Genomic DNA, 144,179 nt, shown 5'->3' on the forward strand with positions numbered 1-144,179 from the left:
ATTCTTTATTCAAGTATCAAAGTAATACAATATCAAAATAATATAACATAATGTCTAGGTTTTAAATAATAATCCAAATGGTGACAACATGTTGATAGGCTACAACAAAACAAAGGTTGATGACTTCTCCTGAGGAATGCCGATCCCCTGGAGAAAGTGAAATAGAGAGGATCAGTCCCATCTTTATACTCTCCACAATTAGAGGATATTATTCAACAGGGGTGTGCAATCCTCACACACTCCCAAGTCATCCCTCCACCAACAGGCGAGAAGAGGAAGCACAGGGTCGTAACAAAGCAGTTGAAAAAAAGGTGAAAACCAACCATAAGCAGCATGTTGAGGGATTCTTCTGATGTTCAGGAAGCATTGAGGAATATCAACACAATGCTGTTAACACATTAAATGTGACTCTGTGAGTGTCATCAAACTCTTCTGAAGTGGTGCAAAACACAAACCAAGCAGTTTCTCTTCCAAATATTGGAAATTGCAACACAATGCAGCTTTTTGGTTTGTCCTGTATCCAAGCCACTATGTTGAAAGGAAATATTTGGAAAACTCGACACATGCTCTACTGAGGGTTCATGTTCTCTGACAGCACGTGTGTGACGCTGTGATCGGCTCAAGTTCATGTGTGTGTGTGTGTGTGTGTGTGTGTGTGTGTGTGTGTGTGTGTGTTTAATGGAGTGTTTTAGTGTTGGACGAGCTCTTCTAATTGCCAGGTTTGTCTCACAAACATCTAAAACCTGCTGGAGGTTCAAATCAAAGTGTGTGTGTGAGAGAGAGAGAGAGAGAGAGAGAGAGAGAGAGAGACAGGATGATTATAAGTCAGTGTAACCTAACAAACTCCAGAAATAACCAGCACACTGACTCTGTGAACACCTTGTGTGTGATTTGTTGATGTAATTACCTCGAGCAGTTTGTCCATTAATGTGTCCCTCTGCACATCACACCACAACACACACACACACACACATCTGCTCTGAGCAAGAACACAACATCTATCCAGCAGACAGAGGTGGATACAGAAGTGAATCTGTGTTAAAGTGTCATGTATTTCTGTGATGCTCCGCTGTATTTTCAGCATCATTCCTCCAGTCTTCAGTGTCACATGATCTTCAGAAATCAGAATAATATGATGATTTACTGCTCAAGAAACATGCAGATTATTAGCAATGTTGAACACAGTTGTGCTGCACATTATTTTTGTTTAAACTGCGATACATTTTATTTTTCAGGATTCACAGATGAATATAAAATTTTAAAAGAACAGCATTTATTTAAAATATTTATATTTCTGAAATATAAATGTCTTTACTGACACTTTTGATCAATTTAACATGTTCTTGATGAAAAAAAAAACTGACAGTGAAAACGTATTTGGTAGATAGATAGATAGATAGATAGATAGATAGATAGATAGATAGATAGATAGATAGATAGATAGATAGATAGATAGATAGATAGATAGATACCATCTAAATTAAAGTATAAACATTATAAAGAGTGAAGAACAATTTATACATTGACATGAATGAAAATGAATTACACAGCAGTCAGAAAATGTGATAAAAAAATAATAATTACACATGTCCCCATTTTTCAAAACACTTATAAATCATACAGAATGAGTTTTTTTGAGAAAGTAAAAATGCACAAAGTTTCCTGTGAGGGTTAGGGTTAGGTGTAGGGTTGGTGAAGGGACATAGAATATACAGTTTGTACAGTATAAAAACCATTACACCTATGGGATGAACACACTTTATGTGTGTGTGTGTGTGTGTGTGTGTGTGTGTGTGTGTGTGTGTGTGTGTGTGTGTGTGCGTGCGTGTGTGTGTGTGTGTGTGTGGAGGAATGCAAGTGTTACTCTCTACATTGGAATTTCAGAGGCAGATATCCAGCTGAAATCTTTTCCCGATGGGAATACACAACATTCCAAAGGGATTTACAGCGTGATTCAGCTGTTCCCTTCAGCATTCCCTACAACACACACACACAGTTTACTTATTCCTGAATCAACATTGTGAAATTGTGCTTAGTGTCTTTGTCTTATCTCCGCGGCGTCAGTGATGAATGAGTGTCACGTTTAACAAGGTAAAACTCAGTGGCAGGATTACTCATTATAAAGAGTCAAGGCCCGCTGCTGCTCCAGGAATCAAACTGTCTGTTTTAATGAACCGAAGCGCTGGAGACGTCACGCTGACCTGGAGGTTTCCTGGCAGGTAACGATAAAGAGATTCTCAAGTGCTTGACGAGAGCGACAATCACTCCTCTGTGAAGTCCGACATGAATCAGTCGCTCTCTACTTCAGTACGTTTCACCTTTAATGATATAATTATATTACAATCATACAGCAGAGAGAGAGAGAGAGAGAGAGAGAGAGAGATGGGGTCTATTCTGGGACTCGCACTCATGTACAGACAGTCTGACGCCAGATGGCTCATTCTAATAAATATTCAACCTTAACACGGTTCCCATGTAACTTCTCTCCCCTTCATTTTTCTTTCTCCTCCCTCTCACTTCTCTCTCTCTCTCTCTCTCTCTCAGTTCCTCTGTGTTCTCTGAGCGTCTGCCAGCATCCACCCGTGACGGAGGGCTTGTGGAGTGATTACAGTACAGTACGAGAGGGATGGAGGTCTGTGTACTGTAACGCGGGGGGGTTGAAGCCGTGGGAAGAACAGACTGAGGAAACGGGAAAGAGGAGAATGAATCTTACTTCACCGCAGAATCGAAGGAAAGCAATATAGCATCAAGAACACAAGGCCTGTTTTGGAGTATCAGGTCACCGAATGTGATATTTCCGTCATTATTCACTTGTTTCAAAAATTATGTTTTGAGCTTATGAAGAGTGCTCATGCAGCTTTTTTCCATGCAACATTTTGGCATATTCAGACTGGTGCAATTCTGACCAATCTGTGACTTTTGGGTAAAAGTGATGCATTGTTTTTGAATCTGAATGAGATTTTAGAGCTTCAGAAGAGCGAGAAATGGCTTAAATTGCATTTAGTGTCAGGGGTTTCCGCCATTCACACAGACATTGTGTAGATGTTTCTTGTTTTTAATATGTTGCCAGAATATGTCCATGAAAGCATCCAAAAATAAGGATCTTCAATATAGAAAATAATAAAGTATCTATATAGAGACAGCATATTTATATCTCTTTGTACAAAAAAAATGCACACTGGATTGATACACTTCTGTATTATTCATTGCACCAAATTACAGAGATGTAGCAATATTTTCTCCACGTTTCCTCATGGTAAATAATAATAATAATAATAATAATAATAATAATAATAATAATAATAATAATAATAATAATAATGATTTTTTTTTTTTTTTTTTTTGCTACCAATTGCAAAAAATAAAAACAAATTTAAATGGTAAATATAATGTCTCTATAATGGAAAATATAATGTCTCCAGGACACTTCAAGAAACCGTCCTGCAAAGCTACCTGAAAAACAATGTGCAAGTGCACCTAGGAGAAAAGTTTTTTTTTTTTTTTTTATATATATATATATAAAAAAATGTTATGCATAGTGTGGTCACACCAAATGCTGATTTAATTTAGTTAAGTTAATTGATGAAATGAACTTAATTCATAAAATCTATTTATGGCATTTTTAAAGGCATCCTCACTTTACAGCATTTTTAAACAAGTGCCTAAAACTTTGTACAGAACTTCAGCTTTGCAGGTTTCTTGAAGTGTCTTGGAGACATTGGCGCAGTTCTTCTGGATTGAGTCTCAGTTTGTTCTGTTTCTCCGTGTTATTCCAGACAGACTGATGATGATCAGAACAGATCTCTGTGTGGAGCACTGACTGATGTCAGACGCCTTGTGCAGACAAAAATCTCACTGCATTATTACAATTAATGGAAAAAAAATAATGTTTGGAAATGTAAACTGATATTTAGTACTGACACACTACACAATGTACTTTATTAATATAAATTAATTTTCCATATAGATTTTTACGGGTGCTCTTTTTAAAGTAAAATATGTTCCCGTGAGATGTTCTGGCCGTATCTAGTGTCTGGTGGTCTTGTGTCCCACTTCCTCTGACCTCAGAGAGATCCTCATCCTCTCCGCTGTTCTGATCTCTGGCTGAATGAGAGCACAGGCCATCTCTTGCTCTGACAGCGTGTTTGGACGCGGCTGCATCGCTATAATCAGCGCTCATGTCCTGTGATTAATCTGATATCACAGCTCAGAACCTGGAGACAGCACCATGACAACGATCCTCCAGCCGGCCAATCACAGCCCTGCTTCCATGACAGGAAATGGTTCTCTCTGGGAGATTTCCAGAGCGCTGGTGGAGTCGAGTGGGTGGATGAGTCCCATCACCTCAATTTACAACAGGACACACAGTCTGAGATCAGCGATGTCTAGTAATTTAACACACACTACTGTACGTGAGGAAACACAGAGATGTAGCACTGTCCGGACTCAGAGAGTGTGCCTCTGTTCAGTTTGGTCAAAAGGTGTCAATTTAATGCAGGTTTGTTAATACAGACAGTCGCTGTACAATAAAAGCATGAGAAGTCCATTTGAAATCTGAATTAATCCTAAAATAACATCATGCATGAATTTGAATTGAATTGGCTAAAACACACAGGAAGTTGAATTGGAATGACAGGAAGATGATTTTTTTGAAATGCAATTAAAGGGAATTCAACACAGGTGACGAGTTTTGGGAAATTAAATGTTCTTCCACTCTAATGCACAAGAGGTAACTCCACATGTGCTCCGTGTCCCGTGATAATTGTCTCATATACACCTGTGTTTAATAATTATCTATAATACTTAAGCTCCTGTCTTTTGCGTCTCTCCTCTGTCGGGTCTACTTTGTCCATACCTGTGATATTCCTTGCTCCAATGCTAGATTACCCTTGTGTTTCAAGAAATTAAAAGTTTGTTAATCTTGCTCCTTGTCTCCTCGTTCCTTCGACAGTGTGTGACATTGTTAGTAAGTTTCACTGATTTGCAAAGAAACAGTACGAACCCTTAACATTTTAAAACCTAGTCCAGTAATCTTATAAAAATAAATAAATAATTACCACCATAAACATTGTTTGATTAAAATACACATTATAGTCACATATACACAATATAGTTTTAGTCATTTTAGTACTTAAGGTTTCCTTTGCAACTAGCTGAAATAGTAATATAGTACGTTTTAGTAATTTCTGTTTGGGTTTATTTTATGTTGAGTAACACACTTATCTTTATACTTTTAGTCTTGTGTACACTAAAAAAAAATATATATATACTGTTATCATTATGAAAACTTTTTTTTTTTTTTTGTTGTGACATTGCCACCTACTGGCCTGGCATGACTAATTCAGCATTTTTATCAGGTTTCTTTTGTGGATCAGTGTGAACGGGATGGTTTTGTCATGTAAACTTACCCTTAGTCACCTATAATAACCCTGCACTGTTAAACACTGCATACAGCAGCAGGTTTTGAAACATTCATGAAAAAGGTCGCTGTTTTCACCTCATGTCTCTTTCACAGAAAGTTCAGCATTTCCCCACTTTTGTCACTTTCACCACTGACTGAGTGCCTCCAGCGTCTGTTCATCTGCTCCTGCGAGGCGTACGGTTACAGTACATCACACGGACCGTACACCAGAGCAACCTTAAAGGGACCATTCACACAAACATTATAGTTCTTCATTTACTCAATTTACACGTATTTTGAAGAATATTGGGGTCTGAACAACATTGAACTCCTCTGACTCACATGTTATGATCAAAAACACTACTAATTCTTCAAAATATCTTCTTTTGTGTCCACAGAAGAAAGTCAACATAAGGGTGAGTAAATGTAGACAGAATGATCAATCAATTTAATCAATGCCAATTAATTCAATTCATTCACTTTCTTTATTGCAAAGTTATTCTGTGGCGTGTTTTGCACATTTGTGGTGACGTGTGAATTATGGCATTTGAGAGGAGTATGTCAAGGTTTATGGAGTGATAGCTGATGTGTGCTTGGAGAGATGCATGATGGGATGCTCCTGAGTGCAGCTCAGTGTTAAATGAGAGACGTTTTTATTTATTTTTTTCTGTCCGCCTCTTCTTAGTTTCGTTATTTCCTGCACAAGTTTTCATTTTTAAGAAATCATTCTAATATGCTGATTTTGCTGCTCAAGAAACATCTCTGATTATTATCAATGTTGAAAACGGTAGTGCTGCTCAATATTTTGTGGAAACTGTGATACATTTATTTATTTATTTTTCAGAAATCATAAATTAATAGAAAGTTCACAAGAACAGCATTTATTTGAAACAGAAATAATTTCTAACATTATAAATGGCTTTGCTTTCACTTTTGATCAATTTAAAGCATCCTTGATGAATAAAAGTATTGATTTATTTAAAATTTATTTTGTCTCACATTTGTCAAATATCTCTTGATTATCCCCAATAGGGCAAAAATGCTGTGGACTGATGAGACAAAGGTTGAACTTTCTGGAAGATGTGTATCAAGGTTTTGGAGTGGCCAAGTCCAGACTTAAATCTGATTGAGATGCTGTGGCATGACCTTAAACTGTCCATTCAGCTCAAAACCCTCTAATGTGGCTAAATGAAAACAATTCTGCAAAGAAGATTAGGTCACAATTCCTCCACAGCGATGTGAAAGACTCATTGCCCGTTATTACAAACACTTGATTGCAGTTGTTGCTGCGAAAGGTGGCATAACCAGTTATTAGATTTAGGAGGCAATTAGTTTTTCACATGGGACAGGCATTTGTGCACTCTTTTGATTTGAAAGCTAAACTGCAAATGCTGTGGGACTCAAAGCATTTCTCCCTCATCGTTTCTTATTCACGCTGCTTTTAGGATGTTGTAGAGACGCAGAATTCAGTCGGTGTGATCACTGAGGTGTTTGTGAGTGAAACTGTGGCTCTGACAGCAGCGTCTAACACAGGACATCAGGACACAAGCATCCGTCATTACAGAAGCTTCCAGCACACGGCAGGAGCTCACAGAGAGAGCCCAGACGCCCCGCTGACGCTCCCCACGACACATACATCACCAGCGCTCAGACACGCATGTGTGTGTGTGTGTGTGTGTGTGTTTTTACATTTATTTATTTTTATTTTTTACTGTGAAGTTGTGAAAGTTTCTCATAAACCATGTTTACGTTGTAGACCACGTCAATTATTCACATTTGTGTCCTCATAAACCATATATACTTGTACACACACATACACACACACAAAAAAAAAAATATATATATATATATATATATATATATTTTTTTTTTTTTTTGTGTGTGTGTGTGTGTACAAGTATATATGGTTTATGAGGATATATATATACTAAAACTTACATTTAAACTATGCAATAATATCTTTGTTATAGTTTAAATAAAATAAATATTAAGTAAAAATAACATATTGAATTATTTATAATTTTGTTACATTAAATAATCATTAAAATTAAAAAAAAAAATAATAATACTACAATAACACCATCACAGTATTGCTCTTTTTCCATGGACAAAATATACCAGCATGCAAACAACATGAGAATGAGTAAGTAATGACATTTCTGGGTGAATTATCCCTTTAAATGTGTTTTTTTTTATTTTTATTTTATGTAGTTATTTATTTATTCATTTATTTATTTTATGTGCTTCAGATTTTACATCCTGTATTTAACATATTGAGTCTTTGATATAAGCACCTTTACAGCATGTGTGTGTGTGTGTGTGTGTGTGTGTGTGTGTGTGTGTGTGTGTGTGTGCTCTTGTGTATGTGACATATCAGGACACAACTCTGTATAATGACATGGGTATGACACAGTTCTTAAAAGGAGAGGGTGACAAAACATTAATAAATCATACAGAATGAGTTTTTTTGAGAAAGTAAAAATGCACAAAGTTTCCTGTGAGGGTTAGGGTTAGGTGTAGGGTTGGTGAAGGGCCATAGAATATACAGTTTGTACAGTAAAAAACCATTACACCTATGGGATGAACACACTTTACACAAAAAGACATTGGAATAAAGATGTTTCCCTTGATGTGCTTGATCCAGAGAAGCTCAATGCATCTCTAATGTGAGCGATTATCTGGTCAAATCTACATCACATGAATCAGTCTGAGTGCGAGAGAAGATCTGTGTGCTGAGTGTGATACAGCAGATGTTTAAGCAGGTGTGACAGGTAAATGAACAGATGGTCTGTAAGGTAAAGCATGTGAGAAATCATTCAGATCATGAACATATGTCGCTGACGGAGCCGATGATATCTGACCTCTACAGTGTTCACTCGTCCTGATTCATACTGAATAAATCCTGATAATCGGCCTCATCAGATTAGACTTCAGCATAAACACAAGCAATTTTATAGCCTATCTATTGAAAAGTTTACTTTATTATTATTTTATTTTATTTATTTTTTAATCAAAGGTTCATACAAGTTAATATAAGTTAATATTGTCCATAAGTAATCAGTGTTGTTAACTTAAACTAAAACTATTAAAATGTATCAACAGTCATTGAAATAAGGCTCAATAAATGAGAAATTTAATTTTATAAATTCTTAGATGAAAATACAGCTTTATAGTAATATTTAAAAGCAAATAAAAATGACAGACAACAAAAAATATACAACCAAATATATATTTTTTGGTAATTGAAATAAAGATATAATACAATTTAAATACTGGATGTAAATCCAGTATTATTTTTTTTTTTTTATATAATATATATATATATATATATATATATATATATATATATATATATGAGACATTTAATTTAAAACAATTTAAGAAGTTTAATAAAACAAATTAGAAATTAGAAATTTAGCATTGGTAACTAAATGAAGTAAACGGAAGCAACAAAATGACATATATAAATTTTTAGGAAAAAAATAAATAAAGACTAAAGCAAATAACAAAGGTATAAACTCATTTTCAGTAATTTAAATAAAATAAAAAAACTTTATAAAAAAAAGAAAACTTAATGAGAAATGTAATCTAATACAGTTTAAGTAATGTAATAAAATAAATAGGAAAGCTAGAATGTACAAAAAAATTAAATAAAAATAATAATAAACTAAGCTAAAATATAGAAATAAACTTATATGGAAATATTTAAATCTAATAAAAATGTCAAAAGCAGAATCAATTAAAATGAAATGATACAGATGAATAGTACTAAAACAGCACTGTAAGCAATAGGCGCTTTCCAGATGTACAAAAGTGCATGTTTTGCATACACACGTGTTCTCTTTGTTTAAGGAGAAGGTCAAAGAAAGTCTGGATGGATGTGCTTCATAAAGCAGCAAACTGCAGCGGACTGGTTAGCGTTATCTGGTTACGGCTGGAAAACAAAGATCACATACATTTCCAGAGGAGTAGAATAACTCCAGTAATCATTCTTGTCACTTGTGCTGTAATTTTACTCCTGAATGCATTGTTTTAGACAGGAATTAATAAAAATCGCATTCGCTTCAGGTGCTTTGTGTCTAACCTCACTTTCTCTCTCTTGGTCGCCCCTGGTCATCCCTCTCTCTCTCTCTCTCTCTCTATCTCTCTCTCTCTATTATCAGTTCATAATTCTCTCTCGCTCAGGCGAGTGTGGGCCGTCCGCCGGCGATCTTTAGGGCACTCAGAGGTTTAATGGCAGAAACTCGTCTCTGAGTCCAGCACAAAGCTCGTCAGTACCTCTGATCGTGGCTAATTTAATTAGTCTGAGAGTCAGTCCACAGCAGTTCCTCTGATGCAGAAGATCCAGACCAACAGCCATTCAGTGGCCCACTTTAACCAGAACGGAGCCTCGGCTCTTCTCATAACCCTCATTATCTCTTGTTAGTTGAATCATTTCACACTTTCATTTACCCTTATAATGGACCCAAAGCTTCATTAGGGGTCAAATGCATATAAATAAATTAATAAAAAAACAGTTTCTACATGATCTGACTCTTAAAAATCAATGAGTTGGAATAATAATTTTAAACACATAATTTTTTACAATGTAAATCCAATATTGGATTTAAATGTAAAACTGCTTGTCTGTGGTCATGTCTTTAAGCTGATAAACTCCTTGTGAACACATGGACATTGATTATTGAATTATTATGTTACATTTTAACGCTGTATTCTCATTTTAAAAACAATATCTAAACTGATGCATCAATCCGCTGACCTTTTAACCTTAAAACACGGCTCACAGCAGGTGAGGCCAATCACAGCCCACATCAGGAAAACTTGTGCATGTTTTAATCCCCGCTAAAAATACCAGACTTTACGGAGAAGAGGGTCAGAGCCTTGTCATATCAGGTTATGTCTGCACCGGGATGCTTGTACAAGTGTATCATGATCCATTTTGTGAGAGCATAGCTCATGAATTATAGATGCTGGCAGCTCGGCGGTCTGCGCAGGTTAGTGCCTCGCTTGTTTTCTCCTCGTTCGCTCAGAGTTTTCTCTTCCCCGAGGCCAGATTCCTTTCCTCACCGTGTCTCCTTTTTGTCAGAGGTTGAAGGTGCATTTTCAGCGGCGAGGTAAAAGCAGACCAACACGCTGAATAATTTAACGCGGCGTGTTTGAACAGGTACAAAAATAATCCTGTCTCCGTGTCTCTCTGCTTTGAGAAAGCGCTGCCTGAGAGAAGCTCTCCTCGCAGATCACAGCCAGATATGAAATATTAAAGGTTATTGGTGGGGTGAGAGCGAGTGCTCCTGCGAGAGCAGGTAACTGCGTGCCATCAGATGCCTTTGGGTTATTCATGCCCAGAAACAGAGCGGAGGATACGGACGTTTCTCTTCTCGGAGAGCCACCGAGGTTCAGACACCTGAGGGACCTCGAGTAAAAATAAAGGTGCTTCACGATGCCATGGAAGAACCTTTTTGTCTAAATTGTTTCTTAAAGAACCTTTATTTAAACAAAAGCATCTTTGTTGTGAAAGAAAGTTCTTCAGATTATGGAAAAGGCAAGGAAGAGATGGTTCTTTAAAGATCCTGGGCGATCTGGGTCTGTGCTGCGGTCAGTGGGGGTCAAGCACCAGCGGTCCGGCCTCGGGTTTGAGGTTAATTAACACAGAGAGCGTCTGAGCTCAGCCTGGCTGCTAACGATGGTGATCTGATAGCAATTAAAGCTGTGACGAGGTCTGCGCCCCTAACCTGCCTGCAGGACCCGGGTCGTGTGTCCCAGCTTAAATTATTCTGATTCGGTAGAGTTTGCTGATACGACGCACTAATGACTGGAGCTTGTGTAATCTCTGCCCTGATAACGTCTCTCTGCCCGGTGGAAGATTATTTCTGACACCAAATAATACTTTGAAAAAGAGGTAACTGTGGCTTTGTGAGTTTGTATCTCAGATTTGCAAGTAATCAGCTCATAACTGAGATATTTTTCCCCTATAATACTTTTAAGAATAACATCGGTTTCGGGTACAGAACAAAAATAAAAAAGATAATCGTGATCTCATGTTACAATTCTGACTTTTTTTTTTTTTATTGTGAGTTTACTTCTTGCATTTCTGATATCTCCGAATTCAGTATTTGCATCTCACAATTGTGTGTTTTTGTTATCTGCTTGAAAAAATTGATTGCAAATTTTAAATCTCGCAATTATGTTTTCCCTGTCACATTCTAGCTTGTAAGTAAGAATTACTTAATTATGAATTTTATTGTTGCAACTTTTTTACTATATTTCCATTTTTTTTTACAATTCTGTCAGAATTCTGTCTATTCAATTCATTTTTAAAATTTTTTTTAGCAGATAATAAAAATAAAACAAAATGCTAAATGTGACGTGCTGGAAATAGGCTTCCATACAGTACATCACCTCTTTGTGAGCATGAATATTGTAACATTTGAGAGTTTCTGTGTGTCTTTTGAAAGAATCGCAAAGATTTTCTCAGTGAGTGATAATAACTATGCAACACTTTTCTAACACTGTTTATCCATCTTATGTATCATTTATTCAAGCACTGTCAGTGTAATATGGCACTTAGAAGAATATCACGGTGCTGCTTTTTCACACTGTTTTATTGGTGCCACTTGCATGGAAACACACAGGTTATGTAAGCGTGTCCTGTGTAACTGCTTGTGGTTAGTTCTCTCCCAGGTGTGTCGATTGCGAGCAGTCAGAGTTACTCAAGATCTTCCTGTTGAACTCTCTGCTCGAGTCAGGGCTTCAGTCTCTCCATCATGAGCTGCTTATCTGCTTCTCTTCACGTCTCACATCTGTCAGCCGATAAATAACTCTGGTATAAGGCAGCCAGTGTGTCTATTTGAGTGGGATAGATGGGGCATATTCAAGGTAAAAGACTCCTGATGCCTGTATGTCTTAAAACACACTGATAAACACAGATAGTTTTCAGACAAACTGCTCTTACTGGATCTCAACTCTCTGTCTATTTTTATTCTTCCTGATGGAATTTCAAGGGAAACCTCGTTGATACTTCGATGCACCACCAGCGAGAGCTCCATTAATCTGAGCACTGAAAGTGTTTCCTCTGCAGGTGTGTGAGCTCTGAACGCCGCTCTGTTGCTGGTGCTCTTAAAAGAGGCGGATTGATCTAGACCTGTAGTGAAGAGCTCAATAATCTCGTCTCTAAAGGACTGCGTGTGGACGGCTCCAGCGGACAGCCTGTTTGCTCCCGAGCGGCGTCGGGCGTCCCGTGGCAGCCTGATTGGATCCCCGCTGAGGGAACGTGCTCCAAAACCTCTCCGATGCTCCGACACGTTATCGAAATCCTGCCAGAAACTCACCATGAAGACGCGCTGTCCTTTTGCACCGGAAAAGCTCAGACATAGTCAAAGGGGCTACAAAGAAACCCGTTGAAGAGAGCAGCGGAGTCCCACCGTGTGATAATTGCCCCGCCACGGAGGAACCTGCTCCTCCTGTAGTGAACGCCATCTCCAGACCTCCTCGGAGGTGACACGTCCAATAAAAGAAGGAGGAAATCAGGCCTGAATTGATAATCAAACTTTATTTGGACTTCAATGTGACTAGAGAGCTCAAAGACGTCGAAGCAAAGCGAAAGGTGTTTCTTTTCCCGTGCTTCACTCACCATAATCATTTAACCGTAACAATTTAGCTTGGCATTGAAAATGGCCAACATGTGACCGAAATGTTAGCCTTGTGTTTTTTTTTTTTTTCAGTAAATTGCTTGCACTGGATTCATCTCGCATGTGACTTTTTGATTTGTGAGTGTGCAGACTCTTTTAAAGTATTTTACTTCTTGAAACTACATACAAACCCTTGTCAGACCAACAAATTTACCCCCAAATGTTCTCCAGTCAAACACAGTTGGCCGAACAAAGAATTTCACAGTGATTAACTGTGAAGGCTTTGTGAGTTCCCAGCATGCATTGCAGCATGAACAAATGATGCAGATACTGTTATAGGATTATTGTTTTGCTGTTTGCTGACTTAGTTTTTTGTTGTTTTATCATCATTGTTAGTAACTTGTTGTACAGCGATGGAAAGCGCTCATCTGCAGTCGTTGATTTCCAAGTCTTTATGTCTAGTTTTGAGTCCTGGAGTATGTTTAACCACAATCGATTTTCTATTAGCAAAATAAGACACTCAACATTGCATGAACAAACATTTACACTGGCTTAAAGTAGATTTACTAAGAAGAAAACTCAAAAGTATTTTTCTGCACCAAGTTTAAGTTTCTCAAATATTTGTTATTTACAGTGTGAGAGATCCATGAGTTCTAGCTTCAGAAACGCGCGCGCGCTCTGTTCTCGATCCGGTTAGATATTATAAAGCCATCAGAGCTCAGGCCCGAGCTCCCATCAGACTGTTAACGCGCCACAGAACCGCGCGCGAGGGCGTCAGGAGCGTGCGTCTTCACTTCCGCTCCTCCCTGATCATTATCTGATGACACAAATGTGCGCGCATTACGGTTTCTGAGCAACGCGCCAGTGATATTCCAACAATTTCATTAAAGTGTGACACCTCTTAGCAGAGAGCAGATGAACACAGAGGTGCAGCGTCGGCGCTCTATTTGCCAACATCACAACTGATAACATCAATTCAGCAATGTGTTTACAAGCCTCTGGAATGAGTCGCTGAACCCCAGACGCCCGCTGTCTGTTACCCAGACACACCCCAGCTCAGGTAGTGCTGCTATTCAGATGGAAAACACCAGATTTACATCCCAATACCTGGACCCGCTGCCTCTGATGTAAAGACAGATTCATTCAATTTCATAAAACACTTTTTGCAAAAAAAAAAAAAAAAAAAAAAAAAAAAACATTTCTCTGTGTAACACACACAAATCAAACAGAAATTAATATTATGGCAAAAGTGTTTGCTTTTGAGATGTGTTTGTGATATATTGAATGCAGTGCTTCATTTTGCAAGAGATGAGAGGCATTTTGCATTGTCCAATTCTAGATTTATTTTATTTTTTTTTACATTTTAGGGGAAAAAAAGTAAAATGTATGCTTCATGGTTTCAATTAACTGAACATGCTTTTTTAGTACTAAAATGTAATTGATTTATAAAATAAGAAAGTCCATAAAAAGTTAAATGTAAAAGAAATGGAATCTTGGGAAAAAAAAATTAAAAAAATGAATTTGGAAAACACTAAAGAAAAACTAAAACAGATTTTATAGTGTTCTATAGTGAGCAAAATTGCTTAATTGTTATGAAAACAACATCATAATATGGGGGTATATATATATATATATATATATATATATATATATATATATATATATATATATATATATATATATATATATATATATATATATATATTTATTTATTTATTATTATTTTTTTTATTTTTTTTCTGGGATTAAATATGAGCTGGGTGTGTTCTTGACAGATTTCATGAGATTCAGCTGTCTATTTAAAGAAGTATCATCTGTCTCTTCCAAACATGTTTCAGGTTTCATCTGCTTACCTGGTGAAAACCTGAGCCGGCCGAATGCACCGGATACATCTGCCAGTGATCTGATGAAATGATGAGAGTGTGTCGAGGATCAATAACCAACCTGAAGTTCCACAGGTGTTCCTGTGGGGGGTGATGAAATCTGCCGACCTCTGACCTCAACACGGCTTCTCCTGCACATGAGTCTTTTCTTGTCTTACACCTCCTGTAGTCAGATGGAGGAGAACACATCCCATGATTCTGTGCTCCAGAGACAAAACAACAAACAAATGTTCAAGCTGCACAGAGAAACACACACACACACACACACACACACAGAGAGAGTTTGCTTTGAGTGAAAATAAGCTTGCACTTTAACCACAGAAGGTTTGTGTGGTGTCATTTTCTAAGAGAATATAGTCTCAGAGGATGACAACATGAAATGTTCATTAATAAAAACATGTTTAATTATAAAATACCTCTATCACAGCCACATTATTTAAAGCATAAGTCAATGTTTTGACAGCTTCAGTGTTTCACTCTTCAGAATGTGAAGAACATTACACACACACACACACACACACACACACACACACACACACACACACAAACTGTTTTAAAGAGCTTATTTCATCAGAGATCAAATTTAAGTTCATTGTAGATTGTATTTATTAAAACTAAACTGCGCAGATTACAAATTATTATAATCTTACCGAGTATTTCTCTCACGTTCCAGTGCAAATATCTAAACATTCTTAAATTGAATTAATTTACTTCAGAAGCAAAATGACAAAAGACAGTGAGCCTTGTTTTCTGAAAAAAAAAAAAAAAAAAAAACACTATATGGCAACAGGATACAAAGAAGAATCTTGTTTTCTCTTTGTAATACTTTTTTTCTGGCCCTATTTAACAATATTAGAAATGCAAAGAACCACATCGACATCCTCCTGCAATAGTGCTGATCATGAAATTGCAATGATACAAGACACTTAAATGCAATAAATACCAATCAAAAATGAAGTGCTTACTAGTGTTAGAAATCTTCATACAACATATACTCAAATACACATACACTTTTACGTTACATGCTATTCATCTTTGGTTTCCTCCTTTTATGTAAATGTGTGCCTTTTTATCGTTTGAGTCACTTATCAAAATTGCAAAAAGTTGCCAAAAATATATATTTTTTAATTGCTACAGTTGCATTTTCAAGAAAAAGTCATTGAATCATTTTTTGTCAGTTTGTAACTGTTGTTAATTAAAAGTCTTTCTTTCACAAAATACTAATCAGATTGAAAGTTATGTTGAGAACACTGAAAAAAAAAGTAAACGAACAAACAACAAAAAAGTAAATATACATAATCAATGGCATATTTCTGATTTTTTTCGTTTTTCATGGTAGAAGTTACTGCAGCAATCGGACGAGACAAAAACAAACAGCCACACACAAATCCATGAATTAAGACTGGTAGAAATGACCATTGTTTTGACATGAAGGCTAAAATAAAGAGATTAAGTTTTCCAAAGAGAGAAACTATCAGGTTTAATTTGATGAATGACATGTTCCTGCCGTGGCATTTTGTCAGTCTGCGCTTTTATCGCATCACATTCATCAAAACATTTCCTCAACACTCCATGACACCATCATTCCCTAGAAGAACATCACTCAGAGAGAAACAGTCGAGTTCCTCTGGGATTCACGGCTGAATTTATGTGAATCATCACTCGTTGCACAGCTGACTCGCACAAACAAATAATTGAATCGCTGCAAGTGCATAAAACACCACAACGGCTGATGTAACGGCATCTAACTGCTTTAACTGAGACCAGGACGGAGCAAACGTAAATCTGAGGTCCTCCTCCTACCCTTTATCTGTTCTAGCTGCGGCTGTTTTCTGTGTCATTGAATCCTTAGGAAAGAAAATTAATGTAAAAAAAAAAAAAACGAAAAAACATTTATATTTTGAAATTGTAAAAATTGTGGCTTTATCTGAACTTGATGAAACTTGGTGACTTTTATGGCATTTGTCACACACACACACACACACACACACACACACACACACACACACACACACACACACACACACAAATTAGGGCATGAGTAAAAAAAAAAAAAAAAGGATAATTGATTGTAATAAAGTTTAACTTGTGGTCTTCCTGGTCAAAAATGACCACCAAAACAAATGAATAGGAAATACCCATGATGCAGAAAAAAGTGCACAGCAAATCTCTTTTAGCCTTATACTGAATTAACAAAAAAAAAAAAAAAAAAAAAAAGTAAAATAACATTTTACAATTATTTTCAATGGGGAAAATGGATATTCATTTTTGCATAAATATGGATTGGTCCTATAAAATTATCTAAAAAATAAGTCCCAATCCCAATAAGTCATGCTATTCTAAACCCTCTTTCTTCTTAAGAAGTTCTAATTTAATCTTCCTATATTGTTTCTAAATATTTCAATGAGACAAACTTGAAGCTTCAACGAATCAGAGCTGAGAACATTAAGTGTCATGAGGTAGAAACGAGTAACTTCTGAGCAATAAAACACTCCTGTGGTTGTGTTGAGATGTTGTTAGAGAAGTGTTGTAGTTTTCTGTAGCCTTTAGCGGAGCACCGTGTTCCGCTGGGAAGGATTTTTTCATCGATAACATGCCCATTACTGTGGTAAGGTCAGTAATCAGCTTTCTGATATGAGCCCTGTGTTCTGGGCCATGGTCAGACAGATGTTGACATACTGTTCACAACGGAGTTATGAAATATTAAATATGTGTCAGCTAGACATCATTCATACGTTAATGTCCTCCTGTACAGAGCAGCGCTCTATTATACCATCCATCAATCCAGCGACGCTAGCGAATGTACGGATATCTGCGCGTATACCTCATACTGTCAAACACGGCCGAGATCCAACAACAGCCACAACACATGATAGATCATTTCCAGTTAATATAATCAGAACATATTTACTCCTGTTACATTGTTTGTGTTTTAAAATATGATGACAAACCCTGTTTCTTGTGTATTTTACTCTTCTACTGCAAATTGCTAAGTGATGCCAAATTACCAAAACTGATCAAAACGCCGATTGGATGAGTTTGAAATTGTGGTAAAAATGCTGATTAACACATTCAATATCAGTGCACCAATTTGCATTGCAAACATTATCATTGCAACACTTTTATCCAAAGATACTTATAATGCAAGAACATTCATTCATTCATTCTTTCATTTTCTGGAAATTAACCATGCAACCTGATTATGCACTATATTGCTTATATTACTGGATTAACTGATCTATTTTAATACAATGTCAATATGTGCATAATCTTTGTACTTTTCTCATGTTGCTGTTGCTGCCATTTTAGAAAACCAATAAGCCGTAGGAGGTCACGCCCAACATTGATTTTACCACTTTCTGTAAAAACAACCAGTGGTAAAATCACAGTAATACATGACCTCAGTTGGCTTTTTATCTGTCAATAGGGCATTCTCAAATAATGAATAGCAAGTGTTGTTTATTGCATGCACTGTATGCACTGCATTACCAGCCGATTCACTTAAGAAATTATGCAAATCTGGTAATTCTCGAACACTTGAAAATAAAAAGCCTGTGCCAAATGCAATTTGCATGGTGCAATTCCCCACCCAGACACATGAGTTCTTTAAAATGTAGCGTCTGCACCATTAGATTATCATTTGCAGCCACGATTAGTAGAAAATTTTCAAAATTCTGTTTACTGCAATTTTACCAAGTTAAACTACATTCAACCCAAGTTTAGTGCTGAAATATAGCTTACTTCCAAGTGTTTACTCCAGATGTTTTTTTGTTTTGTTTTTTTTTCTGCTGTGCAACCACAGACGTTTGATAAAAAGTTCTAGGACGAAAAAAAAAAGACTATGAAGTAACAGAACTGAAAAAAGGGAGAGGAGAGAAAAGCAAGCAAAGTCTTGCTCCTACACTATGACTAATTTACAAGTTTTCTTCCTGGGATAAAAAAGAACAAGGGTGAAAGGAGAAGAGATGAGATGAGAGGGGCGTTTGATATGTGTCTCTCAGGACTGCAGCGATGACAATTACACCAGGTTGAGGCTCGTGTCTGCGGTCAGTTCCAGTGCTCATGCTAACAAGCCCTGTTCCTCCGCTGGCTGCGCTGAGGAAGACTCCACACACAAACAAAAAAACTGAAGAAACACAGCTGAGGCCCTAAAACAAGACCGGTGGAGTTTGCTAAAGAAAATGCATCAATGACAGCCAGTGATCAAGGTGAAATATTCCTTCTCTCTCTCATTCCCTGTGCTTTTGTTCGGTAGTAATGACCTGTTTTGATTCATCTTTCGTTTTGCTCCACACCTTTTCTCTTTGGCCTTCAGTCATAAACTCGCCACGGCCCAGTCGCCCCATTTTCTTCACATTATTTCCCCCCCTTTCTTTTCTTTCCCACCATCCCCCTTTTTTCTGCCAGAGCCGTCTTCCAGAAGCTTCGTCCCACAATGGGCATCTAAACTCATTAAGTAAATTCTCAGAGAGTCATTAACGAGGCTTTTCTCTGGGCCTGAGATCTCATCCTTAATTAGGTGAGTGTTTTTGACAGGACACAAAAACAAAAGGCGAGCAGCGTTTTTGAAAAGGAGCAGGTCCCGCCAAGGGCCTCACGTTCTCTACCGCTAATGAATGGCTTCTTTAAAAGAAAGAGTGAACGGGGAGGGGAGGAGAGACTCCGAGAGAAGCTGTGCTCCAGACAATGGTCACGCTGCTCTGCTCTCCCTCACCAGGTGACTATGTGCCCTCATTAGAAGACAATGGCTACTCGGTCAGGCCGGGGTACACAGAGTGGGCAGAGGGATGTACCTGTGGGTAATCAGGGTCTGTTAAGATGATTCTCTAGGCTTGTGTCTCTGATTAGTTTGTAGGGTGGAGGGTTTTGGTTTGGTGTTGAATTGACAATTCATTTGTAGGGTTTTGATTGGTAGAAAGTCTTTGGTTACTTAAATTGTTAATGTTTCATTGGTAATGAAATCATATAAGCCAATATTTCATTAATATTTCATTAGGTTCAGGGCCATAACCACCATAGACAGTGAAGGGGAAAAGTGCCCCCAATAATTAGAAATGGCCAAATTATCCCCAGCAATGACTGAAATTCTTGCACTGATCTGCTGCACTTCCTTATGCTGCGCTCTCTTGGATGTTAGGATGGTTCAAAAGTTACATTTTTAGCCTGGTCTGGTTTTGTGCTCTTACGGTGCTCGTCACTTTCAAAATGACTGAGCTTGCCAGTCAGATGAAAGGAGGTGGGGTTTACTGGTCAAAGAAGCATAAAAGGAATTCCAGCACAAATCGATGAAAGATAGCAAGGTAAGATGGAAGAAGATGTAATATGTAATAAACATGTAAACATGTAATATGTTAAATTTATATTATTTTTAATATATATTTTTTGATATATATATTTTTTATTTTTCAAATATGGTCAAATTTGACCAAAACTTTGTGATTGTACTTGTATTTAAAGGGGCTTAGTTTGATGTTTTACTGACATTAAGTTTTGGGTATGTGTAGATTGGTTTGTTGGGTTTTTCAGTTCAATTCAATTCAATTCAAGTTTATTTGTATAGATACAAATCATTGCAAAGTAACTTTACAGAAAATTACGTTTCTACAATATTTAGTAGTAGCTTATAAGTGGTGATCAGTTTATGTGCAAATGACAGGAATTTTCAGAAATAATTATACAACACATAGTTAAATAGACGATGAACACTATTAACAGCAATTATAATGTGATTGCAAAGTGAGTAGCAATAATTGTTAGTTCTGTTTGTTGATTCAGGGTTAGCATCATCTGAGGTCCTCTGAGGGTCAGCATCATCTCTTCTCAGGTGTTCTGGATCCAGACTGGAGCTTGTGTAAATCCTTGGCAAAACATAGAAACAAATAGAGACATCATTAGCATAGCTGATGTTTAAACAAATTAAAACTAATTAGTTTAACCCAAACTAAATAATAACAATGTGCATTTGATCAGATACATCTGCAGTCACAAATTATGAGATGCATTATTCGAGATGAGATGCATTATTATTTTTAATCTAGATTTAAACAGAAAGAGAGTTTCTGAAACCTGGACATTATCAGGAAGGGTATTCCAGAATTTGGGAGCAAAATGCAAAAAAAGTGGACTTTGCTATCCTAGGAACTACCAAAAGTCCAGCGTTTTGTGACCTTAGGGAGTGTGATGTATGGAATGATATTCCGGACATTATTCAAAAGGAATTGCAAATTGTATTTGCAATTGCGTTTTCAATTGGTGGATGCATAAAATGTGACATAATCCAAACGCAAATGCAAGTCGGGCATTACCATTTCCATTTTCGTTTAAGTGAACGCAAATTAAGAGTATCTGCCAAATTTTAAATAGAAAAGGCAAAGTCCGTTTGCAATTGTGTTTCCCATATCTTACGAGCTATGAGCCTGTCAAATTTAGATAGCAATATTAATTTACACATTTGCCTTTTCACTCTCTCTGCACTGCGCATGTAAACTGCCAAAACTCAAATGGAATCGCAATTCCTTTTGCAATGCAAAAGTCTGAACTTTGTATTGAGAAATGCGCGCAGACATACGTCACCAGTCTATTTGCCTAATCTTCCCGGTACTTTAGACAGCGGTGAAAACACAGAAAGCAACAGGTCTGGGGGGGGGGGGGGTAGTTCCTGGGGAAAAAAGGTTCCTGGTACAATTGTTCTGGGTAATTTCGGTGGAAACGCGGCATTAGATTGGCAAAGACATCATTACTGATGATGCTGTTCGTCAAAGCTACAACTCATTTAACCTGTCCAAAACCAAATGGCTTCTGAGTAAACGGAAATCTATACCGTATGAACTGTCATCAACTTGCTGCGCTTGTGTCAAAATATCCTCCACGATTTAACCAATTACTTCCATCTTTCAAAACATTCCGCAAAATCGTATACTAAAAATTGTTTATTACTGTCGACTGTGAGTGACATCACTTCCCAATGCAAACACGCCCAATAAAACGGCCCCACCCCGTCACTTGATTGAAAGGTATTCCTTTTGAATTATGTCCAGAATATCATTCCATAGTGATGGGTTGTAGCGTGGTATAAGGCTAGTTAGGTACGCTGGAGCTAAACCATTTAGGGCCTTATAGGTTAGTAATGATAATTTGTAACTGATACGGAACTTTATAGGTAGCCAATGCACAGACTGTTAAATTGGGGTAACATGATCATATTTTCTTGACCTCGTAAGGACTCTAGCTGCTGCATTTTGGATTAACTGTTGCCTGTTTATTGAAGATGCAGGACAACCACCTAGAAGTGCATTACAATAGTCCAGTCTAGAAGTCATGAATGCATGAACTAGCTTTTCTGCATCAGAAACTGATAACATGTTTCATAGCTTGGCAATGTTTATAAGATGGAAGAATGCTGTTTTTGTAACATTGAAAATATGGTTTTCAAAAGACAAGTTGCTGTCTAATATAGCACCAAGATTTTTGACTGTAGAGGAAGCAACAGTACATCCGTCTAGTTGCAAACTGTAGTCTACTAGATTCTGTGTACTGTTTTTTCGTCCAATAAGTAATATCTCTGTCTTATCTGAATTTAATAGGAGAAAATTATTGGTCAACCGATCTTTTACATTTTTAACACACTCTGTTAGCTTAGATAATTAAGAAGTTTCATCTGGTCTTGTTGATATATCATCAGTATCATCAGCATAACAGTGGAAACTAATCCCGTATTTTCTAATAATATTACCAAGGGGCAACATGTGAATTGAAAATAGAAGAGGACCTGGGAAAGATCCTTGTGGCACTCCATATTTTACTGGTGATAAATGAGATGACTCCCCATTTAAGTAAACAAAATGGTAGCGATCGGACAAGTAGGATCTAAACCATCTTAGAGCCTTCCCTTGAATACCTGTATAGTTTTGTAATCGATCTATGAGTATGTCATGATCTATGGTGTCGAACGCAGCACTAAGATCAAGCAAAACTAGCAATGAGATGCAGCCTTGATCTGACGCAAGAAGCAAGTAATTTGTAATTTTAACAACTGCAGTTTCTGTGCTATGGTGGGGCCTGAAACCTGACTGAAATTGTTTCGTTTGATTACTTAAAGGATTTCAATCTCTTTAGTATATGGGTTTAGTATGGTGTTGGACCCCTTACAGGGTTTTAGTTAGGAGTTTAGGGGCTGGGAGTATTTTAGACATCCCACCCTGCAAAAATTCATTTTAGGGAGGTAGCGTTACCTGGGCTGCGTTCAGCCCCGACAAAACGTTGCACAACGTTTTTTAAACAGAAACGGTGGTGCGTTGAACACACTGTTCTGATGACGCAAGTGTTGCAACTATGGCAGCTGAGAAGGCCATTATTTGTGTTCTTTGTGAAGAATTTTCGGAGCCATCTATTTAGCCTCACATACTGACTTTATTTGTAGTTCAAACGGTTTTAATACCCTGCATTTTCTTTCTCATTTGTAGGAAAAGCACTTAATTACCATTGTTTATTTCTTTACCAAATGTCATACTCTTGCAATGAAGCTAAAAATATAAACAACTACATCATTATGTTGATATCCTATATTTTTACAATAAAACTTGACAAACATGTCTTCTAATATCCTCAGTTGTTGCGTATACCGAGCTCCAACGAACAGATTTGTACATTATTTTCCTTGAAGCCATTGTGCGAGTTCACTTTAATACCGCGTGCTTTATATACATGTTGCTGCTGATTGGACTGCAGTTCTGACACTCCCACCAAACAAGAGAAAACACATCTCAAACCCCGTTGCACACCGGTGCAGGCCGTTTCCAGGAAACATGATGTTCAACCCGGAAACCGTAGCAAAACGTTGCGCACCGTTGTGAACTTGAACATGCCCCTGGTATTATACTTTGTCAGAGTGTTTGACTACTTAAAGGGTTTCAGTTTAATTTAGTGAAAGCCATGACATTTGCCAAGTATGGTAGGCCATACCCATTTAACCCATCCAAGTGCACACACACAGCAGTGAGAAGCGAAGACACCGTGAACACACACCCAGAGCAGTGGACAGCTATAGATCCAGCGCCGGGGAGCAACTGGGGGTTCATTCGCTCCCCCCCCCCGATTCCTGCCAGCACTGAGACTCAAACCGACGGCCTTCTGGTAACTAGTCCAGAGTTCTAACCATTAGGCCACAGCTGCACAGCATTTCTATAAGGTTTGGTTCGGTTTTAGACCATTTATGGGGTTTGTGCTGGATGTTTTTGGGGTTTTATTTGAAATAGTGTGTGTAGAGGGGTTTGGATTGGTGTTTTATTGACAGATGAATTTTTGGGGTATATGTGTAGTATAAGGGTTTGATAGGGTGATTAGTTGATTAAGCGTTTTGATTTGGAGTCTGACTGGTAGAGAGGTTTGGCAGATGGGTTTAACTTTGTGCTTTATTGCTTTAGCTGACTGTTGGACCACTTAAAAGGGTTTAACTGGGTGTTTAGGGCTTTATTTGGGAGTTGTGTGTGCAGATGGGTTTGGTTTTTGATTGACACATACATTTGGATATGTCCTGTAGAGGGGTTTGATCAGCAGATTGGATTTGTTGTGTGTTTGACTATTTAAAGTGTTTCAGTTTCAAAGGTGTAAGGGTTTGGTTGGATGGGTAACTGATAGAGGGTTTTGGTATGGCCTTTGACTGGTAGAGATTTTGGCATTTTAATTAAGTATATCCAAACCAAGAGGTTTGGTTGATTGACTGGTAATTGTCTTTGGTTGGGATGGAAAGCATGACATCTCTCTCTTTCTCACCCACATGAACAGGGCTCAAACAGATGGCAGGTGTATTGTGTGCTTCAGCTGTCTGTTCTTCTCTCTGTCTGTTTCTCAGGTGTACGGGGTTTGTAAGGAGGGCTGATGCGACATTCGGTTATTTCTAACTGCTTCAGTGTGTGTGTGTGTGTGTGTGTGTGTGTGTTCCTCTTTGTACCTCAGAGAATTAGTACTTGGTAATTACCAACAGGTGGATTGTTTGAGCTGTGCTGCGTTTCATTCTGTCATCAGGAACAAACCTGTTCCACACACACAGGCCTCCCATAAGCCTCATTATGACTCTGACTTACAGTGTTTGCTTAATTTAGGTAATTAAAGTTGCTGATGCTGAATCTGGCTTTGACTTTATGCATTTTATTTGCTTGCAGACCTCCTCTCTTGTGGAAACATTACACTGGCAAATGGGAACGTTTAGAATTGTGTGTGAGTTGGTTTTGCTGTTACTGTGGGGGATAATTTTCTGTCCTCAAAAGGAGAAGTAAATCCTGATGAACATAGCTTGTGGGAAACAAATAAATAAAAGTGTCAAAATGTATTATTTTATGTCAAATGCTAACATTAGTTGTTGTTTTTTTGGGACTGGTGGAAGGTGAAGAATAGAATATGTAAGACAAACAAAATAATTTTAGTTAGGTAAGAGTACGTCACACTGACAGACTGGTGAATCAAAAGTTCTCTTCCAACATGTAGTTGATCTGCTTATGTAGAAGCATTTTAATGCATTATACGAGTGACAGGAAGTCTGTTCCAAAAGATAGGAAGCACAGTTATGCAGTCTTCTAAGACTTCCATACAGCATTGTATATGTCCTTTATGGAGAGAGTAATCCCAGAATGAATTGCTATAAGCACTGTAAGCAGATGGCAGATAATTTCTTTTTTTATATATAATATAAATTCTTTCAATCGGCAAGGATCCATTAAATTAATTAAAAGTGTCAGACATTTCTAATCTTACAAAATATTTCCATTTCAAATAAAAATTGTTTTTATTTATCAAATAATCCTAAAAAAAAATAAAAATGAAACATCTTACAGTTTCCAAAAAGATATGAAGCAGCACAACTGTTTTCAACATTGCTAATGATCAGAAATGCTTCTTGAGCAGCAAATCAGCATATTTCTGAAGGACCATGTGATACTAAAGACTGGAGTAATGAAATCACATAAATATTCACGTAGAAAATCGTAATAATATTTCACAATTTTACTGTTTTTGCTGTATCTCTTGATGAAATAAATGCAGCTTTTGCGAGTAGAAGGTACTTTCGTTTCATGTCATTCTGTGTCTCTTCAATAAAGAGGCTCAAGCTCAAGCAGAGTAGTTATAAGAGTCTTATAAAACGTAAATGAGCAGTGTAGCTGAGTTTGCCAGAGACTGAAGCGTCTCTCCTGGAGATTGTTGAAGTCACACTGTGTGCCGAGGCCTGTTAGCGCTGCCAGCTCCAGTGACAGATCCATCACAACTCCTGGAATTAAACCGGAATTACAGAATGCTTGGAGAACCTGACAACAGCAGAAAATACTCCTCGGTCCTGCGTGTGTGTTCGCAGACTTTGCTTTAGTAATACCCCTCAGAGTGAGATTTAGGTGAGCTGTCAGCGAGCAGAGAGAGAAAGAGGCGAGTCTCATCCCCAGACGCTCCACAGGAGACTGTGCCTCGGCTGTATTTTATCCCAGGCATTAGACGGCACGGCTGCCAGTGAAAACCGCGAATAAATAACATATTATTTGCCATGAGAATAGAACACATTTCACTTCATTCTTGCATTTGAGTAACAATGTACGGCCTATCCCCTGGTTACGCTGTGAATATCACCATCAGCAGCTGCTAACAATGCATGAATTATGACAGCATTGAAAGCAATCAAGCATTTTACCTTGAGTGCCGAATTGCTTTTTATTGTAAAACTGCAGAATTGGTGAGTTAAATGACTGGTTGAGTTGGTGAACTCTGGGCTTGGTGTTCTGGGTGTTTGTTATGATAGTAAATGAGTGTTATTGTGTGGTCTGTAAAAGCTGTCACAGCTCTTTTTCTCCATGTTGTTTGGTTTGTTATAGGTCTGAGTTCCCACTTCTGATTTTTCTGACCTAAATCTGAAAGATACACAATCAGACACAAAACACGACAGTGACTTTCTGTCTCTAAGTGAATTGGGTTAACCATATTTAACCCAAAAGCATCTAAGGTAATAAGTTCCATCATTACCAACATAGTTCAATGATTTGCAAATGGACATTTGCAAACAGCAACACAAACTTACGTGGTTGGAACCACCACTCTCAGAGTTTATTGTTAGTTTGACACATGGACTCAAACAGATCATTCTCTTTGGCACAATAAGCAAGCTAACATGGAGTACATCCTAGATCTTTCATTCCAGTCCAGTTAAATATATGTACAGTACGTTTCAATCCATATCTTTTAGCATGTCAGCAATCAGCACCATTTTTGAAAATGTATAAAATGCATAAATGCATTGGGAAGCTGCGAAGAATCAAACATCAAGTAAAGCAAAATGACATAATAATACATTTGCAGCATTTCGGAAATTTCAAATTAGTGAATTAGCAGAAGTTATTACTCCACCACTTCATGTGACGTCAGTAACAATGGCCCTTTAATGTTGAACCAATATGTTTCAAACGGCGAAGATGTGACACGTGTTCAGGGACTAGTTAGTTTCCATGAATACACCAATGCAACTTCTCTCAACAATGCAGTTTTAACCAGGTGTGATTTGTTTTCTGGAAAATATAGTACTATCATCCTCAGCACATACACTCATGGTCTGATGTATATTGCATGGAAAACATGAAAGCTTGTGAAAATCAGATGCTCCAGTGACCTCAGATCTCAACTTGAGGTTTTTATTAATTCACTGGGAAGCAAAATTGTGTTTAAATGATAGCTGCTTGATATTAGATATTATATATGATATTAAATACATATGTTTTGTTTTGCCTTTTGGAAATAATGCATTTTGAACATACAGAAATTTGCATGAATATCCAAAATTTCTTTCATGTTTTCTGCACTGTTCGCAAGTTTGCAACAGTCTAATCATCAGTTTCAGATGTACCCGACTCTAAAGGACCAGATGGTTTCTTCTTGTCTAAGAATAATACATTACTTTTACTTTTACATTTATGCATTTAGCAAATGCTTTTATCCAAAGTGACTTACAAAAGAGGACCCCCCAAAAACAAGGAAAGCCAAAGGTTTTTATAATTCAGTTTAGTTTCAAGTATAATGGACCAAACTTCATGCCAAAAGTTTGATTTTGTGAAACTCGGACCAAACATTTCCGCCCAGTACATTCAGCGTATTAATTTTGGAAAGATGTCGACATGTTACACTTGATGGCAAGCGCTGCCAGTAATGGATCTGTGTGTTTGGTCTGATCTGTGAATGAGAGCAGAGGGAGTATCGTGTTGTGTTATATCACAGTCTCCGAGCAGAGTCTTGAATAATACTGTAAGACACGCTCCGCTGACACTGACTCATAAAGCTGAGAGCACACGAATCAGGAGAGAAAAACAGCATCTACAGGATGTTTAAATAGAACATAATAATATTTCATAATATAAGCCTCCTGTGTGCATTAGCACCTGCACTGGAGTCCAAGAAATCACCTCGTTACCATAGTAATGCCAGTATTAGAATAACGCGGCAATAAAACGAAAGAGGCGCACGTGTGTGTGTGTGTTTGTGTGCGTGCTGATATTGCACATTTACACACATCCTCACACAACATAAACATTTAGCTGTGTTGGCGAGCATCATTTTCTGTTTTTGTAAAGTATGAACAAACACTAAAAATATTTTGAATGGATAGAACACATAACCTATGATTTATAAAGAACATATAGGCTACTCGTATCATGATAACCAATGGTAAAACCAATATTGTCACTACAGTAAAACTGGTCAAGTCACCTTTATTTATATATGTATAGCACACAAAACAGATTGTGTCAAAGCAACTGAACAACATTAATTAAGAAAACAGTGGCTATAATGCAAAATGACAGTTAAATGCAGTTCATCATTGAACATTGAACATTATTTTCATTTATTCAGTTAATTTATTTCCAACAACTGATGACTATTTTCAGCAAAGAGTGCTACTGGTATTTGGTGGTGTGATGTGGGTGTCAGGATATGCATGGGAGACAAAGGTAGGTGAATTCAGTACAGTGTATTTATTGAATATATTTTAGTGCTCTGTGACTAGTTCGTGTCTTCAAGTGCCCTGTGAATACTTTGTGTCTTCAAGTACAGGTTGTAAGACAAACACAGGGGACTGGATCATAGACAGGTGAGCACGTTTGATTCAGGAGTGTCAAAGCCACAGTCACAGATCACTCATACATGTTCTCTTCCTTCACAGAGGGCAAAGACAATACCAGCTCAGGATTTACACAGGAGACTACAGAGACCGTTGAATCACAGGAAACGATAAGGTGATCCGTGGTCCTGAGGGCAGCAGAACAAAAGGGTAAGTATATGTTACGTCTGGTTGGCAGTGAAGAGTCAGGAGCTGAGGAGAAGGGTCTGTTCCTGTTGGAGGCTCGACGGAGAACTGAAGTTGTGGTGAGTGTTTTATAGTGCTCTGATTGGATCATTGATGCGGGGCAGGTGTGTCTGGTTAGTACTCAGGGGAGCGTGAGTGTTGTGGATTTGTTGAAACCAGGCTTGCCAGATCCCTGACACTACTCCCCCCCTCAAGGGTCCACGCCAGCGGACCTAGCTCTCCGACGTCGTGGGGGCCTGCCTCGGGGTCGTGAAGAGTGTATTTATGGATGTTGTGCATGGAACTCTGTGAGCAGATTGGGATCAAGGATATCTTGATGAGGTACCCAACATCTTTTTTCTGGTCCATAATCCTCCCAGTCTACTAAATATTCTAGTCGCCCACCACGACATCGGGAGTCTAGAATCTCTCTAACGGGGGATTGTCGTCAGGGACCGGGTCTGCAGAGGGAACAGAAACAGGTAAGTGATGGAGTTTTAACAGGGAAACGTGAAAGGTGGGGTTTATCCGGTATTGAGCGGGTAATCGGAGGCAGTAAGTAACTGGGTTTATTTGTCGCTCCACTGGAAAAGGTCCTATATACTTAGGGCTTAGTTTTTTGCAGTGTTGGTGACAATTTGCGGCCTGCTGGAGGTGGTGGTGTGCCTGGTTCCATACACTCTCACTGTTCTGGAACACGATGTCCTCCGGAATTCCAAAGTTCCGAAACACATGCTCGAATAGGAGTTCTGCGGTCTCGAAAGCTCTGGGCAAATCTATCAAAGGAAATTAATTTGCAGGCTTTAGAAAATCTTTCAATGGCTTCTAGGATACAAGTTTTACCATCAGAAACAGGAAGGTCCGTGACGAAATCTACCCCAATGTTGGACCAAGGGCGATGTGGAACAGGCAAGGGGATTAATTTCCCAGTGGGTAGTTGTCATGGGACTTTTGTCATGCCACGAAGGGCACAGCCCCGGATGAATTCCTGGACATCCTTTTGCATTCCTGGCCACCAGTATTTGCGCTGTAATGAAGCAAGAGTTTTATATACCCCGGGATGACCTGTTCATATGGAGGACTGTGCATAAAAAAGGGGTCTACGATGGTCTTCGTATACGTACACCTTCCCAGGTGGGCATGGTGGGCTGGTGTTGTGCTTTTTCACAGAGCATTTCATCTAGGTCCCACTGGATGGGATTAACAAATAACCTGTTGGGTAAGATGGGTTCTGGTTCCTCAGGGATCTCCTCAAGGGCATGGAATAGGGGACAGAGTATCAGCTCTCATGTTCTTGGAATTCTGGACAGTAAAATGGATCCTGTAAATGGAATTGGGTAAAGAATAAGGCCCACCTGGCCTGGAAAAGATTGAGTCTTTTTGTCTCCTTCAGATATTGGAGATTCTTGTGACCAGTTAGCACAAGAAATGGTTGTCTGGCCCCCTCCAACCAGTGTCTCCACTCTTCAAGTGCAAGCTTTACGGTAATATAGTTTCTCTCTGCTGGAGAAATGGGGAGTTGGCAGTGAAGTGATCGCTTGGGTTTTCCGGTCATCCATCTTCACCCCTTTGTCGTTGATGTTATATCCTAGGAATTCAATCGATGGTTGGTGAAAGACACATTTTCCGCCTTTACAAATAAAGAAAACTCTCTGAGACGTTGAAGCACTTTGGAGACGTGACACTGGTGATCCTTTTCATTGGGAGAGTAAGTGAGGATGTCATCTATGTAAACTAGAGCAAAACGGTTCAGATACTCACAAAGGACTTCATCCATGAAGCTTTGGAAGACTGAGAGGGCATTTACTAAACCGTACTGCATCACCAAGTATTCGTAGTGCCCAGCGGGGGTGATGAACGCCGTTTCCCACTCATCTCCTTCCCGAATTCTGACCAGGTTGTATGCGCTGCGTAAATCTAGTTTAGTGAAGATAAGGGCATCCCGGAGCATTTCAAGAAAGGTTGGGATTAGAGGGGGTGGATAACTGAACTTTATCATTATCTAATTTAGAGCTTTGTAGTCAATACATGGTCGTAACCCTCCATCTTTATTAGGGACGAAGAAGAAACTTGCAGCTGCTGGGGAAGTGGACGGTCAGATGTGCCCTTGTTTTAAGGCTTCTTCTACTTATTCCTTCATGGCGTTTTGTTCAGGGATGGACAAGGAGTAAATTCAGCCCTTAGGAATGGTCTCTCCAGGGACCAGGTCGATAGCACAATCCCAGGGGCGATGTGGCGGAAGTTTGGAGGCTGCTAGAGAGTTGAAGACGTCTACAAAAGAGGCATAACAAGATGGGACATTGACAGAGGGGAAAGTGAGCATTGTGGGTTGGTTGAAACCGTGCTTATCAGATCCCTGACAGTGGGTGTGTCCATCTAATGCACTATATAATAGAAAAGAGTGATTTTTTGAGAAAAGTTGAACTTTATGTAAATTAAGTAATGGTGTGATTCACCTTCCGTGAGATTCTGGAGCTGAAAATGTTCCAGAATCAGAGCATTTTAAAGAATCTTTGAATTTAAAGGAAACTGACTCCTTGTCAAGTTGTAAACAATGTCTTATTTTTACTAGCAATACAGCTCATTTGTGATGATACTGTTATCCATTATCCAGCAGTAGAAACACCTGTCATGACTAACAGTACAGTTAGTGGAGATCTCCAGCTGTAAGAGCGGTGTTAGTGTGCTGTGATCTGTAGAGCTCTTACAAGAGCCTGAACTACAGAATTGTTATTATGAACTGGATCTTATTAGAGCAGATTCCACAAGCTGATCCAATCATCCACCTCAGCTTCCAAAGACCCGGAGGGAGAGCGGACGTACGTGTGTGTGTGTGTGTGTGTGTGTGTGTGTGTGTGTGTGTGTGTGTGTGTGTGTGTGTGTGGTAGCAGCTTGTTCCTCCTTGTAACAATAGCAGAGGTGACTGGGCCTACAAGAGCACTGACAGCTTTACGACCCTTGTGCCAAAGCAAGGAAAAGAATTCTGGGAAAAGAGTGCTGGCCTCAGTCCCAGACAAGCAGGTAGCTGTGTGTGTGTGTGTGTGTGTATGTGTGTGCGTGCGTGTGTGTGTGTGTGTGTGTGGTCAGGTAGTGTTTCACACAGGCTTGTTTGAATTTACAGGAAGACACTGAAAGCTGCTATCCAACCTCAGTTTGTTGTTTAGTATGATACCTGTGGGCATTTCATTTGAAAATTGGACAAAACTTTGAGAGCAAAACACAAGCAATGATAGCAAAGGTCTTTAAAATAAACATAAGTACATTCAACCCAGCCCTTGAATATCTTTCAAAGATTTCATGTCATAAACCTCACAAACTCAATAATATAGTTACTTCTTCATTGGAAGCACTCCTAGGTTTTTCTGGCTTCCATTGTGCAGTGAATTTCATTTGGTCCACACTTGAAACATGACAGTGGCTTTGAGTAAATTGTAAGGCCAAACTAGACTTGTGTGATGCACATTGCACCCAAATCAGGAAGCTGACTACAGCTGCCAAGCGAGGCTTCCAGGAGTCAAGGTTTACTGGTTTTTATTAACATTCTGGGAAACCAACTTGTGTTTAAACATGTTTATTAATATGAGTGCTTTGATGAAGACCTAGCCACAGAATATGTGAGGTTCCCTAGATTTAATATTTTGGAAAAAAAAATATTTATAATTCCTTTTCTCATTTGGACAGACACTTTTTTTGCATTAAAAAAAAAAAAAAAAAAAAAAAAAAAAAAAAAAAAAAAATTCTACTTCTTGTTATATTGAATGTATCTATTTCAGATTTGAAATTGGACAAACTTGCAAAGTCTGGGTTTAAAACAAAATGTCTAAAACTATTCTGCAAAATAATAATAATAATAATACAATAAATAAGTATTTTCTTACTCAGTAGTGATGTCCTGCTTTCCAGTCTATATAAATGTTTCATTTACAAGAATAAATACTTAATTCAAAGTTTTGTTGTTGTTGTTGTTGTTGTTTTTAGTTTAAATCAAAATAATTCACTTTCTTTCTTTCTTTTTTTTAAACTGTCAAAGACGTTTTACTTTTTTTCATTTCACTTCTCAAGTAAATATATGAAGAACAGTCAAGAACAGTAAAATCACTTTCTCACTGAAAGCACTCCTAGCAGTAGTCTAACACTGTGCACCTATACCTATAAGTTAAGTCTGTAAAACCTAAAATGTTGCTACCATATTTTCAACGGTGAAGTTCTGGCAACCACAGCTGCCGGTATTTTACCGTAAATGTCACAGGTTTTGTTTTACAGTGTGGTAAGTTATAAGCACACTGATTTCAGAAGTTGTGTAACAGTCATCCAATGCATTTCAAATGGAGGATTTTTGCAGCTTTTGTTATTGTGTTATTTTACAGGCTTTATTCAGGCAAGCTCCACAGGTGAGCCACATGAGGCTGAGACAACACAAAAACTGCTTTATTAATGACAGCAGATCGGTTTGGCCCTTCACCCCTGTCTGGAGGAGGAATACTAATAATGAAGACAGCTGTGCATTGTTCCCAAAGAGCATTACAGAGAGGAATAAAAAAGCCCTGTTAACATGAAGGATTAACATGCCTTTAAAATGCATTGCCAATGAAGACCTTTGATGGGATTTAGTTACTGTTTTGTTATGTTACTCTAGCTCTAGACTAAATATGAGCATGCATTTAACTCATCTCACTTCCACGAAAACACATTCACTATTTCTCATAATTAATAAAAAAAACAAAAACTCAGAATGATGCGAACCTGCAAAAATTAGATGTTAAATTACACAAATATCCTTCAAACATATCATCCCATTTTATTAACCAGTGTCTGCTGAACTGCGACGATCCAATTCTCATGACTTTAGATGTACCACATTAATTTCCGTACTTTTTTTAGGGAGTAATGCAGTATTGTAATGCATTACTTCTAAAAGTTACTTTCCCAACACTGATCTGCAAGAGCTCAGCCTACTGTGACTTTGAATGTTTTTTCACCGCTCAACCTTTACTAACCGGGTAATATTTAAGAGCAGATCTCCTCGAATGCACATGAAACGATGCATTGAATAATATAGGAGATGCTAACAGTGTTAATCTTAGAGAACAGAGAGAATAACTGCGTCTCCTCGAGCTGGCTCTTATGTAATCGTATTTGGGTAAAAACTGAGAGAGTGTGTCAGATTGATGCTTTCTCCTGGAAATTGATTCTTTTCTGAGGTGAAGCTGAATGTTCTTACCTCAAACGTCTGATTCAGAGCGGGGATAAAGAGATCAAACCAGTGTTACAGAACAATACAGACATCAGGAGTAATTGCCAGAGCGAGGATAGCGATCTAACCTGTCTCTCTCCGCTCCACACAGGTGACAGCTGATAGACTCGAAATCTGCATTTCAAAGACGCTCGGAGCGCAGGAACACGAGAGCCGCTTAACTCTGGCACACTTTCACAGCGCTCCACACTGATGCTCCGCAGATATTTATAAAACCCCTCCTCTGACATTATGCAATCGCTTAAAAGACAAGTTTCTGGGTGGAGAAGAAGGTGAGCGTTTTATTCTGACTGAACTTGCCACACACACAGATTTGCTGTGATCCTTCTGTGTGTGACGAGGGTTTATTCTGGATGAACACGGATCCGTCTGCACCTGTAGTGCTGGGAAGAGCTAGTTTAAACCTGATAGGAATCTTAGTGGATGTTCACACTGTAGAAAACCTGACAAATCTCCAGTTATATGTCCAGAAACACTCAAAGGTCAGAAGGTCACCTCAGAAGATTTGAGCTTCTCAGCTTCCTGTGGTGGACGTATATTGTTTTCTGGAAAACTAGGTGTGTTTTAAAATCGTTACGCTGGCATTCAAAAAAAAAAATTTGTTGTTAAATACCTAAAGTCTTTACATCAGACTTGTGTGCCTCTAGAAGCTTGTGTTCTGCAAGTGAATAGTGCATTATTGTTAATTCCAAAGAGGCACATAATCACTTTCACAGACGTTTACATTAACTGTTCCCTCCTGGTGGAATGACCTGCCCAACTCAATCAGAGCCACTGAGTCCTTAGCCATCTTCGAGAATCGGCTAAAACGATCTTTATTTGACCTTCTAACTCTAGCGGTCTCTATTCTAATTCTAAACTTTTAGACTTGCACGCTATTGATTTACTAACTGCGTGTTTTCTTAAAAAACACTAGCTTCTCTATTATTTTCTTTAAGCTAACTGAGACTTGTTCTAGCACATGCTTATTATTACTCTTTTGTTGATTTTGATGGCTTCCATTGTCCTCAAGTCAATCTGGATAAACTGTATTTATGACCAAATAAATGGTGCCTTGTGAGCAGAAAAGACTTCTGAAAAAATAAAAGAATAAAAAAGAAAAGTTGATGTTCATCTGTTTGCAAATCATAAAAGTTTAATTTTGAAGTTAGAAAAGTCATCTAGAAAGCTGTTTCTGTGGTTTAGAGTCAATAATGCTCTTCATGGACTGTTGAGGAAGATTTGAGTTCTGAAAGTTACAGTGTATTTACACTGTCCAAAGAACTCTGATCTCAAAAGATTTGATTCCTCCCCATTTGACTCCTTTGAATCAGCTCAGCTTGCAGAGTTGTTTAACCGCGGGAGGGCAGGTGATGCATGCGTTCAGGAGTGATTCTGCTCCAGGGATTTCTCTTCCCTGGTGTCTGTAAATGTTCTGGACTGATGTTTCTAATTAGAGACGAGTCCAAACGGGGTTCTCTGCCCTCAAGCCTGAAATAAGCACAGGTCTTTCTGAACACCGCCGTCTGCTCCTGCCGAGGTTTCAGCAGGCAGTAATTCAGAGGTGATGTGAGAAATTATAGTTTATGAGGCAGGAGGTCACAGCAGCCAAACACACGGCTAACTGGGACCACCGACAAACACACACTTTTCCACTCTTCTATCACACACTCTTTAGGGCTCCGCTGGGAAGATGTTTAGTGTGAGTGGCTCCCGTCCAGAAAGCCATCCCGCTGTGAACAAATCCAGGCGTATTTTAGTCGTATAGTTCACACAGTAATTCTTTAGGGAAGGATGTGCAGATGAATGCTGATATAAATATATATATATATATATTTTTTTTTTTTTCTTTTTTTACAATGCCTACGGAATCAATTAATGGGCAAATCAGTTCAGAAAAGCTTCGGTGTTGCTGTTAAGATCTATGAGACGTTAAGTTTCAGTGAATGGTCTGTATGGACTTGGAAAGGGTTTTACATTGTAAAAGTTGCAATTAAGTTTATTTTTTGTCCATATGTTGTAAACCACAACACATTTATAAACACCATTAAATTAAACCATAATTATGTTCAGTGTTATAACACCCTGAAAATAATAATAAAAAAATGCAATTAACACATTTAATTAAACATGAAAGACTGAAATTTTATTTTTTTTAGTAAAACATACTCCTATAATGATTGTATTATTTGCAACTTAGATTTGTAGTTGATATGTACATTAATTACTGTAGTTGTCAATGCATTATTTGTCATTTTCATTAAGCTTAGTTTAATTCAGTTGATGTTCTAAAATAACAAAAAAGAAACCTGAAATAAAAATTATTATAAGGAAAGCTGAGATGGATGTGTGTTTAAATGCCTTTGGAGAATTTTTTTTTGGAGATTTAGAAAAGTGGGCAAAAAAAAAAAAAAAAATCTGCTCTTATGGCCTGTACGTTTCAATAAATGGTTGTATGTGTGCATCTGTAATTGTGTAGATCCAGAGGACAGCAGAGAGGCAAGTGTGTGTGTGTGTGTTATAAAAAGTCCAAGTTTGAGTCTGAAGAGTGTGTTCCCCTCGTCCTCAGTGGTCTGAGTTGTGTTTTGGGAGTGAAGTTCATTTCTTTGCTGGAGTTTGAAGGTACTGAGTTTATCTGTGACCTACAGCTGGCGTCCTCGACGGCCAAACACTAACTCACACAAAGCTGAGCGCTCCGATCCCCTCGTGGAGATGAGGAAGCACTGGGCCGACTGCAGCGCTGGTGACAAACGTCCTTCTCCCCCACAGGCCTGTCAGACACAACCTCATTAAACACACAGACTACTTAACCTTCACTAAATCAGGGATTAACTTGCAGTGTCACTTTAATACTGCCATCTGTAATTTCCACAGGAAACAGAGTTAAATCACCTGTTTTCATATTATTGTCTATTTATATTATAAAAAATACTACAATTGTTTACTTATCAGTAAGCTTTTTTTTTTTGTTTGTTTGTTTTTACTTCAGTATATATATACTAAATATTGTAGAAATGTTATATTCTGTAAAGTTACTTTGCAATGATTTGTATCGTAAAAAGCACTAGAAAAATAAACTTGAATAAAATGTTATACAGTATAATGCACTTTACTATGGTATGGTTAAAGAAAAAAAATGTGTGTGTGTGTGTGTGTGTGCTTATTACCAATAACACAACATCGGTGAGTTCACACAGTGTGAATACACTCTGACACACATCAAATCAAACACATGAGTTAAAGACACCATGTGACATCGGTTTAATGGCCAATCACAGTCTCTGCTGGATCGGGGTTTCATGTCCGTTAAATTTGATCTTTCCACAGTCGCGGCTCTAATGCGCGTTACTTAAGGTGTGTTTCTCACGAGCGCACGGATCTTTAATAATGTCGACTGTAGTTGAATCTGACAGCCGAGAGCGAGAGTACTGTTCGTTAAACCGCGCTCCTCTGGCAGGCTAATCGTGAAGGTCAGAGGTCGTGGTGAGACAGTATAAGGGTCGGTTCTGATGAATCACTTACAGGTTTGTTTTAACCAGTGAACTGAGACTCTGATCTCTTTAGCATGGAGAGCTGGAGTCAGTGTGTGTGTGTGTGTTTAGAGGAGCATGAGGAGATAATGAGATGTCCTCCTCTCGCATCACCTGAAATATAAACCAGCTCTCTGTGAAAGATTTAAAGACCATCTCAGTGTGTGAGTGTGTGTGTGTGTCACAGGATGTAAAGCATTAAACCTCCTGCCTTGCTTGGTAAAATATTGCATGACAGAAAAGAACGTTCACAGGTATGAACAATCTCTCACACACACTGAGTTCAACAGGTGCTGAAGTTCACATTTCAACATTACATAAATTTTCAACATTCGGATCTCTCTGTATTCAGTTGTTGCAAACGTACAAAAGTTACTGTAAATGAGAAATTGCTGAAGACTAACTGACTAGTCAACCAACAACTGACTAGATTATTCAGATGTTAGTACGCATTGTTATTTTTATTTTACATGATCATGCTGACAGAGTGTTGAGCATAAGACACAGTTTTTGTTCGGGAAATTCGTTTCCTGAACCTCATCCCAAAAAATGCAGAATGTTTCCTGTGATAGGAACCTAACAGACCTATGATGGTTAGTTGGAATTACAGCCAAAAGCATCCAGACATATGTTATGAATGTCCCACCATAAATGTTGTATCTTTTAAATCAAAATGTTTTTTTGTTTGTTTTGTTGTTTTTTCATATTGTGATGTGCATTCGAGTAAAATTGATTATTGAAAAAGTAACAAATTCATAGGTTGTTTAATAGTTGTTGACCTTTCCAATCGCTACCATTTTGTTTATTTAAATGGGGAGTCATCTCAATTATCACCAGTAAAGTATGGAGTGCCACAAGGATCTGTCCTAGGTCCCCTTCTATTTTCAATATACATGTTGCACCTTGGTAATATTATTTGAAAATATGGGATTAGTTTCCACTGTAATGCTGATGATACTCAGCTATATATCTCAACGAGGCCAGATGAAACTTCTAAATTATCTAAGCTAACAGGGTGTGTCAAAAATAAAAAAAAAATCAGATGACAAACGATTTTCTCCTATTAAATAAGGCACACACACACATATATATATATATTGGACTAAAAAACAGTACACAGAATCTAGTAGACTACAGTTTGCAACTAGATGGTTGTACTGTTACTTCCTCTACAGTCAAAAATATAGGTGTTATATTAGACAGCAACTTTTCTTTTGAAAATAATATTTCTTATGTTACAAAAACAGCATTATCCCATCTTAGAAACATTGCTAAGCTACGAAATGCATTACCTGTTTCTGATGCAGAAAAGCTAGTTCATGCATTCATGACCTCTAGACTGGACTATTGTAATGCACTTCTAGGTGGTTGTCCTGCTTCTTCAATACTTCATACAGCCCACAAACTAACTATTCAAATGAATAGTTGCAAATTCCCACAGTAAAAAAAAAAAAAAAAAAAAAAAAAAGTCCTTTGTTTTAAAGTTTGATTTGATATTCCTCTCAGATGTACAGTAGCAGGAAATCAGCCAATCACGTCTCAGCTCTATAGAGTCATGAATAAATCAGCAGTCTGAGCCTAGAGGAGGTGAGTCGGCAGGGGGCGAGTCATGTGACGTCCAGCTCTAACCAATGAAAACTGTGACGGTTTTAGGGATTCGAGCCGATCATCCTGCATCTGTTCCCACTCACTCCTGTCTGTCTGTCTGTTTCTCTCTGACTGTATCTGTCCCTCATACACTGCCAAATCTCACACAACCCTCTGTCTGTCTGTCTCTCACATCTGAAGGTGTTTATCTGCTTATATGGCCACATTTCATGAACTTCTATTGTTTTTGTATTAAGTTAATTTTGTACATTACAGCCTAACTAAATCAAACACCTTAAGAACACTTGTCATTAAAAAAAATATATATATATAAAAATCATGCTGTTTTGTATGTCAAGAAACTAATAAAAAATTAATAAATACCAAAAATAATAATAATAATAATAATAATAATAATAATAATAATAATTTATTTTACTGTAAATGCTAAACAAAAACAGCGAGGATCTTTCAAATGTGGTTCAGATGGATCAAATCCAAACACAATGTGACATTCTGGCCAGTTACAGAGAGAGAGAGAGAGAGAGAGAGAGAGAGAGAGGTTAAACTAGCTCAAGGGTTTAGTTGAACTCCACTGAGCAGTAAACACACACACACACACACACACACACATGCTGCTCTGTATGACAGCCAGTAACTGATGGTTCCTTTTTCTGTGTGTTTCCTCTTTAATAATCGTGTGAATACACACAGATATCCCCACAATGCAGGTGTGAAATGAAAGAGTATTAACTTCTGCCGCTCTCTTCTTCTTTACTCTCCAAGACATGTCAGCAAACCCTAGAGGATAAACTGATCAAATAAAAGAAACATCCCAATTATTAGAACTAAGACATTATTACGGTGTGGCAGCCTGATGTCTTAAGGTAACTGAGTATTTTATGTTTTAGTTTGTGAAAACAAATGTTGAATTTCTCAGGTAACAGCAACATGCAATAATAAAAATAAATAAATAAATAAAATGTTTGCTGGAGTATGTAACAGTCCTCCAAAGAGGAAACATGTGTGTGTGTGTGTGTGTGTCAGAGAGATAAAGAGATGCCCTATAATACTCTCTCTCTCCCTCTCTCTCTCTCTATCTCTCTCTCCCTCTCTCTCTCTCTATCTCTCTCTCTCTCTCTCCCTCTCTCTCTCTCTCTCTCTCTCTCTCTCTCTCTCTCTCTCTCTCTCTCTCTCTCTCTCTCTGGTTGAGTGTGGACAATAGTCTCAGCAGTGGCCCCTGATTGCCTCTTTTCACATGTTAATGAGCATCTCTGCGTTCCTCCTCTTTCTCAAATTTGCACACATTATACAGCAAACACAGAAAAGGAAAACCTACGGCTTTTTTTATTCAGCGAACTGACATGTAAATGCGAGAGTAAGTGTTGTCCTCCGCTGCTCTGATCGGCAGCTAATTGTAGCCGTCAATTGTATAAGATGCTCTTTTACTTCAACACAAGGCCGGATCAAACACAATCAACTCTCCCGCCTGGTTAAGAGATGGGGGGGGGGGGTCGCATCACACGTTTGAATAGAAATATTTGTTGATTTGCTCATCATCGACAGAGATCTGAACACTACCTGTCTGAACGTGACCGGAGAGAAAGACAGACAGACACCTCACACATATTCACAGTTCCTCACTTTATTGCATTTATACTTGACAGTTCTTAATAGATTATTAAGGGCACAAATATTTACTCAGATTCAAATTTATTCAGTATTTATGCAAATATAGGACGAGGCATCCAATTGGTTTCATGCTGTTATATTGTGTATTTTTGAATGACTGGTGAGTAATTGGCCAATCAGCATCCAGGAGTGGGAGGATCTGTTTTATAATGCACTTTTATATTGTTTACTCATCACATATGATGACATTTGACGTTGCATTTGATTGTGATTCATTTGTCTTATCTAATGTAAAGCCATATGCTCTTCCTCACAGCAGATTTTGGAATAGAAACAGAAAAATGTGAAGAATCACTCACACACACGTACACACACACGTACATACACACACACACACACACACACACACACACGTCTCTGATCCGGCGTACACTTCCTCAAGAAGGCCGAATCCTGCAGGAGAAACTCACGTTTTATTGCATAGGATAAATTAAATTTCACACCCCTTCGAAGTTTATAGAGTTACATAGAGGCAGTTTTTTACAAGATTCTTATGCAAATGTGCGTCGAGATTAGAGATATAACAATTATTCCAGTTTGTGATAAATTATTCATTTAACAACCGTCAATTATTAATTCCACAGAAACAATAAGCTGTTTCTGTAGGCAGAGCTTCCTATTTTAACAGACCTTTACCTTTCTCTCTCTCTCTCTCTTTTTCTCTCGCTCTGTGAACTCTGTTAATGTCAGAATTAATCATGAATGTTTTCCGTTTCCTTCTCCGTCTCAAAAAGCCAGAGCATCAAAATAGTTAAAAATATGTCGTCGCACTGCTACTCCATCCTCACTGGAGACCTGACCTCTTTACCGAGAGATGCTCAGAATCATTTCTCTCTCTTCGCCGAGCGTCTCTCGTTCGATGTGTGCAAATGAAGAGAGTCTGCTAATAATCAGATCACTAGTGTTCAGAGTCCTTCCTCTGCACAGAACAAGTGCTACGTGTGGAAATCAATAGCTATTTGATGCATACGCATCTGTATCTGCGCAGTCGGTAGCCCAGCGTGCTCCTGTATACAGTAGACAACAGCTCAGTTCATCTGTTTGAGAAACTTTGAGATCACTCTCTCTGCTAACTCTGCACTGTAACTGTCCATCAATCTGCCGTGCTTCTCCTTTTCTTTTCTTTTGTCTGTGCGTGTGAGATACGCTCGGCCTGTACAGCTGTCACTCACATTAAAATGCATCTGTGAATGGAACAGGTTTGTTGGGTAAATGCATAATTAATAAGTACAGATGAGAAATCACTACCGCATGTAATGCATGTGCATGCTGTGTTTGCACAGAGGTGGATCTGTGAGGAGTCGGACAGGCTTTTTGGCTGGCGATGTACACACACACATGAAGATGTGATAATTATGATAATGAAATACACTGTTGTGTGTGAGGCAGTGTGCTTTAAATTGACTACCAAAATTAACTAGCAACACAGGACAGAGACCCCAGCAGTTCATACAGGAAAATGACATGTATACTGATGAAGAAAAAAAAAACAAATATGTAGAAAATATTTTCACTTAGAAATTGGTAGTAAATTTCACAGATTATTTCAAAGCAATAGCAAATAATGCATTGGTTACATGTGAAATATCCAAGTGTTTTTTTTTTTTTTTTTTTTGTTTTTTTTTACTGTGCACTTGTATCCCCCCCCCCCCCCCAAAAAAAAATAAATAAATAAATAAAAATAATAAATTAACGTGTTTTTTTTTTTTTAAGTGCACTTGTATTTTCCCCCCCAAAAATAAAAATAATAAATTAACATGTTTTAAAATCCAAACTGCTGCCGTTCATTTTAATTATTTGTATGAATTATTTTTAAATGCATGATGTCATATTCAGTTTTCTCGTATCCTTATCGTTACTCATTTTACAGGGATTTGCTTGAATGAGACATTTTTCATTTACAATAATAAGTACATTATAATCATAAGTTATAATGCACCACTGGCAATGATCATTCAGAGAAAACCCCCCAAAATCCTTTAGATGCACAATGTTTCGGAGCTGAACGTGTGACAGGGCAGAACTGAAGGAGAGGGTGTAACAGGAGCGAGCGCAGAGAGGGGGCGTCTGTCTCCTCCACTAAATGAACACATTCATGAACCAGGAGGGTCACTGTCTGTCTCACACAACACTTAACAACATGTCAAATACTGCTTAGAAACACATGCAACAATATCATACATGTGCAAATGATAGATAGATAGATAGATAGATAGATAGATAGATAGATAGATAGATAGATAGATAGATAGATAGATAGATAGATAGATAGATAGATAGATAGATAGATAGATAGATAGATAGATAGATAATTGTCAAAAAACATGCTTAATGTGATGGCATAAAAATAAGCTGATTTAGTCTTTAGTCAAAAATCTGATTTAATTTGATTGAATCAACCTGATTATATCAGTGGACATCAAATCAAGTAGAAATTCATTATTCATTATTGTGTGACTGATTTGTGTCACTCACCCCACAGGGATACAGCAGAGAGCACACCCTCACAATTTAATACAATATGACATATTATAATATGATAACAATAATAACCATCATTATTAAATCGTTTGTATTTGTATTTTATTTTTTAGTGCACAAATACATACCTGACTGATTGAAGATCGCAGGAGTCTGATGCTGAACAAAAGCATCAATCAGTGCAGATGGCAGGAGACTGATGTCTTCATTATCCTCACAAATACTGAGAGAACAGAAAGTGTCTTATAAAGCCCCGTCGTCCTCTGAAGACTTCAGCACTAACGCGTAAAACACAGTAGAAGACAAGTAACAATAACAGTGAAAGAATGCAGAGAGAGAGAGAGAGAGAGAGAGAGAGACGGGGAGCGCGTTCACGCCCTGAAATGCGTCGGAATCCCTCAGAAAACTCATCGAAAAAGCATTTTTTTTTTTTTTTTTTGGACTGAGAATTATGAAAAAAGATCATGACATGCGCTTAAACCCCATTGTGCTGCATTGCCTGCCTCAAGTGTATTTTTTTTTAAGTCTGAGATCCGCGTTCTCACCTGTGCACCTGCAGACTCACCTGTCACAGGAGCGCGCGCGCGCTCCCCGCTTCTCCTCCTCAGATTCGTCTTTATGATTGCTCCCTCCTTTATTTCTCCTACAGTCGTGTTTGTCGCCGGAGCTGAAGACAGGAAGCGCAACCGTTCCTGAACTTTCTTCAAACGTTATTCATGTCTTCGCTATAAAGGTGCCTGATGCTCTCTCTCTCTGCATGTGTGTGTGTGTGTGTGTGTGCGCGCGCGCTCATAACACACACACACGTTTGGCTCTATTATCCCTCCCTGTGCTGATAGGTGGCGTGTGTTTCTCTCTCTCTCTCGAAAAGAAAGGAGGAAAACAGTGTCATTCGAGGCGTGTGAGCGCGTCAGTCCGAGCGCAGGTTTGAGTCCTGGAGTGTGTGAGAGGATCAGTCAGGAATAACGCGCCTCTGTTTCTCAGGCTTTATTCTGGACCCAGACACTATAACACACACAACACACACTCCTGCAGCCGAGACCACAAGGTAAGACACACTCTTTTACCGAGCGGCATCTTTAAAATAGTCCTAATGCGAGATAAAGCCGCTTTCTCGCTGCTGGAATCAGGATGCTCTTAGATAAACTCAAACACAAAGGTGTGTGTGTTTTTTCCTCTCACCTTCACGTTTACCTGTGCAGGTGCGCTGAGCGACAGGACCAACTTATTCGAAACAGACGGTTTATTTTAGAAAAGAAACCAGAGCTGTGTTTGCTTCCAATAACCATTTTTTTAAATGCAAACATTTTGTTTTCTCTAATGTTGCAATGTGTGAGGTCAGTGATAGAGACAATCATGCCACATCGCTACAAATTCAGCTGTAAATACATCGATTTTATTGAGCTTTTTTTAACAAATACAATTTTAACACGCAGTCACTATATATATATATATATATATATATATATATATATATATATATATATATATATATATATATATATAAAGTTTGCTCAGAAAATAAAAATGCAAAGTAAAGGTATTTATTCATTTTTGATCATGAATGATTATATCTGTATGCGTTTTATTTCATTATCAAACACTGTGTATTTATTTATTCAAACATGCAGATACATATTATAAAGATCAAATATTTTCAAAGTGTTCAAATACTGCGCCTTCGCTAATACATGAAGAGCTCAAACACTCAGAAAGTCAAAGAAAAAAAAAAAAGCAATATATCTCTGATACACGTGTGGTTTATTCCAGATAATAACTATTTAAATGTTAATGCTCATTATATCTAATGCGTTAAGTAATGTGTTCTCATTTTATTATTTCACGATTATATCTTAAAATAAACAACAGAAAAATTCGGCGATCTATAGCTATTTGGAAGCTCTCCCAAAAAAATGCAGTAGACAAATAAAACAGAACCAGCTATTAAAGTGTCTTTCTAGACACGAAACATGTCAAATGTAAATCCAGCCTCTGTTCCTTGAGACTAGCTGTTATTTCTCTTCTCGGGACACACATGCACTGTGGAACTGCTTCTGTAGGTGTCTAAAAGTCATAATGCATGCGTGTCCCGTGCAATCTCCCCTGATCAGATGCATGGACAGCGGATGATCTGTGTCTTTGACTCATTCCGGTGTTTTTCTGTGTCTCTCTGTTGTGTGCTCGGGCTGATGGGATGCCAGAGGGAGCGGTTCACCCTGCTGCTGTGTTTGCTCGGGTCTGAGTCCATGCAAACTGCCATCTGATCCACGTTTATCAATGCGGGAGCTGATCATGGCGGATGGCCCCCGGTGTAAGAGGCGAAAACAAGCCAACCCGCGGAGGAAAAACGGTAAGAGCGGCTTGGGAAAGTGTCCTGGCGCGGTGCGTAAACGAACGCGTGACGCGGGACGCAGAGAGAGGAGACCGGACAGATCAGAGTCCAGCTGGGGGCACGTTTAGAAGAGCACACGTAGAAATCGGACTGAACAGGCGTGATGTAAATAAAGGCCATGTAGCGGAGCTTCTCCTTTCTGTATTTTCGCGCAAGTTTGGAAATGAAAGTTGTGCGTGATTCTCAAGAGCGTGAAGCGCGTTGTGAACACGTTAGTTTCCCGTGGATTCGTTTGTTTCAGAAGCTGCTGACCGCTCAGAGACACCGACTGGACAGTCCCAGTGCAGTATTTCATTCATTCTCAGATGCATGAGTAAGAGGTGCTCGTGCTTGTTGTGTTTTTGTGTGGAGCTCTGTTAGTCGCAATGTCACACAAGTGTCTGGGAAACACAGTTGTGCATTAATGCAGCGCGCGTGCTGATTGCGAAGAACAGAAGATTTGATTTTATAAACTTGTTCTGCTTTCAAGGATGTTTTAGAACAGTGTTTTGCATTTTAAGGGGAGCTGTTCTGGCGTTTTACACGCACATACACACTACAGTGTTTTATATGAACTAAACACACCAGGCGACGGGTCAGGTTTCCTCTGAAATTGTGCTGGGTTTTGTTGTTTTAATTGTGCCCGAGTGCTGGGTGTGTTGGTTCGGATGCCGCGCGCACGGTTGAGTTTTTAATTCTTCTGCTTCACGAGGATTAAACGCTGAGAGCAGATCAGTTCCATCTTCCTCTTTCCTTTATGAAATGTTTCATATCGATCCGCTAAAAATCAATACGAGTATGAGAGTCTTTTCACCCTCACGAGTGTCTTCTAGCACTGAAGTTTAAAAAGGCGTAATTCTGTCCTCCCACTACTTTTGGGTCTGACTAATAATGCATTTCATAAAATCTAATGAAATGCTGTGTTACAGTCCATGCATGTGCGTTTTTTAATACAACGTGTGAGTGATTTGCATAAAAATAACGGTACTGAAATATTCATATGCAATGTCAGTTTTGTGTTTATTATTTGTGGAGCTCGTGAACGCGTTTATGTGTGCATGAAAATGCTAAATTAATTGTTTGGGTAGAAATAAAAATGCACCAGTGAAAAAAAAAAAAAAAGCATCTTGATATGAAGTGACAGTCGTTTTAAAATGAGGACACAGATGAAATATTCAGTGATTCTGGAAGACTGTAGATTGTGACTGTAAATGTGTTATGTTCTCACACACCTGATGGATTCAGCGTGTCCAGGTGAACTCAGGTGTGCTAAGACATTTAACATTGGTGCATGCTTCAAAAAAAAAATATATTAGATAACCAAACTTAATTTTTTTTTACATGCACCCTTTAGATATGTTTTTGCATATTATATGAAGATAATCAAATCCAGCCAGTGTGGTGTTTTATCACTCTAATTCGTGTTCAGTTTTGCACGGTTTGAAAGTGCTGTATTTTCTGTAGGAAAGGAAACTTTTAGTTGAGTCAGATTCATTGCAAACATCTTGCTCGTGCTCTCTGATGAGCTCAAGCCCAAAGCGTGGAGGGACTGAGATGTGTGAAGAGAAGAGTTTGTCTGTGGGATCGCAGAAGAGAACGCTGCTGTCTTTCTCCTTGTGTTAAACGCTCCTGCAGTCTGTGAATGTTCAGTGCAGTCAATCAGAGTGGCTCGTGAGCCTTTATTTTACATGCACTATTTTTACAAAATATCTGTAGTGTGCGAGGAGCAGATCTGATGTCAGGGGTCACGCGGAAAGTCTTTTCTGTTTGTCGTGCGTGCATGCACAGGAAGTCTTTCACAAATTCACTGCTCTGAAATCACAGGAAGAGCCCTTTTCCTCCCGAGCAGTTGACGGCCGTGGGGTGCCCCAAGATGCAGATTTTCACAGGTTTCCTGCAGCACAAAGACGTGCTCCTCGTGGTGCATTCAGCCAGATTGATTACATCATTTCAGGTTTGGAAAAGCTCCTGCGTGGCGAGGAGAAGCCTCTGTGTTTGATTATGGCAGCTGAGCCGTCGTTGCTGAATTAGGAGGGGGACGATTCTTTCGCTCAGGCTCTTTCATCCCCAACAATGGCAGATTCCGCCCCGTCTAAACTGTTTCTGCGCCCCCTTTATGCCGCACGGCCCCTCCTCTGCCTCCTGTGTTTGGGAGCCGCTCACAGCTGATTGTCAGCTCTAATGCGTGTCATTCACATGTGCTTCAGGTGAACCGAGCGTGAGCGTGCACCTTCTCTTCCCCTGCGCGGAGGGAAACTCCTGAGCTTCTCAGAGTTTAGGTTACACCGCGACGAGCGAAGACAGAGTTTTAGAGGAAGAGGAGGATGGCGTTGGTCTCCTGAGACATTTCTGAGCTCGTTTCTGCACTCTCGTGTGTGTGATTTGTACTTGATTATATTATCTATGCTCTTTATATGTTGTGTAAGAGGGACTCTGTGTTGTGGGCCAGTAATTGAAGACCTTTGAGGGTAAAAAACACCAGTTTTTGCTTTTAATCATGTTCAGGGCAGAGTTGGTTGTGGTGCATTAGTCTGTCTCTGTCATTTCAGGATTTTGTATTTTTTGGAAGATTATTTTAGCACTGACTTGAAATGTCTTTAGTGCATGGAAGAATCTCTCGGGTTGTGTACGACACATTAAGGAATAATTGTTACATTTAATTGTTAATTGTTACAAGTGTCGTTTTTAAAGGAGATGGCAATATTTAATCAATTCAGAATGAACAACCTTTAATATCAAAATAATATCCTTTAATTAATAATTTTATAAAGAAATCCTTAATTAAGAATAATCTTAAATGTGCATTTTTAGCCAGTTTTCTTGTCTCAACTTTTTTTTTCCCCCCTTGAATATGCATCCCTAAAATATACCCACTGATGCGCCTGTCAATCACAAACATGCTCCGCCCCTTGTGTTTGTTTATGGAATATTTGATCTAATTTGATAATGTGGTCTTCCACCGATACGGTCTCTCTGCTCCGCTGAACACATTATAGATCCACATATTTCTCCATGGACAAGAAACTGTGGATTCTAAACGCATGGGTTTTATTCATGTCAGAGTAATTATTTCATGCGGCTACATTAAGATATGCCGTTGCATGTCATTTTTAAGGTCCTTTCAGTTCCTTGAGGTGACGAACTCATGATTTCACTTTGCACTGCTCCCAGTTGTATTTTATGGTTGTGTTTCTTCTGCGATGGCGTCTCTGAAGATATTTTGGCCTGTCGGAGCGAGGGGGAGTCAGACCCAGAGCTCTGTGGAAATGCCTTAGGTGTGACTTCACTTTCACTCACATCAGCGCTGACCCGACTGCCTTTCATATCACATCCACCGCGTCTCCACCGGTAAACATCCCCCGAGGGCCGAACAAAGAACACAGCCCTTTCTCCTTAATCACAACCCAGCCCTCTCTCTCTCTCTCTCTCTCTCTCTGCCAGCATGCAGCATTTGCATTCAGCTTCAGAAAGGCGCGCATAAAAAGGGGGAAGAGCGACAGAAGAGAGAGAGAAAAAAAAAAAAACAGAGAATAAAGGCAGAAGAGGGTGGGTGTCGAGAGCAAAATAACTGAGGTGTTTGTGAATGTTTGTTGGGCCTCCCCTGGTTACAGCCCTTATATAGACCCACACACACACACACACACACACACAGATAGTGTTACGCAGCGACATGTTTGCTCTATTCATGGCTGCACACTTTCACACTTAAGAGAAAATCATCTGTGTGAGCCACGGCTGCTTTAAGACGCAAGAATAGTTTGGAACAGGTGTGTGTGTGTGTGTGTGTGTGTGTGTGTGTGTGTGTTTAGATCATTTAATTTTGGCATGATCTTTAGTTTAGCAAGCCTGCAGAAATCAGACTGTAAGTGCATTTGTCAAGGCATTTTTTGTTTGTTTCTACAGCTGGATCTCACATGTGCAGTCCATAGAGCTGGACTTACTGAACATGGGAAATTATTTAATAGATAGCTGATAATAAAAAAAAAAAAAAAAAAAAAATATATATATATATATTATATAAAAAAAATATATATTTTTTTTTATAAAATAATAATAATAATAATCTTTTTTGTGTTTAATTTATGTAAAATGATATTACATATAAATGTCAGTATTTTAGTTTATTTTTATAGTTAGTCATTTTTTTATGTTGCTGGGCAGCTGTTTTTTTCTAAACATTTTTTTTATTTTTAATATTCAGACATGAAGAGGATGCACATGCAGATCTTGTGCACACACTGAAGGTGTTGATCTGGATTGGAGCAGATTATTTATTCTCTCAGAGAGAATCCCACAAACTCTTTTCTCCTTCAGAACTTCAGCCGAGAGATTCTCAGACGGCTGGATTTATCCACATTCACTTCAGCAAACACCTTTGGACTCGGTGAGACAGAGTTAGCTCACTAAAGAAGTTCGCTAAACCTTTACCGTCTGCTGTCAGAGCATCGTGCTCGCAACGCCAGTGTCACTGGTTCAATTCTGCACACACTGATAAAAAGAATGACTTACATGCAGTACACTTCAGAAAAAGACTTAGTTGTTGTTATTGTTGTTGAAAACACTTGAGATATGAATGAATATTAATCTCATCTGTGATTTCTCTTTTCTGTGCTGGTGAACATATGTAAGCTTCTTCAGGTGCGTATGAATATTATCTCCTAACAGTACAGCAAAAAAACATACAGCTATAAAATGCAGCTCAGATCATTTGATATTTGGAGGATCTGATGAGAAGTGTTTGAGTTTATATCAAGAGCAATGCCTTGGGAAATCCTAACACAGTTTGAGACCTAGCTGAGTGCTTTCTTCTGTTTAGATAGCGATATTTCATCTCTGTGTTGTCTAAAAGGATATTAAACAGATCTCTCTGGTGATTGTTCTGTCATTGTAGTCTGATGTAGATGCTGAAACTCTGCTCATTTTGGAGGAAGTGATGTCGTGTATTCACAGTTTCTCTGAGAGCTCAGGTTTTGTTGCTGGATGAAGTTTCTTTCGACTGTGCTGATCGTGAAGTGTTTGTTTAATGTCCAGTGTATGTGGGAGTGACATAACTTCATAGTTCACGTGCTTATTTTTTAATGTGAGGAGGATTGCATGGAGAAAGCGTGCATCCAAGCTGAAGCTGTAGATCTGAATCGCTCAAGTATTGAATCTGCAGTTTCACAGTTTCTAATAAACCTACAAGCTAACAGACAAGTGATCGCTGTTTTATTTGGGCATCAAAGCCAGTTTTACTTTCAGTTTGGAGCCTGGACAACACTATCCCTACAGACACACGTCATATGAAGCTCTCTGTCCGTCCGTCGCTCCGGTCGGCCGTGTGTTCGCGTGTGCTTCTGGTTTCCACGTATGGTGTGATGCATCAGACTCGACGCTCCTGGAGAAATATCACGGCTCATTTCAGATCCATTGTCTCTGTTTGTGCATCATAATAATGTGTGGAAGATTTTGCATGAAAGAGAAAAAAACAGCATCTCAGGTGTCAACATGTTCATTTGCGAGAGGAGTGCTGGTGTGACTGGCACCCGTGTGCTGCTCAGGTGTGAAACACGCGTGTCGTCATCTGGACACGCTGCCGTGCCGAGCTGTATAAATTAGCCTTCTGGAGAAGAAAGAAAGATCCAGATGAAGAAACGGATAACATTTGCATCATTCTTTCTCCAAAGATGATTTCAAGAGTCTGATATTTGTGATATTTAAAAATTAGTCCCACAAATTGTACTCAGAGGTTTTAAATATGTATATGCATATATTTAACATGTTACATTCCTACAATAATAATATTTAAATAATGAATTAATTCATTTGTTTGTTATATATTGATTTATTTGTTTATATATAGATAGATAGATAGATAGATAGATAGATAGATAGATAGATAGATAGATAGATAGATAGATAGATTTGCCCTGTTTATATCCACAAGTATAGTATATATTCCTTACATAAACTCTCTCTTTCAAGAATTGACTGTATAAAGACATCTCACACACACACACGCACACACACACACACACACACACACACACACACAGAGGCTGTTCTCTCTTTGATGATTGTCGGTTTTCTTCTGGCAAGGTCAGGCAATCAATAAGAGATGTGAAGATATCTGATCATGACATCAGGAACCCAACACACACACACACACACACACACACACTCTCTCTCCTCCATATTTCAGTTCATTTATTTTCATAGCAGAGTTGAAGATGATTAAACCATCATATCAGCCCTCATGTGTTTCTGAGTGTTCAGAAAAGCAGAAGTCCGTGTGTGTGAGATGTTTGATGTGTGAGGTTCTGACGTCGGTTCTGTATTTAGTGTTTTAATCATCTCACCATCAGCTCGGATCAGGAAATTGTTGAAATTGCCGTGTTGGCTTGTTGCTTTAACCTTAGGTAAAAGTGTGCCAAGGAGACACACACACACACACACACACTGGTTTCCCTCGTCCAGAAGGCTGCGTGTGTGTTGTGGTTAATGGACTCTGACTGCAGATAAAGCCTCGTTCTTCAGCGTCTCGCCGCTGTCACACACACACGTCAAACAAACACCTCCTCAGGTAGAGCTGAGCTAATCATACAGACAGCGTGTCCTCAGCCTTTCCACAGGACGAGCCCCGCGGCGGCACTTCACCTGCCCCTGTGTGTGTGTGTGTGTGTGTGTGTGTGTGTGTGCTTTCAGTCGCTCGGTGCATCACAGAAGTTAACCTGCACTGTTAATGCTTTATAACTCACACCTGGTGTAATCAACTCAGACGAGCTATGAAATGAAGACGGGTTGCAGTTCATTCGGTGTTTGATGAGAAATGTTTGAGTTTCCATCTCTTGCTTGTGTGGAAATGTGAAGCTTCTCTGTTTCTGACAGGAGGAGCGTCAGATGATCGGCTTGATCTCTAGAAACAGTTGAGCCGTATTGGTGCCTTTTCTTTCCTGTGTGAATGAGACGCTCGCCGACGCTGAGATTTGATGGTTTGTGTAAGTTGTTTCTGAGTGTCTTTAGCTCTGCTTGGAGCAGTCACACTTCACAAACGTTATCAGTGCTCATGATTAGTGAAGGGACGGCCGGTGAAAGCGTTTCTCTCAGTAATTAAAGTCATGAAATATTCATCTCTGCCTTTTCTGAGAGGAGTGGGCAGTTCTGTTACAATAGCAGACAGTCTCGTTTGCAATTAGCACACACACACACATACACAGTCTTTTTAACCTTGTGTGTGTATGTGTGTGTGTGTGTGTGTGAGTTCCCTGTCCGACGCAGAGGTTACCTTTTCCCGACGGTGCCAAATCGACTTGACGTAAGTGTTCATCAGTCGCAGGACTCGGCCCTGGAGGTATTTGCATCAAATCAACTCAGTCAAGCTACGAGAAGCTGACAGCAGAGAGACAGACAGCCAGAGTGTGTGTGTGTGTGTGTGCGGGTGTTTGGGGTCAGCGTGTGTGTGCAGAGGTGTGAGAGCTGCACACACGTCAGGTCGCTGGGTGTAAACTGAAGAACACGCACACTTCGTTCTGTGTCTCTATAAAGAGGTTTACTTTCATTTCACACAGGGTCGTGAGAGAGTGTGTGACTGCGGTTTGATTCATGTGTCGCGTGTGTTTCAGAGTTTATCATCTGGAGCCAAAATTACATTTTCATCAAGGACGCATTCAATTGATCAAAAGTTTTTGAACTTGGAAAATATTTCTATTTAAAATAAAAGCTGTTCTTTTCAACTTTCTGTTCATCTGTGAATCCTGACAAATAAAAAGCGTCACAGTTTCCTCAAAAATATTGAGCAGCACGACTGTGTTCAACACTGATGATAATCAGAAATGTTTCTTGAGCAGTAAATCATCATATTATTCTGATTTCTGAAGATCATGTGACACTGAAGACTGGAGGAATGATGCTGGAAATAATTTATTTTTATATGCACGGTACAATCATCTTAATTTAAATAATATAGTTATGAAGATGAAACAGAGGGAAATGTTTAGTGGTGAATAATTGTTTATGGCATCTTTAGATTTCAATTCTGCAGCTCTGTACAATCAATATACAGAACAGATTATGGGATTTAGATATTGGCTCCAATGGTTAACAATAGTTTTTAGTGTGTGTGTGTGTGTGTGTGTGTGTGGATATTTACTGTCAGGTATTTCATCTGTCTTGACAAAACACACACACACACACACACACACACAATGCATAGCACTTACCTTTGTATTACAGTACAGCAGTGAGCGTCTGTTAGGTCTCTTTTCTCTTTGGTCGAATGAAAGATGAAAGGTTTGTGTTTGACTACTGCACAAGTATTTTCTGGAATATTGTTGAGTTCAGCTTCAGAGAGCACAGATAAGTCCTGAAGTGTTGAAAGTTTTAGTGAATATCTGCTCCAGTTCTGTCTCTGGCACACTACAAAGCCCAAATACTCGGCAAGTTCATCGTGAAAATGCTTCAGATCCTCCAAGAGGAGGAAAGAGGAGAGAGAGAAGCGCCTTCGTGTGTGGCTTTATTACACTTGTATTCATCTCTCACATGTGTTTCGTCTCAGGTGCAGCTCACCTGAACATTAACCACTTCAAGAGTCACATTACTCCGGGTTAGACGAGTCTAAAGCTCAGACGCAGAGCGTGTGTCCGTGTCGATCGCAGAAATAAAAGAAGAGAAACCTGTTCAATCCTGAAGAACACAGTCAGATCCACTGCGGCACACACAGAGTTAACCCAATTAAACAATTTGCAAACAGATAAAGTCAGTCAGTCAGTCTAAGACTTGTTTTTGATTTTTTTTGTGCAATGCAAAACAATTAGTAAATTACAGCACATAAAAACTGTTCTCTGACGGTATTTATGCAATCAACATAACCAAGAAACAAAACAATTTAATGTGGAAAAATCATCATTCATCTGCAATATAATTGCCGCTTTTCCTCGTGTACACGGCGGTTAATTAAAATTGTGATTAAATCCATCTCTGCCGACTAAGATGTCTTTCCCCAAACAGGTGGTACGGAATTTAAAAGTAAAGAGAAAAGCATAATTAGCATTGGAAATTGAGAAATTGCCTGCAAGAATCGGTGTTAATTTCATTCTCTGATGAGGTGATTTATAACGGCGGCTCAGACGAGACTCATCCGCGCCTCTCCCAGCATGCACTGTGAATGTGTTTGCTAAATATTTGAAGTGTTTTAAGGCAGAGAGCTGCACAGTTACTGCGGAGCTGGAGCTCGACTCTTCTCACACACAATCAAGAGAATGTTTATCTGCTGTCTTCAGCGAGGAGACCGTGATAAAGCCACCGCGCTTCCTAAGACGAGCAGATCCAGCATGTGTCTGGAGAACACACCGATACACTTTCATCTGAACTCTCTCCGCTCTAATTACTCAAGATCTCGTCAGATGGGAACGCTGATTACACACACACACACACACACGAGAGCTCCGTCCAGTTCTTACTTGAGCTGCTGATCTTGTGCAGCAGAAAGTATTCGGACACTTAAAATGCTGAAATGTCAAAATACAGACTTGCGTTGTTAATCAACTGATGCATTCATGCATTTCTTTACAACTAATAGCCTATAGTTATTTAAACAAACTAAAAATACAAATAAAAAAATGGTGTACAATTTATTTTGAAACTATTTTCACTCAGAAATCTCTTGTAAACTGCACAAATAATTATGAAGAATTGGCAAGTAATGTAATGAATTAAATGTGAAATTTAAAAGTAAAAAGACTGACATAGTACCTACTCCAAAAATGCATTAGCACTTCTAACTTGTTTGTTTGTGTTTTACATTGTGCACATAAAATTATATGAAAATTATTTTTAATTTAGAAATTGCTAGTGATTTTCACTATACAGTGTACACTGGAATACAATGCACTCAAAATCAATATTACATTTGACAATTAATTGTATCATTGAATTAAATGTGATTTTTTAAGTATGAAAACTGAAATAGCATTTAGTAAAAAATAGTAAAATATTAAGTTTTGTATCGAGTACAGTGACATCATTTTTAAGCGTGACTCAAGTGACTGAATACTTTTTGGATTCACTGTAAATCATGTTATATAATGCCTGTATGTTTAGGAATGGATATAAACTCATCAGTACACTTATTTAGTGAGTGGAATTTGTATTGTTTTATTGGTAATACAAAATGTCAGAGTAGAAAGAAAACAACAGTTACACACGTTAGCATTTTCAATCTTTAATTTCTCGCCCAGAGAGTTTCCTAACACACACACACACACACACACACACGCTCGGTCACAGAAGCGTTTGCAGCCGTGTGACACATTGCTGCAGTTTTCTTGGGGTGTCAGGGTGTGTTTGTAGTGCTGTGTGTTTGCTGTGTTCTGAGAGTCAAGGTGCTGCTTCTGTTCAGCATGTCAAACGTAGCCCACACACACCTCCTTATCTCCAAAGACCCCAAACACACACACACACACACACACACACTTCCCAGGATTTCCCTTTATTATGATTTCATCCTATTCCTCTTGGAGTCACTCGACTGCTTGGGTTGTGTGTGATCTGACAGGTATTCCAGAGCGTAGTGACCCTTTACAAGCCCAACATACTGCAGCTGTCACACACACACACACACACACACACACTGCATGTTCTGCATCGGTTTAGTTTAGTATTGAGATGATTTGTTGTAGCGTATAATAGGAGCCCTGTGTTTTGCATGTGAATATGTTTTAATTCAGTGATTATTTAAGCAATATTTGTAGATCACTGTCTATCACTGAGATTGCAGGGATGTTTTTATTTTTATTTTTTTTTATTGCACAGGTTGCCAGTTATCCAGATCCAGACCATGAATTGGTTTCGTCTGTGAATCACTTCTTATTAATTGATATAATTACGAACATTTCTCCGTGTGAAATAATTGACTTGTCTTTACAGTGCCAAGGCTTTGCATGACAAGCTGAGGTGAATATATTTACACAATCAATCGCGAGGAAGCTATTTAACTCAATGTGTGGATCCCCATGCATAGAAAATAAGACACTGATTGTCGAGACAATAGTGAAGTGTTTTATATGCACAGAATGTGAATCTGTGTTCTGCTTTAATCTAACGCTGCATTGATTAAATAAATAATAATAATAATACAAATAAAAATAAAAATAATGCACAGATTCTAAAGCAGCAATCTTCAATATTTTTACAATTTATGTATATTTTTTTTTCTTTTTTTTTTACAAGGCACTGCTTAATAGTTGTTGTTAATATTATGTCTTCCAAATTAAAACATCTTGATTGTAAGTTCGTAAAACACACATTGCATCTTTAATTTCATAGAACATCAGATCTGCAGGCTTATTTCATTTTATGAAATATAATATTAAGTAATTGGTGACATAATGTTTAAAAATATTTTTATTCATGTATTTATTTATTTAATCAGAATGTTAATTATCAGAAATGTTTCTTGTTCAGTAAATCTGCATATAAGAATGATTTCTGAAGATCATGTGACACTGAAATCAATTACATGTGAACAGATATTCAAATAGAAAACAGGTATTTTAAATTGCAATAATATTTCATAATAGCAGTTTTTTTTTTTTTTTTTTTTTTTTTTTTTTTTTAGCAGCCTTGGTAACCAGAAAGAGACTCCAAAATCCCTGAAAAAAAAAAAAAAAAAAAAAAAAAAAAAAAAAAAAACACTTTTTGCCGACCCTTTTACAAACTTTTGATTTGATTGAGCTTTTTCATGTTTCTTTAAGGGTATCTTGACACTTTTTTTAAATGTGATTTTAATCAGAAATATCCCAAATGTTTAGTGCAACAGCGTGCGTTGAACTTTCTGATTCTGTGTGGGTCTGTATATCAGCAAACATACACTATAGAGCCCAAACAAAGACTAGACATGCTATAAAACAACTATAGCCTGGTGTTGAGTTCATTCTCTGGACATTTTTCAAACGCAGTAAATGTAGGTGAACATAATTCATCCTAATCCTGCATGAGCTCCTGCTCAGTGTGTGATAGACACACACACACACACACACACACCTTGAAGTGTGTGTCTGTGGTGGAGAGACACAGAGAGAGAGAGATTTCACAGGTAACTGGATTACGTGGGCACATAATTGATCCATTTGGGGGGAAAATGACGGAGCTCTAAGCTTTGGAAATGGAGTTTATGAAACAGCCATTCGTAAATTCAAAGGAATCAATATGTCAATTTTATTACATCTTCAGGGCAGATGAGTTTTAACAGAGCCCTGTCTTATTTCCCATTATTCGACAGGTCCTGGGTGGCTGTTTCTCTTGATCTGGGTGTTTTATCGTTCTGCCCGGTGTGACCGTCTGCAGAAGAGATGTTTGATGCATCGGCCGTGAGAACGATCTCTATACGCCGGAGCCTTTTAGTGCGTCGAGTAAAGACAATAAAGCATTGCTCGCTCGTCAAGCCATCCATTAATAACGCAGGAAAGTGGAGTAAGAGCATTTCTGCATTTTCATCAGTAAAATATTCACATTTCATTTACACCGTCGCGCAGCCCAACTCGGGTTTATTACTCAGCCAAGCTTCTGCTCTAATTTAAATGAATTATGCAAGCGAAAACTGATGCAAACGGACAGAAATGCAACGTTCGCTGCGGTGTTGCTTTTGTGCTGTCGAATTAAAACAGAGCAGGAGAAAGCAGGATCCTAAAACCTGAAGAAGAAGAGCAGGTGGTAAAGAGGGAGGCATGCAATTACTCGGCCTGGTTTGCTGGCATTTGTCGAGCACTATTCTATTCTACTAGTTCATTTTCCAGCAAGTAAACAAGCAGAAGTTGGTGATGCTTGCATTTTTAATTCTGTGTTCTCTTGCTCGTTCACTGACTGACATCTGCTATCAATGTTTGGCAGATGTGTGCGAGGAACGCCCGATTATCCGCCCCTCGCCCGCAGAACGGATGACTGCTCGGCCAGATCACGTTTATACGCACATGTATGCGTCTGCTGAATTAATTACATATGTTAGCATCGTGTCTTCTCATTCACAGTTGAACGTGTCGCTCTTTCACAGCGGTCACTCCGAGAGCAGATCCTCCAGCCCTGAAACACATCACAACACATCGTATCGCCCAAGATCAGATCCGCCGGCGTTTGGTGTTTCACGTCAGATTGTTCGCTGTCTGTTCTCAGATAGACATCAGTCGCTGCTTGCCCTCTCTTTCAGACGGCACAAAGACCTTATCGTGGATTATTCTCTGGAAACGAACACATCACACGCTGCGAGACGAGACTCTTCCAGACTCCTGGAAGTCCGAGGCCCGTAGATAGCGAGCATCCCGCTTGAAATCGCTGTAATGTCTCAGTTGTCGAGTTGCTTTCTTGACAAAAACAAAAAGGCTCCTGTAATGTCATTGATCTGTGCTCAAGATTTGCTCAAGTCAGAGATAACAACATGAACTGAGCTTTGACACTACAAACATTTGTTGTATATTCACTTTTGAAACTTAGAAATTACAGAGAGATTCAAAATAGTTTATTAAAACAGTGCTCAGATTTCACAATCCAAGTCGGAAATCTTTCATATAAGAGATCTAAGCTGCACAGAGGAAAAAACAAAACACTTATATATTATATTATAATATATTGTTATATTAAATATAGCATTGAATCAGAATTTGCGAAGACACAGCACTTTAAAGACTTAATTATACATTACAAATTGAAGTAGAAAGACTAAAATAGTATTTTGTTGTACTCTTTGTTAATTGTTGTTTGATTAATTCTTTTGATTTTTTTCAGTGTATCCATGTTCATTTTAAAACTCTGTTAAACTCTGCTACTATCTGACAACTATTGACTCATCTGTCTCTATTTTTGTCTCCTAAAATCCTTGATGCTTATATGAAGCATAACTTACAGCATCAAAGGGAAACCTCTGAGTGATAACATGCACCTCTGTGGGCGGATGGTGAAGTGTGTGTGTGTGTGTGTGTGTGTGTGTGTTCGACTGTACTCTTGTGAGTCGTCAGTAACACGTTGTACAAACGAAACACTTTTTTTTCTCTCACATGGAGCAGAATGAAGTGTTCCCCTCCCTCCGTCTGTTGAGGCTTCAGTAGCCTCGTGTCTCTCACAGATCGGTGAGTCTCCTCTCTGCGTCACTATGAGCCGATCCACGACTGACTTCACACTGATAGTACACGCCTGTCATTATAGTACCGCTGTGTTACGCTGCCCAGGCCTGGATTCTGCAGTGTGTTTCTGTTCTGATCTAAAAAAAAAAAAAAAAAAAAAAAAGAAAATGCATTTTAAGGAACTGATTTCAAAAGAAAGATTAATGTGTTTAAGTGACAATTCTGAATTATTTTATTTTTTTTAGCTTGTATTATTATTATTATTATTTAACATTTGTCTATAGGTTTTATGTTGTACTATTTTATTTTATTTTATTTTATTTTTTAGCACTTCAACTTAAACTAAATGAAAATTAAAACTAGCTAAAGTTTAGTTAAAAGTAACTCAAATTTTACTTTACTTTAATTTGCTTTTCTTAAAGTTCAAATAAATGAAAAATAGAAATATGGCCTGGCAATTAGCAGGATTTTATTTTATTTTGTTTTGTTCAAATGTTTTGTTATGATTTTAGTTTTGATTTTAGTTATCAATAATAAACCTGGTGCAAACTAAAATCATCATCACATCATATAATGTGTGTACTGCGTAGATTAAGCCAGTTGAGATTATAGTGTGTGTGTGTGTGTGTGTGTGTGTAGGTGTAGGTGATCTGTGTGTGTGTGTGTGTTTGTGTGCGTGATCTGTGTGTGTGATCTGTGTGTGTGTGTTGTGTGTGTGTGTGTGTAGGTGTAGGTGATCTGTGTGTGTGTGTGTGTTTGTGTGCGTGATCTGTGTGTGTGATCTGTGTGTGTGTGTGTGTGTGTGTTGTAATTGTGTCTCAGGGTGGAGATGCTGTTGACCTCAGATGTGTGTTAAATGCAGATTGAATGAGAATCAGTGATAATAACGGTGTAGAGTCCAGGGGTGAGTGGAGACGCTCTCCTCCCGCGGTCTGTCTCTCTGTCTGACACACTACACACCTAAACACTGCTTTGGTAAAACTACCTTTATTTGCACTTCTGTCATCTGCTCATTGCTGTTTCCAGATGCTTTCTAACACTGCTCGAGTCACTCATCAGTAGTGTAGTGTTGTTAAAGTTGAGTGTGAATGATTCCTCGGATCATGCGTGTCGTTCAGGAGATCGTTCTCTATGTTCATCTGCAGGATCATGAACACAGATGCATCTAGCTTTGAGACTTTCTCTCTGCCTCAGAGTTGTGTTGTCCGTCAGTGTTAAATGTGATCTGGCTGTGAGATCTCTCTGTGAGCTTTTACAACAGATATAGATAACAGAATTAATCAATACCTCTCTCTCTCTCTCTCTCTCTCTCTCTCTCTCTCTCTCTCTCTCTCTCTGGCTGCTGATTGGCCGTGGATCCGTTCTCTTCACATCAACAGCAGGTAAACTGATTTTAATATTCATCAGCTTCCTTTATGTGCACACAAACACAACGCAGGTGTTGCAGAGCTTTTTTTATTTTATTTTATTTTTATTTTTTTTTGTCATTTAATTCTTTAGTCTATATGTTTGTTTGTTTGCTTGTTTATTTTGTTTTAGTATTCCAAATTAAACTGAACCAAATATGGGAAACGTTGCCATAGCTGAAATAAGTTTTATTTTATTTGTATATTTTTAGTGTTCTGAAGATTTTTATATCCATCCGCTTCCTTTATATATATATATATATACAGCAAATGCATGAATGCAAATGCACGACAGTTTTCTCACACACACACACACACACACATGTTTGTTTTTGTGTAAAGTGTGTTCATCCCATAGGTGTAATGGTTTTTATACTGTACAAACTGTATATTCTATGTCCCTTCACCAACCCTACACCTAACCCTAACCCTCACAGGAAACTTTGTGCATTTTTACTTTCTCAAAAAAACTCATTCTGTATGATTTATAAGTGTTTTTAAAAATGGGGACATGGGTAATGTCCTCATAAGTCACACTCTCCTTGTAATACCTGTGTCATACCCATGTCATTATACAGAGTTGTGTCCTGATATGATACACACACACACACACACACACACACACACGCACACACACACACACACACACACAGGTTGTGTTTTTATCCATGTGTCTGTATCCGGCCGTGTCGAATACCTCACACTTAATTACTATTTATTGAAGTCCCGCTCATCCTCTTTTATCGCTCCTCTAAATAATTTCCACAAATAAGAGGGATCCGGGCTCCTGCGTCTCAGCTTCCACTCATCAAAGTTTAATCGAAGCCGCATTTTAGTTTTTGAATAAAGAACACTTAAAAAATTTAGATGCAAATGATTGTGCATTATTCATGCTCTCGCGCTCCTTGTAGATTTAAACATTTGCGAGGCCACCTTGATTTGAGTCATTACCTCGACTCGGCTGCTCCGTCATGAATAAGGTATTTCCTACAAGTACAGCCCTCGCCTGATGAGCTTTTAAAGTGCCTTTACACTCCGTCTGCGGAGCGCATGAGCGAACCCAGCCAATCCGTCTCAGGTGCTGAATCCTGACAGGAGAGAGAGACTCTTTGCTCTGCAAAGTCTCGGATTGCTCTCCTCTTTTCGGGAACACATGCAACTTTACCTGAAAGCCAGAAGAGATCCTCAGAAATAAGCCAGCTTTGTGTGAGCAAACTGCTCAATTTGTGCTCCCTTTGTAGTGACGAGGGGTGAAGAGCCCTGGAGAGGCACATCTGAACGCCTGGGAGAGAGACAGACAGTTCTTTTTAATTACTCGACACAGATTGTCGCTGCGCTCGCGATCCCAGATTATTGACTGTTACCTGTACGGACTGACATGTGGGATCAATTGTAATTTGCTTTAGCATCTCTTCAGATGTGGCTCGAGGATTCTTGAACACACACACACACACACACACACACAGAAGATGAAGCGGTGATGATATGATCTGAAACATCCTGGCTCTTAGCATCACTTAAATCTACCTCGCAAGAACAAACCGGAGTCTTTAAATTATTCCTTTTCATCTGCACGCAAACAGCCATAAACTGATGAAATCTGCGGATCCCAGAAGCTTCTGCTATTAAAGTCTTAAGCGCAAATCTGCTGTAATGAAACCGTTGTTTGTTTGTTTGCCGAGAGAGCAAACCTGAGAGAAAGAGAGAGAAAGAGAGCGTTCCTGTGGCCCCTGCAAGAAAAATAAAGTAGTTGACACAGTGTCTCGATCATCTTTACTACCCGCTGGAAGAATTAATATTTAAACATTCTAATAACGCGGCTTGCCTTGCATGCACTTTTAAGCAAAGCAACAATATTTTTCACCTGGGGTAACACAATGATTTTTCATCCTGCTGAGTGCAATTTCCCTTTCTAATGCGTCTGTGGAGCTCCCACCATTGGGCAGGCCGACTTTACTCTTTATTATTTCCCACTGAAAGACAAAAAAATATTCATAGAGGTAAATATATTGAAATGAATTTCTGTGTCCATGAGCAAAGAAGAGCTCAGGCCGCCGTCTCTCCCTCCAAAGCGGTTCTGCATTATGGGAGAAAGGGTGCGGAAAAATCTAAATATACATGCGCTGAAATCGTCTGCTATTTGAATATCCATAAAACCGAATATCTAGCACTTTCCTTTTCTTTATATATCTTCCCCATAACCGCTCCAGACAACTGGGGTGCCAAAAAAAACAATTTTGTTTGAACAAATGTGTATCACCTGGTGCACGATTTCCTCTTTCTCTCTTTTGCCTTAAAACCGAGCTCTTTGAAAAGCCACTAAACAGGTGATGCACCTGGGACACGATCACACATCCCAACAAACAAACCCAAAAGAAACGACGTTTAAATATGAGTGTAGATATTCCCGGTGGAGTCGAGCAGAACGGATGCGTGCGGAGATGGATTCCTGAAGCCTGAAGCCTTTGTAATTGATCACGAAAATGAATTGTGGAGTTGTGCGGGCAAATTGAACGACATAAATAAGAGTTATGATCTCCTCCTGGGTTTATGTGTAGCTGTATAGTTGAAATAGACAGAGGCTGTGTGTATCTCTGACCTGCACTAGTGCTGGACGACATGGTGATATACATTAAGCAACACTATGAGAAAGAGAGCGGAAATACAGATTAAAAGTGAATGCATGAATTAATTAATTTTGTATTTAAACTTCAGCTGAAAAAAATGCATTAGATTTGTTTGCATTCATTTTAAATCAGTGAACTGTTTCAAAAACACAATTCAGTGATTCATTTGCGTCATGCATAACTTTACATGCAACATTTTCATGTATTCTTTTTGATATTTGTGCATAAATAATGATGTTTGTTTTTATGTATCATACTGGTGCATGCAATGGTTAAATATAATGAAATAGGTTCACTTATGTATCAAGATTTACACGAGTCAACATCTGGATCAAAACCTTTCATCAAAGTCGTCCTAAAACCTAAATCCAAATTGCATTCTTGTCCTTGATGAACTTTTTTGATCCACTTCAAATGTTGACTAGTGTACATTGAATATCTCCAAAAGTATTAAATGTCAAGTCCTTCTCTGCGATATGAACGTTTCACTGCAAATGCAGGTGGAGATGTTCCCCGTCAGGCTTTCATGTCAAACCTCCGGTGAGCTTCACTAAAGCACACACATACGAGCTTTTATGCACTTATTGCTCTCTAGAGCTCTTCAAAGAGATGCAGTTTTTCCTACGACGTCTCACCTGATTGAAATCTAGCAGCTGCTGCGCTCCGTCTCTCGTCTGTCGAGGTGGGAGAGAAACAGACGATTAGTTTCCACTTCACTCTGTTTAATACTAAAGGGGCTCTGACAGGGCAAGGGCAACAGCCTCGGGTTCATCTCTACCCCACGGCAAAACAGAGCAGCGCTGCTGGCTACACACACACACACACACACACACACACACACACAGGTGAAACCAGAGATGGGATGTAACACTAGAAGACAGATTAAAGCGACAGATCACTGAAAAACAAACATGGAAGACGAAAAGAGATGTTTAGCAGAATGTCAGTGCTGCTCTTTTACATATACAAATGATACAGTAAAAACCTGTTGAAATTGTTTATATATATATATATATATATATATATATATATATATATATATATATATATATATATATATATATATATATATATATATATAATAAATCCCAGAAACGTTCTGTTTTCTATTCTGCTAAACATTTCCTTTTGTCTTATGGGTTTGCAACATGGTCTCATTTTTGGATGACCTGGCCCTTTAAGGCTTCGGTGTAAGCGCAGAGAGAGACTCAGTCTGTCGTCTCTGGAGGAGTCTGTGTCTCACTCTCTGTTATAGTAATATGGAGAGGCTCTGGAACACCTTTTTAAAACTTAATTGATTCTTTTAAAGCAGCGGACTGCGCTGACACACTGCATTATGATCAGGAGAGCAGCGGTCGGATGGAGCGGCCTGTCCCTGTGTGTCGCCGGGAATTACTCTGGACCGCTGGGAATGTGGGTTAGACGGATGGGGATTTACTGTGGGTTGGTCCAGATGACATTCAAACAATTAGATAAACTCATATCTAATTTAAGTCCGACTGACAACAGCAGTGCACTGGAATGCATCACACATGTGTGCGGAATGTTTGTCTACCTTTCTTACATAGTGTGTGTGTGTGTGTGTGTGTGTGTGTGTGTGTGTGCGTGCGTGTGTGTGTGTGTGTGTGTGTTCATGTCCATCTGGTGTACATCAGTCAGACTCATCATTGCACACATGCATCATTAATTGAAACTATAAGCTCGAGTTAGACACTTTAGGAAGACACTTACATTTTTTTTGTGTAACTTTGTTTTGTCCTGGTAATTACAAAAATAAAGAAATACATAAATAAATAAATTTCATATTTAAAAAAAAACTATATATATTATTATTTTTTTTTTTATATGAAATTTATTTATTTATGTATTTATTTATTTTTTTTTTGTTATACTTGATTTCCAGGACATATTATCTAAATTTAATGTCAAGAATGTTGTTTTTGCTTAAAACAAGAAAAAACACTTTTCAGAACACTTTTCACAGACTGATCATAGATTTTCAAGAAACATCTTTTTATTTTGTTTGTTGTCTGTTTTTTTCACTCCAGTAAATGTTCCCCGTGCATCAGGAGATGTCAGTCTAATGTCAAGTGAGTGAGAGGCTGTATTTTTTAGATAGTTGAGCTCAGATTGAAGGACTCAAGAAGAGGTATACGTGTGCTAATAAAGACACGCTCTCTGAAGCATGCATCTTTCCGAGGTTACAAGAGGCTCTGAATGAGTGACAGAGAGCCGCACGCTTCAGAAAACACATGAAACACAGAAATAAAACCAGAAGAGGATGAGTCGAGACTGTAAACGCAAAGCCGTCTCTGTCTCTACGTACAGTGACCTTGATAATTGTAATGGTCATTAAAATAAGTGCTCATTATTCTTCAAGGTGCGTCTCAGCATTACACTGATCAATGTGTGTCACACACACACACACACGCACACACACACTAATGAAACCTGTTATTGTGATTGCATCCTGCACCGTCTTACCCACCAATCAATATTAACAGCTCGTAAAAAACTGTGCTGAAGAGATTAGCCGCAGAAATGAGCAGAGATACTTAAACAAAGTGCATCGAGCACAGGGAGAGTTTAAACCTCACGTGATGGAGAGATGCAGTGTGTGCTCGCTCCAGAACAGAGAAACGCACAGATGAGTGTGAGAAGATCACATTAATAAGAGCAAACGAGCTGTTTTCTGTGTGAATCTGTGTTAAAGTGTAATTTATTTCTGTGATGCTCCGCTGTATTTTCAGCATCATTCCTCCAGTCTTCAGTGTCACATGATCTTCAGAAATCAGAATAATATGATCATTTACTGCTCAAGAAACATGAAGATTATTATCAATGTTGAACACAATTATTTCTGTGGAAACTGTGAGACATTTTATTTTTAAAGGTTCACAGATAAATAGAAAGTTGTAGTTGAAATTTGGAAGTTTGGAGTTTCCTTGCAGTATTCAGCGCAGATAGAGACAGAAACGCGTCTCTGTTCTAAAACAAGGCCTGTAATTGTGCCAGTGACCTGATCTGTGTCTGCGCGCCGGAGAAGCTGTAATTATCGCCTGTTAACCAGGACAGAGCACCTGCTACACTGAACAAGGTTTGAAGAAACAGAGCTGGCAACCTCTAGAGCTGCCAATCACGAGAGAGAGAGAGAGAGAGAGAGAGAGAGAGAGAGAGAGAGAGAGAGAGAGAGAGAGAGAGAGAGAGCATGTCTGAGCAGTTAAACGCGCGCTGTGTTTGCTCTGCTACAATAGAGTGAACATTACCCAGCACAACTCGCATTAATACACACACACACACACACACATGCATGGGCCTCCGATACACACACATTACCGGCTCACATTGTTGGGTTGGAATGGCGCTCCTGTATGTCGGAGATTTGCTCATTATGCGGCGTATTAAAGGCGTGAGTCAGTAATCAACCCGCGCTTCGAGCCAAAGAGCGCCGCCGCTTCACGTCTCCCAGCAACAATGCGCGCTCCCACGATCCGCAGCGACACGAGGAACGGTTTAGTGAATACAGGACGGGTCGTGTTTTATTAAGCGGGTCTGACACCGGAGAGCGCGTGCACCTGCCTGATAATCGCGAGCGTTCAGATGCGTGTCGACACAATGAGAAACACACCGGTATTCATCTTTCTGAAAGAAGAAGAAGACAGAATAAAGAGGTTTAAAATCACTGAACGGAAACAAGATACTACCGAAAACATGACACACCACTCACATATTATCTTTGTTCTGTTTTTTTATGCTTTTTTTTTTTTTTTTTTTTTGGCCTGCTTGCTGAAGTTGAAGTCTCTTCTGCTCACCAAGGCTGTATGTATTGTTAAAAAATAAATAAACAGTGCAAACAGTAAAACTGTGGAATAATCAGTGCTATCAAACGATTATTCTCGATTAATCGCATCCAAAATAAAAGTCTATATGAATACACACACATGCAAGGTTTTTTTTTTTTTTTTGTTATGTTAATACATTAAAAATGTTTATATGCAATATCAATTATATTAATACAAATATATACATTGACATTAAATATTTCCAAAATATATATATTGTGCGTGTGTATTTATACATATATATATTATTATTTTATTTTTTTTGTAATTTATTCCTATAATCAAAATTTTATTTCCAGCATCATTCCTCCAGTCTTCCTCCAGTGTCACTTAATCAGTCTAATATGCTGATTTGCTGATCAAAAAACATGTATTATTATCATCAATGTTGAAAACAGTTGTGCTGACAGAAAGAACTGAATGGAAACAAGATACACCTGATAACACAGCTCAGATTCTCTCTCTCCACTCGTCTTTGTTCTGTTTTCTCTGGCCTGCTTGCTGAAGTTGAACTGAAGCGTGTCAGACGTGGAGCCGAGAGGTGGAGGTTTTAGAGGTTTTGGAGGAGATCGGAGGGCCGTGGGTTCACCTGTCAGAGCGCGGTGTGTTTGATGGCTTTACTGGAGGATGATGGGAGCGTTTAACACGCTACACGCTCGTAACTGACAGATAGCGAAGCGTGATCCGTGACACAGCCGTGTTTGTTTCTTTAAATGACTGAGCACACTTTACATGCCCTGGACATGATCACCAGCAGGGTCATTACAGTTCACTAAAACTAAAACCAGAAACAAGGCTTTAACCTTAACCCAACCCATAATAAAAAAAATAAAAACATAAAAAAAAAAAAAAATAATACAGAATATCTTATGTGTATTTTGCTTTGCTTTTATATTTAAACAAAAATAACTAATACAAATTACAAAAACAATGTACTTACTAAAATTTTCAAATAAAAATGCACACAAGTACAGAAATAAAAACTGATTAAAAATATTAAAATATTTCAGCAGGGTGAAAAAAAATACAGAAAATCTTAAGTGTATTTTGTTTCAGCAACTTGCCAATGCAGCATTTCTATTTTTTTATTTAGTTTAACTCAAAATTCTAAAATAACTTAACCTGAAACATAATTGAATAACTATATGGAAACATATATATTTTTAAACAAAAATAACTAATACAAATTACAAAAACAATGCACTTACTAAAACTTTCAAATGAAAATGCACACAAGTACAGAAATAAAAACGAATTCAAAATATTTAAATATTTAAAATCGAATACAGAAAATGTTAACGTAATTTTATTTCAGCTACATGCAAAAAGAAACACTTCCCATTTTAATTTACTTTGATGCTGATATACTAAAATAACTAAAACTAAAACAACAAAGTTAACAACATTAGTTAACATGAGCTAGGAATGAACTGGATTATGTGGTTATGTCACTACTGTAGTTACTGCATGCTTTAGCTCATATTACGCTTTGTGATTGTCTTTAGTATTAATTATAAATGCGATTCGAAGAAGTCCAAGTGAATGCTCCGAGATCAGGACTCGATCCGATCCCCTCGGGAACGCCGCCGCTGTTTAACCGTGTGACATGTTGTCATATTGGAGAGCGGCAAAAGAAAGAAAGAAATCAATTGGCAATTAAATGCTGCTCCTTGTGACGATGACAAAAGACATTTGGTGTTGAGAGAGAGAGAGAGATAGAGAGAGGGAGAGAGAGAGAGAGAGAGGGAGGAGAAGGTAATGAAACTCTAATGACTATTCATAAGTGATTTGCAGGCCTCTGATCCAGCTGAGTGGAAGTTGTGCCCTCTGGTCTTAGAGTCTGTCAGCTCGGCTCTCCTCAACCCTTCCCTGACATCACCGAATTACCCAGCATGCCCTGGGGCGCGACTCGGGATGCCACTCTCTCACACATCTGCCGCTCTAAAGGTGCCACCGTAGGACAAAACAGCCAGAATCACCAAAGTGTAAATACCTGAAATTGACAAGAGCTGATACCTTTTCCCCCGCCGCTCCACATCGCCCGCTTCTCTCGTCTTTTCATTCTCAGAGCGTCTTTTTTTTTCTGCGAGCTATGGTACGCTGGGCTTTCTGCTTGCACGTGTATGTGTGTGTGTGTGTGTTGAATTTTTGACCCAATACGTTACTTACTGTGAGTTTAAATGTGCCAGGCGGTTAAAATAGACAAAGTAAAAAAAAAAATAAAAAAAAATGTGTGTGTACATTTTTTGTATGTACAGTAGGCGTGTTTCAAACCCTAACGAGTGCCCTTAATAGTCGTGTATGTGTAGCTAGCAAATTAATGTGCCACACATACAGTCCATAAAGCATAAATAAATAAATCTGTTGTTACTGAAAATAAAATGTGAACTGAAAATATATATATATATATATTTTTTTTTTTCTTTTTTTATTTTAAGTAACAATGATTTAATGAAATTTCTAATTTCCACGTAGTTTGATTAGAGGTACTGAAATATCTAAAATTGCAATTAAAATGTATAAAAACTATATAGGCATATATAAAAACCGACACAAAAATGAGAAAAACACAACAAAACTACTAAAACTTGGATATAAATTATTGCTTTGCTGAATATATTAGTAGTAGTAGTAGTAGTAGTATACAGGAGTTTTATTGTTAATTACAGCAAAAAGACTGTATTTTTAAACAACTCTGCTGGCTGCGCCACCATTTATTTTTCTTCTTCTTCTTCTTCCATTGATCTGGTAGCAATGTATTCTGTGTTTGTGTACTCCACAGACTTAGATTTCGGCCAGAAGAGCATGCAAGGCAGCAGGCGTTGTGATACGCTCTCTAGTGTTTGTACGAGAGCTGTAGACTGATCTCATATTCATACCGTATGAATTAATCTAGATAAAAGCTACATCAGAACTAGAGCGGTCTCATTATATTTCCCTGCGTATCGACTGCGGTGTGGGATATTCTGGACTCGTGTCATCAGAACCGGACCTGGACAGATGTGCCGTGACTCTTTTTCAATCGTACCAGTATAAGTGACTGTATGTCATGTAAAAGCTGGAGAGAGCTGGAGCGGTTGCTGTTGTTTTTTTTTCTTTCTGGCAGCTGTGGCCGGTTTGTTCTGACCTCCAGAATCAGGGGAAACTCAGTTTTCCTTTTCTCCCCAGAGTCCGAATTCATTTCAGCTTTCTGTTTGTCTGCTGGACCGTAAATCTCTTCAAGATCCTGTTTTAAAAAAAGCTCCTCGTTCCTTCTTTTATTCAGGAATAATCGGCTCTTTAAGGAGCTGTCAGTCAAGAGCAGAGATCTGAAACATCAGGACCAGTATGACACCCACTGCGGCCGCTGACCTCTGACCTCTGACCCATTTCATAGAGGAAAAAACGGTGTGGATGTGCTCTAACTCAAGAGCTTTACAGCCACCATCACTCCATGAGTGTGTGTGTGTGTGTGTGTGTGTGTGTGTGTGTGTGTATAATGACAAGGGTATGACACAGATATTACAAGGAGAGGGACTTATGAGGACATAACCCATGTCCCCATTTTTCAAAACGCTTATAAATCATACAGAAAGTAAAAATGCAGAAAGTTTCCTGTGAGGGTTAGGGTTAGGTGTAGGGTTGGTGAAGGGCCATAGAATATACAGTTTTATAATATAAAATACCATATTATAATACTATCTATGAATTGATCAATTTTATTTATTACATGTAAAGATGGCTTTATATGCACATTTGTTGAGCATATCCTATTACAACAGAATGTTACGAAATCACACACACACACACAATTTTTTTCAAAGATGTTTAGTAATTATTTCGATTTGTATGTATATTGTTGGTGGTGATGTTTGATAATAATAATACTAATAAATGATGTAAGGCGTAGTTGTTGCAGTAGTGTTAGGACTAGTGCTGGTAATTCGTCATTAGCGCTAATGAAATCTCTGCGGCTGTGGCTGATGAAGGTAATGATGGGACAATGGCATCTATCAGCCACAAGTTTAATTAGAGAACTGAAGCATTACGCTCAAATATTAATGATGCCGACTGTATTTATGAGCCCTGCACTCATATCTGCCACACAGTTTGACCAGATCTCTCTCGAGATGTATCCCACAAGCCCTCGGGGCCAAAAACAGACCCTCACCCCACATCACACACACACACACACACACTCAAAGATTTGATGTGTGTGTGTGTGTGTGTGTTTCTTGTCTGTGCCTGTAAGAGAATCTAAAGTCTGTCCGGTGTTCATTAGTCCTATGTTTAATTCACAAACTCATTTTCTGGCAGAGACGTTGTGTTATATCGTGCATATAGTCACTCTGCCGTGTGTCGTATCTAAAAACACTCTTTATCTGTGACTATATCCACAATATCATGTCACTGTGAGCGTCTCGTAGTACTGAACAGGATACAGCACTCCTGGGCCAAATAAACACAATCTAACTGTACTCTATAAACCATAAAACAGACATTTATATACATGCATCTCATAATAATGAGTTCTTCTAACCTTATTTCATGAAGAGCCGTTTCTGAAGGCAACAGGCCACATGTAAACATGTGTGTGTGTGTGTGTGTGTGTGGGCTGGTCCTCTGCAGAATCCCAGAAGGTTTTGCTCTCTTGTTCTGATCATGGCGTAGGCAGAAGCCTTAGAAACGTGATCTATGCTCACACACACACACACACACACACACACACAGCGAGAGGGCCGATGCAGGTGGGGGTTTACTGATGTATTGATTTTTATGATGGTCTCTCAGCATATCAGTCTTTGTTTAGCCAACGTGGCCTGTAAATATCCAGCACTAACCTTCACGATGAAAGTTAACACACATTCGACTTCATCTTCTACGTCTCTTCCTCCCCCTCACTCTGTTCATCGCTGCTCGACTTCTTTTCTACCCTGCTAGTATTTTCTCTACGAGTATTTTGCAGTTGTTCTATGATTTCAGAATGAGCGCGTTTAGATGTTCCTGCCAAATACTGTGCAACACACGCACAGATCCGTTCGCTGACCGTTCGACCTCCTTGAGCGCAGAATGCCCAGTGAATCCTACAGGAATTCATGATTGGAGAGGTCATGCAAGGTCAAGTGCAACACCTGTTACATCCCTTCTGTGTTTGCATGGTTTGCGTTTGGCAGATATACAGTACATTCAAGATATACATTTGTTTTGGAATGAACTTTTTTTTTTTTTTTTTTGCAGTTATGCATTAGGAGAACTATTTAGAAGAACCACCTTTCAGTGAACAGTGCTTAATACACTCATTAATTGAATTATAAAAAAAAAAAAAAAAAAAAAAAAACTTCTTTGGCAGGTGGTTTCATGAAGAAAGTCTAACATCCATGTAATCACTAAAGGTTTTATTATAGTGCAAACAGGTTCTTTAGATTATTAAAATGCTTTTCACACTAAAAACATATTGTTAGCTGAAAGGTTCTCTGAGGAGCCAAAAATGGCATCGCTGCATTTCTAAAGCCTTAAAGCCTTTATCAGTGTAGAACCATCTTTTTTTTCAATGGATGTTAAAAGTTCTTAAAAATAAAGGTCCTTTATTGGCACGTGTGGTTTCCACTGCATACAAGGTTCTTTATAGTGAGGAAATGTTCTTTAGATTATTCAAATCTTCTAAAAAATGGTTTCACTGAAAGCTCCTTTGGGGAATCTGGTGTCCATGTGAAAAAAAAAAAAAAAAAAAAAAAAAAAAAAAACTCTAAATTTGGAATCTTTATTTTTGAAAGTGTCAGACTTTCAATGCTGATGAAGACTATTTATTTTTAACAGTGTATGCATGTTCCCAGGAAATCGAACCAACAACCTTGACATTACGAGCATCAAAACTGTGGGACATCATTGTCTTCACTTCCTTTTTTGCATTTCAGTGCACTTTGATAAAAGCAGGTTTATGTTGTGTTCTCCTGCGATCCGAGGGCCGGCGTTCCCTCGTGGTTTGGTTCAGAGCGCTGACAGGAAGCCAGAGGGGCTGTTGACTCACAAATCCCTGCCGAACGGAGCTTGGAGGAAAACGAATCTGACCTTCTAATGTTACAACACCTCCAATTTCCTCACTTCTGTCTGCCGCACATCTCTTGTTCTCTTAAACGGGCCACACGGGTTCATTCAGCTAATCAGATCTGTTCCTCAATGAGTCTGATCACATCTCTGACTTGTGAATGTGTGGATGCTCACGTTTCAGATACAGTGGTAGTGATCCGACTCAAAAAGCATGCATGGATGCACAAAATAAATATATATATTGCTTCTTCTGGAGTTTGCAAAATTATTTTAGCAGAGTTCCTTTAGTTTTTTGTTGCTGACTACTTATTTGCAGGGTAATTATAGTTAAGATACACTTCTAATTCTAAAATGTTTGTTACTTGAAATAAAATAAGCTGAAATAAAATTCCTTAAAACTTTTCATTTCAGTTAGTGTTATCATTTATATATATTTTTATATTAACTTGATGTGCTAAAATAACTAAAACTAAAATAACATTTAAAGCCAAAAATACAATTTATGTAATATTAAAATAAAATAAATATGAATTAAAACTATAATAGTATATCAGTGATACTAAAATTACTGCTTAATTGATCAGACTACAATGTTTAATGATGCATTTTTAGACATTATCATTTATGCATTAATTCTTAGTGGCCACTTCAACTTCTGATAAGTGTGTTGACATTGTGAGAAAATCAAGCTCTAAATTAAATCCTGAGTAAGTGAAGTAACACGACATGCAGTATACATGGGCTATGGACATTCAGCAAGCTAGTATTGTATTCTGAACGCAGTCATTGCGAGTGTTAATGAACCGGACACTGCTGTGATCAAGTTCTTGGGTCACTCCCTTTCTAACAGTCTGAGAATTTCCTTCATGAGGAAAAGTAACATTTCTCTGTTCATCTTGTCTAGAAGTTTGAATTATTCAGATATTCAGGAAGTCTTGCTCCTGTTCTCTATCTTTCACCCTCTTTAGTGACTGTGTGTGTGTGTAGCTGTACTAGCTAAAATTGCTTCATCATGCTAAAGTGAGGTGAGCGTTAATTATTTAGTTAAACCTGAGGAAATCACTCCTCTCTCTGGGAATTTGTGTCAGTGTAGGCTGCTTAAATTTCAGACAGATGGACACTTTCTCTCCTGCTTCAGGAGCGTGTGTGTTTTCAGTGCAAAATAATGAAATAAGGACAAAAACCGACAGTGAAGATCCAATGTGAGGGAGCGCTGTCAGAATTCACTGTAGTGAGTCTGTAAAACACTTTAAAGCTGAGGGTATTCATTTGCATATGATTTGACACAGATAAACAACACAGGGCTTGTAAGCGTGCAAACACACGCCGCGGTGGTTGTGAAGTGTCGTGTTCAGATGCTCGTTCATGACGGCTGAATGCATGATTCCACCTGATTTTCCCAGAAACAAAACAGCATGATAAGACGCTCGTACCTCGAACCTCTCTGCCCTCACTCACACTGAATCTGTCGTTGTCTTATCTCTCACCTACAGCTCAATGCCTAATCCAATAAACCCCGCAGACCCACCCCCACCCCACCCCCCTCTCTCTCTAAATTTGGAATCTTTATTTTTGAAAGTGTCAGACTTTCAATGCTGATGAAGACTATTTATTTTTAACAGTGTATGCATGTTCCCAGGAAATCGAACCAACAACCTTGACATTACGAGCATCAAAACTGTGGGACATCATTGTCTTCACTTCCTTTTGCATTTCAGTGCACTTTGATAAAAGCAGGTTTATGTTTTGTTCTCCTGCGATCCGAGGGCCGGTGTTCCCTCGTGGTTTGGTTCAGAGCGCTCTCACCCCCCTCTCTCTCTCTTTGTGTTTTCAATTTTTACTCAGGTTAACCACTAAAACTGTAACTCACACTCTTATGTTTAAAAGCACTTTTGTTCAGATAGTGCTAGTTCAGAGTAGTCCAAATATCTGTATCTGTGTGTTTCAGATATATATCATTGCAGTGACCCAATATGAATAGCCATAAAATTTAATTTTAATACCACAGAGCCCTTTTTGTTGATAACATAAGTCCAGAAATCATGCACGGGTGCACTCTTAAAATCTCTAACAAAGTAAACTTTAAGAAGCAAGACAGTATGTTGAATGACGTTAAACCAACTATGACAACTTCTGCTGAACTGAAACCCGGAAATATGAAAAAAGTCATTTTTTTTCAACCACGATTCAATCTATTCATCAGAGATAAATTCAAGTCTCTGCCTACATCCCCATCCTTCTTTATTGCATATTTTGTTTTGGAAATGATACAGTACATTAATATTATTTCACTTTTGACTTTCAATTGTAATTGTAAATATTTGCTATACATATTATATACTGCATTAGGAAGTCATATTTATAATAATACATATTGCAATAGGTTTTAAGCCAGCTATAAAATTGCTCAACCCATCCATTTTATTCAGACCAAAGTCACTTGAATACATTTTCAACTTCATACGTAAGAGGACTTGAAGGCAGCATAAACCTTGTAAACTAGTTAAACATGTCACATGAAATAACAGAGTGGAACCCGTGTTTTCCATGTTGGCGTTGGTGAGAGTTTAGGTCACATTTTCATGTGTGTTTTCAGAAGGAATGAAGCGCCGGGTGCTTGGCCCAGTGGAGGGAAACAGTTTCTCAGGGCGAGAGATGATTAACTGTTATCTCAGCACGGATTTGACGTGCGCAGCTCCGCTGACTCAGGTAGAGTCTGCGAACGCTGCACAGGAAATGAAATTTCTCCCCCGTCCCACCAGGACAGAGTATAATCCTCTCGACACAACCAGATTAGCACTGCCGCTAATTGGTGACAGCTTCCTCTTTGTCAACCTGTTTACTGTGTGTGCAGGTGTGTGCGTGCATGTCTGATTTATTTTCAAGCCATTAGAGAATAAAGCCACGTTTGTGTAGTGCTAAAAGGAGCTGCTTTCTTATTTACTCTAATATTCAGGTTTTCACTGCTAAAAATAATAATAATAAAAATTAAAAAGATTAAAACCCCAAACCATGTATTGTGTTTTGGGACATATTCCATAAGGATTTATTAGTTTTAACAAGCCACCAATAGAAGGAGACCAATTACCAGTAGAGACCTACAGGCATCATTACAGTTTCCATTAAAACCAATACAATTCCCATTATAACCAGTAAAACCATTACAAATTCTGTGATTCTTTCTATAGGTTTTTCTTTTTTTTTTTACACGGTTGTAAAGACATGCAAATAGTTTTTGTTGATTCTATTGACTCTGGTAGAACAGAGGTATTCCAGATCCCCAAACATCCCTGATCAGGAGCAGACAGTGTGTGTTTTACTTGGCGGGGAGGAGCTGTTTTCTTTTTTTCACATGAGACGCAAGGGAAACTCTTGCTTTTGTGCGTCTAATGGTCCATTGGCACCTTGAGTTCTGTAAGAAGCCAATTTGTAGCGGTGACAGAGCTAGCACGTGTGCGGTTAGTGCAAGGCTACCTAACCGCCTCGGTTCAAGCTGTAAAAGGCTGATTAGTTTCTTTGTGCCGTGCCGCAGCTGAGTTCCTGTCACCCACACGGCTTTCATCCTCTCACACCTTACACATACACCAGTACAGATAAGAGCCGCGGTAACAAACAGTTTCACACACACACACATAAACCAAAAAAAGAAAGAAAGCAGTCACAAATAAAAGCTTTCAGTATCAGCGGCCTTTCTGTGTGTCCTCTCACCTCACGGCTTTATCCTGCTTTTCTCCAGGTCCCCAGGTGGATGTCCGTCTCCGTCCTTTAGCCGAATGATGGAGCTCTGGGTTATTATGGGTGTCAGTAGATGCTCTTTAATAAAGATAAGCTGGTGGGAGGCCTGTGATACTGAAAGAACACTGTCCTTCTGAAAATAGCAAAACAGCCAGTGGAGTCTGACAAATGGTGTACACTTTCTGTTTCAGGGTACATGTTCTCTTTATTTAATCAAATTGATAGATTTGTCTTTGGCCTGAGAAAGTATTTAATGTGGCAGTTACTCTTTAATAATAACAACCACATTCCAGTCATAAAAAAATAAATAATAATAAATTACCTAGTACTGATATATATTTCTGCTGCAGGTTTAGCAGTGGAGTAACTTAACTCCTGAATTACCGTGTTGGAAACACCATTATGTGTTTCCTCAGCTCTAATTAACTGTTTTGCATTTGTTAATGGTGATAGCGGGAGTTTATAGTTTGGATGAAAAAGTCTCATATCTACTGCTGAAAGAGAAGAGGTTTCATTATCAGCTCTGTGCTTAAAAGTCTCCGGCACTTGGAAGTTGAGGAAGGCAGGAGAAGATGAAAGGCTTTTGTTAAAAATCTGCATAGTCCAGGTTTCCTGTGACCCAGTGAAACCCCCGGCCCAGACCAAATCATTCCCGTCTTCCTCTCTCTCTATCTTTCTTTGAGACAGAAAAGTAAACCATACCGTCATTTGATTCTGTGCCGAGATGGTGACAGGAAGCAGGAGGGGAAAACAAAAGACCTCCAGGGAGAGGGATGGAGTGAGAATTATCAGGTTGGTGATGGAAAGTGCCAGTTTGCCCGACTGCCTTTTTCTCCCCATTTCAGCTAGAAGTCCAAATACAGTTTTTCTTAGCTCCGGCACAATCTGCAACCAATCCACCCCCCCACCCCCTCCGTGATGACACAGTCTCGCGTCCTTCAGCGGGCAGAGGGGTGGGGTAATTAAAGCTTTCATTATTGTGTTGCTTATCTCTCTGGAAGGAGAAACGTGAAAATCCCCAAACAAAGAAAAGCGTGTATAAGATGATTATGGTGTGGTCTAAGCGCAGAAATATCGAGAGAAAAAAAATGGTTTCTTGCACTTTCTTAAAGCAGGAGGAGTGTGTTTATGGAGTTTGTTGGAGGATTAGATCCCTGTTGGCTTAGTTTGGAGAAAGCAAAAACTTAACAGTTTGGATTTTAGCTGGACTTCCATCTCAAAACTCTGTGGGGTGAATTTACTAAATATTTTGTAGCCCTTTTGATCATTTTTCAGTATGGCACAATCAACTTGAAAATGTATATATATATATATATATATTTTTTTTTTTTTTTTTTTTTTTTTTTTTTCAATGCAAGTCACTTTAGATAATAATAATAATAATAATAATAATAATAATAATAATAATAATAATACACTTAGAATGTGACCCTGGAGCACAAAAGCAGTAATAAGTAGCACATGTATATTTGTAGCAATAGCCGACAATACATTGTATCTGTCAAAATCATATTTTTATTTTATTTTTTTATGCCAAAAATCATTAAGATATTGAGTAAAGATCATGTTCCCTAAAAATATTTTGTAAATTTCCTGCCATAAATTGTTGACAACTTATTTATTCAGCATGTCTCAATCTCAATAATAAATAAATACGAATAAAATGAAAAAAAAAAAACTTTTTGACTAGTTTTGTGGTCCAAGTTCACAAATGCATAAATAGTCAGTATCTAAGAATTGTCTTCAGCACAAACATGTCTCCATTCTATACGAATACGGATTTTATATTAAAAAGTAAACAACATCATCAATAGGCACATATCAATGTTAGTAAACCCCCACCCCCCATGTGCATTTTCAGGGTTAACAGACCAGAGTGGAAATTCTTTCTGTTAGCACATTTCTTCAGGTTTATACAGACCGAATAATGAAGGCAGTGCTTAACAAAGACTTCCGGTCTGAATAAAGATCTGAAAGCAGCTGCAGGGAATTCAGTTCAGACAGGAAGTGCATCGAACGGGCAAGGAGAGGGAAACCTCTGACCCAGACACCCGTCAACTGTCTGGGAGAACACACGGATGGCTCGCAGGCGTAGACACAGCCCCGGTGTGTGCGCTTCTGTTTGTGCAGAAGCACTGAAAAAGTGGGAGTCCATAATCACAATAATGTGTTTAACACGTAAACTAGCAAGAGACGAATTATAGCTGTCCGTGGGAACTGCGAGGAGGCGACAATTCAACTGTTCACCTTTTTCTCTCCACATCCGTCCTCATAATGACCTGTCTATTCTTCTGCTGTCTTGCCTTACCTCCATTTCTTCATTGCATTTCCCAATTAGGCTTGTACTCATTGTTAGTTTATTAGCAATGGCAGGGGCTCCACAAATGTGTTTGCTGATATTCACTTGTTAATGACCAAAATCAAACCCTATTGAACGGATACGCAGCTGTGAGAGGCCGCTAATAATAGCCTCTCTGAGACAAAAGATGAAGGAAATGGCATTACTGGGTGTAACAATAGAACTCCATTGGTACTCTAATGGCACGGCCTTTCATTTAGAAATTGTTTCCTTTTCAAATTCTTTGAGATGCCTGTATAAATCCCTGCGCTCATCGGAAGCATTTCTGCAGGTCAAGAGCGTACATGTGGGAGCGCATCTGTGCACGCTCCCTCTGAAAGGTATTTCCACCTGAGGAAAGCCTCCCCCCACTTCTCGCTGCGCATTAGCGTGGTTTTAACGAAGTAGGTACTGTTCATTAGGGCAGAGGTAAGGGGGGAGTAAAAGTGAGAAGAACAAACAAGTCGAGGCATTTGTTCACAGTGTAATCTACACATCAATTATCCTGCTGAGCTAATTAGCACCTAGCTGTACCCTAGGTACCTGCACTCTCGCAAGAAACGGCTTTCATGCCTGTGATCAAAAGAGAATGGCTCGGATGGAAACGCTCAGAGAACTGAGCCAGAGAGGTGGACAGGACATCAGAACTTCCACCTTTACCAACTGAACTGTGCTGCACAACTCTCTGTGGCCCCTCTGTACATCTAAAGAGAACAGGGAACGCTTAGTTATGTAAGGAACACACGTGCATTGTGATGCACCACTGGCAGAAAAACTGGAGCTTTGATGCTACCTTTACACTTACCTAAACAAGAGTACTGTGGTAGAACTTTACACTTATGCATGAGGCAGACCCGTTTTCATTTTGTGATAGATCTTTTATTGCATATTTTGATGTGCATCTGAGTGTGGCAAATTTCTGAAAATGGAAAAATGTAGGACAGTGACTTGGTTGCATCAGTTGTTCATTGATATGTGAGAATAAGTGATGTGCATCTCATAGCTGAGGCAGATACGATATGCATTTCGATGCATAGCCAACGATACGATACATTAAATTTACATATAAAGCAGTTACCGATGTGATGTGATAAAATTTACCCTTATTACAATGCAGTGTGAAACGATTTCGATTTGATTTAACACTATGCAAATCGATGCAATGGGGAAAAATATGATGTTATGCAATTCAATAAGGTACAGATAGTTCACTTTTATTTCTTTGGTTCATTGTAATTATTTGGTAAACGATGCAGCTCTACCTCTTCCATGTTAATCTATTTTCTATTTGACTCTCGTGACATGCCTCGGTCTCAGTAGTATTATGATACGTCATATTCAAGTAGCAGTAGTAGTGATGATCGACACAGTTTAGAGAGGAGAAATAAATCTTCATATACAATACTGGTTAAAAAATGATTGGTCACTTTCTGAATAAAAAATAATAATAATATTTAGTGCATCTACTAATAATTAGGTAGAAATATTAGTATTATTATTTTTTACCAATGCTAATATGTTAGAAACGATGCATCGAGATACAATGGCAACTTATTTCAGATGCACACTTTTTTAAACTGATTTTTAAACTGATTTTCAAACTTTTATGCCTATTCATGGTAAGAATCAGTGAATCTTACCATGCTTAGTGAGCATTATATGAGCTTTTCATTTAGTGGAGGCAGATGAGCATAAGCTTGCAGAAAAATGATTGGAGAAGTCCTGCATACATCACCAAAGAGATGAACAAAGTTATTACACTTTAATTACAGGGTCTTTTTGAAACATATGCATAGATGAAATGTTTCCAATAACATGCATTTTGAAAATAAGTGGAATTTAATTTCATGACGACTATTTTTTTTTTTATTTTATAAATGGTGCTGTAATATAGCCGGTCAGCATGATGTTGGGTTTTGTAAACTGATGTTGTATACCAGGAAGTGTTGCTCTGGAAAATTTGCAATTTTGTTACCATAGCATGACTTTATATAGCATATTTAAAACAAAATTACTCGCCTCTTTTGAGTTCAGTATTTACTTGATTTGATTGCAATTTCTGTATTAAATATTTGCAATATTATATATATATATTTTTTTTTCAGATATAATCTATTATGCAGTGTAGGTCATTGTCTCAACATTCAGCATATGAATATAAGCGTCTTTGTCATGCTAACGGCCTCCGTTCTGCAGTAAAGGTGCAGTGTGCTGTTGTGTTTAAGCGGCCCAGCTGAAGATTAGGCTTAAGAGAGGCGCATTTAGCATAAGAAAGCTTGGCGGGGGGTCCGCCAGCGTGCCGCGGGGCTGTCTGTCTCAGGTCGTTATTTGGGTTGAGCTGCACGTGAGTCTTGTGTGACAGAGCGTGGGGCGATCGCAGCATCCAGCTCTAATTAAACACATCGGTGTGTTTCTCAGGATGGCAGTGAAAAGGCAGGTGAGAGAACTCGAATGTCTTTCTGTGTGTTTATGCCTTGCATTAGTAATGCTTAGGGACGTTTACCAAGTCGAACTCGTTTCCAGAGCAAACAGATGATGGAATATCGTGTTGGTGAATGGGTGTAAACCGACCGGTTGAGTTAAACAGCTTGCTGCTGGTGATCTTCAGCGAGCAAGGGTTAATTGGGCTGTGTAACTGTGTCAGGTGTGTGTGGGGCATTGGTGGCCCCGTTGGGCTCTTGGGGGCCCCTGTTGTCAGCAGTGCCTCATTTGCTGATTGGAGAACGGAGGTAACAGGATGAAAAGGGGCTGTTTCCTGCAGCTTGTTTGATACCTGGTGGGGAGCTTTTCAGGTGACAAAGACCCCGAGCGGTAGGGGGGAACAGATGTGTTCTACCCTCTCATTAGCATATGAATGAGCAGCTCAGATTGGGCTGGCCGGGGGGTTTTACCTCTCACCTGGATAGTCCTGCTCTGATCTTTATACCATCTGAGGACCTCTGCCCCCCCGTTCTCTCTCTCCATCTGACCCCCAGCTGGGTGCTGGCAGAGTTTTATGACAGTAATCGACCTGAGCACAGATGCGTTTCCCATAACCTGCGCTCACACAGATTTCACTCTCTCATTGTGCTCGAAACGCATCAGGAAAATTCGGCCCCACAATGAATTTGACCCCCCCAACTTCCCCCTCCCCGTGACCCCCCTCGCCGAGGCCTGGAAGACGTCCAAGAGGCTGTTTTCACCCCCGCCCTGTGCGCTTTATTATTTTATTAATTTTCCATTCATGCAGACAGAAAGGCCTCCGTATTTTACAGCATCAGGTTGATAAATGGCGTTTCCTTTTCTTCACTTCTGACAGACCCAGAGAAAACAAAAAAGCCTCTGTTGCTCTTTCTTTGCTCGTGAGATATGTTTCAGTATAAATTTTGTTACCCAAATAGACGAGGATTGCAGAGATCTCTGACTTTGGATTGCAGACTCTGAGCACAGTTTGAGACAGATGTGACATTACTGGGACTTTTCTCAGGAGATTGCTCTCCATTCGTTCTCATTGTCATCTAGGAGAAACTCTTGAGATCTCGTTTGTGACTTTTTTCCTGCAAGGAACAATGTTTAGGAATGACTTAGTGTGTGTTCTTTTTCTACAACAGTTTTATTTCAGTGTGTTTGATTTGTAGAAAGTCATGCTGATCTTCAGGTGGGACTCTGTCGGACAGAGATAAAGGTTTTCTTTCTAAAGTTTGGAAAGCGAGCCAGGAATGCAGTACAACCTTGAGTGGTTCAAAACGCTGCTCTCAGCTTGAACTTATCTCAGCGTCCGGCTGAACAGTTTGACACTGCAGAAAAAGAAGGGAAACATATATGTACGGCACACAGGACAAAGTACTGCTCTATTGTTTCTGCTGTCTGTAAAGACTCACTCTATTTTCTTTGCCTAACAGACGTTTCTGCTCGTATTGTGAATGATTCATCAGCGCAAATTATTCCAAAGAAAAGAAAACACACCTTACCTTTGTCTGCCATATGCTCATTCTTTATTTACATCAAAGCAAATCACAGTCAAATGATCCCGTTACAGAGTATAATTACATCTCAGATTGTGTTTAGCCATTATTAGTCCAAACACACCGTAATCTGCTCTGACAGAGCTATATGTTATTGTAGCGCTCCTATTAATCTTGCACGAGGCGAAATACGCTTGGAAAAGCAGATTGGTGAAGTACTCTATATAGATTTATTGATGTTTTAATCAGCTGTGGCAAAATTAATTTAGCCATGATTGCTTACATTTGAATTTGCATGTACTTACTGGATGCTATTTATTTGTATAGATTCCTGCTTTATTAAAATAGGCCTTACAGTCCTTTATCTGCAAAACATGCCATGTTTCTGTTGAGAATATCTCTGTGTGTACTTTGTTTTATTTTTTTTTTTTCAAGAGCTGCGACATTGTGAATGCGATCGGTTCTCCAGTGTGTGATGAATCTGTGTTTCTTAGTCAGGGTAATTTTCACAACACAGCTGAAATGAAGGTGCACATATAGAAGGCTCAGTGGAAGAGTGTGAGCGATGCAGAGCAGATCAAATGCCTCACCCTTATTAAATAGTTTGTCTGGCGGATAACACTGCTCTGTGACAGCCGCACCCATACGACCCCACAACACAACATACTGCACCCATCAGCGCATTCCACTACCTGCCTGTGTGTGTGTGTGTGTGTGTGGGAGAGAGAGAGAGAGAGAGAGAGAGCAGGGGGCAGGGAAGGAGGCGTCCACCGCTTGAGTGTCTTTGTGTCTGTCTGTTGTAGAAGAGCGTTTGGGGAGGGCAGAGAGGCGTTTACCCCTGGAAGAGACCTCGAGTATTCCACTGAGAGAAGATCAGCTGCATTAACACACCTTATTACACGGCTCTCTGGGATGCTCAGTTGTGATTGGTCAAAGTCAAATATTTGAACGGTATTTTGATTCCGCCAAATTGTATCAAGCGATTTCCTTCATAACTTGTTTGAACAGTTTATGTTAATGAATTAGTTCATAAATGATCACCAATTCATTTTCATCACTCTAATTTTAAAAAAATGTTGTCAAATGTTGATTTTTGTATCGCTATGCTTTTGATGCAGTTTTCTAAACTACAATGTTTCTAGTTTTATAGAAACATTTTATAGAAACATTGTTTGTATTCAAAGTGTTTTTTTTTTTTGTTTTTTTTTTTCTGTTAAAACGTTATCCCAGCTAACAAAAATGTTCTTTGAACATTTTGTTTACAGGCATGTTATGAAAACATCATCTCTGAATATTCTCTCAAAAATCTAAAGTTGTGTGTGTGTGTGTGTGTGTGTGTGCGTAATTGCTATATGAACATTAAAAGACCATTTCATATCATTTTGGAAACATTATGGGAATGTTACATTTGAATGTAACAAGTAGTAACATCAAACAATTTATGAGAAATGAAGCATTCCATGAATTCGGTATACATAATGTTTAAAGTGCTAATGTTTTGAGAACATTATTAAGGACAAAATAACTCTGACCGAATGTTTTATTGATCTTACTGGAAGAATGTTTGTTCATAACATTGGCGGACACATTTCTGAAAACGTTCCTTTTTAGCTGTTGTCTCTGCTGTGATTGTACAAATAAATTCTAAACTGTTTTACAGTATATGATTAAATAAATAGATATGTATCATTTAAATAGCATCATGTTAATTACCCCTGTATAGTTAATGAACTACTTTTAAAAGGACATTTGACTGCAGTTTAAGATGACTAGCCCCAGAAACCGCAGGTTCGTGTAGCTCTACGGATAATTCTTACCGCATCAGACGTCTGGAAGTGTGTTTTTCAGGTAAACACCAGTGAAAGGCTCCTGTGTCTGTGTGTGTACTTCAATGAATGTTTTAACAGCGCTCAGAGATCAGCTGCAGTCAAATACACACTAAAGCGATCACAGCTGAGGACTTTTTGGAGTTGCATCAATATTTGATGAGCAACCTGGTTGAAAAGAGTCGAGGAGCATTTCCACGTTCCCTCATCCTGTTCATTCACCGCAGCGGCACGTAAACGGCCCCATCTGAACATATTTAGGTGGGAAGACAGCAACAACTCCGAGAGCAGGTGTCGTTCTGTTCCTCTTTTATATTTATACACGTTTATGGAAAATATAAAGCGGCGAGAGAAAAGTGAAGCGTGCTGAACGTTCGCCTCATTCACCACTGAAACGACCGCCGCATAAAAGGCCCTTTCAGATGAGGGAAAATAAGAAATTGTACGTCTTTGTGTGGGAGAAGTGGCGGTGTGCCGGGACTGGGGCAGAAAGTGTTTTATCCCGCTAAAGGTTTTGTGTGTATTTGGTTAGTTACGGCAATTACGGTCACTAACTGACAGCCAAACGCATGCGGGAGAGAGAACGGGCTGCCTCTGTGCACAACACTCACTGTCGAACATCTGCTGAGAGATTTGCATATTAATTAACCCATATTAACTCTAATTATTCTGGGAAATTATCAAATAAATTAAATTTTCTAATTTTAACCTTTCCTTTGCTTGACGGATGTGAGAGCCGGAGATACCCCTGTTACCCCGCTCACCTGCACAGATGCCCCCCTTCCGATGTCACTCCTCTCTATTCCCCTTTCACGCCTTGACATGAAGGATTTGGGTTTTGTTTTGTCTTTTTTGGGCCAGAATTTCAGATTTGGGCTTGCCCAGACACTATTTTGATCCATTGCCCCCACCACAAACATGATAAACAGATACTTTTAGAAATGCATTTGTATGCATCAACATTTGTAAATATAATTTAAATTTAATGCAGTTATTTTTGTTTTTTATTATTATTATTACGCTTTTAATGTATACTTGAAGAGTTAATTTGCAAAAGCAGATAACTCTGTATTTAACAATTCTAAGAATCATGTTTTCAATCGTCACATTTTTAAATTCATTAATTATTTTATTTTGAAAATTATTAATAATTCAAGTTATTTATATGCTGCTTTTCACTATGCACATTTTGACAGAAAATGCATTTAATACATTAATATATTTACAAACAATTATATACAAATATTTTATGACTTATTCAGATTTTTTTTTTTTTACTTTATTTTGAAAATGTATTTTATTTTAATTTATTTATGTAACAATTTTCACATAGTTTTTATAGTTACATTTTGCCAAGATATTGAGATAGCAGTTGAGATAGAAAAAAAAAAAAATTATCACCCAGTGAGTGTGACTTAAATTGTTTTGGTACAATTCACCACAAAAGTGTTCAATATATATACAAAATAAAAATCAAAACTTGTTATTCTTCAGCTGCAGTGATGCGTCTTCGGTCAGTTTGGCCGAATCTCTCTCACGTTGGCTCTGGGTTTTCTGTATTGCTGCCCTGTGCACACAGATTCTCTTGCGTCATTTGCTCGGGGTGGGCGAGAGATCTTTTGTGTGCGTGTGTTTTTTTGGTTGGCTCATGGATCGAGATGGGGCGACCCGGAGCAGCACAGATGGTGGAAGCGAGCGGGTCGGGCCGGTTTCGAGCCGAGCAGCTAAACCTTCAGGCTTTCCAGCCTGTTGCTCCGGCCCCGCAAAATAAATGGGACTTTAATTCAATTAGAATCCGGCTACTGTGGCCGCCTCACGGCAGAAATTATTGAACATATCCACCCCCTTCCTGAAACACACCCACTCGGGCCGTCCTGGATCCGCACACACACAGACACAGGAGTTGTTTTACACATCGCTGAGTTTCTCCATTCACTGGCCTCTCAAAGCTGCTTCACTCTTTCACTCCTCTTTTGTTCGCTCTCGGCTGCTGCCCTTCTGTCCCTTTCTCTTCACCACACCACCCCCTTTCCTCTTTTACTCCCTTTCTCTTTCTTTACTCTTCTTTTTTTTTTTTTTTTTTTTTTTCTTGCACGGCTTCCCCCAAACCCCCATATCAGCCTGGAAGAGTTTCATGGAAAAACAGATCATGAATGTAAAAGCAAACAACATGCAAGCTTGCAAAATAAATACACATTGTAGTTACAAATCATGCTTCTCGTTAAAAAATAAAAGATCTCTGTAATCTCACGTGTCTCCTCTTTTAAATGAGAGCTCAACTTTGTCTCAAACATTTCTCTCTAAATGCTTGTTTGATATATATGGTCTTACAGTATTATATGAAACATTTATGTCTGCTATTTTATTTTTTACTTAGAAATATTAGGTAAAGGAGAGACTAAGAGTTCTCATCTCGTGAGACATGAAAGAGCAACAAATTGAACCTTGTTGTAAAGGTGTTACCAAAAAAAAAAAAAAAATCATAATTCACATATAGGTTATCGTTTGATTTTGCGATCTCTAAAAGCTGAAGTGAAAATGTGAGTGTTTAAATGTGTTGTTGGAGCTCAGAGCCTCGCGCCGGAGGTGTTCAGGTGATCTGCATGTGTGAGGCGGCCTGCAGAGGGCCGGTTATCTTCAGCACGGTTCACGTCTCCTCCCATTAGCTCTGACGACTCGAGCGCAGTGTGTAGGTTTACCTGCGGGGAGTCTGTCACCTCCACACACACACACACACACACACGGCCACAGGCTCGTCTCTGCTGTGAGACCCTCAGGTTGAGCTTGTGTTGCAGCCAGAGAGAAACCAACCCTGAAGCACTCTGGGAATCTCAGAGACACTAAACTCCTCAGACTCGTGTGGATTATTGGATTCGATGGGGAAAGAGAGCAGGATACTTTGTTTCATTTGTCTGCCTGTATTTCTGGCTTCATCTTGAGGCCCTCCTGAAGTTGACATGAGAAGCCATTGGGTTTTAAACAGATTCTCCTGCTGATGATGAACTGGAGAAGACTGGAGATCTTTCTTTAGGGACTAAAGGACTAAAGGTGTTTGTGGTTTGATGAGCACAGATTTCATAACACACTTCCTTTTGAAACAGGAAGTTGAGGTGAGGGATATAAACATGCTTGCCACTCTTTATGTACATAACTGATAGTTTAGTGCATGCCAGAGGTTATTGTGTGGATAGCCGTGTTATTTCAGTGTATTAGTTTTTGTTAATATTTTGAATTAGATTGAATATGTATATGTTCTGTTTTCACTTCAATTTTAAAGTTTTAGTATATTTGTAAGCTTTTTATATCCGTCTTAGTTTATTTAGTTTATTTCCATTTCAATTAGCACTTTGTTTTATTTAATTATTTATTTTACGGGAAGTTCCTCTGAACAAAAATGTGGGTGATGTGGCTATTTTTTGCCAGAAGACAAACACTCTTTTAAATGTGCTCTTTTTAAAACAAGTTAAGAGCGCAGATGGTTTGTCACACTTTTAAGTCTTTGAGTAAGTTCCTCTGGTTTGTAGTTGTATAAGTGTGTGTTTGCGTTGAGAAAGCGGCGATCGAATACCGTCTCGCCTGCGATTATCAGCCGTAGAAATGACAGGCCTGTCTGCGAGCGGCGCGTAGGTTAAGCCCAACATTAACGGTGACTGGGGCAATTAGGAATGTCATTTTAATTATCTGTGGCATCGGAGTGAGGGATGTTCCTTTTATTTGTTTGAAATCAAAAGCAGAGGAGCAGGTAGCATCGGCGCGAGAATGGCAGCCGTAATCGCCTTTGTTCCCTTTGACACTCGCAGAAGACGCCGACGAATAGAGAGTGTCATCAGAGGAGAACTTAGCCGGCAAGTAAACATTATCGTTTCTTTGTGTCTGCGCTCTGGAAACACAAAAGACTGATTAGAGATGAGGTGAGGAATCACTGTAATGGCTGCCGTGACATTAGCAGGTTGGAATTATTGTGTTGAAGAGCACAATACCGGCGTGTGATAGGCTGTCTGTCAGCCAAACAATGCTCTCGCTCCAGAGTTTTTACTCCATCTGAAGTTCCTCCCAACCCATCATTATGTATCGGCCTTTTCAAGTCTTCCAGCAGCGAGTACAAAGTTGATGGATTTTGTTTTTAACTTCTCAAGATGTCATTTCTACTTTGTAGAAGCGCCGTCTCTCTCTTTCTCTCCTTCTGTCTGTCGGTACCTGTTCATGAGCACACGGTTATTCATTTTGAGAACATCTTTTAACATCCACATGTCTTTGTGCCATCACAATCTGCTCTGATGTGATGATAGACAGAAGGTATTTAAATGTCCACTACTCAGAAGTCTCTTCTGTCTGCCTTTACATGATGAATTTTTTTTAAATGTTATTTAATTTCAAATAGCCGTTTTCTATGCGAATATATTTTAAAAATGAATAAATGTATGTGATCAAAGCTGAATTTAAATAATTAATTTAATGTGTTCTAATATGCAGATTTTCTGCTAAAAAAAAAAAAATCGGATTATTATCAGATTATTATGTTGAAAACAGCTGCCCATTATTTTAATGTAAACTGTGATACATTTTATTTTTTAGGATACACAGACAAATAGAAACATTTTATAACATCAAATGTACTGTAATTTACTGCTACTTTTGATCGTCCTTGATGAATAAGGATTTCTGGTTTGTGAGCATGCAGTTAAAGCAGTCAATGCGAAGCTCATACTTTCACTCCAGAACCACCTTTTCTGCGATCAGACTCGTGGAAGTGTTGCAGTCAATCCAGAAACACTGCGTCCGGTCACTGGGCGTGTGAAGGGTGTTTTAAATGTAAATGTGTTGAAGGTATATCTGGACCACACATCAAGTCAGAACGTCTCACTTATTCTTTTAGCTTTTCTATTCTTATTTCCTCCCTCCCTCTTTCTCTTGTCTCTTTTCTTGGGTTCTTTCTCTCACAGAGAGCATTACTCAGTCTGAACTTGCCTAAACCCTTGTGGTCACACCTCTTGAAAAGGTTTTGTTTCCCCTGTCAATTGGTATTCAGCCCAGGTCACATACGCACACACATGCACCGTTTTCATTTTAATTTGCACCTGTTGTGCAGTTGTTCGGGAGGCAAGTGCAGACCAGTGGATTAGCCAAAGATCATGTTAGGAACAGATATGCCTAGTGTAATCTTTTTGTCTACAGGGGAATGTTAAGATAGACTGTGCTTTGTGAGTGTGTGTGTGTGTGTGTGCTGGCATACTCTCGCTCACCAAACTAAACAATGGACAGATATATATATATATACATGGCAGCAGGAATTCCTTTATTAACTCATCCCAGAAGAGTTTAATACTCATTCATAGTTTATGTTTCACATACATGCACAAGCTAAGTGATAACTTAATAATCTGTAGTATTGATCATCTGTTTCTATATGTGTTCTTTTACAGTGTTGGAATATGAGAACGTTGTAGAAACCGGATCAGAGACGGAAGAAGAGGACAGACTTCTGGTGTCGGAGGAGGACGGATTGCTTAATGGGGCGGGGAGTCCTGTCAGCCTCGTCAATCAAGAGTCTGTGGCTCCGCCCTCTCCGACCCAGGGTCACACACTGCTGAGGAAGACTGTGGATGATGAAGATGATATGAAGGACAGTGGAATAGAGAACGTCTGGCATGAAAACGACTTGCTGAGTGCGTCAGTCGATGGTACTGGTGAGTTATACACACTTCCTTTATGAAAGCACACCCTTTTCCATCAACAACAACTCCCTGTTTTATCTTGGATGCACTCATCTTCACTAAGATACATCCTCTTTTCTCCTAGGCATGCACATCTTCTTTTAAAAACACCCTTTCATCTCTTAGACACACCCGTCTTTTCTTAGTCACACCCCATCCTCTCTTAGTAACTTACATGTTCTCTTAGACACACCCTCTCTCCTCTTAGACACACCCTCTCTCCTCTTAGACACACCTTCTCTCCTCTTAGACACACCTTCTCCCCTCTTAGACACACCTTCTCCCCTCTTAGACCCACCCACCCCTCATCTTGTAACCAAACCAATCTTCTTATAGACACACCCTCTCAACTCGTAGACACACCCATATTCCTTTAGGCACACCGTCTCTCTTCTAAAACCTTTACACACTGTCATTCACGAAAAGTGAGGAAATAACTGATCTCTGCTTCATTACAGTTTGCACATATTTTTTTCCGTCGTGAACGCTAAGTCGCGCGATAACATGCGACACACTCTTTATGGCATTAGCTCTGGCTTTTGTTCACAAATTGCTTGTTCCAGGACTGAACCCAGCAATGTTACTAAGTCCCTGACCTGGGATCTATCCCCAAATCAATCTCGGGATTGGTGACCCTGCATTGTTCCAATTTTCCGGGTCTGATGTGCAGTGTGAAAGGGGCTTTAGACACTCTCTCTTCTCTTAAAAAAATCCCATCTTTTCTTAGACACACCCCCTCTTTTTTTGGACACAGCCTCTCTTCTCTTAGACATGCCCATCTTATCTTAGACACACCTCGTATTTTCTTAGTCATGCGCATCTTCTCTTAGACACATTGTCCTCTTAGGCCCAGCCCTCATCTTGTAGCCACGCCCATTATGTCTCAGACACAGTCTTTCATTCTTAGACACGCCCCTCTCCTCTGTATGTTGTCCCTGATATTTTGTTTAAGCCTGCTCTCACTTCCAGTGCAACTACAGCAGAACGCTTCTCTTTAATTATCACATAAGACCCGTTTCTGCCTGTAATCGTCGTAGGTGCATTTGGCCCGGTTTGCAGAGCATCATTGGTAATTGCAGTAATAGCAGAGTGTCGCGTGTCCTTGTAAACGCGGCTCCCGGTTTCCTCCTGCAAGCATCATTGGTGCGGGAGGCGCAGTCAGAGACGCAGAGAGATAAATACTCTTAATGAGGGAGAGAGGTAATCATTAAGGGAGGCCAGGCTGCTGCTCAAGTCATTAAGAATCTTAAATGAAATTTTTATTTTTATGATAGCCATTTACATGTGTAATAAGAGTCAATGATTCTTAGAAGCGTATGACAGAAACATAGGAGTGTGAGAGCCCATGGAAGACAGACCATCTAAATGAGCACTTCTTCGCTATTCATTTCTGCTAATGAACTAGCTGTGCACAGAGCCGAGAGAAAGAGGGGGCGTTCAGTAGTCTAAAAATTTAATATGCCCCCAAAAAAGCCGGGGTAGTGGAATTAGGAATACTATGAAGTCTGATTTTCCTTCAGGAGAGCTGCCGGCTTCATTATTTACAGCGGTTCGGAGAATCCAAGCGTTTTTGGCCGTCTTTAGTCCAGGATTTCTCACACTTCTTTGAACTAAAGACCTCTTTCATGACCCCAACTGTTTGAGATGCCATAGAATATCAGAGAAATGGGAATCGTGGCCACCCACTTTCATAAGCCCACATCCACTGTTACATAAGAGAGTAAATTAACACCGAATGTCGTCTTACGAAGTGGGGATATGTTACTTTTATTTCATTTTATTTCTTTATTTTGTTAAAGTTAGCATTTTTAATTCAACAAATCTTTATGGTTTTAGTTTAGGAAGTACCTGAAATAAAATAAGTTAATTCGGGTGCAAATGACAAATACATTTATTTTTTATATACCGTATTTTTCGGATTATAAGTCGCACCTGAGTATAAGTTGCATCAGTCAAAAAATACTTCATGACCATCGCACTGGACTATAAGTCGCATTTATTTAGAACCAAGAACCAAGAGAAAACATTACTGTGTCCAGCCGCGGGAGGGCGCTCTATTCCTTCAGTGTAGACTACAGGAGCAGTGAGCAGGATAGAGCGCCCTCTCACGACTGGAGACGGTAATTTTTTCTCTTAGTTCATTTCTCTCAGTTCATGTCAAGTTAATTTTGATAAATAAGTCGCACCTGACTATAAGTCGCAGGACCAGCCAAACTATGAAAAAAAGTGTGACTTATAGTCCAGAAAATACGGTATTTTATTATAGTTAACAATTATTTTATTTTAGATAACGTTTTATTTATTTTTATGTTTTTATAGTTAAAAATGTTAACCCTGCCCCACTAAACCAGCTACAGTCCTGTGTTTGCAATTAAGGTTCTTGTATATATTTGAATATTAAGTTAACAAGTTTTTAAATTATTATTTGATAGCCAGTGATATATTTGTTGTTATTATTTTCAACATGATGCCACAAATGCTGATGTTGATAGAGCTTAACTCATATTGAACCCGGAACACTCCTTTAATTTGATAAACCCTTTTGGAGCCAGAATGTCTGTGAATCTGTTGCAATTCCATGATGTGTGTGTGTGTGTGTGTGTGTGTGTTTCTGCACTGCTGAGGTGACGTTCATTAGCTCTGGAGGAAGACGCCAAAGTTTCTCTCTTTTTCTCTCTTTTGTGCACTCTTTTCAAACTTGTGGGCTCTCCGTCTGCGTCTCTGTGTTTTTGTTTGGTGCCGGAGTGTCTGCACTGGTACCTCAGCACATAGTTCTGTCCTGAGATAAGCCCAGCACGCTCTCCCTCGCTCTTTTCTTCTCTGTTTGCTCCGGTCAGTCAGATTGGTGCGTTGGTGTTGTCCTTGACTTGCTCTCATCTCCCATGATGCCCTTCACTAATGTGTGACATTGTTATCACTGACGGAGACTTTAAGTAAATCACCTGCATTCCTCCCCGTCCTTGAATTTCGTTTTTTTGCCATCTTTTCTTGTATTTTGGATCCTTCCAAGGGCCTCAGAGAGTCAGGACGTTCAGACGGGAGCCATGTGTTTTCACAGAGCATGCTAACGGCCCGTACAGATGTGAATGTTTTGAGGGTAAACCGAATGGATGGAGTGAAATCATCAGGAGGAATAGATTCAACACGGGTCTCCTTCAGACGCCTGTTTACTCACCCACCACCTCCAAACTGATTTATCAGCCTGAGACGAGAGCACAACTCCCTCGGCTCTCCAAACTGAGGAGGACTAGTTCACCTCCTACTGGAATATTTGCCCCTGTCCCCCCGAAACACTGATAGTAAAACTGAGAGAAACAAGACGGAGAGAAGAAGGTGGATTCCAGTAAAAGCTCTGTGTAGCAGAATAAAAAAAAATTATAATAATAAATGTCTGGAAAAGGTCAAAAAAAAAAAAAAAAAAAAAAAAAAAAAAAAAAAAAAAAAAATATATATATATATATATATATATATATATATATATATATATATATATATATATATATATATATATATATATAGTAGTATTATTATTAATTACAATAATAATGTATAACATATATAATAAATAAAAAAGGAACATTTAAATATTTATTTGAAATATATAGCTTTTAAAAATATATTGTAATATAGTTCTACAGCATTTTTTTATTGTTGGAATAAATTACAATATATAAATTATAAACATAAATTCTAAGGTGTTGACATTTAACACATCATATTTTATGTTTTTAGATATATATTTATAGTTTAATTTTATCAATGAATGGTGCATTTATATTTACATAACAGTATATATATTTTTTATATATTTTTTTTTTTTGTTATGCACTTTATTGACAGTGATCACCAGAGAAAATCTCGAGATGTCAGTGGTTTGATTAGAGACTCAGTGTTTCGTTTGTGTGCCAGAGACACGGCGCACTGGAGATCAGAAGACTCATCCTCTCTGTCTCTCTCTCTCTCTCTGTTTGTCTCTCTCTCTTGCGCTCTGTTTGCTTGTTCAGGTGGATGGAACATTCTTGAGCTGATCTCTGAGTTTGCTCTCGCTTGTTTCCCAGCGCGCTCTGCTCTGCTGTGTGTGTGTGTTTGTGTGATTGTGGGTCATTCAGAGTCCTACATGAGGTGCAGAACAAGATGTTTTCTGTCCAGATGCAGTGTATCAGTGCGCTAATAGACTCTCCTCCTGTCTGTCTCTCGTTCACAGATGAGCTGAAGGGAGACTATGACACTATGGGGCCTGATGCCGCTTTAGAGCCGGTTGGGAACAGTACAGGTGAGTCATGTGACCATGTTGATTTGCTGTACTGATGTAGAGTGCATTAGTCTTATTCAGCAGCCCATTTCCCCATTCATTTTTCCCAAAGGGATTTTAAAAATAAGTCTATAAGCCATGAAGTGTTATAAGGTTTTATTTGAAAGTCAAAGAAAATCAGACAAAAAGACAATAATGTGTGCTTAATTGCTTAAGTGAGAGAATGAACTACAGTCTCACGAATGGAATTAAAAATGGTCTGAAAATCTAAAACTATTAATTTAAAGTTGATTGAATCCATAGAAACTATATATTTGAAGCTGATTGCAAAATATGTATGGGGATGGTGCACTTTTCAGATTGGTGGAATTTTTCTACCGCCTCATGGCTAATGTAGTATTTATAGTGATATTAAACAAGGGTACTTAAATATATATATTCAGTGCAAGCGTATGAGCTCACAACAGGTCTGTCTTTAAAGGTTTATCAGTTTTTGTAAAAAAAAAAAAAAAAACACATTTCCCTATTGAGAAAATGAATGGAGATTGTTGTGCTGTATCATCATGTCTATGATGCAGAATTTCATGCAAACTTAAAAGGATTCCACTGTGGAGATTTACGCAGCAGAAGCACATCAACATTGTTCATATGAATCCACAAACATCCGAGTGATTCCTGCTCTCTGTTTGACATCGTCATCACACACACAAGGGTTTGTTTTATGAGAAACAGCGTTATGCTGTGTTTGAGCTGTCATCGCTGATGTAGTTCAGGAGGAAGGATGTGTAGTTTTAATAAAGCTTTCTAATGTTAGACACGCACTCCAGAGATAAACAGCTCCGCTGCGCGGCCCACGATCCTCCTCTGCAGGGAGGGATGTTCTCGGCTCCAGCGTCAGGAGTGGAAGGAAAACATTAGGACGTCGACTTTAGAGTGCTTTCTTCTGTGAGCACCAACTTCCCCAAATCGCATTTCAGGCCAAAATCTAATTTGAGCGCAAACTCGATTTGTTTAGATCATGTAAGCCGCAAAACCCACAGCAGCGAGGAGCTAAACGTGTTCATTTGTCGGGCCGCGGCGTGCACGCGTGTTCACGTGAATGATCGCGAGGCAGGTCTAGTAATGAGAGAGGAGGGAAATCATTTGCTCTGTTAAATAATGTTAAAGGGCTGCTGGCTCTCTGACATTTTCAAGACATTTTTGACAGCGACACAGCCCAGCGGCTCGACCTTTTCACAAATGAGACGATCAAATGTTTACTGCCAGACAAACCTCAGTGCAGAGTTTATACCTTACACAAGCTCGTCCTAATTAAAAGGTAGCTGATAAAACTCAAGCCGAACATGCGTTGTCTTTCTGCTGTAATTTATAACTTGGGTGAGAGCTATTTATTCTCTGTTAGATAATTCTGTTACATAATAACGTAAAACACCTTCGGTTTCTTGTATCTGCTCTTGTAGAGAAATGATGTGGAGAAACAATTATGACGCTGTCTTTCTGTCTATTTTCTACATACACTAATTTTCCATATGAGCAAATTTTATTGCTCAGAGGATGTTTTTTTTATTTTTTTCACAGCTCAATACTCACTTCTCAATGATGTTTCTTGTTGTTCTCAGATGCTTCTCATAAAATGTGCAAATGAGTGACTAGTTGTCATCCATTAAGAGTATAGAGCAATAAAATGAATGTGGAGCAGCTCAATTATTTGATGAGATCTGCAGCTTCTGATCGTTGACTGATATCTTGGCAAATCTGAGCACATTGTTCTGAACCTTTAGAAGAGACACAAGAGATTTCCGTTATAGTCTTTTTTGTTTTTTTTCAGGAGAAACATCTGAGAAGCAGGAAGCTCTTTATTAAATCTCACTACTGTCTTTAAGAAACAGTTGGGATTTTAAAGACATCCGATTTGTGATATTTATTTATGTGGGCATTTTCATGATGATTTTCAATTGGCAAGAAACACATAGCTTCAGTCCTGTTGACAAAATTTCCCCCTATTTTTTATGTAATTATCCGAATCCACAAAGTTAGGAGTTTTAGAGATCTAGGATTTGATGTTGGGATTACATCACAAGTTTCCGCTACTTGTCTGACTGCTTCAAATACATTTTAAAGTAGAAAAAAGGGTTTATCGTTAAAAGCTTTTCCACAATTCCAATGGTTCTCCTGTTAGATTAACTCATATTTCTTATTTTACTGGCCGTTAGGTGGCTAGATAAGGCAGTAATTTAGACGTATCCCTCCCTGAACGTTTCTCGAATGTTCCTACATTCTTTTTATCACAGCTGCTGCCGCATGTTTCCATCACCTTCCAGTGCACCATATTTTTCACATCCATGCAAGAATCCAGGTTATTTAAACTCCCTCTCTCTCTCTCTTGCTCTGTGATTCTAGTGAAGAGCGTTCACTGTGATACTGAGTTTGAGGATTTCTTTGGAAAGCGTAAACTGGTGGACAGTGAAAGTCATGTGGTCAGCATTGCCGAATACCTCCAGAGAGGAGACACAGCCATCATCTACCCCGAGGCACCGGAGGAACTGTCCCGTTCCCGCCTCGCCACGCCTGAAGCCAACGGACACGAGGAGAACGGTGAGAATGCAGGGCAGCTGTTGCTGCCGTCTGATTGGCTGCATGCCGGAGTGTTTACCTTTAGAGCGACACGCAGCTGTCCGAGTGGTGAAATCATAAACCCTAAATTTCCCGTCCCGAGGGGGGCAGCCGGGGCACATTACGCCGCATACCTCTCTTATGAAGAACGTGTGAAAAATTAGATGTGCGAGCCACCAGAAGTGATTACAACAGAGAGAACACAACTGGTCCACAAACGCCGTCAGCAATTGCTATGTGTTCAGGTTTAAACCATTGTAAACAACTTCTGAGACTATCCAAAAAAGCCAAGGCCAATTCTGTGGCTCCCGGACCCGGATTTAATTTTGAATACCAAGTGGTGACCCATATACAAATATCGTAATATTACCGTAAGCTGTGTAGAACTGACACAAAAACAATGTAAAAATTTTACTTGATGCCTTAATGTTATAATGCATTATATCTTATAAAGTATTATATCTTATAAAGTATGTTATAATGTAGGCCTATTATATCTTTTTAGAAATAATGGTAACGAAAGTAATTGCAGATATCTTATAGTTTGGTATATGAAACAATACACTGTTTTAATGCATTATACTTTCTAAAGGTGTAAAACAATAGTTAAGAATTATAATGCATTCTGTCTGTGGTTATAATTATTCATTAGATAATGCAATAAATTATGAGACCCATTATAAATGGGTTATTAAAAAAAGGCATAATAAATGCAATGTATATATATATATATATATATATATATATATATATATATATATATATATATATATATATATATATATATATATATATATATATATAGCTTCAAGTAAAGTGTTAACAGATGTTTTTATATTAATATTAAATATGTATATACAGAGCAGAGTTAGTGGCTTAAACAATGCTATAACTACAGTTATAATATAAATAAGAAGGACACAATTTAGAACATTTATTTTCAGCTTAATGTCATCATCTATATATTTCAAATTTGTGCATTATTTATATTATCCATTCCCAAAATGCTCGGTGGCTATTGAAATTGACCAGCTTTATAAGTTATTGGCCGATTCCATCATCTTGAAATGGCTAAACATCATCCTGATTATGAGCCTGGCTAGCATATCTGTCTGTCACTAGTATGTTCCCACTTTAGGAGTGGAAAATAGTTTAAAACGTGAATGTGTTATATTTCTTCTGTCACATAAAGCCTATGAGCAAAACTCAGCGAGTTGTGTGAATTCGAACAGACCTACTGTGTGTGTTAATGCATTGGCGTAAGTGCATGTATGGGTGGCATTGCCAACTTTGACGGTGGCACACAGTGGAGCAGATTGTACAGATACCTCCTCGTACCACCCTGGGCACAGCGCCCATTCACTGCCATTGATTTGCTGACCTTTTGGCCCGCTGCCCCTCTCTCTCTGCTGCAGACCTGCCACCTGGAACTCCAGATGCTTTCGCCCAACTGTTGACCTGCCCCTACTGCGACCGGGGTTACAAACGCTTGACTTCCCTAAAGGAACACATCAAGTACCGGCATGAGAAAAACGAGGAGAACTTCGCCTGCCCTCTGTGCAGCTACACGTTTGGTTACCGCACTCAGCTGGAGAGACATATGGCCACACACAAGCCAGGACGAGATCAGGTGAGCCGCACTTCCTCTCTCGCTCTCCCTCTCCGCCTCGCTCTAGCTCTGTATCTAATGTGCTGTATTCCCTCAGAGAAAAGATATCATTTTGATTGGCAATCATTATTAATTTTTCATGGCATTTTGAAGATGCAGATCTTTTAATGGTTATAGCCTTAATTGAGGTCTAAATGGTTTTTTGATGGCCTGCTCTGATATGATTCTGCAGTCTTATATTCACGATCGAATGACTATGTTAATTTCCAATTTCGAAATTGTATCCGCTCTTTAGGTTTTCTTTTTTATGTTCTTTAAAAATCAGTTTGTCTGTGGTGACAGAGTAACACATCATTTCCATGTGTGTAAATGATAAACCTGAGCCGAGCACTCAGCGTTTTTTCTCTTAACAATCTGTCGCAGCATTATTTACACTGTTGTTGCTGTCGTGTCTAATATAAGGCACATTCCCCTGTATAAACAAGCAGATACACTGGTTCTCTACTGGCAAATAAAACAGGTAAAAGCAAAAGTCAACGTGATCTCTCCAGAGACTGAACCACTTACAACGTATCTTTACGACTCAAAGCACAGTGTGACATCAGAATTTCTCCTGTAATCATCCGATATGAGGTACAGCAGCTTGTTTATCTCTCAGACATGACGTTCTGACTAGAACAGACTGATTTGATACTCGACGAGTTGCCAACTTCTTCACCTGATGCCACGGCCTGCTCAAAACATGAACAGATGGCCCATTCTGCACCCGTGACCTCTCTAATCCACAAATTACTTCCTATTTGTTGGTCTTTGTTTGTGTGTTTCATCTAGAAAGACTTTCCTGTTGAAAATTTGCTGTTTTCTAAAACTCAAATGGCCATTGAAATCAGTCCGTGAGTGCTCTACATGTGTACATGACTGCGGTTCACTGGTATTTCCTAAACCCAATAACTTGCAAATACCCAATCAAATGCCCCGCCCACATCATGCTTGACACACTTAGTGCAAGTGGAAGTGGATCACTCTGGGTGGAAAAATCTGTCTCCTCTCGCTGCTGCCAGTCACAATTAGGCCAACGGAGTGACTGCATCACATCGAGGGTGATGGTGGGACTAAAACCTGCCTCTATCCTCAGAGGGAAGGTGGGGGGCGTAAAGCAGCTGTTGCTGTTTGTTTATGCGACTCAGCAACATATGAGCGAGTGGTGGGGTCCCTCCCCACTGTGGGCCGCCCGGCTCCCCGCTTGATGTTTGAAGGTTGCCGCTGTTTGAACAATCCTCCCTGTGTCCTGTGCTTTATGCCATCTGTCTCCAGTGGAATGCGGGCCTCTCTCTCTCCCCACCAGTTGTCGAAGCCGATCATGGGCGGCACTCACAAGCCTTTTGTGTTCCTCTGCCCGTTCGACATACTCACCTCCCACTCTGAATTAATTGTGCTCGCCTGGTGCGCTCTCTGCTTCTCTGCACTGTCGCCCATATTGTTGTTGTTGTTATTGTTATTATATTTTGATTTTCGAGGCTCTGCTTTGAATTGCAAATGCGAGGGGCGCAGCGCTCATGTTCTAACTTTGAACAGCAAATGAAGTGCCTGCCTACGAGCTTCATTCACGCATTATTAAAGAGATGTTTGAAGCCTTTAAACAGTCTACAAATTTCTGTCCAATTATGAAATTGCAACATTTATTCGAGCCCACCTTTTTGCATAATTAACTCTTTGCACAGGTATCTGAAGGATGTGTTGGTTAAATATGCATGATTCATTTGGAACGATTATGCTAAATTAGATGAAGTGGATCATTTCTGCTTCCCTAAAGAGGAAAAAAAAAGTCTTAAAAATAGGATTTTTTTTTTTTTTTTTTTGCTGCCAATGCAGCATTTCTGGCTCTAGAGTCAGGAAATGAAAAGGTATGAGATGCTCTGTTATCGCTGCTCAAATGCACCCAACCAAAGCAAGATGCTGCTTTACAACGGGAGCCATTTGGCCCGTCATGAAATTATTCACTGAAATCTTGCCTGTTGTGTGTTTGTGCAAGAGAAACTCATGTGAATATTTTCTCATCCACAGCACCAGATACTCAATCAAGGTTCTGGCAACCGCAAGTTCAAATGCACTGAATGTGGCAAGGCCTTCAAATACAAACACCATCTAAAGGAGCACCTACGGATACACAGTGGTAAGTCCTATTCTGTCTTTCATAACTCGTTGCCTTAGAAAAGAATGTTCTTGATTCAGCATTAAAATGAATAGATTTTTTCTTTGTCATCTCTTCATTAAAGAAGTTTTATTTGATGAAAAGATGGTACACACTCATTACATTGGAAGAAATTGTCAATATCATTGTCAATAAGAATATATCTCGCTTCTTGATGTGATCAAAATCTTTGTCTGTCTTCTCTGTAGGTGAGAAGCCATACGAATGTCCAAACTGTAAGAAAAGATTCTCACACTCCGGGTCCTACAGTTCACACATAAGCAGTAAGAAATGCATCGGATTGATCGCCATCAATGGCCGGGTGAGGAACAACTTGAAGACGGGTTCATCTCCGACCTCTGCATCATCCTCCCCTACGAACACCGCCATTTCACAGCTACGACACAAACTGGAGAATGGCAAACCCCTTGGTCTGCAAGACCAGTCCAACCACCTCAACATCAAATCTGAACCACTTGACTTCAACGACTATAAGCTGATGATGGCCTCTCATGGCTACAGTACAGGCAGCCCCTTCCTGAATGGTGGTGTGAGGGGAGGAAGCCCACTGGCCATTCATAACTCCCACAGTCCCCTTCAACACCTGGGCATGGGGATAGAGGGGCAAATGCTTGGATATCCATCACTGGGAAACAACCTGAGTGAGGTACAGAGGGTCCTGCAGATTGTGGACAACACAGTTTGTCGACAAAAGATGGACTGCAAGCCAGAGGAGATCTCCAAGTTGAAGGCTTACATGAAGGAGTTGGGTTCCCACATAGAGGAACAGAAGCAAGCGCTCACCTCTCCCGGTGGACCCCAGAACACTCTTCCACTCATCAATCACAATGGTGCCACCAAAAGCATCATAGACTATACGCTTGAGAAGGTCAATGAAGCCAAAGCATGCCTTCAGAGCTTGACTACGGACTCTAAGAGACAAATTAGCAATATCAAAAAAGAGAAGGCAAATCATATGCTAGATATAGGTATAGAGGACAAAACGCACGAGAATAATAATCTAATGTTTACACCCTTCTCCTGCCAGTATTGCAAAGAGACCTTCCCTGGCCCCATTCCCCTGCACCAGCACGAGCGCTACCTTTGCAAGATGAATGAGGAAATCAAGGCTGTGCTTCAGCCCACTCAGAATGCCTCGACCAACAAAACCAGTTTGTTTGCCGAGAAACACGGCCTCTTGCACCCCTCCATCATCCCTGAGAAGGGTGTCAATGGTCCTATCAGTCCCTACAAGGACCACATGTCAGTGCTGAAAGCTTATTTCGCCATGAACATGGAGCCCAACTCGGAAGAACTACTGAAAATCTCCATAGCGGTCGGCCTTCCACAGGAGTTTGTGAAAGAGTGGTTTGAACAAAGAAAAGTCTTTCAGTACACAAACTCCAGGACTCCTCCTTTAGACAGGCACCATGTGGAGTCTGGTCATCCAGTCTCCATTCACACGCCCTCTAAAGACTCGTTAGGCATCCGGTCTCCAATACCCCTGGTCAAAGGTACTGACCACATCACATCCCCCTCTATCCCTGAGCTTCATAACAATATTAATAACTTTGACACCCCACTCAGGCTCTCCAAAACCCCTCACTTCTCCAACCACAAGCAGCTAGGGGATAAGCTGGACCACTCCAGAAGCAACACGCCATCTCCTCTAAACTTGTCATCCACCTCGTCCAAAAACTCCCACACTAGCTCTTACACACCCAACAGCTTCACCTCCGAGGACCTGCCGGCTGAACCTCTTGACCTCTCATTGCCAAAGCTCATGAAGGAGCCAAAGCACATCTTGACTGTGAAAAGCCGACCCAAGCTAAACAGCACCCCCACTGACCATAACCACATCTTGACGCCCCGGGAGAATGCAGACGAGCCGCTCAACTTGGCTTATCTGTCCAAGAAGGAGTTTGGCAACCCCAATGCAAACAGCAATCTGGACAAAAGTTCGAGCCCAATGTTTGGTCTGAACCCCTTCGCTTCCAAACCCCTGTACACCTCCTTGCCACCCCAAAATGCATTTCCACCACCTACGTTTATGCCCCAGGTGCAAGCCAGCCTCCCGGGGCTGAGACCCTACCCGAGCCTCGACCAGATAAGCTTCTTGCCGCACATGGCCTACACGTATGCAGCAGGGGCGGCCAGCTTCGCCGAGATGCAGCAGAGGAGAAAATACCAGCGGAAGCCAGGGTTCCAGGTAAATAACGGACTCGCTGTTTCACAAACCCTCAGGCCTGTGTTTCTTTTTTCTATCCCTCTGGTGAGTGGCGCTTGGCTTCATTCAGACACTAATTAAAAGCCACTCAGAGTGGGAGAGGGGAGCTCACCTCACGCCCAGCGGCTGATGAGGCGATGAAAGAGAACCGCGGTTCTTCTGGTAGATGTCGATGCCTCTAGTGCCAAAAGCTTTTTTTATTTTTTTAGTGGTGAAGGTTATGTTGCCAGTGGCTCGTCCAAGATACAGAGAGCAGGAAAACGTCAAAGTGTCAGGTGTTCGGCATTCTAGCGTTGATACGCCTGTGGCTCCGCTGCTCGTTTTCCCATCTCAGGTGTGAGAAACATCAGAGACAAAGAGAGTCAGTGAACCTTAGACATATCTCTTTATTTCTATCCCTTTTTCATTTTGCTCCTTTTCCCCTTACATTTCTACAGCGAGAAACACTGAAATGAGCCTGAGCATAAAGATTAATAATGCACACTCCCCATGTTCATTACAGCTCAGCGCTGAGGGCTGTTTAACATCGGGGAAACCATTCTGATAAAAAAGTATTAATAATGTTTCCTATTCTAAGTTATTAAATTAGATTTTAAAAATACAGCTAAGGGCATTTAGCTCAAATTGATTGTGGAACGATAGCACAGAGCTTTTTAAAAGAGAGTGCACAGAAGTATTGTCAGTCCGGAGCCGGCTGTCCTTAATGAGGGCTTCGTCGCTGCAGTTTTGGCCATTTTGTGCCCCTCTTGATTTAATCATTACCATTTGAAATTAGAGGACTGTGGCAATATTCCCTACTAAGACAGTCTTCTTATTGTTATTAGCTTCTAATGTAATAATATTTTTCCCCATTAATTTAAGTTTAAGCCTATCGGGCTAATCTCTGCTCAGATAAATACTGCGCTAACACCCTTTCATGTATGAAATTAAACCAAATTTGAATGCAAATATATGGAATAAGGTGTGATTAAGAAGAGAGAAAGGCCTCATTTGCAATATCCTGCCGTTACATGCTTTTTTTTTTTTTCAGGTCCAAAAACATTTTAATGTTTAATTCGTATAAGATTGCTACTCCAGTTTTAGCTGAGTGTCTTAATCATATTAACATGGTACATTTTAATCTTGTCATGTTTAAAAAAAGTAATAATATATATATATAGAAAATCATGAAATGCATAAATAAATTAAACAAGCATTGTTCTCTGTTGATCCATTCTATCATTTAAAATGTATTGTCTATTTTATCTGTGTGTTTTATAGACTTTGAGAAAAAGAAAAAAATACAGTTTAATATGAGTTTTCATTACAAATAATCATTAAAATATTAATACATTATATCATTAGATTATGTTGTTTATATTTATGTTAATATATTCGATTGTATCATAATTGTAAGTAATTGTTTCTGACAACAGAGGTTTTTTATTTTTAATGTTTGTTTTATTCTAATGCTTATTGATTTGTGATTTCTTGTTTTTATTACTGTTGCACAGTAGAATGAGACACTTTGTGTGATGACAATAGAAATGATATAAAGCTGAAGGAGCTAACGATCGGCGTCTCTTTCCAGAGCGAGCTTCTCGACGGGCCGGCAGATTATCTGAGCAGTCTAGATGATATGGCCGACCCCGAGGCCTGTCTGTCCAGGAAGAAGATTAAGAAAACAGAAAGTGGTATGTACGCGTGTGACCTTTGCGACAAAACATTCCAGAAGAGCAGTTCCCTCCTCAGACACAAATATGAACACACAGGTATATATACTGTTCTAGACACCATCATCTAATAACTGTCTGTCTAACTCCAGAATATTCACGCTGCTTCTTGATTTCTTTCTTTCGCTCTGTCTTTTTCCACTACCTTAATCATGTTTTCTTTTTTCCTTTTTTAGTAAAAACTAACATGTGTCTCTCCTGTTGACAGTCAGTGAGAGGATTTGTAAATGTAATTAATGTGGCAAAAAACATAACACAGACATTGCTCTAAAATAAGAAAATAATTAAGCAAAATTAAAGAGTTAGAAAAAACAAACAAACGAGGCTGGACTGAATAATCTCTGGAATTGTCTGGGAGTGAACGGGAGCATGAACCTCTGTCCTTTAAACTGTTAGTAGAGGCTACATTCACACCACACATTTATTTAATTAGACTTAATTTGATGAATGTATGAACAGGAAAATTTGCATTTATATGTGAAAATAAATGGGCAACATTTTTGCTAAATGCTAAATAATTTTTAGGTTGTATATGTGTTTTTTCCTTATCTTTTTCATGACAGTCTAACTTAACAGTTGTCAAAACTTGATGCTTGATTTACCCTTGAAATTAATATAATAGTGTATTCACTGTGTTAAATATTACACTGAGAAATGCAGCAATATACGTTGTAATTTGTATTAGATCTAAGAATGAAGACAAGTTCTTCTCATTTTATTTTGAAATAAAATAAGATAAAAATTTGATTTGATTTGGGTTGTGCAGTAAATCAGGATTGGACACTTTGTTGTGTGAATGTAGCCTGACACCATGTCTGCACTAGATTTTTTTTTTTTTTTTTTTTTTAACACATCATTCAATCATTTTAAGAAGAAATCAATTTGTACAAACATTTATTTAAAAATAATAATGCAGAATGTTTGTGCATATAAATATAAATCAGCATATACATATGATGTGCAACTCATGCCGGCTGTAGACATGGAGCTTAAGGTCACATTATATTCCAGAGACCAGCCAGTGTGAATAAAAGAGTAAAATAAAAGTGAATTAGAGGAGGAGAGTAACTGCACACACACACACACACACACACACACACACACTTTCTTTCTCTTGATTGCATCACCGTTTACAGTCAGTCTGGAAGGACATGGGAATTAATCCACTGACGTGAATACAACTATTTCATTTCCTTGTCTCTCTCTCTTGTCTCTGTGCTGTCTCTCTCTCTCTCTCTCTCTCTCTCTCTCTCTCTCTCTCTCTCTCTCTCTCTCTGCGAGTGGGTGATTGTTTATTATGGTGGTGCGTTCCTGTGCTGTTTGCGCTCAGCTCTTGGCCAGTTACAGTATATGTGTCACAGAGTAAATTTCAAGTTCTGACTAGGATTGATATTATAGTTTATCAGTGTAAATGTATTTCTTTTTCAATCAGATAAATTATTTTTTTAAGCTAAGGATGTATTTTCAATATTTAATGCAAGCAATACATTTCTGAAAAAAAAAATGCTAAAATAATTAATGCAAGTTTTCTCACCGTAAAAAATAAATAAATAAAGAAGCATATGCATTCACGTTCATTTATACACACAATAACAAATGTTTTTGTAATACAGCACAGCAGTTACATCATGTCTATCTGATAAATTATTTAATATATGAAAAATGCTACAGGGGTGTTTTGAATCAATTTATTTAAAATAAGTGAAATTCAAATAAATAATGTATATATCATATATTCAAAGAACATTAAGTGTCAAATATGACGTGCATTTAAACAAACACAGTATACACAATTTCCTTCAAAATGATCACATATAATCACAACATGCACGTTCATTTTAAGATGTTAATGTAATGTATAGAAATGATAGTTTTTATTAAGTCACTTGTGTCTCATGCACCTGACCACAGCATCTCCACTCGCTCTTTCCCTCTTTCATTCATGCCATCCCTCTCTTTCAGCTCTTGTCTTTTCTCGTGACGTTAGATCATGACACGTCATCTCACGCATAAAGACAGAGAAAGAGTTACGCAGCAGGAATCCGCCAGTGCATTTCACTCTATTTGTCCCAGCGCTCCGTGTGTTTGTTTGGTTTGCGCTGGTTTATTTATGTTGCAATGTTGTAGCGCTTGGGCCCTGCGCTGCCTCACCGCTTCACGCTTCACTTCTGTGAGGGAATGTTACAGAGTAAATACACAAACCAGACGGCGGCGCGTCAAGCAGAACTGCAACCAGAGAAGGCAAACATTCATAACACTAGATTATTTTGGCTTGTTTTCATTGGAACCCTTTTATTTGGTGTTTATTTTGATCTGCTGTGTGTTTGTGAGAAGTGCATATCCGCTCGCTCACCGCGTGTGCGTCCTGTCGTTGTGTGTTTCCGCAGGTAAACGCCCGCACCAGTGTCAGATCTGCAAGAAAGCGTTTAAACACAAGCATCATCTGATTGAACACAGCCGACTGCACTCCGGAGAGAAGCCGTACCAGTGTGACAAATGTGGCAAGCGCTTCTCGCACTCGGGCTCGTACTCGCAGCACATGAACCACAGATACTCGTACTGCAAGAGAGAGGCGGAGGAGCGCGAGGCGGCCGAGCGAGAAGCCCGAGAGAAGGGTCACCTGGAGCCCACGGAGCTGCTGTTGAACCGGGCGTACCTGCAGGGCATCGCTCCGCCCGGATACCCCGAGCGTACGCCGGAGCCTATCCTCAGGGACGGCCTGAACGGGAGCATTCGGGAGCGACTCAAGGAGGTGGAGGGAGCCTTCGGGAAGATGAGCCGGCGAGACGAAGAGTTCGAGGAGGAGGAGGAGGAGAGCGAAAACAAAAGCATGGACACCGACGGAGACACCCTGAGGGACGAGGAGGAAAACGGCGAGCACTCGATGGACGACAGCTCCGTGGACGGCAAAACCGAATCCAAATCGGATCACGAGGACGGCGCGGAGGACGCGGTGTAGCTGCATTATGCAAAAACAAGGACAAAAAAAGGAAACTAAAATAAATGAAGTTTTAAAAATTGTACAGTATTAAGGCCTAAAGTATGTGTGGTGCTACCATCCTAAAATCACGTGTTCCATAGTATTTATAGCACAAACTAGTAACTTGTACAAAAATTGCACTCTGCTTCTATAATCAGTATGAGAATAATGAAATTATTTGCTGATGTATATTTATACAGTGTTAAAGAGGGGATCAGTATTTAATGTGTTTTTCTGCCCTCGCCACACACTCTTTTAGGCCGAATTCATGTGAAGGACCGTAACAGTATTCCGTTTGCGTTGACGATTTCGAGTCTTAAAGAGACTGTTTGGAGAGAGAACGACCGTTCGACCGGGACAGACGCATGGACGGTTGTTGCCTTATATGCAAACCTGTTAATCAGCGCGTTTCTAAAGTGCCAACCCTGTTCAGAAGAAGAGGATAGAGCTGTCTCTCTCCGATCAGCACGTTCTCTCTGTTAGCACAACAGCTCTTTAGTTTACAACGACGTTTGTGCAATTTTGTTCTCAGTATTACACCAAACCGTTTTGCAATGACAGGATTGCATCCTTTTATTTGTAGGTTTAAATAACATCTTATTTATGTGGCCCATTTTGTATCTCCTGATTTTATTTATTTCATACTGTACAGTACAGTATTATAGTTCTTCAATAAATAGATCTATTTTAGTAAAATGGAACCTGGAGTTGATGAGAGCATTTATTGTGTTTTCAGACGTTAATTGTGAAATGCATTTTTTTTTTTTTTTTTTTGGGGTTGTTCTTTTATTTTCTTTTTTTCAGTTACTGGAAATTCCAAAATTTGGGAACATTTTATATACAATATTGTGAGAACACTGTATTTTCAACTGAGAAAAAAGAAAAGAAAATAACTGAAAAGAGATCCACTTTCATGTCTTTTGTCGAAGTGGAACAGGGACAGTTGAAATTCAATGTATGATAATATCATGACTGAGAACACACAGATCTTTCCTGAAATGTCTTTGTAAGAGTACTTTTTAATTTGTAATTTCTCTTGGAAATGACCATGCTCAAATAAAAGTAGCCAAATGAAAGAACTCTTCCAGAAGGCGTGTGAATGTGGAGTGAATTATCATGCGTCGTCCGTATATTCATGTGTTTTTGTTTTAGAGGACACTCGCCGCTTCAGTTCTGGCTTTGACTCGATGAGAGCGGTGGAAATCTCACCTTTCAAAGGTGATTCTCAGCCTCCGTCATTAGATATTCCTGCCACTTCACAGCCGATGAAGGCCGAGCAGGTTTTCAATGAACTCTTCAAATAAAGAGCAGAGAACCTGTCGAACAAAGCCAGAGCGAGACAGACAGACAGACAGAGAGACAGCTTAAAGTGTCTTGAGTTTCTACAGCGTATGCATATGAAAGCACAGATCAAACGCTCTCTCTCACACACACAGACACACACACTGAAGATGTCCAGCCATCCACGTCTCCTCACCTCACCTGATCAATTGAGTTTGTGCAACAAAAAAAAGGAATAAAAAGTCTGCTGAAGATGCCACATCACAACAGCTTTCATCTTTTCAGTTTCCAGTTTCAAATGTTTATTAAGAGGACAATTATATCAGAATTTAATCAGTTCATTTAAAATTTAATAATAACACTTTATACCAAAAATACTGGAGTGTTAGCTTGATGTGACTAAAAACAAACAATCGGTAACACTTTAGTATAGGGTCCAATTCACACTAATAACTAGTTGCTTATTAGCATGTCTATTATTAACATATTGGCTGTTTATTAGTGCTTATAAAGTACATATAATGCATGACATCCATAATCCTACCCAATACCCTAAACTTAACAACTACCTTATAAACTATTAATAAGCAGCAAATTGAGGCAAAAGTCATAGTTAATGGTTAGTTAATACTGAGAATTGGACCCTAAAATAAAGTGTGACCAAACAATCAAAGAGGATACAATAAATAAATAAATAAGACTCAAGTTGTGACCGATTTTGGGTGCTAGTCCTGGTTTTCCCTGTACAGTATATGTGTACTAACATACATAATTAGGATTGAAAGTATTGTGCCTCAGGTTATAGTTCAGTGTGACATTTGGCAGCCAAAGTGCAATTCCAATACATTTTTCATTTGTTCATTATAATAAAAAAGAGGCATAGTTCCAGTAGACAGTAATATCAGCCAGTTCCTGTATTATGTAGAACAGCTTTCAGTGTTGACACTCTTTATTAAATGATGTGTGTTTATGTTGTTTTCAGCTGTTGTTGTTCTTTTTCATGTGTTTAATGTCTCCTAGAATATCAATTTGCTTTTATTTATTTTTTTTTTTTATTAAGATGATTAGTCAGGACTCAAACCCAGTGCTGCCCACGGGGCTATCGGCTCTGACAACCCTTACCTAGAATTGAATATGACTGTACATGCCATTGTGTTATTTATTAATAACAACATGAGTTCAACATTGTCTGATGTGAAGGAGAAACAACATTCATGCATACCAGGGTTAATAAATATTACAAATGAAAGGCCTTAATAATTCTGTGAATCACTTAAACGACTCTGAACAGTCACACGGCTGCTATACTGTTATTGCAGTGTGTGTGGTGTGTGTGTGTGTGTGTGTGTGTGTGTGTGTGTGTGTGTGTGTTGGTATGTTTGGAGTTTCTAATGATTCACTGCTGCTCTTTCACCAACTGTACAGAGCACTGAGAGACTCTCTCTCTCTCTCTCTCTCTCTCTCTCTCTCTCTCACTCTCAGTATGTCTCTCTCTCCCATGAGCTCGTATTGCTGTTGGCTCGGTCCTTTTCTCAAACATCTTTCTCCTGCACAGTTTAAATCTTCCTATGCAAAAACAAACATCACTCTTACAGATAATATAACAGCACACACACACACACACACACACACTTAACACATGCCTCAATATAGACAATATATTTTCATTTTATCAGTATCAGTCTCTATGAATTACATAACAAAACAAAAGATAATATGAATTGTTTCTTTAAATAAGTATCAAGTTTCCAAATAAATGTTTTGAAGAAAAAAATCTATTCTTTATATTATTTGTAAAAAAAATACAATGCATGTATGTTTTTTTTTTTATTTTTATTTTTTTATTATTATTATTTTTTAATAAGGCTGAATATGTTAATGAATTTCTGAGTTTTTAATAATCTATGTTAAGGTTATTTTAAAATACTATTGTCATTGTCAATTAAAATTTGTTTAAAATACATTTTAAAACTTATATATATATATATATATATATATATATATATATATATATATATATATATATATATATATATATATATACAATGTTACAAAGGTATTTGTATAAGTGAAATTCATCATTAACATTTATTAATAAATACTATAAAGAAAAAAAGGCAATACACTAAAACCATATTAATGATAATGGAACTATATTAATTAAAACAAATTCAAATTAATAAGTAAACATATTTATGCATGTTACAGAAGTTCTAAAATCTTTAATTTAGAGAAGTATTTTATATTGAATATATATTTGAATCATATTCATTTACACTGAAAATAAATTTAACGTACATACACTGTTCATCAAAGTTTAAACATGCCTGACTACATAAATTGTCTATATATTCTATACATCATCTAAAAACTGTTTTGGTCATTTACATTTTCTGCTGAAATATTTAATATTAAAAGTTTTCATGTGTGTCACATTTCAGTAACTACATAATTCCCATATTTCCATGTATTTAATTTTTTCATGACTTTAATGTTATTTGGACACACTATATATTTATTAAACATTTCATAGATATTTTATTTTCAAATTGTATTAGTATATATATATATATATATATATATATATATATATATATATATATATATATATATATATATATATATATATATCATTATGTATATTAGTACATAACATTATAGAAAATAGTGTTAAAATAACTTTATTTTACATCATATTCAACATAGTTCATAGTGAAAATGTCATAGACATATTTCTGACACACATTATTTAACAGTCAACATTTCTGATTCATCCTCAAGTTTTCCTGGACTCAGACTTTTGACCTAACTCAATTATTCATGTCTCCCATATGCTGTCTGTACAGTGTGTGTGTGTGTGTGTGTGTGTGTGTGTGTAGGGCCTGGCACTCATAAAGAGAAATGGTTCAATGTCGTACAGTCAGAGAGACAGACATACAGATGAGCAGCGAGAGGTCAACAGCTGCTCTGTCCAGAGAGAAACACACACAGAGAACCTAATCATAAACCCCAAAACTACCACACAATCATAATTACACAAAATGTAAATATATAAACAATGTATAAACTAGAAAGAGAAAGAAACAGAGAGAGAGAGAATGCAAAATGTGTGTGTTGCCATTGTTGAACTCTGGACTGCCAGCAGTGTTGTGCTGACCTATACTTACAATACTTAGAATAATTACATTATTGCATAAAAGAAGATAATGTTTGAGATGCTAATTTTAGGCCAATTAATGATTATTTTTATATTAAATAATTTAGCACTTATATTATTATTATTATTACATTTTATAATGTATTAAGATGTTTCCATAAACTTTGACCCCACCAGTAGTTACCTTTTAACCTTTATTTGTCACTGAACACACTAACATGCACATGCATACATTCGCATCTGCCTTGAAAACACACACACACACACACACACACACACACATACCTACAGTAACAGCCTATTTGGGCTATTCGTCTAAAAGAGGAGAAAGGTAATTATAGGTTTTGCCAGCCCGTTTTATGGAGCCTTTGATATGCAGAAACACAGATTTGAGCGGCAGGCAGCAGGTTGTGCGTGTGTGTGTGTGTGTGTGTGTGTGCAGCTGAGTGCTGATTAGATGCCTGATCAGGGCTCTGACTGCAGGGTCTCAGCTGGGGACCGGGAACATCCTTCATTACGTGTTTCCAGGGGAGTGGAATTGTGCTCGCGTCGTGGTCTGTCGCATGGGTTATAATCATATCTGTTTAGATTAGTGGTCAGTTATCCTGACATAGATCCCCCTTCATAACGTGTTCACATATACTGACAAACAGTCAAAGCAGCGAATCTCACTTGGGCCCAGGACAGAACCCTGATGGACACCGCACCACTGTGTGGTAATGCAGCTGATACAGTCATGTGATTCCACAGCTGTCTGTCATAGTAAATAAGCTACAGTTTAACAGTCAGTAATTTAGACTTAATATCCTCATACTTACTCTTTAACTTGTTCAGCATTTATAGGCCGACTGCTGCCAATTTACTCGACGGGTTGGCATTAACACATGTTTGTTACGACCAGGCTGTTTATAATAGACTCATCACCGTTGCCCCTCGCAGTCAGATAATTGCATGTTCAGGACTCAAAATGCAAAGCTGAATGTGATCAGACCTGTTTCAGGGACATGGAAACCTATGCCTTTTTTCAGCTTTCCTTCTATATGTAATTTTTTAAGGCAAGCATTCACACACACAGCCGTTGGGGATTAGGCCTAATGACAAAAGTTAATTATATTAAGTGTAATTTTTAAAAACAGTTCATGAACTGCAAATTATAGTTAAGAGCCCCTTTAATGCTCTTTGTGTTAATTACATGTCTTAATATCGCATAAAAAATAAAGGATCCAAGGAAAAAAAGGAGGGGGAGAGAAAAACAATTTGTGAGTACATTAATTTCATTCATCACTCTGTTTAAAATGGTCGAATTGAGTGTTTATATGGTTTTTAGCCAGAGACTTTACTGAGCTTTCACAGTGCAAATAAATACTTATACAATAATAATTATTTTAATAAAAAAAAAATAAAAAAAATCGTAGTAATTTTACATAATGCTAAATATTCAGTTCATGATTATATTTTGCATTGCCACAAACACAGAAAACTGCATTATTTAATATATTTTTGGGGCGTCTTTCTGAAATCTTCATAGGACAGTTTGAGATAAAGCAGTAGGAGAGGCATCTTAATGCATGTTCGCGATTTTGTAAATGATTTGATGGTGTATATTATTTTTGCTCAACATCTGAAGTGACTTTCCTTTTCAGCTGACATCATCATTTTGTAGCTACCCCTCATGTAGAGACTCTTTTCGAACAAACACAATAGAACATTGTTTTACTCCGAAAATGTTGCAGTAAAAAAGTGAATGTTCATGCATATGCAGATGCAACACCTTCCTCTTTCTATAATGTTCAAGTCTCATCTGCTCAACGTAAAACATTCACAAATGATATTCGGTCAGCATTCGCACTTCGACTCATACACAAGCAAGCCTCCATGTCTCTGTCATTAGTGTGGAACAGAAACTGACACTACAAGTCTAGTCGAGTTCATTAGCCTTCTCATAATTATCCTCCAGGCTCTTTGGAGAGATTTCCTTTTTTTACCGATCGGTTATGAAGTTCGGCTCTTGAGAGGCAAAGAGACTCTTGACTCGCTCAATTGAAATAAAAGAGGGAGAAAAAGGTCCTGGCCATTTTGTTGCTTTGAAACCTTAATCTAGAAAAATTCAACTTTCCTTTATCCTTTAATACCAGATCAAAGAGCCGAGAGTGAACCCGATTCAAACCCGTCCATTATAGAGGAAACAGCAGCAGAGAGGCTTTGAGAAAGTGTGAAACGTCCTCACACAAAAGAACAGGTTTGGAGGCTCAATTACTCACTTATTCAACGGCCTAATTTTATGCATGCTTCATTTGCATGTCATTTTTGAGGGCGAGGCACAAATTTTGCCCTGGTAATTACCCCACAAATACATTAACGACCCCAAGAGCCACGAAGCAGTCTACACGCGGCCTCCACCGGTCCTGTCGTGGGGGGAAGCGGTCAGGATGCCATGATCTTTTTGAAGTTGGTTTTTCTCTTTGGAATTGCTGCAATCAGTTGAAAGATTTGTGATATGTTAAAAAGACTCAGATGGATTCTGCGTTCGCCTCCTGGTGAGCTCAACTTCAAATGCCTCGCTTTCAGACCTAACACACCGTCTCCTGTATGGCATCGTCTTTGAAGACCTGTGAAATGTGATGTTTCAGATCTGGACTAAGTCCAGGACTGTTGTTTTTTCTCTGCCTTCGCATTTCAGACGGTTTTCTTGTGGACATGTTTGTTTGCTCTCGTGTGGCATCGACTCGTTTAATTATTTCATTTTAGTGCAAACGCCGATTTGGCGAGAAGCCACGTATCGATTATGAAAGAAGGCAGGGTGATTAAAACAGCCAAATTGGTGTGTGAAAAACTGAAAAATAAATAAATAAATTAACAGGAGAAAAGAGAGGAGGAAAAAAAAAACAGTAACTTTTCCTCAGGAGTCAGAGACCACCCTCGGCTCGCTCACTTGTAATCATCTCAGAATTTGCTCAGAAACACTTGCGAACTTGTGTGGGAGTTGTTTTTACTTCATTAAAAGCAGAGTCTAGAGCCCACGAGAACTCTCACGCTGCAGAAATGAACCCTTACCATGAGAAAAACAACCGGGAAAAATACAACCACGTCCTGGAATTCTTTTACAAGTTGACAAAATCTGAATCCGGGGAGGAATCACTGATGAGGGAGGCTGCTGATTGGTTATTTGTGCTTAGAGGACAGACAATTGAATTCAGTTGGTGGTTTAAAGCATTGTGTCTCACCTTTAAAGTCATCTCAAAACTAGCAGAGAGAATCATGGGAAATGTGGGTGAGAGGCCCCTTGCCAATCGACAGAACATTGCTGCTCATATTTTTTAGACATTAATCCTCATCAAATATGTATATATTGAAATATAATATAAACTATTTTTAATTCGAATTTGACCATTTGATCAGACTAAATTTTTTTTTTTCTAACCTAAATGGATTAACATTGCAAAGTAACAGTTTTAGTTCCAATAAGAAAACTGAATGGACTCACCGATATAAACATGCAACTTGAGATCATGTGACACATGTAGTGAGGTCATGTGACGGTCAACATGCTACTCTCTAAAACAAGTTGGCCTGCTGTTTCATTAACATTTTTTTTTTTTTTCTGAAGTAGTAAACAGTTTATATTGTATACATTAGCTGTAATGGATTATTAGCAAAGAAAAACACCAAGAAAACCGAAAATAAGAAGATGTCAATCTGCAACAAAAATCCACAGAATGAGAAAAACTGAAAATTAAATTAAATTAATTTCAAGTTTATTTGTATAGCGCTTTTTACGATACAAATCATTACAAAGCAACTTTACAGAAAATTACGTTTCTACAATATTTAGTAGTAGCTTATAAGTGGTGATTGTCAGTTTGTGCGCAAAAATGTAACATTATTAACAGCAATTATTATATGATGCAATCACACTTGTAGCAATATTTATTTCTGTTTGTTGATTCAGGGTTAGCATCATCTGGGGTCCTCTGAGGGTCAGCATCTTCTTTTCTCGGGTGTTCTGGATCCAGACTGGAGCTTGTGTAAATCCTAGTTGTAAATCCTGTGGCAAAACAGAGAAAAAAAAGAGAGACATCAGGGAGACCTTAGGGAGCGTGATGGGTTGTAGTGTGGTATAAGGCTAGTTAGGTACGCAGGAGCTAAACCATTTAGGGCCTTATAGGTAAGTAATGGTAATTTGTAATGAAATGGAACTTAATAGGTAGCCAGTGCAGAGACTGTAAAATTGGGGTAATATGATGATATTTTGGACTACCTGTAGCTTGTTCATTGACGAAGTAGGACAACCACCTAGAAGTGCATTACAATAGTCCAGTCTAGAAGTCATGAATGCATGAACTAGCTTTTCTGCATCGGAAACAGGTAACATGTTTCTTAACTTAGCAATTTTTCTAAAATGGAAGAATGCAGTTTTTGTAACATGAGAAATATTATTTTCAAAAGAAAAGTTGCTGTCTAATATAACACCCAGATTTCTGACTGTAGAGGAAGTAACAGTACATCCGTCTAGTTGCAGATTGTAATCTATGAGATTCTGTGTAGTGTTTTTTGGTCCAATAATTAATATCTCTGTCTTATCCAAATTTAATAGGAGAAAAATATTGGTCATCCAATATTTTACATTTTTAACACACTCTGTTAGCTTAGATAATTGGGAAGTTTCATCTGGTCTCGTTGAGATATATAGCTGAGTGGAAACTAATCCCATATTTTCTAATAATATTACCAAAAGGCAACATGTGTATTGAAAATAGAAGGGGACCTAGGACGGATCTTTGTGGCACTCCATATTTTACTGGTGATAAATGAGATGACTCCCCATTTAAATAAACAAAATGGTAGCGATCGGACAGGTAGGATCTAAACCATCTTAGAGCCTGCCCTTGAATACCTGTATAGTTTTGTAATTGATCTATGAGTATGTCATGATCTACGGTGTCGAACGCAGCACTAAGATCAAGAAAGACTAGAAATGAGATGCAGCCTTGATCTGACGCAAGAAGCAAGTCATTTGTAATTTTAACAACTGCAGTTTCTGTGCTATGGTGGGGCCTGATACCTGAAATTCTTCATACAGATCATTTTTGTGCAGGAAGGTGCTCAATTGAGCAGACACAACTTTTTCAAAAATTGTAGACATAAATGGAAGATTTGAAATAGGCCTATAATTTGCCAGTACACTAGGATCTAGTTTTGGTTTCTTAATAAGAGGCTTGATAACCACCAGCTTGAATGGTTTTGGGACGTGACCTAAAGATAACGTTGAGTTATTGATATTGAGAAGCGGTTCTTCGGCCACAGGTAACAGCTCTTTCAGTGATTTAGTGGGTACAGGATCTAATAAACATGTTGTTGGTTTAGATACAGTGATAAGTTTATTTAGCTCTTCCTGTCCTATGGTTGTAAAGCACTGCAGTTCATCTTTGGGTGCGATGGAAGAAACTGAAGTGTTAGACGCTGCAGAATCTACATTCGCTATTGTATTTCTGATGTTATCGATTTTATCAGTGAATAAATTCATAAAGTCATTACTATTAAACGTTGGTGGCATATTTGAATCAGGTGGCATCTGGTAATTTGTTAATTTAGCCACTGTGCTAAATAAAAACCTTGGATTGTTTTGATTATTTTCAATGAGATTGTGAATATGAACACACAAACACAGGTATTTCTCTAAAACTCATGCAAATGATATACTCTGGTGCAAAAAAAAATGTGTTTCCAATATTCTATATAAGCAACATGGATTTGTATAAATGGAAGGTGTTTTTTTTCTGCATTTGATAAATAGTGGTTCTTATAAATGGATTTGATGATTGTAAATGAGAGTGACTGAACTGGTATGAGTTCATGAAAATAAATAAAAAATAACATTTTTAAATAAATAAATACAAAAAAAAAAAAAAAAAATCATGTTTGATTGTTTTTCATATTTATTTGTTTGATAACAAAAGCCCTTTAAATGTAGCAATTACACTAATCAGTATTACCTGTTAACTGCATAGACAGAATAGTAAAATTAAATGATCAGAACTGATTTAGTGATTTACCAGTTTATCATAACAAACCTGCAACCCAGTTTTTGGGTAACAACTAACCAGTTACGATCCAGTAACTAGCAAAATTCACAGCCAAAACTCCATCTTGAGCAGTTTTCATTTATTTCCTTATTCTTTGTAGCACTTTGTAAAGGACACACAAAATCTTTCTAGTGTCATGTGAAACTTTCTGTACCTGATTAAATAGGTCAGGTCAAATGTGATGGGACTAGACATTTGATGAAAACGATGATGATTTGTTGTTGACCTCAACATTGGTCAGTCTTTCTCCTTCAGATGGTCATGGGTGACTCAAATGTTTGTGCCCAGAGGGACAACCAGTCAAAGTCACAGTGTTTGTACGGGTGGCAGGTCACTTGTGGCCAGAGGGAAGATCTAAGCTTGAATCCATATGGGTCTTTATGAGGTTTATCTGCTCATGTGCTGTTAGAGCAAACCTGACATGACCAGACATGATGTTTCGCTGCACCTGACCAATGGGCATGTCTGATCCGTGTTACATGTCTCATGATTACAGTGCATGACCTGTCTGACATCCGTTAGACCCTCGTAAACCCACAAACTGCCAGCGTAAGATTATCCTGTCTTGTCGAAGAAAAGGCCGACCCATGACACGTGCCAGCTGAAGATGATGAGGGAATTTAACGTCCTGTTACATGAATATGGATACAGAAAGTGTTTAGAGCAGATTAAAAATTCCTTTTATTTTTATTTTCTTTAATCCATCTTAATCTGGTTGGAATATTACTTCTTACCATTCTTCTGTTGTATTCCATCTGTGACTATATGCATTTTAATCTACTGTGAAATCTGATAAGAACAAAAGTTAAGACATCAAAGTCATCTTCTCTATCAGAGGTCACCAAATGCTTTCAGAAGATGAATCCTATAAAATAAATTACTTCTGATCTGCTGTACCTTCATTAAAGGATCACTTCATCATGTCAGTGAAAAACAATACCAGGTGGGCGACTATCCACAAAACTGTTAAGATCATACCTAACAAAATATTAAGTAATATATTATATTTTGCATGAATAAAATGTGTATCAGGATCAGGTTTTTTATTTTTTTAACAATTACGTATTATTATTAAGCCTATTTGCACTTCTGTAATGCAAAAATTTTTTATAAAATAAATAAAAAATAAAAAATCATATATTGTTAGTATTTATTTATCATGGCAATAATTGTTTTACTACAATTTTAATTTATGCATACTTAAATGAAGCATCATGGTCAATGATCTCGAGGTTTAAGGTGTAAAAACACTTTATTCTCCACATACTCCGCTATGCCCTGCCTTTCTGAAATGCATAGTTTTTACAAAGCTCACAGGTCTGAAAAGCAAGGTGTGCTCTTATTGGCCAGCTATTCAGGGCTTTGTGATTGGCCAAATACCTCAAGCGTGTGTCGCATTTGAATCATCTTTGGCAAATCCTTTACATATGTAAACTAAACGTACTTACTGTGAGTCTGAACAGCCAGCACTGTAGTCTTCTCTCCCAGGATCAGGAAACAGTTCTCCATAAAATGAATATTTGGGTTAAACTGTTCTGGAAACTTTTCGTCTTTTGTAAGGTCAAACAATGTTTTTTTCACTTTCACAGTGAAACAGTATCTCAACAACTTGGCGCCAGCGGCAACAGCGATATTAAAAGGTTATGCCTCCTTTATTTGAGTGAACATTTGGGCGATGTTATGCAAATTTTCCCACATTGTGACATAGACATGTGAGGGCGTGTTAGAACCAGACGTTTTAGGGGGGTGTGGTTGACTTTGGGTTTGACACTTTAGTCTTTGAAATGTTACAGATCTTCTTCATGCACTAAGAGTTTGTAACACTCCAAAGAGAAAGAAAAACTTGAAATCGCATCATATGACCCCTTTAATGTTGTCACTATAATAGAGTGAACTAGATTTTGATTTGGGGCTATTTAGGTTTTAGTCTTTGATTCTCTGTGAGACATTTTATTCTGATGTTTGCCTTGATTTATGCCGAGTGTTTTATAGAATATCACTATGAAACAGTCTTTGTAGTGTAAAGAATAATTTAGATGATTAAATAGATTGCAATTACTATGCAAATAGATTCAGGAAGAAAGTCCAATCAGAATTCGGTATGCAAATGTCATTATTACTGTTACAGCTGAAATATGATAGGTGTAAGTCAATAGGAGATTTTAATCTCACATATAATCTCATATTTCTGAAAAAGTGAGTAAAAAGTAAATGCATTTCAGTAATGATTTTGTAAAGATAAATGTGCTTAATTGTCATAAAGCCAGAATGTAAAAAAAAAAAAAAAAAAAAAACACCTTTTAATGAGAGTCACTCTGGAATTATTTTCTCCTAATGAGTTCAGTTGATAAAACCACTGAAACTTTGACTGTTTGGTTCATTAGTTGTGGGTGATGGAGTTATATGGTGAAGTATCAGAGTAAGCCAGTCTAATAGTCCTGAGAATAACAGACTTTGAAAATATGCTTTTAATTTGTATATTCTCTCTTGACTCGGATGGGAACACACTGAGGACTTCAGAATTCCAGTCAGAGTACAGAGCGTTCAAACCGCGGTGCCCGAATCCACTTAAAGAGCCACTCACGCCTTTAATATGTAAATGAAAGGTATGCAAAGATCTGATGCTTTTATAAAAGAAATCTGCCCCGAGGCTCACAGCCGCCCCACTGCTGCGGAAATGCAGTTACACGTCGAAATAAACAGTTGTTAAAAAGGATCACATGAGTTTGTATCTGGGAAGATGAAAAGCTAATTGACATGAATAATTTATCGTGATGTGATATTTTATATAATTCAGACAGGAGAGAGAGTGAAAGCAAATATGTCATATATTAGCAGGACCTCCGAATATTCATAAGAAATGATCTGGGTGTTGAGCTGCCGCTCTTTAATCTGCTGTCTGAAGGTCAATGAACTACATCCACTGGCTGACACACGGCGAACTTTCAAGAGCTATTAGAGATCCATAAATGATTCAAGCACAGAGCCGTAACACACCGCTGAATAAAATTGTCTCATTTACCTTCATAAAGGTCTGAGTGCTTCTATTATACCTACACACACACATTGATGGAGGTGAGGATAGACTGATTTAGCCGTCTACATCTTTAAAGACCAGAGAGATAAAATCACATCAGTGAGTAGCAGAGAAAATGATTAGTTTTATCAAATGTGATTTGACAAGATGATAAAATAATCTCTATTCAGGTCTCATCCTGTTGTTGTCAGAGCTGCTTCATATCCGAGATGTGAAGTGAATTCTTCTGTTTCATAATTAATGGCGTGAAGAGTTTCTGGGCTCTTGAGTGTTTCTGGAGCTCAATGGGTAGATTATGGCGCTGGCAATACCAAGGTCATGGGTTTGATTCCTAGAGAATGGATGAACTGGTATAATGTATAGTTTGAATGCAATGTAGCTGTGGATAAAAGCATCTGCTAAATGCATAAACGTAAATGTTCAGTTTGCATTGCCGTTATTTGGTTATTGTTTTCTTTTTATTCAAAAAGAAAATGTCTGATAGGGCGTGTTCCTGGATCAATATCTTCCAAAAACAAAATAATTTTAATCCGACCATTAACTACCATAATAATTGATTGGATGACAGAAATGTTGCTCCAGGATCATCAAGACATGGTCATTCTACAAATTGTGTTAATAAACTCTAAGTCTCTGTGGTGTAGCAAGCAGACTTCATTGGCATCACTGGCATCGCATCTGGGGTTTAAACCTATAACTTTTAGGTTTCTAATCAACCACTCATTTCCACTGTTGTATCATTTGTGCTCATGGGAATCACATGGGAATCACTTCTGAAATTACAACCTTTAGTTCACCAGTCAACCAATTTACTCCTCTCCTTTGTTGAAGCTGAAGTTTGCAAATGCATAATAAACATCATGTAGATTTTGGAATGTTTTTTTTTTTCTTTGAGTTTTAAATAGTGCTCATGGGAATCACTTCTGAGACTTTCGTTTGCAAGCAAGCCCTGTAATTGTGGATTGAGTCACCATGCACATGTCTGGACTTCAGAACATTAGGCTGATGTCAGGAGGAAATGACATGTCCAAATTGTCCATTAGGAGTGTCCATCTCAGATGAAGGAGTCCATTCTTCTTCAGGAGCGATGGCTTGGACAAAGGCGACTCTTATAGTGCTGAACTTTTGACAGCTCTGTTTCGGTTCTCCAGATGCTTTGGTGGCTGCATTGCAGTGGGTGAATTCCTCGCATTTCTGTGTGTTTTCTGCATTGATGTTCCTCTGTAAGTGTGTCTTTGTTCAAGCCCTCCCATGGTGTGCCCTCCTCAACCCCAGACCCTTGCCCTGCAATGCTTCTACAACTATTCACCTCCGTCCCCCTCGTGAATTAAGCATCTTTGCACTTTTGATGGATGAGGGCCTCCTCTTCACCCACGATGTGGTATGGAAAGCAGTGATGCGTAGTGTAATTTTGCATCACATATCTTTGGTAAATGCTCAGGGAATGTGTCATTCTGGACTGGCTATTTATGTAGGCGACAGCCGTGTTGAACTATGATGGAGTCCTGTTTGAAATCAGGATCATTTGCAAACGTAGAGCGTGTTTGGTAACGTGGGCATTTGGGGAATCCTTGCAATTCACCATGACGTGATTTGTGAAGTCTCAGGCCACAAGAAACTGACCAACTGCAGCCTGTGGAGACATGGAGAATCTCACTGGACTTGGAAATGGATTCTTATTTAAACATCTGGAGTCTCTGGACTGGAACACCATTAGAGAATGATGAACATTAACACTCTGATAATTACTTCTTCCTTCTTTTTTTCAGAAAAGACATTTTAATTCTGAGTGGCTATCAAATTATCCAAGTGTAAGATATTTTGGGAAAGAAAGCGGTCATGTTTTTGAGCCGAGTTTCAATGGTGCGGCCCACTCAATTTCCAGCTCCTTTGGTGTATCTCAGTGCAACTCTCTTAAAAGAGAATTGAGAGGAATATTATGAGTGAAAACGAATCAAATATGGATCTGTTTATGAGCAATTATAAGACTTCATTAGTCTTTCATAACCCCTTTAACGTATGGACTGTATGATTTTTGTGTGGAAAAGAGCAAATTCTCCCTTTTGTTTCTCAGAAAAATAACATCTCTATTTTCCAAGAGAGCGAGAAAACACTGTTGTTGTTGTATGTTGCAAAATGTCCTGGTTCAACGCATTTGGCCACTTTGCAAGTTTTGCAATCGTTTATTAAGGGTTTTCTTTTTCGTTTATCAGAGCCATTTATAAAATGTTTTTGTGGCTCAGTTTTAATTTTCCCGTGTCTGGCTGCATAGCATTTCATTAACGTGTGGTAATTCGTAAATATGAACATGTGTCTAGTGACGAGGTTCTCAGCTAAACAGAAGTGATCATGTGTGACAGGAAGGAGTCTCAGTCATTCACATGGCCCTTATCCCATCAAATGCTTTTCACATCAAGACAATATTGAAGCTGAGCGATGCGAGCTCTCCGAGGTCTGTGAGCTAATGCAGGGTGAAGCCATGCCATCTCCCCCCTGAGCTCTTTGTGTCCTGTGCCCACCGTGGCACCGTATGGGTCCCGTATGGGCTTTTACAGATGCATGCCCCATCCTCGGAGAAAGGGAGGTGCCGTACGTTCATCTGTGTGTAGACACGGATAATTCAGGGCTGATCTCTCGGCGCTGCGGTAATGAGGGTGATTTAAAGAATGTTCGCACATCCCCGAGCGCTGATAAATGTTATTATTCATGCACAGGTGCTGCTGCGAGCTGCCTCTGAATTATAATTAAGATAATCTGTCTCTTTCTTCCCACTCGCCTTTCACACGGATCACTTTGTTCTGCACTTTCTCTGCTCTCAATAGCAGGCGCTGCGGCGGCCCGTCTCTGGCCCGTTCTATTGTCTCGTGCCTTTTCCAGCACAAAATCTCACCAAACAACTGGGACTAAACGTAGATTTTCCCTCGAGCTCTTCCTCTGCAGAATACGTGCCAAGCTAAATTCAACTCAAATGAAGAAAGTGAGCAGTCCTGTGGGACTAAGACTGTGATATTGTGTGTACACAGCGCTGGGATACGCTTAGATCATTTGTCCTGCGCGTGCATCTGTATTTTACTGTACATTAGCCAGAAACAGAGATTTGAGGGGAGAAACAGAGCCTCTCATACAGTATAGCGTGGCATTAGTAATTCTAGCAGGTCATGGGTTCGATTCCCAGGGAATGCATGCACTCATATTTGTACCTTGAATGCGATGCAAGTTGCTTTTGGATAAAAGTGTCTGCCAAATGCATAAAGAGTATGCAAGGCTTAAGAGATCTTAGTTACAGTTCATGCAAACATCAGAATTTGTAGAGTTGTGCGTTTCCCAAAAGCATCGTTAGCTCCTATAACTATGGTCACATGTTACACTGAATTTCATTGAACTCTTGTTGCTAACAACCAAACTTGAGACCATAGTTGCTTTTGGAAAGCATATCCTAGATCGTTTGGTCCCTGCAAGATTTTGAGATTTGATCTTAGCATATCAGAGCATATGCAATCTTTTTTTCTGAAACCCATACAATTTTGGGGATCAATTTATTGGGGAAAACATCTAAAAAGGAGCTGCCATTTGGTTTCAATTTGCTTTCTAGAAGGATCAACAGCTATATTAATAAGACCTCATTTGTGATTTTGCTTTCCGGTGGGTTCAAACCTGCAAAAGAACCAAAGGCAGAACGGCATCCTTGCTGTGTACAACACACAAAAAGAGCAAAACCTAATTGCATGTGTCTGTCTAGAGCCATTTTGTCCAATGCTTGAGTGCATTTAGCTTTAACTAATACCAGTGTGTGTGTGTGTGTGTGTGTGTGTGTGTGTTTTAAGTTCTAAAGGTTAGAGTATGTGAAGGGTTTGTGTGTAATTACCTGAAGTACAAAGGCTCTTCCCAGAGGCCCAGCGAATGGAAGTGTCTACTGTCAAACACCCTCATTAGAAAGCAGCTCTATATCATTAATCTAAGTGAATACTCTCCTGCAGACCTCAGCTGAACAGGTTTGTAAACAATTAAATTAAAACTTAATAGACCTGTCAAAGTTGAACAGGGTCATGGCATCTCAGGAAAGCCCCTCTAAGTAGGTTTCTTCGTGTGAAATAAAGACCGTTTTCACACCAGACTTGAAGATGAAGTCCATTTGAGTCATTTTGGTTTGCTAGTTCTTTTCTCAGTTATTAATTTATGGATTTTTAAAAATAATTTGGAAATATCAAGGCTTTTTCAATCTTTCAATCAACGTAAGCAGGACACTATGGCTTGTAAAGAACTTCTGTGTTTGACCATCCGAATCATTGTTTTGGTCAGGTCTCAAACCTGCTTGTGTTTGGCGTGTGAGCAATGGCGAAGTGGTTGTGTTTAAGTGCGACTACAGCTGTGTCGTCTCAACATGACTCCTGTTTACAGGAGCCGCTCTACAGCAGACGGACGCAGTTAATCCTCTCTGCTTTTGTGTGCAAATGAGTTGTTTTGTTTATCTTTGGTTAAGTTTGATTTGCTGTGTCTGTGTGCTGATGTTGAGTTGAGTAACCGTGTGTTCTCTGCTCTCAAGAGGGGAACATGAGCACCAGGAAAAGCTTTTCACAATGTCGCCAGCTGGTTTTCATGTCCCCAAACCTACAGCAGACCGGATAAACTGACAGTGCTACTGTGAGCTAGACACTTAGGAACATCAGCAGACAATCCAAGCTGGAGTTTGCATGAAGAATTGTCAAAGTTAAGCCAGAATGTATGTGAATGTGAACTCGTACAGCAATGCAAGTAGGGTTGCAAAGGGGTGGAAAATTTACAGCAAATTTCCAGAAACTTTCCAAAAATCTCGTAACTTTCCAAAAAATAAATAAAACCTACAATAAAGAATAAAATGTATTGTTGTCCACCAACAATAAAATCCTATTTGTTAAATAGTTGTGTATTATTTACCAAACATTTCATAATTAACCTGAGTTTTGTGGCTTTCTGCAGTATTTTGCTTTCAATGTGAACCGAAAAGTCGCTGGAAAAAGATGTGTTAGTTAAATAGTACATGGTGTAAGGAAATAAAAACGTTTTATTTGAGAAGTCACAAATATTTCATATGTTCCTTGTTAAAAGAGTCGTCTCAGTGTGTCTATTCTTGTAGTGCTCATGATAACTGTAACTTTCCTGAATAAAACCCAGATTTCCCTTCTGAAAGCCGGTAAATGACATATATTTAAAGCATACCTCCTGGCTACCGTATGCCCTGAAATGACTTTAATAAGGATGAAAGAGCTACTAGTAAAGCTCTGCTTTTAAATTAGAAATGACCCAACTGCAGTACTGACTTCAAGGAGGTTAGAATTAAACACCACACATCCATCTTTTCTGATGTCTGCAGTTAAAATCCTGATTATAGCAGCTTCAGAAACATTGACTCCCATTAAAACTCTACACAGGTTCTGTGTATAAGATCTTCAGGTCTGCAGTGTCTTGATTCAATCAGTGCTCTAGAACAATCATCATATTCAGAATGGAATATTGCTGTTCTTTTACTAGATATCTCACCCGATACATGAAGCATATATGTAGTACAGTATGTTACATGACTTCACTACAAGCATTTTTTTGCATTTTCACAATAAGATGTTTTTCAGTCAAAGAACGTGGCTAAACAATTGCACAATTGCATACTTTATGAAGTTAAATTGTCACATTGTAAATTGAAGGTCAAGAGCCTTGCATTGTGGTTTTTGAAAGATTTTTGTCCGGATGTTTGTTTTGGACTTTAGTAACCAGTGTTGGTGTCAAGCAGCCATATTTTCTTCTCTGTTGTGTCGTGCATCAGGTTAAACACGTGCAAAGTGATGATGATTATATCAGTGTGGTGTGCTGAATACGTCTGTGTGTGATTTTGGTGTTAAGTGTGTTAAAACAATCTGAAAGTGTGTGGTTGAGCCGAGTGTTGCCAGGTGTGTGTGTGTGTGTGTGTTTGCATGTGTGTGTAATGCACTCAGAAACCCACTGCACCTACTGTCAACCTGACCACAAACCTCAAAAACGTGCAGAGGCACCTTCTTCAAGCCAACCTTTTATGTTGGTTTGACAAGACTTGCCTGAAAGTAAAAAAAAAAAGCTTTGAAGTTTTTAATTTGACTTGTGTACTCATTATGCTATTAATATATGAACATTATCTAGAGCGCTTTATCTAGAGTATGCAGTGTTAGGATGGGTGAATGGATAGATGGATGCTACATTTATTAATTTTGGTTCTGATTTCAACCTAATTATTTTTGCACAGTAATCATTTGTTGATTAACATAGATAGATAGGTATATAGATATATAGATAGGGTTTCCATCCTGAGCGCAGGAGTTTCTAAACACAGAACGGCTCTAATCAGGATCGTTTTCAAAGGCTCCAGAGAGAGGAATGTCTTTGTTTCTGAGTGAAATGTGGGGTTCTCCGAGCGTCTCTGCATACAGGATGTCTCCGAGACTATTCTTGGCAGCGCTGGGTTGAAGCAGGGGGGTTCATCTGGTTTAACTCAGGCATCTGCACTGATTCGGGAGTCTCTTTTGTTCTGGAGTTTTGATTGAGACTTAGAGAGTGCAGTAAATGCAGATACTCCTGGATGGGACGATGTGTGCTGACGTGATTGGATCGCCGTTGCAGATTCGTGGACTGAACCACATGAAAGCTCTGGAGATGAGGGGGATCTGGGGGCCACTAAAGAGACGCTCAGTCTTCATGTCGCCGGCCGCAGGATGCCTTTTATTAATGGCACCCATTGTCACATTCAGACCCAGTTTCATTCTCTGGTGTGTGTTCTTAAATTGTCTGTTTTCAGCTACATCAGTTTTTGATGAGAAAAACCATAAACTATTTTTTTTATTTTTTATTGAGAAACCATTTAAATGCTAAGTACAGACACTTATTACTTTACTAGCGAGGAGAAGTTGGGTCGCTTTTGTGAAGTTATCACCGCGAGCCGTATATTTGTGGACCTTAACCTTGTATAGAGTTAAATTGGGTTAAAGCGCCATCAGATCTATTTTCAGAGGTTATTCATCAGCGCGAGGGAACTGTCTCGTTTCTCCTTAAATGTCTGGATAATCACAGCTCCGTTTCAAATGTCTCATGGTTGAATTGTTGAAGGTATTAGTCTTTATTAGAGCTAACTGGATCTGTGTCTAATGTACTTAATTGTTTAGAAATGAAACATGCATGAAAACAGCTGTAAAATACAGTGGTTCTTGTATTTCGGTGACATTCTGGGTTCTGTCATACATAGTGAGCTGACTTGCTTTAGTTTAGTAGTAATTTTATATTAGCATGTTGCTAATGCAATGACATTATACTTTTTCATGTTACACTGTTAAAATATATCATTTTTACAGAAAAATGTAAAAATGCTACAGTAAAACCCTGTTAATTGGTTAACTGTAAGTTATCATTCCTTAGGCTGTATGATGAGAAACACACTATTTGTAGTTTTACTGAAAAATGCTTTTAAATTAATGCTTGTTGCAAGGTAAACTATGAATTGCCATACAGCTAGTGGTGAAAAATACTAAAAGTCCATCGAAGACATTTCACATGTGATTAGATATGATATAAATCATGCTTGTTTCACATTTTTGTATATACTGTATCAGGCTGTTTTGGAAAACATTTTCTGTTAATATTTCTGTTGATATTTATTACATTATTTTAGTATGATGTGTTACACTGAAAGGTTTTTGTCTTTGTCTGTATGACCTTGTACAGACACATGTTTTATGGAGAAGGCACTTATCATGAACTTTAATTCATCATGCAGCTTTCAGCAATCTGTTTTATTATTATAATAGTTAGCAGTACATTTTAAATTACAATTCAGATTTTGGCAGCTCAATTAGAGATTACCCATTATTGAAAGGAGAAGAATCATCTTTTATGTGAATTTTTTTTTTTTTTTTTTTTGTAAGTCTGACTGTAAAACAGGTTTGACATACTTTACTTTAAAATGATAATCAAAGCTTTTACTCAAACAACATTAATGCACATAAAAACAGGAAAAAAATATTGTATGTCAATGTATATAATTATTTGATTTATGTTTCTTTTTTTGCTTGTTAAAATAAATATGTTATACAGTTTTTTGAAGTGTTATTATCTACGTTTATGTTATTTTAAATGCTATTCTTGAGTTTGAATGTAGCCTTTGATGTTGATATGGTTTGAAATGGTGTATATATATATATATATATATATAAATGTCGAGCATGATTTCACCAAGTATAACATGTTCCCGGAACAACATTCCAATCAACCAATCAGAATTGAGATATAACTTTTCAGAAAATAACTGTTTCAGGCTTACAATCAGGGTTAGGTGCTTCTACACTCTTCTTAATCAGCTATCATTTCCTACTGATTTTAGGAATAAATTATGGCTAGGGTTAGGTTTAGGGGTACGGATTGGGTTATTGACAATAATATGGATCCAGAAACATGTTTTACTATGTCTTATATATATTGTTTAAATAGATTGGTGTATTAACATTATGTAAGTGAAGTATACAAGATCATAAAATATACAGGCTCAAGCATTTTACCTTTTGCTTTATAAGAGTGTACAATGCTCACTAGGGTTTGAAGCCAAGCCTGTGTGTTTGAACACGAAACACGCTCGAACATCTTCTGCTCTCTTCTTTGGAAACCATCCTGTTTTAACTGTAATGATTTTTTTTAAGCATGTTTTTGACCGATTGACTCATCTCTCGCCCAGTAAAGCCACTGTCACTTCATATTCAGCCTTCCGTAATATTGGAATAACAAACAGCAAACGCATGGCACAAAGACGCTCTAATGAAAATGCTATGATTGACTCTGTTGTGGGATTTTATCATTAGTTGGGGCTTGATTTGGAGGCATAATCTGCTTTTGCTGGTGGCAGTCTCTGTGCAAGCGGGTGAACGTGCTAATAAAGTAGCAAGCGCTAATGCTCAGCTAATGCACTTGTAATGGTCGTGTTTGAAAACTGGAAGCTTTATCATTGTGTTGCACAAGAGCCAACAAATCTAAAACCTTTAACAAGAAATAATTAGGGTCTATTTAAACTATGCGACGCTGACCATATTCTTAAGACGCGGCTAAGCTTGTTAACCACCGCGGATGCAATTAAAGGCTTTAAGCCTGCTAAACTTATCCAGGAATTGTATTACCTGAAAACTGATTATTGTTGGCAGGATTGTGCTGGTTTGTCGCCCACAAAGCCAAAAAGTTTATATCAAGCGCCTCCATTAGTGACATTAACAAATGCTGCTGCATTATATAATGTTTAACAGATCGTTAGTCGATGTACATCCAAATAGATAGAAATGTCAAGAAACTTTGATTCATATATTTCACATGTATTCATATCGGCATGGACTAGTGATCTGTTAAGCATTAGGCTGCATAATATTTGTTAATGGCTTATTAATGAAAGTTATTATGAAGTGTTACGCAAGTTCTTTGCATAATGGCACATGTTTAAAAAATCTAATTATGAAACAGATCGTTACTCTGAAGCCGCTGTGAAATTCGGATAAACACAAACATTCTATATTGATGCACCAAACAGCTTAGAATATTAAATGATGAACACATTGTTAATTACACAGAGATGTAATGTATTGGACATTGGTGTGTTTTATCATATTAGTTTTATTAAAGCAATAAGCTTCTTGAGGCCGTGCATTACACTAATTTTACCAGAGTGAATTATTGCTGTATTTCTGCATGGCATGAAGTGTTTTGTTTGGTTTCAGTGCGTCTCTGTTATGGGTGACTTTAAAACTCGTCCCGTGCAGACAGAGATTGAGCTAAAATTAGTTCAGTCTGCATATTGTAACGTGTTCTGCCGCACTCTTTAATTTCTTCAGAGTTTAACATTAAAAATCAGGTCAACCTTTAAGATTTCTGAGCAGAAGAAATTAATGGTATGCTATTTTTATGCCGAAGATCGACTGTTAATTTGATATGACCTCAGTCAAAGGCGCCGAAACAACAAACTCTCTTACTTCCAAAGACAAATGCAGGGTCCCCAGCGCCGGCGCGCAAATGAGCCGATCTGAGGGCCCGGCTCTAATCTGCACGTTCACAACACACACACACACACACACACGCACACACACACACACACACACACACACACACACACAAAGGCCTTTATGAAAACAACACTACTACTTTCTGTTACAAGCCACACAGGGCTGATTAAAGGAGCATTTGAACTCAATTTTATGGTATTATTCACTCCCCTTATATTGCTCCAAACCTGTGTGCTGCTGTTTTTACACGGAAACACATTCCTGTAGCTCACAAAAAAAAAAAAAAAAAAAAACTTGTTTATGGCACTAGCCATGCCAAGGTCATGGGTTCGATTCCCACGGATTACACAAGTGATTATATGTAGACCTTCAGTACGATGTTATGTGTATGTTAATGTATAGAAGTATTTTTTTGTATGCATTAATTAATCCTTGTAATGCATCTTATGCATTGAATGATCTTATGAAAAACTGTAACCACTCTTATAATACTTTTCAGTTACACTTTATTTGAAGGTGTCATTGTTACGGTGTAATTATACATTTAAGTACTGTGTGATATTAATTAGCTACATGTACAGTACTTATTGTATGATTAGGTTTTGGTTAAGGGTTATTTGCATGTGATTATGCATAATATATTGTTATGATAATAGTAAGTACATGTAACATGAACAAAGACGTGTTATACCAACTTTTTATAACAACTAACTATAATGAATTGACAAACAACCGATTTCAGATTTAAAAAAGGAATCTATATTATAATGCATTTTTTTTTTTTTTGGCTTAAAGTTATTTATGAAAAAATACAATGCATTGTGATATAAATTATGATACGATATGATAATGATCTTCATTAGTGAACATTAGTTAATGTGTAATATAAACATTAACTAATAATACAATACATAATTGTTACAGAATTAATTAACCTTTCTTAACAATAAAATGCTGATTGTTAGTTCATATTAGTTTGTTTAGGTCCATTAACTAATATAACAGATACATACTTTGAATGAAATAATGCATTAGTAGCCTAAAGGTATTTTATTTTTTTTAGTTCATAGTCATTCTAACTAATGCAGTTCTTAATCAAAACAAATGAAACTCATTGTACAGTGTTACCTTGATATTACATGAAGGCTTTAAGTTTTACCATGTTGTTCTTTTTTACTGAACTATTACCAAACACACAAGCCGACAAGTCTGTGAATCAGTGGTGTGTCCTTCACTGCTGTCTCCAAACAAGAGACTTTTTTCTCCTTTATTGCTCTGTTTCTGCTCTTTCTTGGTCCGTCTGCACACTTTTGAGTGGACTCCTTCGAAAGATCAGACGTCTCCATCTGAAGCCTGGCAGTGGATGCTCAGCTCCCCGAGGAAGTCTCTCTCTCTCTCTCTTTCTCTCTTTTTCCCATAATTCCTCATTGTTTGATGCAGGTCACCTCAGTCTTGCTCTGCTCCTCTCCATTCTGACTGAACAGGTTGACCTTTGCCCTTTTGCTCTCGACCCGCCGGTGTTCATCTGAAGAGGTTTCTAGCGCAGTCTGCCGTCACGGCTGTAATTACCTCAGATTTATGAGCGCTGAGCAGCACTATTTAGCCATATCTCTCTCTCTTAATCACCAAACATTTGTCCAGCATATTCTTCTTCATGTCATATATTGATACATATTCAATGAAAAGCTGTGTCTTCTCATTACAGTCATATCTGACGTTTCTTTTAGAAAGAGAGCGTATGAGAGCGTTTACTGTGAGAGAGAAACAAAACACACTGGAAACACTGCAGAAAAAGACATACCTGGAAACAGTGTTTTATTTTATTTTATTTATTTATTTTTTATTTATTTGGTATTTGATGTGTTTTGGTATTTTTATTATATTATTATTTCTAGAACCCATTTATGTTTTATGAACTCAAACATAATATCATATAATAAGGTTTTATCAGGATGATTTGTTAAATCTCACAAAATCTATCTTATTGACCACCCCCCCCCCCATTTATTTATTTTAAATCTATTATTTTATTTATTTATTTAAATTTTTTTATGTGTAATTTTCCCATTGTTTTCATATGAATAATAAAAATTGTAATAAATAACAAATTATATTTTAATTAAAGAAAATAGTTTATTCTATAAACCCTATTGTCCGTATTTTTTCCATTAGTTTTCTAGGAAAATGGTTATCTTGTTATCATTATGTATGAATTTTGCTACTTTTAAAAAAATATTAAATACTCAGAATCACGTAATAATTAAGAATCTCTTTAGATTGTCTTTTTTATATTTAAAAATTACTCTAACAAGTCATACAATTATATATTTTTGCCTAAATGTGCATAACTAAAAATATGCAACCATTACTATATATATATATATATATATATATATATATATATATATATATATATATATATATATATATATATATATATATTTATGTAAAACATTATGTTTATAATTGTTGTGATACTAATAATGATAAACTTCTTATGATAACGTTTCTAAGTTTCTTGGGGTGACAGTGACGTGACAGGTCTGTGACATTCAGTCAAATCAAGCTCTCTCTCTTCATCAGAGCAGAATACTCACAGTAAATAACTGCTGATCATTAAATGCACAGAGGTAATCACCGCAGCTCTGTTCTCCTGTTTGCTGAAGATTCGTTACTGGAGGCCACCTAATTATTCACAATAATGCTTAATTAATATGCACAAAAGACGTGTGCTCCACACACAAAAATGTTGTTGATGATTTTTAATTTTCCAAATGATCTTCATCAGTGCGCTGTTAATTATTTGACCGTTTTAGGAACCGGCAGGCCTTTCACTGTTCTGCGGCAAAAGAAAAGGACAGAATTGATTATTAACGCACAACAATAAACCAACAAATCACGCACGTAACCTTATCTGTGCCGCAGTTATTGTCATTAAATTGTTTATCTGGAAACATTTGGATGCCAGATTTCTTTAAACAAATGAAGCGTCTGATTCTACAGCGACACATGCTCATTAATATTTGAATAATAATTCTGATTGGGTGAATCTGAGCCCTAAATAACTCTGGGATGGTGGCTTCTTCTTTCTTTTTTTTCCCAGAATCCCCTGCTGTGTAAATACACGGCGTTTAATCAGACGGCTGTGGGTTTAAAGCTCACCTCGCTCTGAATCTTCATTTCTTAAGTCTTTAAGTGTGATCCTGAAAGCTGGAGCTGACCAGCACAGATGAAGACGACTTGAGCAGATTTCCTCCACCTTCCTGTTCACTCTTATAACACTGATCCTATTGAGTTCCCAGAAGCCTCGGTCCTGAGCGCAGCAGAAACAGAGCCACAGAGGAGAGCGAATACATCAGTACTGACCTCTGTAGAGACATGGGGAGAAAGTCAGCTCAAGACCTCTACATGCATTCAACTCAGTCTCTCCATCATCATACTGAACCTTAACACATTAAATACAACATATAACTCATAATTATTAAACCCACAGCATTTATATATGAAGAGGTAAATATCAGGACACTATTTGTCTGATTTAAATGTTTCAAACTTGTTTTCTTGGCAATAAGTTCATTGAGTCATTGTACCGTTCATATATATTTTGCATTAATATTCTAACAATGTTTTCTATAACATGGAATATTATTCTATGATGTTTAATATTCAAAAATATTTAATGCATTAAAACAGAATTTGATATGAATGATATATATTATTAATTTGTAAATTTCATAATGACAGTTAGTGACATAAATTATTATATACAGCTCTGGAAACAAAATAAGTGATCAGTGACCCTGGAGAGCATTGTTTAGAAAAAAATGTTGAGTCCTTTTTATTTATTTATTTATTTATTTATTTATTTATTTATTACAATTGGTCAAATTAACAAAAAGAGATGCCATATTTTCATATGTTTATATTCAATTTTAGAGGACACAATATCGATTTTATTTTATTTTTTTTTATTTTAGAACAGTTAAGAAATAAATATTTTGATAGAATAAACCTGATTTTTAGTCAAAACAAATGGAAACTTTTGATATTTTGGCCAATTGTCATTTTCTATAAAAAAAAAAAAAAAAAAATCTCTAAATGACAATATTTTTATTTGTAATTGAGAACAAATGTTATCAGACTTTTATAGAATAAAATAAATATTGATTTTTTACTCAAACCCATAGTAAATCGAGTATTATTATGATGCAAACACCATTGATTAATTTGTGTTTTCTTCATTAATATTCTTCATTCCAGAGATTTATCTGCTATAATATACAAACAAACATGCATTTAACATACGGAACATATTAAAATCAGCAGTGAAATATTTTTATATATTTTTTATTTACATGAATAACTGAGGTATTCGTCATAACAAAAGTTTGAAATAACAAGAAAATAACAATTTATTAATTATTCTTGTTGTTGTTTTAAGTGCTTTCATTAATCAGAAGCATTCTGGTTTCTTATAAAGTCACAGAGTTGAAGAGCTCGAGTAAATGTGTAGAATCATATATTTTTTTCCTCTTCTCAGAATTGTGTCTATTTTACAACTCTTGACTTTTTTCTCAGTTACTCTGTTTTATATATACATATATATATATATCACACTATTACAGATGAGGCCTGCGCGTTCAAATGTTACCAAATGTTTTCAAGATCATTGCATGCAGAAGTATGGATGGATGGATGGATTTTAGAAACATTTCTGAACTTCAGACTGACAGAAGATTATGTTTCCTGGGACACACACACACACACACACACACATGAACGTGTTGCTGATTCAAACAGGTGCTTTTGGATGGAAACCTCGAGATGGATTTGAAAGTCATCAAATTAGAAAAACACTGCAGATATGATGTTCTATCAAGCACAAAATACATTTAGCAGTTATTCAGGAGCAATATTCAGGAGTGGGATTTTCACATTTTCCATTTCCTTTCTCTCCTCCTCGTCTCGAGAAGAAAAACTGCTACAGAGAGAGAGAGATGCAAGCTTCTCGCCCAGAGTCCTTTGCAGCTCATTTTCAGATGCTAATTTGCTTTAACCAAAGCAAACTCAGAGAGTGTAAGTAAGTGATTATTTGCATGGCTGACACTCGTGCAGCGGCCTGTGGCTCTCTGACAACGCTCCGTCCAGTCTTCAGCGAGCCGAGGTGGAAATGTGAGGTGATTTTCAATGCTGCTCTCTTTGAAGTCGGTTAGTGTTTAGACACAAGCGTGAAACACACAGAAAACCTCTGCACGGGCAATATTTAACCCTTATTTGCATCATTCCATGATACGCAGCCAGGGAGGCATGCACGGTCGAACAAATGTTGATCAAATCCTCATACTGAAGAAGAGAAATGTAAATTCATGCATGCTTCGCTGGGAATTTGTGGACACATGCAGGCCTTCCTCTGGGAATGCTGAGAAAGTTTCATGAAAATTTTACATTTAGGTCTGTAATTTAAATACGTGCAGTGAAAAAAAAAAAAAACAATAAAGTGTTGGATTTAGTTAGACATTTTGGAATTTCTTGTAAATTTCACAGATTAAAAAAAAAAAATAATAAAAATAATAGGTAGTAACAAACTGAATTAAACATGAAATAGTGTTTCATAAAATGTACTCCAATAACCTTCTTTTGCTTTTTTTAAAAATCATTTATTTAATTTAAATGAATAACTGAGAAGATTCTGGTGGCATCACTTTGTTGGTGCATTTGTATTTATTAATTTTTTAATGCGTGTGTGTGTGTGTGTGTGTGTGTGTGTGTCATTCTTAACCGAATCAGTAATGACGAACCATGTGATCAATGAAGGTTTAAAGTGAATTAAAGCAGCTTGGCTTCAGCTCTGCTGATCCACACAAAGAGTTTCTCCGGTCGGGCCGAACAATACGCCACTCTTTCTCGTCTCTCTGACACGGCCGTTTATCAATCAGCGGCGGCTACATTGACAAGTGCTAATTTAATAGAGACTGACCTGGCTGACAGCAAACCCCACGGACGCACAACACAGAGCCATTCATCAGCTCCAGCTCGGGGCAAGTCTGCAGGTGCTGCTTCAGGAAACTGCTCTTTTGTGTCTGAAGAGAAGCTGATCATGATCAACGGAAAGGTCATGAACTCATATACAGGGGCCAAGATTAGCACTCGCCATCACCGAGTAATAGGAGTAACAATAAGCATTGATGTATGTTTACAGTGATAAGCATTTGAGTCCACACCAAACACAGAACTTCTGCATGATTAATTATACCTGAACAAGAGATATCTGATTTTAATGTGCAGCTGTGTGGATTTTTGGAGATTTCAGAGTGATCAGCTTTACTATTGAGTGAAAAAAAAAAAATAGTAATAGTAATTGATTTATGTTTATGTCATTTGTTGCTTTACCGTGACATGCACTATTAGGACACAAACGTACTTCAGTGGCAGCAATAGTACAGTGAAAGAAATAGATGATGTGTCTTCATGTTTTTGAAGCAGATACAGTTTTACTGAGATGTGGAGATGAATTCATCTCATATACGAGGCTATGAGTGATACAAAACCTAGTGGGCTTCCTATGTAGGTGGTATTTTAAGGGATCATAGCATATCATGCATCCTTTGTGGAAAGGGCAACAAAAGAGAAAATAAATAATCAAAAACACAGAAATGTTGATTATACATATTCAATACAGGGTCAATAAAAACAGTTCAGTTTAATTATAAATTGACTGTTCCCTGGCATTTAATCATGCGCTGTATTTTTATGTTTGTTTATTCTGTGCTAAAACTTTGTGTGTGAGTGCTATTTGCATGAAATGCAAAATGTTAAGGTTTTCCTTTAGTTCAGCTCAGCTTTTTCCATTAAAATATTGTGCTGCACAACTGTGTTCAACATTGATAATAATCTTCATGTTTCTTGAGCAGTAAATCATCATATTATTCTGATTTCTGAAGATCATGTGACACTGAAGACTGGAGGAATGATGCTGAAAATACAGCGGAGCATCACAGAAATAAATTACACTTTAACATATACTTACATAGAAAAAAATAGCTATTTCAGAATTCTGCTGTTTGTACTGTATTTTTTATTAAATAAATGCAGCCTTGGTGAGCAAAAGAGATTATCTTTAAAAACATAAAACAATCTTGACAGGTGTATTCCTTTGTCCCAGGCATGTGTCGTATACTGTATAATCAAGCTGTATTGTATTGTATTTAGTGTAGTGCAGAAGTCACAGACCATGTCCTCACATCCGTCTGTAAAGACTGATAGATTCAAAGGGACGTGACCAGCACACATCGGAGTGTCAGGACAGACTTACAGAAGCTTTGATCATGGACAGCTACAGACTGAAGAAGTCAAAGGATTGTTCCTTTTGCCAGAGGCGATTTGGTACCGAGAGAGCGAGGCATACGGAAACCCTCACGAGTGAAGAGAAGAGACGCTTTCACTGAAGGCCTGGAGAACAGAGGACTGATTCCCCGTAAATCAGCTCTCCACGGGAGACACGGAGAGAGAGAGAGAGAGAGACGCTGCTGATAGGATAGAAGCAGACCGACGGGAAGAAAGCGTGCGCCACATCAAGCGCCGCTGACACTTTGAACCAATCAGAGCTTAGGATGCGGTCAATTCCCACAGTACGGCCGGCATGAAGGTACACAAAGGTGCTGTCACGCATCTGATGCTATTAAAGGAAGGAATAATTTAAGCCACAGAGATGGAGGGAGAGAAAGAGAAACACAATACCTATTCTTAAACAGAGAGCTTTCAGATCCACTTGAAGCTTCTTTGCTTTGTTTGTATTGTTGTTAGAAGGGGAAGTGTTAAAAGAATAGATAACTTTGTCAATATGAAGCAGAATTCTCAAAGTGTTTTGCTCATGAAGGGAGGAGCTGAAAAACAAGACGGATGGACGATTGCTTCTTTATTTAGAAAGCTGTTGAATAGTGAATGGACCATGCATTAATCCTCATGTTGTGTTCTGTAGAGGATTTTATTTTTCCTGAAAATACTAGTTAATGTTGACTAAAACTTACAGCTCACCGAACCTCCCAAAAACAGTGTGGTGCAATAAATGTTTTTTTCACTCAAAAACTGATGTGCATGAGCTCAGATCAATGAGTCCAAAAAGAAATGCAAAGCCTGTGCTAATTTAAAGAAAACGAGCTGAATGCAGTATTGCATGATCCTACACCATAATAAAAGATTTACAAACTGGTCATTTTTGACCAGGAGCACCAAAGGGTCAAGGGTCAAGCAGATAAATATGATTGCAAGCTCTGTGTATGGCTGCTGTACGCCGCTGGTTCCCACAGAAAAGTCATTTTGTTTGTAAATGAGATTGATGTAATGAGATTTGAAAGCTGTGATGGAGAGGAACATTTTCAGTCAACAGCTACTTCAGTTTCTCGCACAGAAGCCTTGAAATATAATGTAGAAGTTTGGACCACTTTTATGGTTCCTTTTCATCCTTTCCGGAGCTCTACAGTGAAAATGACTACCAAAAGACTAGTGCGAACATCCTTAAAATCCCCCCTTTGAATGATCATTTTGGGATATGTCTTAAATGACAAACCTTTCTCAAACCTTGAATTATTTTTATGTTGGTCTAGCATCCATCCCATATGCTTCAGAACAACCAAATGCATTAATAATACACCGAACTCTCTGTTATTACTTGCTAAAAATGCTTTAACATTGCAGATTATTTCAGAAAATGGCACAAACTTTTCTTTTTTTGTATCTCTCTCTCTGAGCTTCTCTGTGAATATGTTTTTATGTAAGCTGTGGTGGTGCTGGTATTTTCATTAACATGAGGATTTTGAGCAGAGAGAAGAGTATACGAGTGATATGATGCTCGCAGTCGCAAACAGATTTGTCCCTTGACATGCTACACTTGCATTTAAAAGAAAACTCTTTTATGATGAAAACAAAAACAAATAAAATATAAACATGTTGCAATACTTGAAGGAAATGGCTGTTTTATTAGAAAACAGAAAGAAGAGCAAATGAAGTCTAAATTCTAATCACAAAAGAAAGGAAGAAATGTGATGGTGTGAATCTGGGGGTTTGATGTGTGAGTAATGAGGAGAAGCTGAAGGTTATTGTGAGTGTTTATAGACTCGTGGCTGCAGTGATATTACGGCTGTAAACAGCATGTCGTACACAGCCTCAGTGTTCACTCGCCAAAACTATGTACACAGTCAAAAATTTAACATGCTATGCATATTTTATCCTGCTGTGCTTTACCTCTGGAGAAACATATGAACACGATCAGAGATTACTGTACGGTTTTATATTTTTTTTTTTTTACTAAGGAAAACTGCAAATGAACATGAGAATCATTAGAGGATGCAAAACTATCAACATTGATGTACACTGAACAAATTTATAAATGCAACACTTTTGTTTTTGCCCCCATTTAACATGTGCCGAACTCAAAGATCTAAGACTTTTTCTATGAAGACAAAAAGCCTATTTCTCTCAAATATTGTTCACAAGTCTGTCTAAATCATTAAGAGCTGGGGGGTGAAAACTTTTGGAATTTGAAGATCAAGGAAAATTGTACATAATTTGTGTACCGGGAAACATACAAGTATCTTCTGTTGCTTATGAAGGGCAGAACTAAATTTAAAAAAATTATATTTCAACAAAATAAGACAAATTTGGCCATCTTCATTGTGTTCAAAAGTTTTCGCCCCCCAGCTCTTAATGCATCTTGTTTCCTTCTGGAGCATCAGTGAATGTTTGAATCTTTTTAAATAGTTGTGTTTGAGTCCCTCAAATGTCCTCAGTGTGATAAGGTGCATCTCAAAATCATACAGTCACTGCTGGAAAGGGTTCAAATATGCAAAGATGCTGGAGAACTGAAGAATCTGCAGGAGCTTAAAGATTTTTCTGAAGAACGCTGCTCAGTTTAACTGTTCAGAACAAACAAGGGACTCATGCACAACCATCACAAAACAGAAAGACAGTCGAGGATCATCAGGTAACAGAACACAGTACTAAGAACAAAGGGTTCCCAAACTTTTGAGTTGGGTTATTTTAATAATTTCAGCCTTTTTTTTGTCTTGTGGAGTAAATGTTAATATCTTTTATGTAAAATATCTTACTCAGGACAGTACTAAATAAAATATAACATGCATTTAGTATGATCTCTCTTATTTTTTGAAAATTACTCATATTTTCACAGATTCTGCAAGGGGTGCCCAAACTTTCGATCCCCACTGTATATATATATATATATATATATATATATATATATATATATATATATATATATATATATATATATATATATATATATATATATATATTATAATATAGTTCAAAGAAATAGTATTTTACAAGAAAATACTGTTCCACTTTTTCTACTTCCAAGCTTTCATGCTTAATTTGATTTCACTTGTTACTTATTATTTGTGAAGTTTGTTAGTTATTTCTGAGTGAAAATACATTGTTTTACAATGTATGATCTGTAGCATTCTGGAGAGATACAAGCAAAAATGAAGCTTGTTAAAGTCTTTTGTTAAAGAATAAGAATTATTGACCGCAAATAGTTACTATCTATTTTTTGTATTGTTTTTCTAGGTGGATCGTGCTCTGGTTATGTGTTATCGTAAGTGGAGTTTGTTCCATGTAAACAGTCCTTCCCTGGTTTCCTTGCACGTATCATGCAAAAGTCACCGGATGTTTATTCATGCGCTCATCACAGAAGTTTATTTTGTTGGACTTAGTTCTTCTGTTAATACTTAAAATGTTTTGGTCATGTAGTTTTTCAAACACTTATAACTACACATGCATTGGCTTGACCAACCTGAACTATGCATAAAAGCAAGAGCATAAGAAGCAAAATTCTTGGGACAGTCCATATCAGATTTTGTTGCTGATTTTCAATGTGTTGTTTAAACATGACTTTTTAAGTTTTGAAGATTTTAGATAAGAGTTTGCATGGTCAAAATATGCTTTCCTTTAAAGGACACTGGGACTCAGATGTTGTTGTATTATGTATCTAAACAGTAGTATTTTATGCAGTTCATTCTATGGTTGTTTATCATATGCTTTAGTAAAATATACTTGATCATGGACCTTGACCTCTGACATCAGGGTCACGGATTAAAGAGCTGTTAAAGTCTGAACACCATTGCTTCAGTGCGTCTGCATAGCAAGCTCAATCGGCTAAAAATCAATGAGCGTTTTGATTGGTTGCCGCTCAGGGACGATGTCAGATTATTACCAATAAAGAGAATTAGATCAAATGATTTTTGACTTTGAAATTTATCTTTAATCCAATCAGAGATAAAGTCATCAGTGAAATTGCTGTTGATTAATAAATGGGATATTTGGTGGCATTCGTCC

The 144,179-nt window shown here is 38.3% G+C and overlaps 1 protein-coding gene and 1 long non-coding RNA gene across 7 annotated transcripts; one reads left to right on the forward strand and one right to left on the reverse strand.

The window, feature by feature from the left end:
* Window positions 1-36,577: 36,577 nt before the first annotated feature.
* Window positions 36,578-44,517, reverse strand: LOC127959393 (uncharacterized). Of its 2 annotated transcripts, XR_008154257.1 has the most exons (3): window positions 44,309-44,517; window positions 43,872-44,021; window positions 36,578-37,224 (listed from the first exon to the last, which is right to left on the reverse strand). It is a non-coding gene; the product is annotated as an uncharacterized LOC127959393 (long non-coding RNA). The 2 variants fall into 2 exon arrangements; XR_008154256.1 differs by lacking the exon at window positions 44,309-44,517 and having other exon boundaries at window positions 43,872-44,227.
* On the forward strand, window positions 44,492-110,334 carry zeb2b (zinc finger E-box binding homeobox 2b). Of its 5 annotated transcripts, none has more exons than XM_052558554.1 (10): window positions 44,492-44,791; window positions 45,945-46,093; window positions 91,367-91,633; window positions 95,865-95,933; window positions 98,313-98,507; window positions 99,941-100,155; window positions 102,199-102,307; window positions 102,535-104,534; window positions 106,123-106,303; window positions 108,652-110,334. In XM_052558554.1, the coding sequence occupies exons 2-10, from the start codon at window positions 46,021-46,023 to the stop codon at window positions 109,221-109,223; spliced, it is 3,681 nt and encodes a 1,226-aa protein (XP_052414514.1). In that variant the 5' UTR covers window positions 44,492-44,791; window positions 45,945-46,020; the 3' UTR covers window positions 109,224-110,334. The 5 variants fall into 5 exon arrangements, with proteins under 5 accessions (XP_052414514.1, XP_052414516.1, XP_052414515.1 ...); XM_052558556.1 differs by having other exon boundaries at window positions 106,123-106,225; XM_052558555.1 differs by having other exon boundaries at window positions 91,370-91,633.
* Window positions 110,335-144,179: the final 33,845 nt, after the last annotated feature.

The sequence above is a fragment of the Carassius gibelio genome, chromosome B6 (assembly GCF_023724105.1).
Source record: "Carassius gibelio isolate Cgi1373 ecotype wild population from Czech Republic chromosome B6, carGib1.2-hapl.c, whole genome shotgun sequence".
NCBI classification, from domain to species: domain Eukaryota; kingdom Metazoa; phylum Chordata; class Actinopteri; order Cypriniformes; family Cyprinidae; genus Carassius; species Carassius gibelio.

Bases quoted from the DNA above. Each gene is read 5' to 3' on its own strand.
- zeb2b (XM_052558554.1), top strand. From the start codon at position 46,021: ATGCGGGAGCTGATCATGGCGGATGGCCCCCGGTGTAAGAGGCGAAAA. The intron at 46,094-91,366 runs GTAAGAGCGGCT...TGTGTTCTTTTA, and splicing joins CAACCCGCGGAGGAAAAACG to CAGTGTTGGAATATGAGAAC. The intron at 104,535-106,122 runs GTAAATAACGGA...GTCTCTTTCCAG, and splicing joins AGCGGAAGCCAGGGTTCCAG to AGCGAGCTTCTCGACGGGCC.